The sequence below is a fragment of the Schistocerca piceifrons genome, chromosome 5, assembly GCF_021461385.2.
Source record: "Schistocerca piceifrons isolate TAMUIC-IGC-003096 chromosome 5, iqSchPice1.1, whole genome shotgun sequence".
NCBI lineage: Eukaryota > Metazoa > Arthropoda > Insecta > Orthoptera > Acrididae > Schistocerca > Schistocerca piceifrons.
The window spans coordinates 594,980,487-595,124,665 of NC_060142.1; positions in this window are offsets into that span (position 1 = coordinate 594,980,487).

The following is a 144,179-nucleotide window of genomic DNA, read 5'->3' on the forward strand; positions in this document are numbered from 1 at the left end:
GAGAAACTGAAGAATCGCATATACCAGGCTTGTTAACAACGCTACACAAACGACGCTAATGCACTCTGGTGGACGTTCAATCTGTCACAGAGAACTGCAGCTCTAATCATTTATACACCAGCTAACGGTGTGTACGTGTACGAAGGTACATGTCTTTTGTCAGGCACTGTAGTTCAGAAAATAACTTAACTCGTGTCTTAATGGCTGGGGCACCATCGATGCCAGTCAGTATCCAGAAATACACTTGCGAGGCCTCGACTTCCCTCACACACGAGAACGGAAGCTAAATGACCAGGTGGAGGGAAATAAAAAATAAATTCCCAGAATGTGATTTGCACACTGCAGCGGAGTGTGCAAGCGCTAATATTAAACTTCCTGGCACATTAAAACTGTGTGCCGGACCGACAATTGAACTCGGGACCTTTGCCTTTCGCGTCCAAGTGCTCTACCAACTGAGCAACCCAAGTACGACTCACGACCCGAACTCACAGCTTCAATTCTGCCAGTATCTCGTCTCCTACCTTCCAAACTTCAGTAGCTCAGCCGATAGAGCACTTGCCCGCGCAAGGCAAAGGTCCCGAGGTCCAGTCTCGGTCCGGCACACAGTTTTAATCTGCTAGTAAGTTTCATATCTGCGCACACTGCGCTGCAGAGTGAAAAATCTCATTCTGGAAACATCCCCCAGGCTGTAGTTAAGCCATATCTCCGCAAAATCGCGTCTTCTGCAAGGTTCGCAGAAGAGCTGTGAAGTTTGGTAGGTGGGAGACGGGGTCCTGGCAGAACTGAAAGTACGAGGTGTTGCGAGTTGTGTTTGGTTAGCTCAGTTGGTAGAACACTTGACCCCGGAAGGCGCGTCACTGACGATCAGGGCTGCCAACCGATAAAGGTGCACGAATGCCGAGCTTTCCAATATATGAAAAATCACATTCCTGTGGAATTCTTCTGGCGATGACCCGCATTTCTTTCTCTCTTCACCTAAGTCTTTTTTCCTCGTAAGCGGCAGTCACCCGTGTTCGGGTCGACTGAGGACATAAAATGACCAATACGTAAATATATAAAGTAAAGCCAAGATGTAACGATGTACGCAGGGAGGAGAAGCGATGTCATCTCTAGCATTCGCATCTACACTACTGGCCATTAAAATTGCTACACGAAGAAGAAATGCAGATGATAGACGGGTATTCATTGGACAAATATATTGTACTAGAACTGACATGTGATTACATTTTCGCGCAATTTGGGTGCATAGATCCTGAGAAATCAGTACCCAGAACAACCACCTCTGGCCGTAATAACGGCCTTGATACGCCTGGACATTGAGTCAAACAGAGCTTGGATGGCGTGTACCGATACAGCTGTCCATGCAGCTACAACACGATATCACAGTTCACCAAGAGTAGTGACGAGCCAGCTGCTCGGCCATCATTGACCAGACTTTTTCAATTGGGGAGAGATCTGGAGAATGTGCAGGCCAGGGCAGGACCCAAACACTTTCTGCGTCCAGAAAGGCCCATACAGGACCTGCAACATGCGATCGTGCATTATCCTGCTGAAATGTAGGGTTTCGCAGGGATCAAATGAAGGGTAGAGCCACGGGTCGTAACACATCTGAAATGTAACGTCCACTGTTCAAAGTGCCGTCAATGTGAACAAGAGGTGACCGAGACGTGTAACCAATGGCACACCATACCATCACCTCGGGTGATACGCCAGTGTGGCGATGACGAATACACGCTTCCAATGTGCGTTCACCGCGATGTCACCAAACACGGATGCGACCATCATGATGCTGCAAACAGAACCTGGATTCATTCTCATTGCTCTTCCGAATCCTCCATGCGCCATTCTCCAACACTGGTCCCCAGATTTTTCTCATTACTTTTATTTCGAAAACATTCAGTTTTTCTCTTTCATTCATTGTAAGCTTCCAGCTTTCTGAACCGTACAGTACTATGGGGCAGATGGTAGTTCAAAAAATGGTTCAAATGGCTCTGAGCACTATGGGACTTAACTTCTAAGGTCATCAGTCCCCTAGAACTTACAACTACTTAAACCCAACTAACCTAAGGACATCACACACATGCATGCCCGAGGCAGGATTCGAACCTGCGACCGTAGCGGTCACGCGGTTCCAGACTGTAGCGCCTAGAACCGCTCGGCCACACCTGCCGGCCGCAGATCGTAGTGTTGTGTATCTTAATCGTTGTGGTGATTGACAAAGCTTTAGTTTTGAGGGGTTGCTGGTTCACCATCGGGCGCCTCTCCAGGTGGTGAATACGGGAATGCTCCTCAGATATGGCGGGTACCGGAGAAATAAAACCAGTGAAGAGGAAGTCAACGGCTCGGATGCCGGAAGAGAATGTTTTTGTAGCATTCCAACGGTAGAAGAGGCGAAAGGCATCTCTACGGGGCAGGCAGAGCTCAGAGCCCGGGAAAGGCAATCTGCCTAGGAAATGATAATCCAAAATATTACTCAGCGAGCTTGGCAGCTGTGCGGTGGCAGCCCCATCACCGACCTTAACCTGCGCCGTGCTCGTAACGCGCCCAGGTGATTGTATACCTACTGGCTGACATCAACGATTTGTTCGGATATAACAATAGAACGGAATTTACTGTAGCATTAAAAGTACAATATAAGTTTGTTGCTAGTGTCGTAGCACTTAGTTGCAAGTAAGGTAGTTTTGTTCTTTCACTGGAAAAGAATTTATTCTCATAGTATAATCGATGTTTTTTTAGGTCACTGAACATTAGAAATTTTATATGATAGGGATTTAGTCCATCGCCCCTACTGTTTAATTTATACTTTGAAGAAACTTTCTTGGGATTAAAATTGAAGGTGGAAGGATATCACTGACAAGATTCGCGTATGAAATTGCTATCCTCAGCGAAAGTGAGGAAAAATTTCAGGTCCTGTTGAATGGAACGAAGTGCCTAACGATCACGCACTACGTACTGAGTGATCGAAGAAAGACGAAAGTAACGAGGGACAGTAGAAATAACATTAGCGATAATCTTAACATCAGAGCTGGATATAACGAATTAGACGTAGTAAAAGACTTCTGCTATTTCGTAAGCAAAATAATACATGATGAACTACGCAAGGAGAACATAAAAAGCAGGCTAGTACGGGCAAAAAGTGCATTCAATGCCAAAAACAGTCTACTAGTGTTAAACATCAGACTTAATATGAGAAAGAAATTTCTGTGAATGTACATTTGGAGGACAGCATTGTCTGATAGTGAATCATGGACTGTGGGGAAACAGGGAAAGAATATAATCGACGAGTTTGAGATCTCGGGCTAAACAAGGATGTTGAAAATTAGGTGGCCAGATATGATAATAAATGAGGAGGTTCTAAGCAGAAATGGCGAGGACAGGAAAGTGTGGAAAACACTGACAAGAAGGAGGGATAGGATGACAGGACGCGTGTTAAGATTTCAGGGAACAACCTCCGGACTACCAGGGTGGCCGAGCGGTTCTAGGCGCTACAGTCTGGAACCGCGCGACAACTACGGTCGCAAATGGTTCAAATGGTTCAAATGGTTCTGAGCACTATGGGACTTAACATCTGTGGTCATCAGTCCCCTAGAACTTAGAACTACCTAAACCTAACTAACCTAAGGACATCACACACATCCATGCCCGAGGCAGGATTCGAACCTGCGACCGTAGCAGTCGCGCGGTTCCGGACTGCGCGCCTAGAACCGCTAGACCACCGCGGCCGGCACTACGGTCGCAGGTTCGATTCCTGCCTCGGGCATGGATGTGTGTGATGTCCTTAGGTTAGTTAGGTTTGAGTAGTTCTAAGCCATAGGGGACTGATGACCTCAGAAGTTAAGTCCCATAGTGCTTAGAGCCATTTGAACCGTTTGAACAACCTCCATGGTACTTGAGGGAGTACTGGCTCGTAGAGACGGTAGGGGAAGACAGAGATTGGAACACATACAACAAGTAATTAACGTCGTTTGGGTGCATGATCTGCACATGCTAACCGTGTTGTTACAGGTGAGAAGTCTGTGGCGGGCCCCATGAAACAAGTCAGAAGACTCATGCCGCAACAAATTGTCATCTGAGCGATACGTTTAGTTAGTTTGTTAATTGTTACCCTGACACAACTTTAGACGCCGTGAAAACCAAGCCAGGACATAGCAGCATGTACCTGTGACTTGCCACTGCCCGTCCATCGTGTGAACCAGGCGCACTGTGTGTATCTTTCGATATTTTCGCCACATATTCGACGTAAGTCGAGCAAGCCTTGAGGCTGCTCGGGCTGTGCCAAAGGCGCTCCCTGAGCCCAGTGTCCCTCCCACACGGCCGCGGCAGCTGGGGAGTCTTTTCCGGTCTGCCGCCTCGGTGACGTCACGTGCAGATGCGGGCAGGATCAGCTGCGTGCCCCGCACCGTGGCCTCGTCCCTTTCAACACGGGCCTCTGCTTTGGGAGCGAAAGTCAGGGGTCACAGCTGTAGGCCTCCCGTATCGCCACAGCCGGCTGCTAGGCAGCGAGGCGCAAGCGTAATCTACAGACATCTTACGAAATCGAAATTTCAGCGGAAAAGGAAACAATTTGTTACTGACTAGGATATTGACAGTTGAACTCCAAAACAAACATACGTACCGTATTGCACGTGAATGAGCAGAGAGCTCCATTAATTTATGTTTACACGATTGCAGAACAATCCCTGGAAGCAGTCACATCCATTAAATATCCAGCAGTATGCGTAAGGAGCAGTTTAAAGTCGAGGTACCACACAAAACTTATCGCAGGTAAATCGGATACCGGAATGATATTCATTGGGAGAACCGTCAACTGTATTGGAATAGCGCCTCAGCAGCGAACTAAACGGGGGATCCTGGCTGAAACGTAGGCATAGCTGCATAGTCTTAAGACAGCAAGTGTCTGGTTCAGTTTTTAGATCGGTTACTGCTGCTACAAATGTAGGTTATTAAGATTGAAGACAAGTTGAACGCGGTATTATAGTCGGCGCACGAGCGAAGTGACACAGCATCTCCGACGTAGCGATGATGTGGGGTTTCCAGTACGACATTTCACGAGTGTATCGCGAAAATCAAGAATCTGGTAAAACATCAAATGTCCGACACCTCTGCGGCTGAAAAAGATCCAGTAAGAACGGGACCAACGATAACTTAAGACAATGGTTCAACGTGACAGAAGTGCAACTCTTCTGCAAGTTGCTGCAGATTTCAATGCTGGGCCACTGACAAGTGTCAGTGTGTACACCATTCAAAGAAATGTCATCGATATGGTCTTTCGGAGCCGAAGGGCCACCCGTATTCCCTTAATGACTGCGCAACACAAAGCTTTACGCCTCGCCTGGTCCAATCAAAAAAGAAGTTGGATTGTTGATGACTGTCTGGTCGGATGACTGTTGCCTCGTCGGACGAATCTCGTTTCATATTGTATAGAGTGGATGGGCGTGTACGGGTGTGGAGACAACCTCATGAATCCATGGACCCTGCATGTCAGCCGAGGTCTTTTCAAGCTGGTGAAGGCTCTGCAGTGGTGTGGCGCGTGTGCAGTTTGAGTGATATGGGACCCCTGATATGTCTAGATACGACTCTGACGGGTGACACGTACGTAGGCATCCTGTCTGATCACCTGCATCCGTTCATGTCCATTGTCCATTTCGACGGACTTGGGCAGTTCCAACAGGACAATGTGACACCCCATACATTCAGAATTGCTACAGAGTGACTCCAGTAACACTCTTCTGAGTTTAAACGCTTCCGCTGGCCACCAAACTCCCTACCAAACATTATGGAGCATATGTGGGACGCTATGCAACGTGCTGTTCAGAAGAGAGCACCGCGTCGTTAATTTATTTATGAACAGCCCTGCTGAATTCAGAGTGTCAATTCCTTCCAATACTACTTCCGACATTAGTCGAGTCCATGCTACGTCCTGTTGCGGCGTTTCTGCGTGCTCGCGGGGGCTCTACACGATATAAGATAGGTGTACCAGTTTCTTTGGTTCTTCAGTATATATATATATATATATATATATATAATCTGTTAATCCACAAGTTGCTATAGTTCACAAAGAAGCGACAAATGAAATGTGCAAGGAAAGTAGAGTACTCTACAACAATCGCTATTACGCATTCAGTTGATTCTTACAAGTGTCGAGCGTACAGTAAGGCAACTAATCCAGTTTTATTATTAGTAATTTATTTTTATTTACTTTATTTTTTGAAAACTATATGAATGGGAGTGTGTCAAAATATTTCAGTACTTAAAGTAACTTCATTTATAGGAATCACTTGCCTTGATCGCCAGCAACCTTCCATCTTATCTAATCACCAGCTCAGTTGTACATCAGGAACAATCACACACATACACGAGAGATAACAGCAAGGTCAAACAAAACACTTCATGTAAGTTCAAAATGGTTCAAATGGCTCTGAGCACTATGGGACTCAACATCTGAGGTCATCAGTCCCCTAGAACTTAGAACTACTTAAACCCAGCTAACCTAAGGACATCACACACATCCATGCCCGAGGTAGTCACGCGGTTCCGGACTGAAGTGCCTAGAACCGCACGGCCACCGCGGCCGGCACTTCATGTAAGTACCACCAACTTCAGCACAAGAATATCACGTCATCAAACCAGGCTCAGAGTGGACGTACAAGATCTGCTGGTTGGCTTGTGTGAATCACAAGCGATGAGGACGACTGTGCCGAAAGCTTGCGTTCACCAGTCAGTGTCGCCAGACGGCGCTGACTAGCAATCCGCTAATAAAAGTGACGATCAGTAGGCTACAGGTAAACGTCTGATTTTTGCAAAGATGACAAACTCGTATAAAGTTTTTTAGGAACCTAGATCATTCTTTCAATACGTAGGGTGTATCAAAAAGCCATAACTATTATATTATTCGAGATATGTGCGTGAGCAACGTACTGTTGGAAAGAACAAACTCTCGAGTTTACATAATCCCCGCTAGGTAGCAGCAGTGTGCGTTCACTTCAGTTCTAGTAAAAATGGTGTCGGGGCAACAGAAAGAGTTTTGTGTTCGACGTTTTGTGCAGTGAAGGTCAGTAATGACTATCCAGCGTGACTTTCGTTCTAGGTATGGTGTGGATCCTCATACAGCATAGAGCATTAGACGATAGTATAAACAGTTCTGAGAAACAGGACGCTGGGGTCTGACACAGACGTCAAACGCGTCCGCCACAGTTTCACAAGGAGCCCGCAGAAATCCGTTCGCCGTGCAGCTCGACAGCTCAACATGCCCCCGATGTCCGTCTGGCATGTACTGCGTCGACGTTTACACATGAAACCATACAAAATTCAACTACTGCAAGCTCTTTGTGAAGGTGACAATCAACAGCATATGGAGTTTTTTAATTTCGCTCTTGGCAAGATTGAAGATAACATTCTTCTTCCACGCTTAGTGTTTAGCGACGAGGCAACATTCAATTTAAATGGAAAGGTGAACTGTCATAATATGAGAATATGGGGATACGGACCAACCACATTAAGTTATGTAACGTGGGAGGTTCTCTCCAAAATTTATTGTATTTTTTGCAGTTTCGTGGGAAAAGGTGTGTGGTCCGTTTTTCTTTGCGAAGAACACTGTTACAGGAAGCACATACCTAGATACAGTTGAGAAATTTCTTTTCCCGCAGGTGGGTACTGATTCGAACGACTTCATTTACCAACAGGATGTGGCACAGCCACACTGGCATTTGTTTAGAACAGCTCAGTGTCGGTTAGACCGTCAGCGAGAGCTGCACCACTAGTTCCTGCTACTAATAAGGCGAGTACACCATACGCTTGTTACATATTTTCACGAGCTTCAAACAGGAGCGACTGCAGTAATGGATAAGAACTGTGATTGTTGTGTACAGGTGCGAGCTGAGTTGGTGACCCTTCGCTCACAGCTCCAGGCTGCGTTGGCTTCCGTCACACAGCTTGAGGCTGCTGCCAAGTGGCGTCACTGTGGGGGGGCGGACGCGGGAATGCGAGGGACGGCGATCACGTCCCACGTGTCCTCCAATCGGTCCACTGCCGAGGCCGCCCTGGGTACTGCCTGCACTGGGGTTGACCCCTCACCCGTTGTCGAGGGGGAGGTCGTTCCAAAGTCTGGCAGGCAGCGAAAAACTTTCTGAGGGGCCGATCGTAGGGCCTCCCCGGTTAGTTTGACGAACAGGTTTTGGGTGTTATCTGTGGCTGACTCTTCTCGGCCCGCAAGGTCTGGGCATTCACAGAGGGTGGGTTGCTGACAGCTGGGAGCTCCAATGTGCACTCGGTGTGCATTCCGGGGGGGGGGAGTCATTCCGGATGTGGAAAGGGTGCAGCCAGCTGCAGGTGGTGGCTAATGTTGGTATCAATGACGTGTGTCGCTTGGGATCGGAGCAGATTCTGTCTGGTTTTGGGCGGCTAGCGGAAATGGTAAAGACTGCCAGTCTTGCCTCCGAGATTAAGGCGGAGCTTACCATCTGCAGCATCGTCGATAGAACCGACTGTGGTCCTTTGGTGCAGAGCCGAGTGGAGGGTCTGAATCAGAGGCTCAGGCGGTTCTGTGACCTTGTAGGCTGCAGATTCCTTGACTTGCGTCATCGGGTGGTGGGTTTCCGGGTTCCGGTTAATAGGCAGGAGTCCACTACACACAGGAGGCGGCTACGCGGGTAACGGGGGCTGTGTGGAAGGGACTGGGCGGTTTTTTAGGTTAGAGGGTCTCAGGGAACCACAGATGGGACGTCCGTCTAAACGTGGGCAGGTATAACACAGTAAGGTAGTTGTAGAAACTATTGGTATAGTAGTTGTAAATTGTGTTGGCAAAGAACCAGAGTTCCAAGCCCTAATAGAAAGCACTGAAGCTGAAATAGTTGTAGGTACAGAGAGCAGGTTAAAGCCGGAAGTAAGTTCAACCGAAATTTTTTCGAACTATGTAACAGTGTTCAGAAAGGATAGATTAAATACATTTGGTGGTGGAGTATTTATTGTTATCAGAGGTAGTTTGCCTTGTAGCGAAATTGAAGTAGATAGTTCGTGTGAAATAGTATGGGTAGAGGTTATACCTGAAAATCGAACTAAACTATTAATTGGATCGTTTTACCGACCCCCCGACTCAGAAGATACAGTTACTGAACAGTTCAAAGAAAACTTGAGTCTCATTTCAAATAAATACCCCGCTCATACAGTTATAGTCGGTGGTGACTTTAACCTACCCTCGATATGCTGGAAAAATTATACGTTTAAAGACAGCGGGAGGCGTAAAACGTCATCCGAAATTGTACTAAATGCTTTCTCAGAAATTTGTTTTGAACAATTAGTTCATGAGCCCACTCGAAGCGTAAATGGTTGTGAAAGCATACTTGACCTTTTCGCAACAAATAATCCCGGACAAATAGTGAGTACTGTGACGACTACAGGGATTAGCGACCACAAGGCAGTTGCTGCTAGGCTGAATACCGTAACACTATATCTATTAAAAAAAACGCCTTTTCAAGAGACAGTCTTCACTCCTTCCGATCTGATCATGTAAGTGTAGAAAAGTTGTGGAATGTTTTCAAAGAGATAGCATCGACAGCAATTGAGAGATTTAACCCTTTGTTTCCTGACATAAGATAAAATTTACTTTTTAACATTTTCTTTGCAGAATTTATGCTGTTGTAGCCTCAAATGATGGTAGGATTTTTTGTAAAATTTTGTGTTATTTTTCACAACTTTTTTCTCTCCTGGTACTCAGAAGTACCGTCAGACTCCATGGACAGAATCACAACATGCGCAGAAAAATACTCCAATTTTTATAACTTGTACTTTATGCCACATAAATATTAAATATTTTTACATTAGAAAATTAATTAACAGAAATATGATATTTCAAAATTTTTTTTTTAAATTTCGCATAAATTTATTCTAGAGCAACTTCATAATACATAGTAACTTAGCTATACATTTTTGACAGTATATACATATCACATATTTAGTGATACCTCATGAAATTCTAGAAAACAGTTGTTTTTCTCATTGCAGCACAAATACGCTTTACATGTACTACATTGAGAATGTGGTCTCGACTGAATTTTATTTTTCGCACACATTTCGCATCGTCCTCTTTTACAACTGAACACTACAAAATGGTTCCCTCAGTTGCCAAGACGTACATCCTTCGGAACAGAAAAGCTATCCTTCCTTCTCTTTGGGAGAGTTATTTCATCTTTACCAGAGTTTCTCTTTTTGAGATTTGGCACTTGCTGTTCATTCATTAGCCCTAGTGCCACAGCACGCCTGAATTCCAGTAGTGGTAGTGCATCATGTAGATCACTAAAATGACGTAAGCATTGACAAAAGCAATTTCTATTGCTCCCCAGAAGAGACGGTGCCACCATTTCTTTGATCGCTTGTCAAGACCATAAGTTGAACGTAATCTGTCTGCATGATCCACACCACCCATGTTTTTATTGTAATCACATACAATAACTGGACATGGTATAGTCATACTAGTTCCATCTTTCTGTTTTCTTGTCACTACGCTCTGTTCAGTGCCATGGAAGTTTGACGCAAAATACACTACTTTATCTTCCTTCCATTGAAATACTGTTAGATCTAAAGATGACTCTCTGTGATTTGATTTAGACATTTTTCTTTAGGTAAATTCCCTGGCAAACCTTTCCTGTTTGTTCTAATTGTTCCACAGGCAAATGTATTTACGGATTTCTGTGTGAGAAAAAGTGGACAGAACAACTAGTGAGAGGCAACGCATTGTTGCTACAATAAAGTGTTCGCATAACCTGACGGTACTAATAAGTCCGCCTTATATTTTCCACTTTATCTCATTCACTTGTAACGTAATGCTTCAAACTATTATAAAAAAACAAAGAAAGTAAGTACGTACAATGGAAAACTCAACGGAAGTTTCAATAAATTGCGCACAAATTCAGGCAACACCATGGAAACAAGCACATGCAATCTTCTGTTTTCACAGTAGCGCGCGAAAAACAATTTCAAGCTCTGACCGCCAGAGAGGTCTATGTATTGCACAATAACATCTATGAAACAATAGAGCAGAGTTACTGTTACGTACCGACAGGCTCTCAGATCACGAAACTGCACAACGAGAAAATAATGAGAGTCAAAACTTACTGGTACTTTTAAGTACCGTCAGGCAACAAAGGGATATACCACATAAATTAATAAGTGATGGTACTGATCCACCATGGTACGCAAAACGGGTCAGATCGTTGTTGCAGAAGCAACGAAAAAAGCGTGCCAAACTGAAAAGAACGCAAAGTCCCTAAGATTGGCAAAGTTTTTCAGAAGTTCAAAATATGGCGCGTACTTCAATGCAAGATGCTTTTAATAATTTCCACAACCTTATTCTGTCTCGAAATCTGGCAGAAAACCCAAAGAGATTCTGGTCATACATAAAGCACATCAGTGGCAAGAAGCAAACAGTACTTTCACTGCGCGATAACAACGATAAAGTCACTGATGACCGTGCCACTAAAGCAGAGTTATTAAACACGGTTTTCCGAAGCTCCTTCACCGAAGACGACGAAGTAAGCATTCGTGAATTCCAATCAAGAACAACTGCCAAGATGAGAAACATAGAAGTAGATATCCTCGGAGTAACAAAACTGCGTAAATCACTTAATAAAGGCGAGGCCTCCGGTCCAGATTGTATACTGGTCAGGTTCCTCTCAGAGTATGCTGAAAAAATAGCTCCATATTTAGCAATTATATACAACCACTCGCTCACAGATAGATCCGTACCTAAAGAGTGAAAAATTGCTCAAGTCACACCAAGGATTACAATTACAAATAACCTTAATTCGAGCGATCACATAGATAATGTTGTGGGTAGAGCAAACCAAAGACTGCGATTCATTGGCAGAACACTTAGAAGGTGCAACAGGTCTACTAAAGAGACTGTTTACACCACGTTTGTCCTCCATATTCTGGAATATTGATGTGCGGTGTGGGATCCGCATCAGGTGGGACTGACGGATGACATCGAAAAAGTACAAAGAAGGGCAGCTCGTTTTATATTATCGCGAAATAGGGGAGATCGTGTCACAGACATGATACGTGAATTGGAGTGGCAACCATTAAAACAAAGGCGTTTTTCGTTGCGATGGGATTTTCTCATGAAATTTCAATCACCAGTTTTCTCCTTCGATTGCGAAAACATTCTGTTGGCACCCACCTACATAGGGAGAGATGATCATCACGATAAAATAAGAGAAATCAGGGCTCGCACAGAAAAATTTAAGTGCTCGTTTTTCCCGCGCGCCTTCCGAGAGTGGAACGGTAGAGAGACAGCTTGAATGTGGTTCATTGAACCCTCTGCCAGGCACTTTATTGTGAATAGCAGAGTAATCACGTAGATGTAGATGTGGTCGTGTAGGAATTTTTAAAACAAAGGATTACTGAATGATGGATCTGTCGCACTGAACCAAATGATTGAGCCTTACATTACTGGCCTTCAGGATCACCGGACCTAACTGCATGTGATTATTTCTTGTGGGGGTTTATAAAAGAGTCTGTTTATGTGCCTCCGATACCAACAGCAATGAATGAACTGAGACATCGCATAACAGCAGCTGCAGTGTGGGAACAATTTGAATACCGCATTGAAATTTGCCCTGCGCCTCAAAGGGGGCATATTGAACACCTATAAAAAGGTATGAAAAAAAACTTTTTGAGTTTCCCATTCATCAAAAAGCAAAATTCATTGTATATGTCTATTAGTTTCAGAAATATAGACGTGTCAAATCGGGTGATTCTTTTTGATACACACTGTATAAATATATGAAACTACGGCTGGCACACTGTCCATGTGATTGTGAAACGATTGGTAATAGGAAAAAGACAGTGATATTGGCGGGCCAGTGTACTAAGTCATCGGTTTTACTCTGTTACAAACAATGTCTTTAATAGTTTCTTCAACAGAACTGTCTCTCGCTATCTGGCAGAAAGCTCAAAGAGATACTGGTCGTATGTGAAGTACACCAGCGAAAAGAAGGAATCAATACTTTCACTGCGCAATAACAATGGTGATGTTACTGATGACAGTGGCACTAAAGGAGAGTCGCTGAACACGGTTTTCCGAAACACTTCGTCGGCTCACCTGACGATGGCGACATGTCTCATCGGCGGAACATTGTGCCCGTTGGATACTACCCACCGGGAGAACACCCTTGGACTGTTCGATTCGTGATAGCCGAGCGATTCTAGGCGCTTCATTCTGGAACCGCGCGACCGCTACGGTCCCATAGTGCTTTGAGCCATTTTGAACTGTTCGATTATCAAATACGCTGGGAGAAACTGAAGAATCGCATATACCAGGCTTGTTAACAACGCTACACAAACGACGCTAATGCACTCTGGTGGACGTTCAATCTGTCACAGAGAACTGCAGCTCTAATCATTTATACACCAGCTAACGGTGTGTACGTGTACGAAGGTACATGTCTTTTGTCAGGCACTGTAGTTCAGAAAATAACTTAACTCGTGTCTTAATGGCTGGGGCACCATCGATGCCAGTCAGTATCCAGAAATACACTTGCGAGGCCTCGACTTCCCTCACACACGAGAACAGAAGCTAAATGACCAGGTGGAGGGAAATAAAAAATAAATTCCCAGAATGTGATTTGCACACTGCAGCGGAGTGTGCAAGCGCTAATATTAAACTTCCTGGCACATTAAAACTGTGTGCCGGACCGACAATTGAACTCGGGACCTTTGCCTTTCGCGTCCAAGTGCTCTACCAACTGAGCAACCCAAGTACGACTCACGACCCGAACTCACAGCTTCAATTCTGCCATTATCTCGTCTCCTACCTTCCAAACTTCAGCAGCTCAGCCGATAGAGCACTTGCCCGCGCAAGGCAAAGGTCCCGAGGTCCAGTCTCGGTCCGGCACACAGTTTTAATCTGCTAGTAAGTTTCATATCTGCGCACACTGCGCTGCAGAGTGAAAATCTCATTCTGGAAACATCCCCCAGGCTGTAGTTAAGCCATATCTCCGCAAAATCGTCTCTTCTGCAAGGTTCGCAGAAGAGCTGTGAAGTTTGGTAGGTAGGAGACGGGGTCCTGTCAGAACTGAAGGTACGAGGAAGTGTTGCGAGTTGTGTTTGGTTAGCTCAGTTGGTAGAACACTTGACCCCGGAACGCAGAGGTCCCGAGTTCGAGCCGCGCGGAGTGGCCGCGCGGTTTGAGGCGTCATGTCACGGAGTGCGCGGCCCCTCCCGCCGGAGGTTCGAGTCCTCCCTTGGGTATGGGCGTGTGTGTTGTTCTTAGCATAAGTTAGTTTAAGTAGTCTAGGGACCGATCACCTAAGCGGTTTGGTCCATTAGGAATTCACACACATTTGTACATTTTGAACATCCCGAGTTCGAGTTTCGGTCCGCCACACAGTTTTAATCTGCCAGGGAGTTTCAAAGCGGTAACAAGTTTATTATCTGTCTCGTCCACTTATCTGTGCGAAAAGGCTTATCCTTCTTACACGTATATAAAAAGTAAATCCAGAAAGAAACCTCAGAGCGAAAGTAATTTGAAACTGTCTTTACCTTCTGTGGTTCCTGATTTCAAAGTTACGTCACATGCAAAGCAGGCAGATCCTCCTCGACGAATTCCGAGGGAGGGTCAAGCCAGTTGATCGCTTAACGAAAACCTTTAGATCAACATAAAGATTTAAAATACTTTAATATAGCATACTAGACCTAACCTCCGCATAACCTTCATGAGTCCTTTTGACGTGGTGCACGTGAAATGCAAGGCATTATACACTGAAGTGCCAAAGAAACTGGTGTAGGGAAGCGTATTTAAATACAGATATATGCAAACAGGAAGAATACGGCGCTGCGGTCGGAAACGCCTATATAAGACAACAGGCGTCTGGGGTAGTTACTGCTGCTACAATGGCAGGTTATCAAGATTTAAGTGCGTTTGAACGTGGTGTTATAGTCGGCACACGAGCGATGGGACACAGCATCTCCGAGGTACCGATGAAGTGAGGATTTTCCGTGCGAGCATTGCACGAGTGTACCGTAATATCAGGAATCCGACATCTCTACGGCCGGAAAAAGATCCTCAAGAACGGGACCAACGACGACTGAAGAGAATTTTTCAGATTGAAAGTAGCGGAACCCTTCCACAAGATAATGCAGATTTCAATGCTGGGCCATCAACAAGTGTCTCCGTGCAAACCATTCAACGAAACATCATCGATATGGGCTTTCGGTGCCGAAGGCCCACTAGTGTACCGTTGATCACTGCATGACACAAAACTTTACGCCTTGCTTGGGCCTGTCAACGCCGACATTGGACTGTTGATGACTGGAAACATGTTGGCTGGTCGGACGAGTGTCGTTTCAAATTGTATCGAGATGATGGACATGAACGGGTGTGGAGGCAACCTCATGAATCCAAGGACCCTGCATGTCAGCAGCCTGGTGGAGGCTCTGTAATGGTGTGGTGCGCGTAAGTTGGAGTGATATGGCACCCCTGATAGGTCTAGATACGACTCTGAGAAGTACTTACTTTCCGTGTCCGGAACTAGACTTCAGACTTCCAAAAATGAGCAGCCAATATGGCCTTGTCATTTGCCTCCCATAAGTCATTCATTGTGCAGGGCTGGTCTAAATACGGACAGATAAGCAGGTGTTGAGGATCCTGGACAGAACCACACAGACAGAGTGTTCTCATTCTCTTTTAGGAAACCCCATTGCTGCAGGTTTGTCCTGCACTTTGGCACTTCTACCCTCATACGGTTTAGGGTTCTCCAGATTGTGTATGGAAGGTCTCCACCAGGCGCCATGTCTTCTTTTACATCTTTATGGGGATTTCTCAGGTCTATTTCCCACCTTTTCAAACGATTCTCTGCAGCCAACCTTTCCAGGTCTCAGGTACGTGACAGGAAACTCTTCCTCGAACAAAGCCGTCGGTCAGCAGGCTGGTGTCCATATAAAGGGTGACGCATGTCCTTTTCATGCTTGGTTTTATCGGTTTCGGCAGCGATGTCACGTCGTATGTTGGGCGGTGCGATCCCCATGATTAAGTACAGCTTGTGCACTGGGCTTGGCCTCAAGCATCCGGTAACAATCCGTGCCTTTTCATTCACCGCGACATCAACTTTTCTCGCGTGTGTTGATGCAGACCATACTGGAGCGGCGTATTCCGCGGCTGACACACTGAGCGCAAGGGCTGAAGTTCTCAGGACTTTTGGGCTTGCACCCCAGGATCCGCTGGTTAGTTTCCTGATGATGTTGTTTCTAGTTGAGACTTTTTCCCTTGTGGCATTACAATGATGTTTATTGGTCAGTGTGCGATCCAACGTGACACCAAGATATTTGGGTGTTCAACAACCGGAACGGACTTCTGAGAAAATGAAGACCAATAAGACCCTACCCAAACGGTCTTTTCTAAGGCCACTTGTGACGATGTCGATAAATATTGAAGGAATATCGAGAGACAAATAAGTTTTATTATCTGACTTGGGTAAAGAATTCAATGTGATTTCCTCCTGATTCAAGAAACTCATCGGGGCAGTACAAGACCCACACCCAAAAAAGATGGAATGAAGATGATCTTGGAGAGACCACATGAATGGTACGGTAGTGCCATCTTCGCCAGGCCAGGAATTAGAGTCACTTCTGCATCACTGACTGACAGGCAAGACATTGCGATATTAACCGTTCGAACTCAGCAGTATAACGTTACCTCTGTGTACTCTAACAGGTGACAGTACGTAAGCATCCTGTCTGATCACCTGTATCAATTCATGCCCATTGTGCGTTCCGACGGACTTGGGCAATTCAGGCAGGACAATGCGACACCCCACACGTCCAGACTTGCTGCAGAGTGGCTCCAGGACCGCTCTTCTGAGTTTAAATGCTTCCGCTGGTCACCAAACTCCCCCCAAACATTATGGAGCATTTGTGGGATGCCACGCAACGTGCTATTCAGAAGAGATCTCCAACCGCTGGTACTCTTACGAATTTATGGACAGCCCTGCAGGATTCATGGTGTCAGTTCCTTCCAGCACTACTTCAGACATTAGTCGAGTCCATGCCACGTCGTGTTGCGGCACTTATGGGCGCACGCGGGGGCCCTACACGATATTAGGCAAGTGTAACAGTTTCTATGGCTCTTCAGTGTAAAAATAATAGGGCTATTAAACCATTTGGTTTGAATTCAGTTACTTCCATATTACCGCACATACTTTTTTTGTGTTACATTACGTGTTATTTTTCTTTGTAAAGGAACAAGAACGCCCTGTTCCCAGCATATCAAACATTAACGTTTCTCAAAAGAGTGCAGACGACATATAAAGCAATTCCGCAATTGTGTGGCCAGTCAATCCCGCCTTTCCAGCGCTGCCTGTTTCCCGCTTGCACCGAAACCTGTTAACACCCGGGCTCGTCCTTGCAGACGTGGGCCTTGACGACGCATCGCGGCTCGCGCACTCCGTTACCGGTGCGGTTCAGCCCGACCACGTGGCGTGAGCAAAAGAACGGAGCGGTCGGCTAAATGTGGCGCAATGCACGGCTCTGTTCAGCACTAAACTTATATTCTTCCGGGCGGGAAGGAGCGCCTGGTCTCCGGCACGAATCCGCCCGGCGGATTTGTGCCGAGGTCCGGTGAACCGGCCAGTCTGTGGATGGTTTTTAGGCGGTTTTCCATCTGCCTCGGCGAATGCGGGCTGGTTCCCCTTATTCCGCCTCAGATACACTATGTCGGCGATTGCTGCGCAAACAATTCTATACGCAAACATAGGGGTTACACTCGTCTGGTGTGAGACGTTCCCTTGGGGGGGGGGGGGGGGGGCCGAACCGCACAATAACCCTGGGTTCGGTGTGGGGCGGCGGAGGGGTGATGTGGACTGCGATAGTCGTCGTGGGGTTGTGGACCACTGCGGCTGCGGCGGGGAGGGACCCTCTCCGTCGTTTCTAGGTCCCCAGTTAACATACAATGCAATACTACCTTATATTCAGAAGGTTTATTGAGGCATAGGGCCGACAGAAGACTCGAACATCCGAGCACCCGCCAGTCTCAGAGCATTGTGAACAATGCAGGACGACATGGCTAATGCACTTGACATCCAGTGACGGCTGCTCTACGTCACTGGTCTCCTCTCGCGTAGCGGCTGCTCGCTGTACATCTGGAGGAGCTGTCATCTTCCTCGCGGACCTCCGTAAATTAAATTTCTGGAGACGTCCGCTCCGCACAAGGCGCGCTCCGTAATCAAGCGCCCCAGCGGGCAATATCGCCATTGTTTACGCGCTCCTCGCAGACGCGCTCGCTGCCCCAGACAATAGCCGCGCTGCCGTTCCAACAATTTTAAATCTTCCGCTAAGTTTATTTGCTTTGCTATTGCGCCCTGGCCGTAAATAATAATCTATTCATCGAGAATTGTGAATAATGAAGAAACGCCTCCCGAGCAAAGCGAATTACTCGTCCGAGGGAGGGAAGGAGGAAACTTTTCCGCTGTGGATTCTCCCGCCATTGTGTCCGTCGCTGAATGCTTCTGGTAAGGGCGTGGGCGAGGGGCAGAGGGAGAGAGGAGGAGAGAGAGAGATATGAAGCGTGAGGCTGACGCGTAATTAACGCCTGGCGCGCCCTCGTCCGCAATATCTGACGGGGATTAACACCCCGCCACCACCTGCTGCAGAGCGAAAGGCCCAGAATCCTTACCTCCCAGCAGTCGGCACACAAAACAATGGAGAACACGTCACTTTTCGCTTTTCAGCTGACAATGAACGTCGTGGGTCTGAATGTCAAATGATTGCGATGGAAACGCCTGCGGCATATGCTTCTGATGAACGCTTCTCTCTGTCTCTTCACTCTTAGCGTATAAATCCGCGTGTTCCAAGTACACAGCCGGTCATCAAAGATGCAACACCGTGAAGGCAACACGCAGCAGACGTTAAATCGACATCTACTGAATTACGTGTTAAGATATACAAACGATAAGCACAACCACACAAAACAGGTAGCAGTAACACCATCTACATTCTTTACGTAAGTAAAGATTACGCACTCGCTTTGTAATTAAGAAATGGCGTCAGGATGTTCGTTCATTATGAGATGGATCGTATTATTCCTCGTGTAATAAATAGATACCTCCACCAGAAAGTGTCGGAATTCGTCATTATCATCATATTAGTGCTGTGCCCCAGGGCACTTCTTCAGATGCAGCTCTCCACACAGTTCTGTTATTTGCTCCCTCTTCGTTATCTCGTAACTGTTTTATATTCTTTTATTATCCACCATCTTCTATCTTCTGCGTCTTCTTCTCCTTCCATTTATCGTTATTTCCATAGCATCCATCAGTATAAAGTCTTTTCTCAGCCAACACCTCACCTCTTCATTTCTCACTCTGCCCACCCATTTTATTCCTTCCGTCCTCCTCTGAACGCACATCTCAAATGCTTATATTCTTCTTTCTTCCTCTTTCCTCACTGCCTATGCATCAACTACATATAAAGCACTTCACCAGTCTCTTCCTCAGGTCTCTGTCCATGCACGCCCATTATTGTTTCCTCGTCTTACTAAATGCCTCCTTGCCAGTTGCTATAGGTGTGTTCACCTCCTTGTTGATTCTCGTGTCTTCCGTAATTATACGTCCTAGATATGTGAAAGCACTAATTTGTTCTATATCTTCCTGTCCTAACTTTATAGTCGTTCTTACTTTTCTTTTCTTGCACTAATCACGTAGATATCCATGTATATATTCGCTTCTCTGATGGTGAAATAATGTTTCCAATCACAAGAAAATTTTCTCTGCGAATATTAAGCTGTATCTAACCCCTGTCTTTCCCATTTTCCAACCCAATTTTCCAACCACAGCCCTTCTTATCCCTCTATTACCACTGAATTCAAATCCCCCATTACGATTATGGAGGCATTTTTTTTCTTTATCCATAATTTATTGAATCTTTTCATAATATTCCTCTTCTTCCTCAACACTGTGTTGAATTGTTGGCTTGTATATTTCTATTAAAACGACGACATTCTTGTCACCTCTTAATCTCAATATCGTCAGCCTTTCAACTGTGTCCTCCACTTTCAATACGTTTTTCATCATCCTTTCTCCTGTCACATTTGCCACTGTGTAGCTGCCACTGTCCTTCATGCCTCAGGAAAACAGTTTGTATTCTTCACTATCCAACTCCCCCTTTGACTTCAAACACATCTAATACATACAGTCCACTATCCATCATTTCCCATTTCGCATTTGTCTGCCTGCAATTTTGTAACCACATTCCGTGGTCCAAACCTTAACTTCCCTTTCCTCTTCCTACTCTATTTCCGCTTTCTTCTTCATCCTCCTCCAACGCTTCTGTATTTGACCTCGATGTAATCCCCTCCCTGATATCCGACTGAGAGGAAGTTTTTCATCGGGTTCTTTAAGAAGGAGAGCTATGTCATGTGTTTCCTGGGAAAAATAATGTGATAGAACCCCTCTCCTTTCCACACAGGCAGATGGTTCCCCAGCCGAATTCAGTTGCTCAGGATGAGTCAGACGTTGTTTGTAGCCGCGTCTCTGAGAACAGACGCTGCAATTTCCCTCTTCTGCCCTCGACGTCATACCGAAGTTCGTCTTCTCCGCCGTCTTCGGTGTTAGAGATAGAAAAAGAAAATGAAAGAGACCTTCAGGCCTTGAAACCTAATACTTTTGGAATAGAAAAAGAAAAGAAGAGTTCGCCAAGAGAGACCAATGGAAAGGAAAACAGAAGCAGCCTTGCACAAGTAAGTGGAAGAGATGTCAGACTTAGCTAAGGGCCCACGAGGTTGCCACACACATCGCCCCAAGAAGTGTGCCCCATAGATCGACTATACGGCCTATAAAACTGCAGTTTGTCGTTTCGCAATATTACCATTCACGCTGGACGAGAGCCTACAACTGCCGTTCGAGTCAGTGGGATCAGTTGCACCTAGTCACGACATTCAGTAGCTCAACTGCCCCACTCGATTAGCGCCTGAGAAGACATGTCTTCGCACGGTCGTGTAGTATCGTACTGTTTACAGTGATTAATGTCTTACAGCGTAATCCAACATTAATGAGTCTTTCCGCCTATTTATGTACAAGATATAACACTTATTCACTCTGAAGGTCCTCTAACATTTTCTGCGCCAAGTATCGGTCTTTCGCAGGTCTTCTTGTCTCTGTTAGCTGTAAATCCTAATAGTTCAAATGGTTGTCACCAGTCTCCTAGAACTTAGAACTACTTAAACCTAACTAACCTAAGGACATCACACACATCCATGCCCGAGGCAGGATTCGAACCTGCGACCGTAGCGGTCGCGCGGTTCCAGACTGTAGCGCCTAGGAGCGCTCGGCCACCCCGGCCGGCAAATCCTAATAGTCCTCAGGCGCATTTTATCTCGTGTTTTGCCTGTTATTTGCAGTGTGTAGCTCGAATCAGCAACAACAAATATTGCTTGTCGAGTCTTTCATGTAACATCCGCCGCGCCAGAGAGCGTCGGTTTGTTCTGTGTTACAAACAAAATTATTTTTAAAGCGGACTTTTACGTGCCCGTTCGATAGAGTGGTCCGAAATTAGTCTGGTGCGTTATTTGTTTTATCCATATGCATTAACAGGGACAGCAAAACACGAAGAACAAGGAGAACTCCGGCAGTGACAACGCCCCAGTCTGCGCTGATTGCTACCGCAATGCAGTAGCGCTGTTCAACCGCTGCTGGTGTACTGGTTGTTCTTTGTCTTTCACTGTTCTTTTTTTTTTTTACAACGGGAAACAAACCGAACGTTTTTCATCAACACTGGGCGTCGCATGAAAGACATTTTGAACAATACTCGTCATTTATTTTGGAAGACTCCAGCTAGACATGGTAAAATTTAAATTGCTGCCGCAAAACACCAGAGAAAACGTGGCTGATGAAGGTGTGTGTGTGTTGTTGTTGTTGTTGATGCTATGGTAGTGTTGAGTCCAAAGACTAGTTTGACGCAGCCCTCCACTCTATCCTCTGCATATCACTTTTCCCCCTTTAACTGCTACAGCCTATATCCATTTGAACGGGCTTACTCTATTCATCCCCTGCTGTCCCGCTACAATTTTTACTCTCCACACTTCCCTCTGTTACCAAATTGACGACTCTCATGCCTTAGAACGTATCTTATCAACCGATCCCTTCTTTTACTCAATCTGTGTCATAGATTTCTTTTTCCCTCAATTCGATTCGGTACCTCCTCATTAGTTTCTCCATTACCTGTTTAATCTACAGGATTTTTCTGCAGCATCACATTTCAGATGTTGTTATTCTCTTCTGGTCGAAACTACTTGTCGTTTACATGTCACTTCTGTCCAAGTCTGCTCCCCAGAGACACACCTTCAGAAAAGACGTCCTATTACTTAACTTTACGTTCAGTTTTAACAAATTCTGCTTGTCGTGCTATAACCAGTCTGCACTTTATATCCTCTCTACTTCGGCCCAAATAGCGAAAGGTACCTATCACTTTTAGTGTCCCATTTTGTGATCTAATTCCTTCAGATCACTTGATTTAATTCTATTAAGTTCGATTACCTTTGTTTTACTTTTATTTTCAAAACACTATCCACTCCGTTAACTGCTCTTCGAAGTCCGTTGCCGTTTCTAATAAAATTATAATCTAATCGACAAATCACAAAGCTTTGTTCTTCTCCCTGACTTGAGTCCTCTATCCAAATTTCTCCTTGGTGTACTTCACAGCTTGCTCAGTTTACAGGTTGAATAACATCGGAGACAGACTACAACGTTGTCACTCCCTTTTCAACTATGGCTTCCTTTCATGCCCTTCGACTCTTGCAATTTCCGTCCGGTTTCTGTGCAAGTGTAAATAATTTTTCGGTCTCTCTATTTTTCTACATTCAGAATTTCAGAGAGTGAAGCCCAGTCGACGTTGTCAAAAGCTTTCTCTATGTCTACAAATGTTATAAACAAAATTTTGCTTTTCTTGAACGTCTTCAGATGATTTTTGGGACAGTATTCCTTGAGTGTTCCTACATTTTTCCCGAATCCAAACGAATTTTCGGCGAGGTCGGCTTTTACCAATTTTTCTATTCTTCTGCAAATAGTTCATGACAGTATTTTGCAAGAGTGACTTATTAATAAAGCACGTCGCCTCAGCCGAAGAGGGACAGTTAGGGAAGGATTTGCAGTGAGGTGGGTTGGTTGGTTGGTTTGGGGAAGGAGACCAGACAGCGTGGTCATCGGTCTCATCGGATTAGGGAAGGATTGGGAAGGAAGTCGGCCGTGCCCTTTCAGAGGAACCATCCCGGCATTTGCCTGGAGTGATTTAGGGAAATCACGGAAAACCTAAATCAGGATGGCCGGACGCGGGATTGAACCGTCGTCCTCCCGAATGCGAGTCCAGTGTCTAACCACTGCGCCACCCCGCTCGGTGCAGTGAGGTGGGGTTGCCACTGAGGGAGATACGGGGCAACGGGTGGACAGCTGGAGCTCTGGTCTGACAACTCCAGGCGACATTGAGCACGTTCGAATCTGGTAAGTAGTCTGGTGGCAGCAACGACGGCGGCCATACTGAAGTGGAGCAAAACGATTTTATTTTCGTCACACTATATGAAGACGTGGGCTTGCAAACTTGGACAAAGGGACGACAAAACAGTTAAATGTATCCAGAGTAGTTACAGATTTTAGAGACAACTATACATAGGTAAATCTCTACCGTCCCCCACACGTACAAAGCTGAATAAAGAAAGGTATCGTGTGGACCCATATTTGAATGGCTCATTCTGTACGTAGGAATATCTTATTGGCTTCTACGAGTACTGACGCTATGTACTGCCTGATTCACTTCGTTTAGATTTGTGATGCAACGGGATCTTGGTCACTGACATAGTGACATCGTCTTTCTTATCAATGATGTCGTCAGTGATGTCATCATCCTCATTAGTGCGAAGCCTAGACCGTCCCCCATCCGCTCTCGACTCCTTAACCCTGGCCAATCATAACACTGCATTTAAAAAAAAAATTAAAAGTCCCAATCATATGGCTGTCTTAAAAACGCAAGTTGAAAGAAATAGTCCACTCGTGGGTTCCATACCTTCTCGATCAATCAGAACGTAGTATTTAAGTGATATGTAAGTATGGTGTCACATTACATTATTTTCGTTGTACACTTCTCCATCCCCCACACGTACCAAATCCAATCAGTCAGGACGTAGTATTAAAAACAGCGCTAAAAATGCAGTAAAACAATTACGTAACCCTCAGATTAAAGTCGAAGTTATTCATCATTTCCAAAAGACATTTACCTCTAGAGAAAGCGTGGTGTTGAATTAAATTGCTTGCGAACACATACTGTACATACCTTTTACGTAATAGTAAAATGAGACTGAAGGCAAAGCTATTCGTTTTATACGTGGAGTGGCGCACACACTCTTCATAGTGTTACACCTCCCTGTCCTCTCCTCCAACGAGAGCAAAGTATTAAGAATGAAAGAGCCAATTATAATGTAGCCCTATCTGGGCTGTGCACAAAAGTACCCAGATGGCCTGGATTATTTGTAAAAAAAAATACACCACGCTCTCTCTCTCTCTTCCAATCAAACCTAGATTAAAATGTAAGATTCCATTACAATGTAACCCCGTCTGGGCTGTGCTCGAAAGTATCTGAGTGACCTGTATTATCTATATGTACAAAAAAAAGTCACACTTGACAACGTATCCGTTTAATAGGCAGGTATATGGTCACCTCTAATGAATTTCTGCATCTGACTGTATCTACTACACTGGAATACCCCTTACAAAAGATTTGGTCATAAGCGAAACTGAAGTTAAAATGATGCGTTCTACTCCAAGATTATTCCTATTATTTCCCACACAAATTAACGAAATTAATATAATTAATATAAATGACCAAAAGAATGCTGTGTAATTCAATAGCAGATCATATTCAAGATAACAAAACATTTATTTCCAAAAGACATAAATGACATTGGACAGACAGCAACATGGAACATCGTTTACATTCATGCTCCTGTTCAATAAAAATGAAGTATGTACGGATGTATGGTTGACAAAGTTGGGAAGATGGTCAAAAATTGACTCTAATACTGACTATAATTATGGATAACGTGATCTGACAGTAATTAATTCGTTTGACAGTAATCGTTTGACAGCAATCGGAAAGCTACCACAACATCCTTAAATCATTCAGTAATTGCTATTGTTGTAAGAGTGCACGGCAGTTGGTGAAACTCACCCTGAAGATCCGATGCTACCCATATGCCTGTAAATGGTCTAGCATGTGGTGACCAGTGCGTCTCTGCATCAGTCCGAACGATGGGCCTCTATCTCCTTCTCTTATCTGGATCCACCTTCACACCCGAAGTCGAAATAGATCTCTCCTCGCTCCCAGCCAGCACCTGAATCTACTCTCCAATACTCCTCTCTTTTCTTCAAGCCCACCATGCTAATCGCTATTCCTTACACTCCAATCAAGTCCGCAAACCACTAGATATGGAGTACATCGCAGAAAACTAAAAATAACCAATCGAAAACGATAGTACTCTGATGAACCAATGGCATATATCTCTCCACACAGTACAGCCTCGCTCCAAAAGATGGACAAACTCCATTCCTCCGATCCTAAAACAGCTCATCCCATCGAAGAGGCGCCCACTGGTATGCTTTTTGACGCCGCAACCAGCGTCCCAATCAAAACACTGTTATTTTGCACTGCAGCTTGGGTGCCTACATGACCCTGAAAAAACGCAACAGCTATATCGGCGACATAGTGATGGGTGTCCTGCGTTGGTAGCCCATTTCGACCACTGAGGCGAAATGTTTTCTCAAACTGACCTCACAGGAAGGTCCACAGCAAACAGCATGACACCTGCAGAACTGGAGGACTGCACTCACCTCGACCACGAATAATTATCCAGGCACCTGCCAATCAGGAGTCGCCGAAAGTGATCGTGAAACGTACTGCCGGTGGCCCCTGGGACAATGCACCACAGGCCGCTGTGAGCTCTCCTCGGCCTGTAGTTAGTGGACCCCCTGCGGCCCTGCCATGTCCTCCACCTTGTACTTCGACGCGTGAAAGCTCCAGCTCTATCCTTCCCTGGCTCGGCCGACATACCTGCTGCTGCACCCCTCCTGGTTCTCTGAACTGACACCAGCAAAGTGGTCCAGCAGCAGCTGTGACCGTCCAGCAAAACACATGCTCAGCTCCACCACTTCTAATTCATTCTTGCAACCAGCTGTCACTGAATACAGTATGACAACTACTGTCAACCCTGTTTAATGAGCATAATTAATCACAGAGCCTTCCTAACATAAAAAAATTCCCTAACTACGCGTGTACCTGACCTAACAAATGAAGTGGAAGAAATGCGACTTGCCATCTTCCAACCTTCCTCTCCTCTCCTCCAATCAGAGCCTAATACTACTATTACGAAACAGCCCCATCTAGGCTGCGCTAAAAAGTACCCACAATATATATCAAAAAAGTTAAAAGTATATGAATTGACTAAAATACCGAAAATGTTATCAACTACTTTTAAATTACTGATTTCCAAAAAATCGGTATGATCTGGTTCACAACACCCATCAGTAAATCTCATTAGAAGCTATAGGCTATATCATTATTTGCGGAATACTGGAAGAAATATAAAACATATCTCTCTATGAATAATTAAAAACCAATATTTTCTTGTAAAATACAAGTGTCGATGGACCACACTTGGTTTAAGACGCCAGAGCCCAGAATTAATTATTTGCTACATCTATGATGCCATAATATTCTAAAACGTCTGCAAAATACGTCGGTAACACAAAAGTGCTGTGTTTATGTCAATAATCACAGTGTTTACATCAAATTATTTTCCACACATTTTTGTCTATAAAATATGGTTGTGAACTTTAAAGGCGAGGGGATAGTGAAAATAATGTATCACTAGAAAAACATAATATATAAGTTACTGTAAATGAACTGGATGTAATTGAGATAAAGTACAAAAACTTATGATGCTCAAATTAATTATTTTACCTCATCTATGATGCTTGTCAAAAATGTTACAATATTCTAAAAAGCATCATACAATGTAATGTTTCTATTACAACTGTACCTAAATGTGTTAGGTGTATTCGACCTGATCATGTGTGTACCATAATGAACGACTTTTTTCATAATAAGTTTAGGGGGCAGCACATATAATGCATCACAAGAAAAATTTACGATTTATTACAAATATAACACAAACTGCTGCTGCATTCAGCGCTATGGCTCGCTTAAACCTTTTAATCAACTACACTATACTAATGAAAGTGGTACAACAAGTTCAACATACAACGTTAAATGAATGAGGGAATTTATTTGGTTTTAGGAAGGAATATGGTGTTATATGACGATATATCATTTGAATACGGAACGACATGCATTGTTTTATGCACTCACTCACAAGAGCAGATCAGAGATGGTAACAGAGAGAGATGGTATCTCCAGGGACAATGTGAGAGACGTTATCTCGCAAATAAATAAAATTATTTATCATTTATTGTAAGATTTCACACACTTCACCAGCAAATTAAATACTTCCACATCTAAATTGTCTGTATCACTAAAATGCACACAGCTTGCATCCTAGCACTACTGAAAGGAACTTTCAAGTTAAACCACATAAATATTTCTCCATTTCTAAAAGTGTCTGCATGACTTATTAAAGGATGCATAGTTGCATACTTATCCTAAAATGCAAGACCTCCGCGAAAATTCGATCAAAAGTAAAGTTATATTATGTATAAGACTTCACACACTTTGCAAACACAATGACGCATCAAATACGTCCAACACCTAATGCCTAACTCTGAACCCCTCCAGGCAACAACATTATAATAGGTTACAGAGAGAATACAGTTTTGCTCTCCCGTAGCTGACATCCATCTGTGTTATAATACAATAAGATATACAAGATCCAATAACACATAATGCACTACACCAAACGCTTAACACCTGATGCATAATGTGTAGAACTGTGTGTACACAAACCTCTGGCATAACATTGAAATGATTCCCAGCTGAAAGACACGCACTATTTATGCATAATTGCGTTCACGTAAATATCTCAACAGTTATATTAAAACGACTTTATTGTCAAAGAAATGCGTTATTTACATATACAACGCCTAATACTTATCAGCTAATACCTAACACCTAATGTCCAACACCTCACATATAACACCTAAAGCCTCATGGTTAACTGTTAATGGCTAATGACTAACACCTAATGGCCAGAAACTAATATATAACATATAACACTTACTGCTAATGGCTAATGGCTACTGGCAAACACTGAATGGCTCATGCCTAATGTCAAATATGTAATGGCTCATGCCTAGTGCATAATGCATAACACCTCATGTAAAACAGCTAACGTTTAACACTTAATGCATAATGGCTGTTGATAACTGATCTTAATTAATCACTGATCATTTTTGATCCCTGACTATCACTGATCACTGACCATTAATTATCACTGACCATCATTGATCACTGATCATTATTGATCATTGACCATTGTTGATCACTGATCACTACTGATTACTGAGCATCGCTGATTACTGATCCTTACTGATGACTGACCACCACTCAACACTGACCATTGTTGATAGCTGACCATATGTGACACTATTGTCACTCTGCAACAAGAACACACAAAAATTGCCTGGTGTAGAAGTACACCTTCCAGTAATGATCAAGGGGAGTGTATATACATTACGCTCTGTCTTTTTTATTTATGTAGCTGTTAACTAGTAGGAGGTAACGTAGATGAGATTATCATTACATATTACATCAAAGCATTATATTTTACTTGGGTGTCTATATGTATTAGAAGACTGTAGTTTTATTGTAACATGACAGGAGGCAGAACCAATTCCCCTCTCCCCCCCCCCCCCCCCCCCCACATACACACACAGCATTACGGCATCTGCACCTAATGCCCAATACCTAATGCCTAACACCTGTGCCTAATGGCTAACACATGATGGTTTTTGCCTCCAGACAACAATGTTGTAAGGTACAGTTTTTCCCTCCAGTAACTGACATCCACTTGGTGTTAATATACTACTTAAGACCCAGTAACACCTGATGTTTAATGTCTAATGCATAATACATAACGCCCCCAGGTAAAAAAATGTAATGTTTTGCGGAGAGCTACAATTTTACCCTCTGATACCTTACATCCAACATCTTTCACGACTAGTGCATAGTGTTATTAATGATCATCAGCATATATCTGAAGTATGCGAATGATGCTTATGATATTTCCATTCTAAAAATAAATTGGTTGCTCTAGACTTTAGGGGTTTGGCATCAGGCATTAGGTATTAGGCGTTCGGTTCTACGTGCTAGGTGTTAGGCGTCAGGCATTGTGCGTTATACATTAGTTATTTGGCGCTTTGTATTGGGTGCTGGGCATCAGTGCACCGCTTATCACTGTAGGTTTGGATCTAGAAGTCCTCGCTTCATGTTCCAATGAGCAGGTTTTTGTACTGTCAGCGACCTGGTAGCGTGGTGACGTCGTGTGAGGTCAGTGACCTTGAATGAGTGACGTCGTCATAAATGGTGAATAATTTTTAAAAAGTATGAAGACAGAGGTGGGAGAAATTCTGCTTCAATAAGAGTAACTGCATCGGCTTAGTCCAAAAATGAAAGGGAATAGAAATATCGCAAATTTTATTATATGCATGTGCTGACACATGAAGAACAGATACGTTTTGAACCAGTAAGTAGCATTTACAGTCGACCTTGGATGGTGAAGCACAAATTTGTGAGAGAGATTTCAATTTATTATGGAAGTTCAATATAACTCTCTTTGGGCTACTACTGTTCTATCTGGTGATGTTTCACGACTCAGCGACTCGGATGTGTGTATATACATCTTATCTTTTCCTTAAAAGCGGTTCCATATATCTGATGTCTGCAAGAGACATTTTTTTCAGTCAAAACACGCAGCATTATCAAAAAACTGAAAAGCTTCATGATGAAGGAATTTCCCCTGTTCTTTTCCATAGTAAGCTCGACGTCCGAAATACGCCTAAATTTGTTTATCAGTAACATCGTGTATTTTAATAAGTTATACATATCTTTATAGAAGTGGAAAAATAGCTTAAAGAAGCTTGTAAGTGTGGCATGCATGTGGAAGATTCATCGTAAACGAGTGCTGCTCAGCTTAAAAATTCTTATCAGCAGTGTTAATATGAAAGCTGTGTGCATTTTAGTAAGTAATATAGACAACTGCGATGCGGAAATACTTAATTTGCTTGTGAATTGTGTGAAGTCTTACAACAAATGATAAACAATTTTATTTATTTCCAGTTATCGAATGTCACATTGTATTTGGAGGTGTAATATGTCTGTGTTACTGTATTTGGTCAGCTCTCGTGAGAGTGTGTATAAACCAACGCATGTCGTTTGCATTTAAATGATATGTCGTCATAAAACAATTTATTCCTTCCTGAAATAGAATGCATTCCTTTAAAGTCGTGCCTTGAGCGTGTGGTGGCACTTTCATTAGCATTTGGTGTCGCTGATTGAAACTTTAGCCAGCCATAGTTCTGAATGCAGCAGCAGCTTGTGTTATACTTGTTATAAATCGTATATTTCGTGATGCACTATCTTTGTTGCCCTCCTAAACATTTTACGAAAAAAAAGTTCGTTTATCACAGTGCACACGTGATCAGGTTGAATACACTTAACGTATTTAGATACCGTTGCAATGGAAACATTACAATGTCTGATGCATTTTAGAATATAGTTACATTTTTGACAAGATAAAATAATTAACTTTAGCATTGTAACTTTTGTACTTGACCTTCTACTGCCTCCAGATCATTTACAATAACTGTTATCGATTATATTTTTCTAGTGACACATTACCTTCACTCTCCCCTCGCCTCTAAAGTTCACAATCATGTTTTATAGACAAAAATGTGTGGAAAATAATTTTCCTGGTCCGATGAGTCTCGTTTCAAATTGAATCGAGCGAATGGTCGTGTGCGGGTATGGAGACAACCTCACGAATCCGTGGGCCCTGCATGTCAGCAGGGGACTGTTCAAGCTGTAATGGTGTGGGGCGTGTGCAGTTGGAGTGATATGGGACTTCTGGTACGTCTAGGTACGACTTTGACAGGTGACACGTACGTAAGCATCTCGTCTGATCACCTGCATCGATTCATGTCCATTGTGCATTCCGACGGGCTTGGGCAACTCCAGCAGGAAAATGCGACACCCCACACGTCCCATTTGCTACAGAATGGCCCCAGAAACACTCTTCTGAGTTTAGACACTCCCACCGGCCACCAAACTCCCCAAACATGAACATTATTTAGCATATCCGGGATGCCTTGCAACGTGCAGTTCAGAAGAGATCTCCACCCCTTCGTACTCTTAGGGATTTATGGACAGTTCTGCAAGATGCATGGTGTCAGTTCCCTGCAGCACTACTTCAGACATTAGTCAAGTTCATGTCACGTTGTGTTGCGGCATTCCTGCTCGCAGGGACCCTTTCCGATATTAGGCAAGTGTACCAGTTTCTTTGGCTCTTCAGTGTAGGGCTGAAAATCCTGCTTGTATACTGATTGGGTGAAATAAGCGGAAATATAGTCCTACGATAAGGTGAGTGCGGAACACTCACTCGAAGCAGTGATACCCATTAAATATTTGGAAGCGTGACAACGGATCGATTAGTAGTGTAATGGTGACGTAAAAGTAATCGTAGGAAAGGCAGATATCAGACAGACATTTGAAGAATTCCTTTGAAGTGTAGTTCATTCACAAAGGATAAAGATACTAAAAGTCTCGTTCGACCAATACTTGAATACTGGGACCCTTACGATGAAAGGCAGAGAGAGGAACAGGGAAGATTCAAAGGAGAACAGTGCGCTTCGTCACAGGTTAGTTTAATGGACGCGAAAGTGTCACGGAAATGCTCGCCAAAGTCCAGTGACAGACGCTAAAACGGAGACTTTTGAAACGTCGTGTGATTTAGTTACAAAATTCGGAGAGAGTGTAGCCCTAGAAGGGTCAACCAATATAACGCTCCCTCCTATTTATATATGTCTCGAAAAGACAATGAAGATAAAATTTAAGAGCTTAGAGCTCACATGGAGGCGTACTGTGCTTCCCGTGCACCATGCGCCACTGCAGCAGAAAAGGTGGGAAGGACTGACAGTGCTATACAAAGCGTACTCCGACACACAGCATAGGGAAACTTGGGGAGCACATATGTAAATGTACAGGCCCATTAAAAATTCTCCATTTGGTAGTCAAAATCCCAAAAGTCAAAGAACCCGGCATAGTTTGAAATTATATAACGATGTTCCATTGCAGAGTTTCTCTTGGAGTAACAGGGTGAGGCACCTAAATCATAGCACCCCTTGTATCTCCCCAACCGTAACAGATACAATGATGCCGTTTGGACAGTGAATTGCAGAGACAGGGGCTACTTGAATACATCACATTTCATGTTTGTGCTATTTTTTTTATTACAGGGATATGAGGCCATCTTTGTTTTTTTTTTTTTTTTTTAATGGAACCCTATGTTAAATTTTAGCGTAGCATGACGGGATTAAAAAGACGGTTTCAAATATGTGTATATCATAATATTTAGGCAAATAGTTTTTGAGACACAGATATGTTCTCGAAGCGGCGTTGTCCAATGCGACCTTTCCTGTTGACCACTGAGGAACTTAACAGGGAAGGCGTTGTTTTCCTGCTTCTCGATAACGCCGCAAGGTGACGCACGAGGTAGCTTGAGAGAAAGGTATAAATGTGCTGCTGGGTTAATGAGACATCGCATTTCCGTCACAGTTTCTTGGTGCAGACATGTTCACCAACGAAGAAAAGTTAGATGTGTTTCTAGTGTATGGTGAAAGCAGAAGAAATGCTGTTAGAGCAATAAAGCGATGCGGAGAGCTGTTTCCTGATCGTGAGCGTCCTACGCGCCAGCTTCTTGCACGTGTATGCAACAAACTACTTGAATAGGGATCATGGAACGCCATACAGAGGACAAGGCAGAAAACTGCACTTGGCGAGGTATTTGAAGAGGGCGATCTAGCGTTGGCGCATAACACCCTACTGTTTCGTCGCGACTTATCGCCTCGGAATGTGATCTAAGTCAGAGAAGTGTTCTATGCATGTTGCACCAACATAGATTTCACCCGTTTCACCTCTCATTACATCAAGCACTCTCCAATGTGGATTTCGAACGGTGCCAGGAATTTTGTCGGTTTGCTCTGCAGCGCCTACAAGATGATCCAACGTTTTTTCAACGGGTGCTTTTTACTGATGAAGCGACTTTCACCAACCACGGTAATGCGAATTTGCATAATGTGCATTACTGGTCAATAGAGAACCCTCACTGGCTTCGACAGGTACAGCATCAGCAACCGTGAAGTGTTAACGTGTGGTGCAGCATCGGCAGAAATGTCATTGTGGGGCCGTACGTCATTCCGAGTATACTAAATGGCAATAATTACGCATAGTTACTGCGAGGCGTTCTGCCCATTTTGCTGGAAGAGGTACCACTAACTACGCGTCAGTGCATGTGGTTCCAACATGACGGCTGTCCTGCTCACTCTTCCCGTGTGGCTACAGAGCTGTTAAATGAAAAGTTCCCGTATTGTTGGATAGGACGAAGTGGTGAAGTGAAGTGGCCAGCCTGGTCTCCTGATTTGACCCCTCTTGATTTTTTCTGTGGGGAGAAATCAAACAAAAAGTGTATACTTAAATACCAACTACGCCAAACGATATGAAGCAACGTATCATCGAAGCGTGCGCTGGTATCTCTCGTGACACCCTCGCAGCCGTTCACAAATCATTCGAACGGCGACTACAAATGTGCATTGCAGCAGAGGGGAAAGCATTTTGAGCACATGCTTGTGCAAAGTTTTGTATCATGTACAGTATGTATTTTGCAGCTTTGTGTCTATTTGCTTCGTATTGTGATCAGTAGTAAACATTTTCAAATAAAAAACGATTACGTACGAAATAATTGTGACCAATAAGGGCCTCCTCATTTACATTTGTATTTCTGTTAGTTAAAATGTATTAACATATTGTAGTCTTTTAATACTGTATGTTGTCTACTATTTTGGCATTGCAAAAAAATGGTTCAAATGGCTCTGAGCACTATGGGTCTTAACATCTGAAGTCATCAGTTCCCTATAACTTAGAACTACTTAAACCTAACTAACCTAAGGACATCACACACATCCATGCCCGAGGCAGGATTCGAACCTGGAACCGTAGCGGTCACGCGGTTCCAGGCTGAAGCGCCTAGAACCGCTCGGCCACACCGGCCGGCTTTGGCATTGCAGTTGTCAAATAACTGAATAATATTTGCGCGACATCATCAGCTAATTTTTGCGCAAAATATCGCAGTATGTATTACTATTGTCGGGTAAATGGGCGAGTTTGTGTAAGGATGGACTCGCGACGTTTACCATGTACTCTACACAACAGGAAGGATCGCATTGGACAACGCCGCTTCGAAGGACGAACACGATACGGGACCATAGATGTGTCTCAAAAACTATTCGCCTAAATATTATGATATACACATATTTGAAACCGTCTTTTTAAGCCTATCATGTTACGCTAAAATTTAACATAGGGTTCCATTAAAAAAAACAAAGATGGTCTCATATCTCTTTAATAAAAAATAGCACAAACATGAAATGTGATGTATTCAAATAGCCCCTGTCCCTGCAATTCACTCTCGAAATGGCATCTTTGTATCTATTACGGTTTGGGAGATACAAGGGGTGTTATGACTTAGCTGCCTCACCCTGTATGTCACGAGAATGCAAATGTCTCATCTTGAAATTTAGAGGATGAAGTTCTCCTTTGTCGTCGTGGGAAGTTAGCCATTCATCAGTGTTTGAATGACGTTTGTATGAGCCCAGAAACGATTTTTGCGCCTCCTTCTAGCTTTTCTTCGGAGTAAAAGCTCTACTGTAAACGTTGTTTCAGTGAAGTAAGTCACGGTAGCGGGTAGCAGCGATGTTCTTGCCGCCGTGCGCTGTGTGCTTTCGCGAAAGCGAATAATATTCAGTTGCGGCGACTGGAAAACCGATTGTGGGCCCCGACCCTTAAGCGAGCTTTTAACGCTGACCGAGCGGCGAGGTGTGGTTTTGTGCGCTTGGTGCGGTAAGGGTGGGGCTAACTGCGGTAGCGCGTGGATCTGCAGGAAGCCGAGTGCGGAAAAATTAATTAGCGAAGGAGGGCGGCGCGGCGTTTAGCGCGGAACAATAGCTGCTCCCTGCCTGAATGCGGCGCCGGCGGCCATTGTGCCGAAACAAACATTCCCGCGCCGTCAATTGAGTGGCACAAAAGCCATCGGCGGCAGCGGAGGGTTTCAATTAGCCGTCGCCGGCTTCTGAGCCCAGCAGCTGCCTGCAGAGGGCCGCAGGGGAGGGTAGCTGCCGGTCGCAGCAGCCGTGTCCACAAACACGGCTCAGAGCGAGGGTCGCTGGTGGCGCCGGTCCTCCGTAGAGGTGACGACTCCAGAGAGAGACTACAGGGCACAGATGTACAGAGTCGCCCGTAAGTACCTCTCTGGTTTCAGGAGACGGCACGAAAACTACCAGACACACAGAAACAGACACTTGCCACTAGATAAAGTCTCTCTCCAAGTTCTCAACTAATATTACACGTTTCCAGAATGAGATTTTCACTCTGCAGCGGAGTGGCAGATCAAAACTGTGTGATGGACCGAGACTCGAACTCGGGACCTTTGCCTTTCGCGGGCAAGAAAGTAGGAGACGAGGTACTGGCAGAAGTAAAGCTGTGAGGACGGAGCGTGAGTCGTGCTTGGGTAGCTCAGTTGGTAGAGCACTTGCCCGCGAAAGGCAAGGGTCCCGGGTTCGAGTCTCGGTCCGGCACACAGTTTTAACCTACCAGGAAGTTTTAATATTACAGGTGCCAACGAGGGAAAGTCTCCATCTCACCCCCCTCAGATTTAGTAGTAAGATGGCGCAGTGGATAGCCCGCCAAAAAGTGAACACAGATCAAGCATGAAAACAGGAAGACGTTGTTCAAAAATGGCTCTGAGCACTATGGGACTCAACCGCTGAGGTCATTAGTCCCCTAGAACTTAGAACTAGTTAAACCTAACTAACCTAAGGACATCACAAACATCCATGCCCGAGGCAGGATTCGAACCTGCGACCGTAGCGGCCTTGCGGTTCCAGACTGCAGCGCCTTTAACCGCACGGCCACTTCGGCCGGCGGAAGACGTTGTACTGGACTGTGAAAAAAAGAAGCAAAATAGAAACAGTGAACGGTCCTAGCCCAAAACGTGCAACACCGAGCGAATTTGAATAGCTACGACGTCGTGGTGATGTGGTCACAGTGTTGGACAGTGAAGGCGGAGATCTGTCTTCAAATCTCCCTCGCACCCCATTTTTTTTCTTTTTATACTAAATTATAAACTGTCCATCCAGTCATTGACGTGTCTATTCTCTGTATTCGTGGCTGTGTCTGTGCTATGGTGTAATGTCCGTTTGCAGCAGCGACGTGTAACGAAGGGACCTCCAGACTTATGTACCTCCTGTCTGTTCTATTCAAGACTCTTGTGTTCCGTTTTGGATGTTTTTACTGTTGAATTCCTTGGTTGTAACATAGTTCGCATCCTCTATTTCTTGTTTTTATTTCTGTGAGAGGTCTATGCAGCGTTTCGCCTGCTCTTACTAATCATCACATTTGCTTGCGACGGTAATATATTCTTACCACGTGACTCACATTCTATAACCAATGTATAGCATGACAATTGCAAAGACTACAGATAGAGAACAGACACGTTAATGACAGGACAGACAGTTCATAAATTTGCGAAAACAAAAAACGAGACACGACGGGGATTTGAACATGGATCTCCGGCTTTGCAGTCCAACACCATGACCACATAACCGCGACGGCGTAGTTCTTGCAATGCAATCCATTGTAACCTCCCAACAGAAAAAACATATAATTATACTTGTTGCATTCACATTTAGTGTAACCTCCCAACAGTTTATTATTCCGTAACCTCGCAATAATAACGTGACTAGCCTTCCAATAAAGAATGTGACTCACATACAACCTTTCAATAATTGACTGTGAAATTTGGGCGTCAGCAGTGCTGCGTCATGGCCCTGAAAGATCGTTCTGAATAAATTGAAAAATTCTTACCTCAGTGAAGTCGCCGGATAACGCGTATATATCTGCTCCTATAAGAAATTTTCTGGCACAGCCCGGTGCAATGCTGGCCGCTAGATCTGTCATGTATAAAAAGAAACAACTGATTTTTCTTTACGATAATCGCGATGACCATGGATTGGAGAAATTGCTAAATTCTCTAAATTCAAATGAATGATTGTCAGAAGTTAATTTTATAAGAAAGATTATTATTAAAAGATTTTTTGAAACATTTACACAGGACTTTATATAACAATAGTACAAATTTAGTTGTAACAAATTAGATATGCGCGCGGCTGTTTTTACCTTATACTACATCGCTCAGGCACGACCGGCCCAACCGCCCGACGACGAGCTATCACTAATACTGCCGACACTGCTCCTACTGCAACCCATACTGCTCTCTGGTCTGCCATTCTCTTATAGCTTACGTATCGCAGACAGCGCGTGAGCAATCCATCGAAATTACATCTGCTCGAGTGCGCTAGCAGTAAATTCCTTAGTCATGGACCTCTTGCACCATGTTGGACGTTTTAGCTTGGACCGTTCGCTGTTTCTATTTTGCTTCTTTTTCCACAGTTCAGTACACCTTCTTCCTGCTTTTATGCTTGAGCTGTGTTCAGTTTCTGATGGGCTATCCACTCTGGCATTTTGCCACTAAATGTAAGGGGCATCGGATTTGATGTTTCCCTTGTAAGTGCGGGTATCATTTGTGAAATGGCATACATCACAACGTGCGAGCGATCCCCTGAAGTCTTAGACACGAATTGCTTGGGAAGGCGCGGCACCAGCCCACATTGCGAATCTGTACATTAGGTTGCCTATCTGCAGGCAGCAACAAATTCTATGCGACAGCACGAAGAGGCTTATTTACCCCCAATAGATAACAGTGCGCGTTAAAGCGCCATTTCTGGAAGAGGGAGGTGCGTCGCCAGGCCGATTAACGACGAGGTTCGGTGAGTCAGCCAGTGTCAATGCCGGTTTCCCACATTCCACTACGTGAATACCGCAGTGGTCGAGTGTGTGAGAATAACGGGGCCGGTACACGCGTAATCGGCCGGGCAAGCCTGGGGATAGCAGCAGAGGTGGGGGTTTCGGGTCGGCCGCCATCTCACTCTAGGGGAAATGCAGAGTGCTGGAGGAGAAGTGCCACATAAACTGAAGCCGACGCTCACATTTTTGTGAATAAAATGTGGAGCCTCTCTACACGCACACTTGCATGGTGACCACCGAGAAAGATGTACTGTCACTAAGATTGTCTACTTTGGTACAACAGACTAATCCACCCTGTACTCCAGCACCCTCTGTCGACCATCTTCTTTCCAGACAAACAATCTTGCCCTTTGCCAAAACCTAATATGGATGGTCGGACACGAATATGAACCCGATTCCTGCTGAATGTTAATCCAGTATCTTAACCACTAGGCTGCTTCGTTCACTACAAAAATTAAAGGCAAACAAGTAGGAAAAGGAACGGAATGTTTATTTACCATGTAATCTACGATGCGATCGCGTATCGATCACCCTCAAAGCACTATCTGTAGAAGAGAATCAGAGGGTGCTGGAGAATTCTCCGGAAGGATGACATTTTCCGTGAATTCATGTCTGGCTCGTAAAGACAGTTATTTCCATACCTATTTACCATATGGCGAAAATACAAAAAAAGGAGCAGATAAACAGAAAAGAAAGGTATAAGACAACTATACGTAAATATTAAAAACTAAAATTACAACAACAAAAAAGTTCAGAGATGTTGTTAAGATCACAGTTTCTTTTGAGATCTACGTCCAGAGGATTTAAACGTACATCTGGCTTCGGAGGGTCCTGTATGAAGTAGTTCCAGTTTCCTTCGTAGTGTGTTGGGCGCAGTGTGGGGTAAGTGAGTTGTGGTGTCTCGAGTCCGTCGGCCGTCGTAATTTATTATTTACTACACAAATTGATTGGTAATGGTGATTGTTGCCGACTTACGTGGTGAGCCTTAATCAAAATGATATTTCATTCAATTTTGATTTTCCATTAAATGCTTTTGTGAAGTTCTCTTTTTTAACAATATTAATCTTCAGTGGAAATTATTTGTTACGTCAATGAACGTTAGACTCGCTGAATCTTAAAACGTGAGCATATAAGTTGAACAATGGAATAAACTTTTCATATTAATTTCCTCGGCAAGTCAGTTCACTTTAAAGCAAAAACTCTTTAGTTATTAATTACAATTACGGCCCACATACATGCGAGAGTATTTTTTCTTACCTCCGTTAACCATTGCATTGTAGTCGGAGTCCTGGCTCTGGCTCTCGGCTGTTGTACTGAAAATAAGAATCTTAAAGCTACGTATTTTCTGCAACGTCGGGCGGCTGTGGAGAAAATTGTATATTATGTTAATAGCGGGCGAGTTTTTCGCTTCCGCTAATTTTTATAAGTTAATATTGCCACGTAATGGCGTCGTTGGCTGCATAGGCCGCTGGGATTGTTGCACCGTAAATTACTCGAATGCAGGTTAATTCAAGGAAGACGGACATGAAATCGGGATCACCTCTTACAAATTAAAAGTGAACAATAATATTAAATCAATATATTATCTGCTTAATTAGTACAAATATGCTTACATTTGCCAGCACTCGCAAGATGTCCGTCTACACGCAACCAAGACAAGACAAGAAGTGAAGACGACTAAAAAAATTAACAAAAGTGCGTATCTTGTCGTCTTTGGATCATTTTGTTATATTTCTTTGCCCTCGAAACTTACACAGAGAAACTATTCTAATACAGATACATGAGAAAAATGTATGTTCGCCTGAGCGGCTAGTGTCCGCTTATTATTCAATTTTTAAATGTCTCTTCTTTATAAATACTGTTTTTTTAAGTCTTTTCTTAGTATTTCATTGGGGACGGTATAGGTGTGAGGCCGTGGGTCCCACGCAAACACTGTTAACAGTTACAAGGGACTTCTATTGATATCAATACTTGACGTAGTGGCGGAGGCACGTTTCTCCCCATTGCCTGTGGGGGAGCTGATGAACGGGTAGTGACTCCGCCCTGTGTCTGCCGAGCCAGCGCCTGGATTTTCTGAGGCTGGCGCCTTTTGGAGGCCACGGCCGCTGATGTCAGCAGAGCTACGTGTAGTGCTGCGACGGCGTTCCTCTCGGGGAACGGCCCCTCGGCTCCACAAGCAGCTGCGGTGGTGGCGTGTAGAGTCTGCTGAAGGCGGGGTTTCATCCGCTGCCCTCGGACAGGAGTTGGACGGTGCCTGGAGGTGTGGCGCCCGTTCCCACTGGAAGCTCAGCGTTGACGGCGGCTGGCACGGACGGTAGGTCGGCGGGACTGTGGCACCAAGTCTCTTGAACGGCTTAGGGCTGGCAGTAGGCGCAGCCCGGACTCGAACCCATGGCTGCTGCTGGCTCTGCCCAGACATCTCGCTGTCCGGTATAGCTCTGGCGTTGTCGCAGTGCTACTGGCTTCCAGCGACGACAAGTGGTCCCTGCCTTAAAATTCGGTCCTATTTATATGCCTCCAGTGTCCGTTTGTTACAACACCCAACACCTAGTCACGTCACCCTTAATAAGAAACCCGCCTTGGCGTGGTGACTTCGCCCTGCTGGCTACACAGTTACCGCTGCATGGTAAAGTTTACTGTTGCGTTTGGCTATCCTGGCTTTGAAATCCATTAGCAGGTCTGTTATTGTGACCCACATGTTTCCACGCTGGGGGCTACCAACCCACGGCCGTTAAAGCAGCAATCCACGGTGTCTTTCACACTACCTCTCAATACTTTTGCTGAAGACATTTTTATCTAGAGACTTGGCAACATTCTACACCTTCAAATTTTATTGGGCATTCACTCATAATATGAGTGTGCTGTTTGCTCAGCTGCGCAACATTCACATTCTGGTCGGTGTACAATACTCCATTTGTTAATGGATGCTCTACAGATCGCATGCTTGGCTCCGATGCACTTGAAGCGGCTGCAGAGTTTCCTTGGCAGCTGCATATAGCTGTAGCCAGTTCTGTTGTCGGGTCAGTCTGATCTTCCAGCGTCGTCCAACAAACAGTGTCTAATCATGTCTGTAGTGCTCTTCTAAATTACAAACAACGGGATGCTGGAGACTGTTGCCATCCCAGTCATGTAATTTTTTATATATATATATATATATTTAAGCTTCTTCTGTGAAAACAGAAAGAATTACGTTGATTTAGAGTTTCTAGGAACTGAGCTATTTGTACATCTTATCCCATTCTCAGTTCAGTACCTGTTGCCATGTGACATCTCCTGGTGCTCTGTTAGATAAGCAATGAAGCCAAGCAGTTGCTGTTGATTTTAGCTTATAAATGACAGTTCTCATTGTGTGTTCAGTTGGACGTGAGCCTTTTTGTTTACGTGACTGCTATTAGCCGTCGCAGGAGACCAGAATTCAGTGGCAGAATGCACTGTCAATAGTGCCGCTGCGAGGATACTGCGAACTTGCATTGAAGGGTAAATCGGCTGTGACCATGCACTGCCGTCCGAAATAAGGTACATTTACATGTGTTATTTAGACTTGCGAGATGTTTCTCGTTACTCCCGCTAAAATTGCTTCCCCCTGTTTGCAGCTGCCACTTTTCTGTGAATGGATTCCAAGAAATAAGGCCTAAGCGAAAAGATAAAGCTGGGGAAGAATGAGGACGTGAGTGCGGAGTTGGCAACCAGAGGATGATATGTCATCAAGTGAAAGAAGTGTAGAGTGGCTGGGAGAGATTGTCGTGCTGGGTTGAGCCGCGAGGCTGGGGGGTTGGAGGAATGGAGGGTGCAGATGTCGCCTGGGGCTGTGAGTCGCTCTGCCCTCCCTCCCCCATCCCCGGCCCCCGCCCCCACAAACACACACGGGAAACTGCAGCCGCCAGCAGGTGGAGACGGAAACGCGACCTGCAGACAACATCGCGATCCCCAGACTGCTCCGCAATATGCCGACATCATTATCGTCATCAACAGCAGCCTTTTGACAATCACTGCTCGATAAAGGCCTCCTCTGAACTATAAAATAATATTGCAACTAGCAGTGTGTTTCGTGGAAGTGTTGCTAGAACTATTCAAATACTCGTATTATTTTTTTAAGGTTGTCTCTGGAATTTATAATTCAAAACATGAACATCGTTTGTAAGCGGAGCAACCATAATTATAACGACTACGGTGAAATAATTTTTGGTTGCAACAACCTGCAACGCAATAGATCGTCATGATGCAACATCTCCACTCGTCATTACTGCCGAAAACGTGATGATGTAGGCTGGTTGTAGCAGCCAGACATATTGCGCTGAAGCTGCAGGTGGACATGTACATTTTAGGTACACCAACCTTGCGTCTTATACAGGATGTCCCAGGAGGAATGGTCAATATTCAGGGATATGACGGGAGCAATCATTCGAAGCAGAAATGTTGAGCAAACATCGGCTCTAAAATGCATACCTGAAGAGCTAAGAGCACTTCTTCATGTACGATACTGTGAAACAAGTCTCTTCTATTGCACGCTCTTTACTTTGCATATTTTAGGAGGAGAGAGAGTGGACCAAAGCAAGAAGAAATGTCCAGTAAACATGGCCACTAAAGTGCGTGCTTCAGAAGCTATGAGCACTTCTTCATCTTCGCTACTGTGAAACTCATCTCTTCAACGGAACAAATGCTCATAGCCGTTGAGTTATGTGTTTTAGAGCCCATGCTTACTAGACCATTTTTCCTTGATTTGGCCCTTATTACCAGCTCCCAAAATATGGAAAGCAAAGAGCTTGGAGTATAAGAGATTTGTTTCACAGTATCGAAGAAGAAAATGTACTCATTTTAGAACCCATGTTTACTGCACCTTTTTTTCTTCGAATTATCATTTCTGTACTATCGCTGTATGAAATGCCGGCTGTGTTTTAATGCCTGACAGTACGGAGTGATCTGATGATCAAATAGTGATTTTAATCTGCGTTTCGGGCTGAAAATAGGCAAAAATTGGATGGTAATGCACCTAACTACTAATCTATATTATCCTTTTATTACAGCTACTGATGAATGTTTGTAAGGGACACTAGCACTTAAGAGCATTGTTTGTTACCCAATGCAATTTCTTTCACTTAAAGCAAATTTAATAAATACAAAGTTTTGAATTCAGTCCTCTACTTCAAGCCTTTCAGGTCATTTTCAGATGCATCAGGCAACAGAGTAAGAAATATTCAGTCTTCTACGTCAAACCTTTCAGGTGCATCTCACTCTGTTGCCTGATGCATCTGAAAATGACTTGCAAGGCTTGAAGTAGAGGACTGAATTTAAACGTTTGGATTTATTACAGTTGCTTTAAGTGAAAGAAATTGCAGTGGGTAACAAACACTGCTCTTAAATGCTACTGTCCCTTGAAGACTCGACAGTAACTTAGCAGGCATGGTGGGTGCCTCTATGGGAATAAGGGAAATGATTTTATAAGCTTGTGCGTGATACAACATGCTGCGAAAGAGGTAAGCACTGCTGAGGGCAAACGGCGAGAGATGAAGCTGCAATTACTCATTTACAGAAGCTCGCGGTGCTGATAAATTTAAATTTCGTTAGCAGATTTGTACAGGACAAGATCCGAGTACGGGGAAAGTTTGTGTTAATTACAGACATTGAAACAAGAGAACCAGCACACAGTTCATTCAAGGACAGGGCGGGGCAAATACTTTAGCTTCCAGCACACGTGGCGAAGACTTTAGCAATTCATAAGAGTATAGAACAAAGAATTATAACTACTAAGAAGCTCTGAGCGCGATCTAACTAACGGTACGCCAGAAAGCAGTTGCATTGCGTTTCACCGCCATTGCCTCGTGGTACTGCTGCACAGCGTGTCCCCACCGTTCGACAATGCCCACTCGCAGCCCGTGTCTGAAATTCCTTTGTGTCTTAATTAACATCCATACTATTTACGGCATGCGCCTATACTATGTATGTTTTTCTCCGTGAATGTTCACCTCAGCCACCCCTTTGCGTCACGCCGCTCTGGAACCTTTTTCTCGCACGTTATAGTGGTGGGCAAATAAGAAGCTGGCTGCATGGTAAGTTCCGCGCAGAGGCGCACGCAGAATATTGTGCAGCGTCGCCTGGGTGCTCCCAGTCTGTGTTCCGCGCCTCAGGCTCCATCCATAGGTTGTCCTGGCAACTGCACTGGGCCAATGTTACTGATTCTAACCCTCCTCAGATAACTTTATGTACTTAGTAAACGGTTTGCCATTGCTTCTTAATGCAACATTTACCCTACTTGTTACAAGCCGCCCTAATGAACACCACAATAGCTAAGTACCTTCACCATACTTAAACATGAAAAAAAAAAAACGCTAAATGTTCTACGCTCACCCATAAGCGCACCCAACAGAGAGACGTGGCAGAATGACGCTATGAGCTGGAAGTCACGTCGCTCTGCCACTTGCTACTGCGCATTGCCCGACAACCCTCCCCTTTACATGGATGCCACTACAGCCAGTCGGAGACCAGAAGAGGCAACATTTCCTTATAAGCACGTGCTCTGGACAGCCAATGGCAGACGTGAAACGTATCGGGGTTTCATCCAAACTATTTACACACGGAATGCGTGAAGAGTAACTGTTGTGTGGACTGCAATTAGTCTAATCCTCCGTCCACATTCGTTAAGACAGCGATACATGGGGGCTGTAGCATATTCCTAGATTTCTCAGTTAACACTGGTTCCCGAAATTTTGTAATCAGGCTTTCGTGGGACAGTTGACGTGTATCTTCAAGTGTTTGTCAGTTCTTCTTTTTCGACATTTTCCCGTGAGACAAACTCACGACCGTTCGTGCTACCTTCCTTTGTAAACGTTCAAGAACCGCACCCCCCTCTCCCCCCATTATTCCTAATTCCAGGCTGAGTTGCACAGGTGTTTTATCCTTTGTAGAGTAGCTGTCTTTTCCCAGTATCCTTGATGCAAACGCTTTGTTATCTGAAAACTCGTTTCGGCGACGCTTTTGCCATCACCTGTAAGTTATTATTATTATTATTTTCCTATTCTGTCCCGCGCGCGCAACAACATTAGTGACTTATTAACTGGATATTTAAGCCCAATGAATGTAAAGGGTGTCCATAAATTGTCTTCACTACTTAAGACTTTAATACCGTTAAAACTACGCTAAATATCAACAAATGGTTTTCAACATATGCTACGTTAACTCATAAAGCTTTGCTTCCTAGTTCACACACATTAATGTGTGCGTACTTAGTGCCACGGATGAAACCTAGTCGGAATTCCATTTCTTTCCACATTCGATTCGAGATCTCCACCGTCGCATGTTCAAATGCATTGTGAATACGTGCCTTCAAGCCCTACAGGTCTCTAACATTGATTCAGTGCACCATTCCTCTTACAAAAACCCCACAGGACGATGTCTAGTGGCGGCTATCTTGTCCAATCCACCTACCCAGAAACTTACATCTAGAAACTGACGGACATTTAGGGACTGGTGAGGTGACATCTCATCCTACTGGAATATTACATCAAGTTGCAGGTGTTCCAGTTGTGACGCAGCAAGCTCCTGTAACATGTCCAGATAAACACCACCGTTGCCGGCAGACTCGATAATAAAGAATGGACCAATGATGCAATTGTGCGTCAGTCCGCACCAGTCATTGACCGTGGGACTGTCTCTTTCCATTTCATATGCAACGTGAGGATGCTGTGTACCTCATGTACGAACGTTATGATGATTCAGAGTTCCGGATACAGGAAACGTTTTCTCATCGGAGAAATAAATACTTTCCAAACATTCATTGTTTGCGTCAATCTTGCCTAGTATATCCACCGCAAACTCTTCGCGCTGAGGTCTGTCGGTAGGCTTTAATACCTGAAGGAGCTGCACCTTGTAGGGGTGCAGCCGTAACCTCTCATGTAAGATACTGAGCATTGTTAATCGTCTCATTTCCAACTCTCTATTCGCCATTCTCACCGATTTTGTCGGACTCCTTGCAAACGCCTGCCGTACCTTGGCGTAACAAGCAGATGAGAGACCCACCTCCTTTTTATCGAGAACACTACCTGGTTCTGTAAACGACGTATGCCAAGCCCGAATAGTTGATCGGGACTCTGGTTGCTTCCCATAAACTGTTCGAAAGTTTCGTTGGACTTGAGTATCCGACGTTGTCTACATGAACCAAGCCATACACTGAGCTTTCTCCTGTGGTGTCCACATTGTACCAGGTTTTCAGTTCAATTTTGTTTCAAAATTGTTGCATCGCCTAGTGAGTTACCTTATCATATGCTGTAAACAAAAAAAAAAAGAGGAAAAGAAAAATCTTTGTTAGTTATCATATATTGCAAACCATTTGTTAATATCTAGCACAGTTTTTCACTTATTGAAGTCTAAAGCTGTAAAGATGATTTATAGACAACATGTATTTACTACTTTGGCTCTAGATACATTGGAATCAACAGATTTAAATAACTGGAATTTGGTTTAATAAATAAAAAATTTGCAATCACAGTGAAACAATGACAACATTTAATGAGCATGGAGGACTTGAGACATAATTCTGCCCACTACAGTGGGATTTCGTCTGGGGAGCACTTGGCCTGGATGAAACTCCCACAGGCACAACGTACCTGAGATACTGTATGGTGGAACACAGACCGCAGGTCTCACCTCTCCCCCTGTGTCCGACCCGCGGCCTTGCTGTTACGAGTGGCAGCCAGGGTACTGGCGTTACCCAACAACCTGCGCCGCCTGGGCTGTTTGCGTCTCATCTGCAGGAAGCTCATCTCCATGGTCGATTGGCGCCAGCAGAGTCCGAGACACCAACCCCACCATCAGAAGTATCTACATCTACATCTACATATATACTACGCTATCCACCAAGCGGTGTGTGGCGGAGGGCACAATTCGCGCCAAAGTCATATTTCCCCCGCTCTCTTCCATTCGCGGATCGCGCGAGGGAAAAACGACTGTCTCAGCGCCTCAGTACGAGCTCTTATTTCCCTTATCTTTGAATGATGATCATTACGCGATTTTAAAGTTGGTGGTAATAATATATGCTCTACATCCTCGGTGAAAATTGGATTTCGGAATTTAGTGAGCAGCCCCTTCTGTTTAGCGCGTCGTCTATCTGCAAGTGTGTCCCACTTTCTGTGAGATTTGTAACGCTCTCGCAATGGCTAAATGTACCAGTCACAGATCTTGCTGCTCTTCTTTGGACCTTCTCAATCTCTTGAATCAGACCCAACTGGTAAGGGTCCCATACAGACGAACAGTACCTCAAGACTGGACTAACTTACGCATTGTAAGCTACTTCCTCTGTTGAAGGACTGCATGGCTTCAAGATTCTACCAATAAACCGCAATCTAGATTTCGCCTTACCCGTTACTTGTGTAATCTGATCATTCCATTTGAGATCATTTCGAATAGTCATACCCAGATATTTGACGGACGTTACCACTTCCAAAGACTGGGTATTTATTTTGTACTCGTACATTAATGGGGATTTTCGCCTTGTTATACGCAGTAGGTTACACTTACTAAAATTGAGAGACAACTGCCAGTCATTACACCACGCATTTATTTTCTGCAAATCCTCATTGATTTGCTCACAATTTTCGTGTGATACTACTTTCCTGTAGACTACAGCATCATCGGCAAACAGTCTAAGCCCGCTGTCAGTACGATCAACCAGATCGTTTATGTAAATCGTAAAAAGCAGAGGACCTATTACGCTGCCCTGGGGTACACCTGAAGTTACGCTTGTTTCTGTTGAAGTCACCCCGTTCAGGACGACATACTGCTCCTTGTCTGTTAGAAAACTTCCTATCCAACCGCATACGTCATTGGATAGACCGTAAGCGCGCACTTTTTGTACCAAGCGACAGTGCGGAAATGAGTCCAACGCCTTTCGAAAGTCGAGAAATATGACATCAACCTGGGAGCCGGTATCTAGAGCCTGTTGTATATCGTGCACAGAGGGGGCCAGCTGTGTCTCGCATGACCGCTGTTTCCTAAAACCGTCCTGGTTTCTGCAGATTAGCTTCTCAGAGTCTAGAAAGGTCATTGTGTCTGAACACAAAATATGTTCCATGATTCTACAACAAATCAATGTCAGTGAAATTGGCCGGTAATTATGTGCATCCGATTTTCTACCCTTTTTATAGGTTGCTATGACCTGGGCCTTCTTCCAGTCCCGTCGAACTTTCCGCTGTTCCAATGATCTCTGATAGTATCTATCACAATGATGTCCCACAAATTGCTCCTCCTTTCAGTGTAAAAGCTTGTAGAAGCTTCTTCCTCCCCCGCTCTTGCCCAGAAGTTTGGAATCGGAGTTCTTGTTGCGACTGGACGAGTGTGTTTATTTTCCCTGTTAATTGTGAGTCACGTTTGATCTCTTTCTAGTACCTGATTCACGTACTTGTTTAGCCCTATCCCCTCCTCCCCTCGCTGTGTGCCTCGTCCTGTATTCTGTTCCCTGCCGTAGGTTACGCCCTTGCCCCGTGTTCTGTTCTCTGCCGTAGGCCAAGAACTTTCTGTTGGATGTTGAAAAATCACAAAAACTGAAAGCCATTACTGAATTTACGCGGCCATTTGACTCCCATAAACCGTACAGTGAAAAGAAATGTGCTTGCCGATGCCGTGTGGCACTAATAATGCGGGTATGCAAAAGAAACGATCGCAGCGGTGACATCTTTATTGGTACTCCTATGGGAGTCATCTGTTTCCTTCGGAACATTTCGGTAGTCCACGGCCATGATTAAATGCTTCTGCCGGTACAAAATGAGATGTTGTAGAAGTGTGACACTGGATTCGCATTCGGGCACTTTCATTCATCTCCAATTTCTCTCCCCTGTATAACGCATTGTTAACATGTGTGCTTCCTCACACAACATACCCTGGTAAAGTGAACCGCACTTTGTACCGCAGCTCAGAACCAGGATTCTCCTCCTGACAAACGGCTGCACGCTCTGAAGATCACTACCTTCCAGTAATTAACTGAGAACCAGTTTCGAGCAAATAACGGCAAGCGCAACTCATCCAACAGCCTGCGTCGGACGGAAGCAACATATCACCTCAATGACCAGTAGGCAGATCTTAACCTCAAAGGTGCCGACGTGTCCGCCTGTGCAAGGCTCTATGATACGGATGTTTGAAAAACTTCCTACACATGGGGGGGAGTAAAAAGGAAATTTTAGATTTCCCTTTAGTGGTTGCCTTGTGCCATTTGACATTTTCTATTCTTTCGTGCCTACCAAATTAGAAACATGGAGGAAGGAAGATCTGGCTTCAATGTTTCAACGAGAACGAAGTCATTAGAGATGGGGCATAAGCTCAAACTGGAGAAGGGAATCGGCCATGCCCTTCTAAAGTCACCACCCGGAATTTGCCGAATGCAATTAAGGAAAACTACGGATAATCTAATTATGGATGGATGGGTCCATATAAATGATAGCAATGAGATTTCAGTGTACCGAAAGAAAAGGCTAATAGAAACCGAGATTGAGTATTTATCGCTGTAGGCAAGAAAAGTATGAAAGTATACGGACCAAATGATATTATTATGGAACTTTTAAAATATGCTGGTCCTTTTTGTGATTTTAGGTTATTACATTTATTTAATGAATGTTGGCAGTGTTATAAAATCCCAATCTCTTGGAAAATAGCAGAACTGACATCAATTTAAAAAAAGAAACATCAAAGAAACAATTGTGAAAATTAGAGAGAAATTGGCCTCGTAAACGTAGCCTATAAAATACTTGCAAAAATAATCAATCATTTAACAACCATAACAGAGACTCTCCTATTAGAAGAACAATGAGGATTCCGAAAAGGCCGTTTATGCAGTGGTAATATACGAGTATTTACCATAAAAAGTATTTTAGATAAACGGGGAGAAGTCAATTCAGAAACACATATAGCTTTTATTGACTTCGAGAAAGCTTTTGACAGTGTGAACATAAAGAAACACTGGGACATAATGATTAAATCTGGCTGTCCTAGACATCTTACGGAAGCTATAGGAAGCTTATACATGGACACAAAAAATGATGAGGGTTGGTAGTAAGAAAACTGAATAAATCACTACGAATAAGGGACTCAAACAAGGTTGCAGCCTGCCACCAACCTTGTTTAATGTAAATATAAATAATTTGATAAAAACTGGGAACAGAAAGTAAATCTTGGTACACATATTAGCAAAAATAAATATGTTAATATTCTTATGCATAGAGATGATGTTACCATTTTCGAAGGAAGTGAAGATGAGCTACAAAAAGAATTTTCTAAATTACATCAATCAAGGAAAAGAGAATATAGCCTACAAACATTAACGACAAAAACTAAAATCGTGAGTCATCATGAGAAGTACACACACGCTCCAAAGTAATAATAGATAACACACCACTTGAGTAGGTCCCCAACTTTAATTTGTTACGATGCGATGTAATTTATGACATGGCCAAAGACACAGAAAATAAGATTAACAATTATCAGTCAATACGTGGAATGATAAATAAAATATTTCAGAACAGAATATGGAAGGAAACTAAATTAAAATTTTACAAAATCGAGGCTACATTTGTACTGCTGTATCGAAGTGAGTCATGGCTCCATAAAAAGCTCGATAAAAGCAAACTACAAGCGGCAGAAATTAGATTTCTTCGGAAAGTGAGAGATGTTACCAGGGACGATCGTATAAGAAATGAAGACATTCGAAGTGAACTAGATATTTATAATGTTAATCAAAAGATTGAACAAAATAAAACATCATGGAAAGAATGAGAGCAGACAGAAGCCCACGTCTGGCCATGCTGTATGAGCCAAGAGGAAGAGGGGACGTTGTAAGAGCCAGAATGAGGTGGCAGTGAAAAGTGATGATGGAACAGGCACAAACGTCGAAGCCTTGCAGTACAGAAGAAGGAGGAGACAAGAAAGTCAAATCAAGCGAGATAGAAATAGAAGGTACATGCGACATTGTTTGGGAAAGGTTCGTTATCTAGGTTAAGCATAAACATATAATTGGAATTTTCCATCGACCAACAGATTCACCCATAGATGTACTGAAAATCCCTGAGAAAACCTCAGCGCACTAGTGCATATTATGTCCCCGAATTTCACAGTTATTTTTGGAGAAGACTTGAATCACCCAAAGAGTCTGTTGAGATATTTATACTTCTGTAAGTACTGGGTGTGACAAGACATCCTGCAAAACAGATACTATATCTGCTTCATTGCCTTAATCCATGGCTTTCGCAATCTCATCTGAGAAAGTACGAGTTGCGTTTCGTACGACAGATATCTTTGGACTGCGTGGTGGTTGGGGTTCAAGACCTCATTCTGTTCGAGATACCTCATTACAGTTCATCTCGAAATAAATTATAAGATTCTACAACAACAGATTGTCACTGGTTCTGGACGCTAGTTTTGTAGATCACTTCTTGTTGACGGGTGTGGCCTATGATACTGACAGGTTTTCTGTTCGCAGGATGTACGGTACGTTGTTCTCTCCTTCTGTAGTTCGCAGACCGGTTCGATGTAGCTCACCACGGGAGTCTGATTTGTTCCAGTCCCTTCCTGTGTGCATAACTACTCCCACCTACATTCATCTGAACCTCATCACTGTATCCTCGCCTTGGTCTTCCTGTATTACACAAATCAAAAAAAGTTTTGCATCACCTCGTTTCCGAGAGTTCTGGAACGTGTATAGGAAATTGGAATAGAGATCAACATAAACTTCATTTTCGCCCTTTTTATTGTTCATGAAAACCACACAATGCATGTTGTACCGCCACACAGCGAGACCTTCAGAGGTGGTGGTCCAGATTGCTGTACACACCGATACCTCTAACACAAATTCGCACGTCCTCTTGCATTGATGCAGGCCTGTATTCGTCGTCGCATACTATCAAGAAGTTCATCAGGGCACTGTTGGTCCAGAATGCCCCACTCCTCAACGGCGATTCAGAGTGGGTGGTGGGTCACGTCATCCATAAACAGCCGTTTTCAATCTATCCCAGGCATGTTCGATAGACTTCTTGTCTGGAGAACTTGCTGGCCGCTCTAGTCGAGCGATGTCGTTTTCCTGAATGAATCCTTTGACGAGATGTGCACGATGGGGGCGCGAATGGTCCTCCATGAAGACGAATGTCTTGCCAATATGCTGCCGATATGGTTGCACTATCGGTCGGAGGATGGCATTCACGTATCGTACAGCCGTTACTGCGCCTTCCATGACCACCAGCGACCTCGGCCCCACATAATCCCATCCCAAAACGGCAGGGAACCACCACCCTACTGCAGTCCCTGGACAGTGTGTCTAAGGCATTCAGCCTGACCGGGTTGCCTCCAAACACGTCTCCGATGATTGTCTGGTTGAAGGCATACGCGACACACATCGGTGAAGAGATCGTGATGCCAATCCTTAGCGGTCCATTCGGCTTGTTATTGGGCCCATCTGTACCACGCTACATGGTGTCGTGGTTGTAAAGATGGATCTCGCCATGGACGTCGGGAGTGAAGTTGCGCATCATGCAGCCTACTGCGCACAGTTTGAGTCGTAACACGACGTCCTATGGCTGCACGAAAAGCATTTTTCAACTTGCTGTCAGGGTTTCTCCGAGACATAATCCGTAGGTAGCGGCCATCCACTGCAGTAGCAGCCCTTGGACGGCCCTAGCGAGGCTTGTCATCGACAGTTCCTGTCTCTCTGTATCTTCTTCATGTCCGAACAACATCGTGTTGGTTCACTCGGAGACGCCTGGACACTTCCCTTGTTGAGAGTCCTTCCTGGCACAAAGTAATAATGTTAACAATGTGGAAGCGATCAAACCGCGGTATGGACCGTCTAGGCGTGGTTGAACTACAAACAACACGAGCCGTGTACCTCCTTCCTGGTGGAATGACTGGAACTGATCGGCTGTCGGACCCCCTCCGTCTAATAGGGGCTGCTCATGCATGGTTGTTTACATCTTTGGGCGGGATTAGTGACATCTATGAACAGTCAAAGGGACTGTGTCTGTGATAGAATACCCACAGTCAACATGTATTTTCAGGAGTTCTGGGGACCGGGGTGATGCAAAACGTTTTTTGGTGTGTGTATTTTTTCATCCCCAAAACTTCCGTACATTATCAAATTAATGATGCCTCACTATGTGTCCTTTCAATTAACCCTTCTTTTAATCGACTTGTGTAATGAGTTTCTTTTCTACATAAAAGACCTGTGTAGAGGTGTTCAGTTTGAGCGATTTCAGCTGTCTCTCAATGCCAATGACATTAATATCTACATCAGTCCTATTTTTGGGGTGCGAAATGAACTGGGGCAGTACTCCTGGACGTCTCTTTGTGAGGGACCATTTGAAAAAGGATATCAATATTTCTCCTGTAGCTTTGCTACGCTCACTCTCAGTTACTGTGTCATCCATGAATGTCTCGACACTAACTTTGGTGCTACCGACAGCCTTTACACAAGACCAGTATTTCTTTGGGCTAAGCAAGAGGTCTTTCGATAAGATTCTGTTAGGTATTCGTTGACGGTTTCACACATTCCTCTGTTGACAGCCAAACGCGTTTCATTCGAAATACTTGCGTCTATAACGTTCGTTCATCATTATTGGGCTTCCGAACTATCTGTTCGAGATACTTTTCAGACAAGGCACAAAGTACTTTTCTGGGATTTTCGGTTACATCCACGGGCGAGTCTGGTTGTCGATGGAAAATTCCAATTATAAGTGTATGCTCAACCTTAATAATGAATCTTGCCCAAACAATTTCAGATGTAGCTTGACTTTCTGTCTCGATTGATTTCAGTTTCTTGTCTTCTTCTTCTGAAAAGCATTTGACTTGGTACCAAAGCAACGTTTAGAAGCGAAAATACAAATGTATGGTGTATCAAACGAAATTTGTGACAGTGTTGAATATTTGTTGGCAGGGTGGATACACAATGTTATCTTGGATGGTGTGTTATCGAAAGAGGAACATGTAATTTCAGGTATGTCCCAAGGACTTGTGTTGGGGCTCTTCTTGTTTATATCGCACGTTAATGACTTGGAATACTATAGTCATAGTAGCCTCAGGCTTTTAGCAGACGATGGAGTTTGTATAATGCACCACTGTCAGAAAAAAGAAGCAGAAATATCAGCTCAGATCGTGATACAACTTCGAGGTCAAGGTCAAGTCCAAAGATGGACAGCTTATTTTTCACAAATGTAAAACTGTGCTCTTAAAAAACCGCAAAGGGGGTGTATCTATGAGTGCAATATTACTGAGTCACTTCTGGAACCAGTCAACAAATACCTGGATGTAACACTTTATAGAGATAAGAATTGGAACGATCACACAGGCTCAGTCGTAGGTAAAGCAAGTGGCAGAGTTCGGTTCATTGGTGTAATAATCACACATTTTATTTCTTAAGGGTGTTTATTTTTGTCGAAACACCTTGTCTGCTATATTACTTAATTAAAATTTATGACTCAGACATCACTATCAGGATTTCGTTCCCCACTAACGACGAAAAGTACACAAATTCTTCAAAGTTATTGTTTTAGTTAAAAAAATTATTTTGAAAACATTTTTATAGAAAAATGTAAAAGTTGCCCTCTGTTGACAACCTTTTCAACTAACATGCACGATTATTTACGCGAGCGTAGTCTTACCACGCGATTTCGGCTATACACATCGACAGAGGGAAATTAGAAGGCACCATCGCGTGACAATGCAATTTTACTATTGTGCACAGCAGCAGTTGGAGTTGTTTACTTTCTTTAATCAACCGTTGCGCACTGCACGAATAAACTGAATTACACCAGTGTTCATCATCGCAACTTGTATCCCGAAAGGGAGTCATCCAACCAGAGGGTGTTCCACACCTCTGGAATGTGTCGTAGGCTGCTGAAAAAGAAATGCCAGACGAAGTGACGAGCAAAGGCAATTTCGACACCAGCGAGGTACAGAAGCACGGCGCAGTCGCAGACAAGACCGATCCAACGCTTTGAAAGACAAATGCTATTGTAATATTAATTATAAGTCTTAACGCTAATCAGAGATTAACTCAGTTAGGTGAGTACAACGTCACTGCTAAATTGTCTCTGATAAAACTGTGCTCTTACCTGTATTAACGACAGACTTCCTGACTCTACAATGCCATTCCGAATAATAACAGGAATAATAATAATCTCACTAAAAGTACCCTTCGCTATTACCATTAATAAAACAGTCAGACGCTTTAGAGGGCAGGACCGTACTTACCAGTATGTGTCTTCTCTCTTGGACAAGTTGGTGATATTTATCTTTGTGCTAAGGATACATCAGCCAAAAAGTAAACGATGATCACATTATAATTGCTAACGTGATTGTAAAAGAAGTTTGTGAAACAGAGAAATTTAAAAAACAAAATTAATGTGACAAAGACAAAAATGGCTCTGAGCACTATGGGACTTAACATCTGAGGTCATCAGTCCCCTAGAACATAGAACTACTTAAACCTAACTAACCTAAGGACATCACACACATCCATGTCCGAGGCAGGATTCGAACCGGCGACCGTAGCGGTCGCGCGGTTCCAGACTGAAGCGCCTAGAACCGCTAAACCACTGTGGCCGGCTGTGACAAAGACAATATCTGCTTTTTGTATCTTTACAGTTAACCGTATTGTATATAATGATATCGATTTCTTACGGTGAGAATAATATTTGTTACACTATTCAAAATAAAATACCTTTCATTAATAAATACTTGCATTTACTCATTTCTGAATTACTTGTAAATAGGCTGTTTAGGTTTTTATGTTGGTAACGCCACGTAGCGCTCTGTATGAAAATCACTGACTGTGCTGTGTGCAGTCTGTGGCGGGTTGGACTCATTGTTGGAATATTCGCTTGTGTAGTGTTGGGGAGTGGGATGTGAACAGCGCGTAGCTTTGGGCAGTTGGAGGTGAGCCGCCAGCAGTGGTAGATGTCGGGAGAGAGACATGCCAGAGTTTTGAGCGGACGATCTGGACGTGTGTCCATCAGAAAAAAGGAAATGTGAAACTTCCTGTCAGATTAAAACTGTGTGCCGGACCGAGACTCGAACTCGGGACCTTTGCCTTTCGCGGGCAAGTGCTCTACCAACTGAGCTACCCAAGCACGACTCACGCCCCGTCCTCGCAGCTTTACTTCTGCCAGTACCTCGTCTCCTACCTTCCAAACTTAACAGAAACTCTCCTGCGAACCTTGCAGAACTAGCACTCCTGAAAGAAAGGATATTGCGGAGACATGGCCTAGCCACAGCCTGAGGGATGTTTCCAGAATGAGATTTTCACTCTGCAGCGGAGTGTGCGCTGATATGAAACTTCCTGGCAGATTAATACTGTGTGCCGGACCGAGACTCGAACTCGGGACCTTTGCGTTTCGCGGGCAAGTGCTCTACCATTCTCATTCTGGAAAAGGAAATTTGTTTAACTGGATGTCACAAAATTGTATATATATTATGACTATTGAACGCTATTAAGGTAAATACATTGTTTGTTCTCTATCAAAATCTTTCATTTGCTAACGATGCGTATCTGTAGTTAGTGCCTTCAGTAGTTAGAATCTTTTATTTAACTGGCAGTAGTTCGAGTAACGAAGATTTTTGTGAGGTAAGTGATTCATGAAAGGTATAGGTTATTGTTAGTCAGGGCCATTCTTTTTTAGGGATTATTGAAAGTCAGATTGCGTTGCGCTAAAAATATTGTGTGTCAGTTTAATGATGATTAGAATAAGTAAAGAGAGATATGTCTGAGTACGTTCAGTTTTGCTCAGCTGTTTGAAAATCAAATAACGTAAGAGATTTTCCAGCACTATCATTTTTTAGTTTTTCAAAGGGGACGTTTCATAGTGTGTTATCTATCAGCGACTGATCAGTATAGTGTGCACATTATTCGCAGGGATCAACTAGTACTAGAGAAATTCAGTCGGTCTACAAAGGAGATTCCTAACAATACGCTTGTCCGACCCATCCTACAATATTTGTGAAGCGTTTGGGATCCTTACGAAATAGCTCTAATGGGAGATATTGAAATTATACAAAGAAGACCGGCACTGATTGTCACATGTTTATTTGACCCATGGGAGAGAGTGACGGAGATACTAAAGAAACTGAACGGTCACATGCTTGAAGATAGACTGAAACCATCCCGAGAAAGCTTGGTTACAAGATTTGTAGTACCAGCATTAAGTGGATAATCCAGGCATGCACTATAGCCCTGTGTACGGCTCCCGTAGGGATCGCCAGGACGAGACCAGAGTCATTTCAAAATGTTGAAATGTGTGTGAATTCCTACGGGACCAAAAGTGCTAAGGTCATCGGTCCCTACACTTACACACTACTAAAACTAACGTATACTAAGAACAACACACACACAGTCTTTCCCGAGGGAGGCTCCGGCGCCGGCCGGGGTGGCCGAGCGGTTCTAGGCGCTAGAGTCTGGAACCCCGCGACCGCTACGGTCGCAGGTTCGAATCCTGCCTCGGGCATGGATGTGTGTGATGTCCTTAGGTTAGTTAGGTTTAAGTAGTTCTAAGTTCTAGGGGACTGATGACCTTAGAAGTTGAGTCCCACAGTGCTCAGAGCCACTTGAACCATGTGAGGCTGCCGGTGGGAGGGGCCGCGCAATCAGTGACATAGCGCCTCTAAACGCGCGGCAGAGTAATTTTAGCGCGTAAAGAGACGTCTAAGTAATCATTCCTCCCGCGGTCCATACGTGAATGGACGGGGAAGGAGACCGAATAACTGGGACTGTGGGAAGATCCCTGTACCGTCCTCTTCACACTTGTTTTGAGAGTGTAAGTGTAGATGGAAATGTAGACACGGAATAAAATGATGACATAGGACCAGATATAAATAAAGCAGGTGGCAGACTTGTTCCAACCAACAGGACACGCGTATGTCCGCCTCTCCTGTGACGTTCGTGTACACCTTGACGAGTTACCACGTAACGTATTCAGATCACCTGATGATGACTTGCTAAGGTGTCGAAACCGCCGTGTTTGTGACCTGACGCTGAGGAGTACAGTAAAAGAATATTCCTTTAATCCTTTGATTACCAACGGGGCGTATGTATACCACGACAGGTTATGAGAGAACCAACTGGAATTCGTCGCACCTTACTGTTAAGTATGTATCCAACTGTGTAAAGGGAAGCCTACTAATGGTTCGCAGAATTCTTATAATTGTAGACTGCACCTGTAGGTTGTGTTGTCCTCCAGTCCCATTGCTAACTCTGCTCACTGTACTGTCAGAGGGAATTGGTTCGCAGATGCAGATAGGCAACCGAATTACCAGATTCGGAAAGCGGGCTGCCTTCACTCCTTCCCGGACACACAGCGTCGACGACTTCCACCCACGAACTGACACTTGACATATCACAAACGAAGCCCACACTAAGCTCCTGTAGCGTGAGATATAAAACATGAAAGATGCTCTGTCCACTTAAGTGTGTCTGTTTTCAAAATGTTTTGTAGGATTTGCACAGTAGTCTTCTGAAACCCTGCAGGTACTTACGAATAATTCTGTATGTCCTGCCTCCTCTCTCACCCCCCCCCCCCCCGCCCAATCTCCCTTGGGAAACGAAAAGGTGGGAAACATTCTTCTCACATCGTTACTTCTGACTAAGAAATTAATTACAGTAACCATTTCTTTAATGTTCATGAAATAAAATTGGTAGTCAAACCGTTACAATCCGGTCAACGTCTTCCCCTGAGGTAGTGAGTCCAGTTCTCATGAATTCAGAAGCCGTTATCTGTACGATCGAGTTGAAATGTTCAGTGACGCCACTCAACGAGTATCCCGCTCGTTAATAAGGGCTGCTGTCCTTCGCTACTGCGTGTGGCAGTTCGTCAAATACTGTCGCCGGCCGGCCGTCGTTCTCGCGTCACCAAGCGCTGCGCTGCCGCGTCTCGTCAGAGCTGACAGTACACAGTAAGACGCTCCCGAGTCCTGTTAGGGTGGTACCGACATCGGCGCAGCTGCAGGCGGCAGGCAGCAGGTGCGGGAATCAGGAGCGACAGCACAATGGGCGGGTCGCGGGGCGGTTCGGCTCCTGTGTTCTAGCCTGACAGCAGGATATGGGCCCTCAGAGGGAAGGGCGCGGCGTCGTATTTCGGGCGCACTTCTCGTGACGCAATCGGCGCGCACGCGAGCCCATCCGGAGGCCCCGTGCCGTGCAAACTGCTCCATGCCCGCCATCGCTCTGGAAGCTTCGCTGTTTCGCACACGCATTGTCTCACATATTCACGTGGGAATTTAAGGAGATGGGACGTGGATAAATTGACTAAACCAGAAGTTGTACAGAGTTTCAGGGAGAGCATAAAAGAACAATTGACAGGAATGGGGGAAAGAACTACAGTAGAAGAAGAATGGGTAGCGTTGAGGGATGAAGTAGTGAAGGCAGCAGAGGATCAAGTAGGTAAAAAGACGAGGGCTAGTAGAAATCCTCGGGTAACAGAAGAAATATTGAATCCAACTGATGAAAGGAGAAAATGTAAAAATGCAGTAAATGAAGCAGCCAAAAGGGAATACAAACGTCTCAAAAATGAGATCGACGGGAAGCGCAAAATTGCTAAGCAGGGATGGCTAAAGGACAAATGTAAGGATGTAGAGGCTTACCTCACTAGGGGTAAGATAGATACTGCCTACAGGAAAATTAAAGAGACCTTTGGAGAAAAGAGAACCACTTGTATGAATATCAAGAGCTCACATGGAAACCCATTTCTAAGCAAAGAAGGGAAAGCAGAAATGTGGAAGGAGTATATAGAGGGTCTGTACAAGGGCGATGCACTTGAGGACAATATTATGGAAATGGTAGAGGATGTAGATGAAGATGAAATGGGAGATATGATACTGCATGAAGAGTTTGACAGAGCGCTGAAAGACCTGAATCGAAACAAGGCCCAGGGAGTAGACAACATTCCATTAGAACTACTGACGGCCTTGGGAGAGCCAGACCTGACAAAACTCTACCATCTGGTGAGCAAGATGTATGAGACAGGCGAAATACCTTCAGATTTCGAGAAGAATATAATAATTCCAATCTCAAAGAAAGCAGGTGTTGACAGATGTGAAAATTACCGAACTATCCGTTTAATAAGTCACAGCTGCAAAATACTAACGCGAATTCCTTACAGGCGAATGGAAGAACTGGTAGAAGCCGACATCGGGGAAGATCAGTTTGGATTCCGTAGAAATATGGGAACACGTGAGGCAATACTGACCCTACGACTTATCTTAGAAGAAAGATGAAGGAAAGGCAAACCTACGTTTCTAGCGTTTGTAGACTTAGAGAAAGCTTTAACAATTTTGACTGGAATACTCTTATTCAAATTCTGAAGGTGGCAGGGGTAAAATACAGGTAGCGAAAGGCTATTTACAATTTGTACAGAAAACAGATTGCAGTTATAAGAGTAGAGGGGCATGAATGGGAAGCAGTGGTCGGGAAAGGAGTGATACAGGGTTGTAGCCTTTCCCCGATGTTTATTCAATCTGTATATTGAGCAAGCAGTAAAAGAAACAAAAGAAAAAATTCAGAGTAGGAATTAAAATCTATGGAGAAGAAATAAAAACGTTGAGGTTTGCCGATGACATTGTAATTCTGTCAGAGACAGCAAAGGCCCTGGAAGAGCAGCTGAACGAAATGGACGGTGTCTTGAAAGAAAGATATAAGATGAACATCAACAAAAGCAAAATGAGTCTAATGGAATGTAGTCGAATTAAGTTGGATGATGCTGAGGGAATTAGATTAGGAAATGAGACACTTAAAGTAGTAAAGGAGTTTTGCTATTTGGGGAGCAAAATATCTGATGATGGTTGAAGTAGAGAAGATATAAAATGTAGACTGGCAATGGCAAGGAGAGCGTTTCTGAAGAAGAGAAATTTGTTAACATCGAGTATAGATTTAAGTGTCAGGAAGTCGTTTCTGAAACTATTTGTATGGAGTGTAGCCATGTATGGAAGTGAAACATGGACGATAAATAGTTTGGACAAGAAGAGCATAGGAGCTTTCGAAATGTGGCGCTACAGAAGAATGCTGAAGATTAGATGGGTAGATCACATAAGTAATGAGGAGGTATTGAATAGAATTGAGGAAAAGAGAAATTTGTGACACAACTTGACTAGAAGAAGGGATCGATTGGTAGGGCATATTCTGAGGCATCAAGGGATCACCAATTTAGTATTGGAGGGCAGCATGGAGGGTAAAAATCGTAGAAGGAGACCATGAGATGAATACACTAAGCAGATGCAGAAGGGTATAGGATGCAGTAGGTACTGGGAGATGACGAAGATTGCACAGGATAGAGTAGCATGGAGAGCTGCATCAAATCAGTCTCAGGACTGAAGATCATAACAACAACAACAACATTCACATGTACCCCACTCTGCGGTTTGTGGTGAAGGGTACACTAGGGTCACCAATACTCCCGTAAATCCGGGGATCTCCCACATTACAGCCATATTTGTTTAAATTGTCTCGTCTCCCTTGCAAACGCCCATTTCCGAGACACCAACGTGAGTGCATTATAAAGCTCCTCAAACCACTGTAAGACGGTTCTGGTTCCGAAACGAGGACAGTTTTACTGCTGAAAGATGACATGAAGCGTGGAGGGATGCAAGTGCTTCGCAGCGTCAGCGTGTCTGCGGTTACTACACACAACTTGACATGTCTCCCATAGCACAATACTGATCCCACCAGCCTGTCGCACGTTTCGAGCCGCCGATCACCTCGATGGCGGCATTTGTGGAGACGCCCATCGACCTAGTGTAGCAAAAATGTAATTCACCCGAAGAACCGACAAGTTTCCATTGATCAGCTGTCGAATCCCGATGACGTCGAGCCTGCTGCAATCGTAAGTAACGAAGCCGCTGAGTCAACACGTTAACATGCGCGTGTGGTCTGTTGCGGAGCCCCATGTCCAATAATGTACGATGTACAGTGTGCTCCGAAACACTTGTGCGTGAATCAGCATTGTGGCCTTGTAACCTCCCTCTTAGTAATCGGCCTATCCTGCTTGCGATATAAAATATGACCGTGAATCGCGTGTATGCCTAATGGATTTTTTCTAATTGTATAAGGCTATATTTCCCGAAGAAGTGGTACCGATATGTAGGAGGAAAGTATACAACCGACCCTTCTGATGGAAAGTCTACTAAAATTAAAAGTAATTAAACCGAACAGGGCTATAATTTGGAAAATAAAAGTTATTTTGTGCATTCACTCACGAACAACACTGGACAGAAAAGGGATACCACTGATCATGGATCCAAAAGTTACACTAATGAACGAAAAGGAAGTAATTAACGGTCGCCAACCCACTTGGACAATTTACATCCAAAATCCTGTACAAGATGATGGGAAAGAAAAACATGCATTATTAAACACCGACGTGACAACTGAAGGTTGCCACGTATTTTGACACTACTTTTAAGTGAGTATGTAATGATAAAGAAAACTCAGAAGTCACTCTTACGTTATGATTGGCATTAAATTTTGAAAAACGCAATCGAGTAATGATTTGAAAATACGCAATTAAACTGTATGTTAGTACTGAACTTTCAGTGACCTCAGCATAACGTCATCAAAGAAATTTAGAAATAAAGCAAGCACATTTTACTTTCCCATACCTATTTTGCAAATCGGATTATTGTGTGAACAACTGAGCCTTTTTTACTGACTAGAACAGAATTAAATACTAGAATATGTACCAAACCAAACAGCCATGTGCTCCAACCTATATGGAAAATAAATAAAACTTCCGCGCTCTTAATTTGTGCATTACTTGAGATTTGGATTTTTTCCAATGATTGATTCTCAAACTTGAAAAATGAAATTACTTTTCTTTAGTCATATACTGAAGCCTCTGTTGTACAAAAGTTAATTGAAAATAGACTGAGGCTAAAATTCTTAAAAGAGAGTTTATTCATTAATAAACTGGTTGTAACTATTCAATTTAATTCTTACGACACTCAGCATATTTGAAAAAAAGGGACAAGGATCCTGCTTGGTAACAATGTCTGGGGCCAACGAGGACACAATCGCCCTGAGGTTAACTGATTATTATTTAAATAAGTCTTATCAATCAAATCACATTCAGTTGTGCTGCTGGGTTAGCCGTTAATACTCTACCAATGAACAGTCTTACTTCAATGCTGTGCATACGACGAAACTCGGAGCCGACGACGAAACTGTGTTGTGTGTTGCTGGAACTCCTGCTGTTGCTGAATACGGTATCATATTGTGGACCCACGGCTACTTATAGGGACGGGCAATTGTAATTAATACAGCCTCTTCCGCCCGTCCATTGTCCGTACTCCTGCTCTAGACATCTGGCCGGCGCGCGTATATGATGCCGCCGAAAAAAGTACTCTCTACTGCGAGAGCGTTAACACGACACTTCCGCACACTACAAGCGCTGGAACCCGTCTCTCGCTCTCTCCACGCGCAACAACTCCCTACCCAAAGATTTTACAACGCAGAAGCACCGCTATTATCGTTGCTAGTTGATACTTGTTGCTTATAAGTTTCACGTCAACAACTTCTACCTAAATGTACACATACAGTGAAGCAATGTCATTACCACTATCGTACAGTTGTTACTTGTAAACATCTCAGCGTTCTGTATTCCACGGAATTACGCACCAGAGGGTTTGTTATACAGGGTGTTACAAAAAGGTACGGCCAAATTTTCAGGAAACATTCCTCACACACAAAGAAAGAAAATATGTTATGTGGACATGTGTCCGGAAACGCTTACTTCCAATGTTAGAGCTCATTTTATTACTTCTCTTCAAATCACATTAATCATGGAATGGAAACACACAGCAACAGAACGTACCAGCGTGACTTCAAACACTTTGTTACAGGAAATGTTCAAAATGTCCTCCGTTAGCGAGGATACATGCATCCACCCTCCGTCGCATTGAATCCCTGATGCGCTGATGCAGCCCTGCAGAATGGCGTATTGTATCACAGCCGTCCACAATACGAGCACGAAGAGTCTCTACAGTTGGTACCGGGGTTGCGTAGACAAGAGCTTTCAAATGCCCCCATAAATCAAAGTCAAGAGGGTTGAGGTCAGGAGAGCGTGGAGGCCATGGATTTGGTCTGCCTCTACCAATCCATCGGTCAGCGAATCTGTTGTTGAGAAGCGTACGAACACTTCGACTGAAATGTGCAGGAGCTCCATCGTGCATGAACCACATGTTGTGTCGTACTTGTAAAGGCACATGTTCTAGCAGCACAGGTAGAGTATCCCGTATGAAATCATGATAACGTGCTCCATTGAGCGTAGGTGGAAGAACATGGGGCCGAATCAAGACGTCACCAACAACGCCTGCCCAAACGTTCACAGAAAATTTGTGTTGATGACGTGATTGCACAATTGCGTGCGGATTCTCGTCAGCCCACACATGTTGATTGTGAAAATTTACAATTTGATCACGTTGGAATGAAGCCTCATCCGTAAAGAGAACATTTGTACTGAAATGAAGATTGACACATTGTTGGATGAACCATTCGCAGAAGTGTACCCGTGGAGGCCAATCAGCTGCTGATAATGCCTGCACACGCTGTACATGGTACGGAAACAACTGGTTCTCTCGTAGCACTCTCCATACAGTGACGTGGTCAACGTTACCTTGTACAGTAGCAACTTCTCTGACGCTGACATTAGGGTTATCGTCAACTGCACGAAGAATTGCCTCGTCCATTGCAGGTGTCCTAGTCGTTCTAGGTCTTCCCCAGTCGCGAGTCATAGGCTGGAATGTTCCGTGCTCCCTAAGACGCCGATCAATTGCTTCGAATGTCTTCCTGTCGGGATACCTTCTTTCTGGAAATCTGTCTCGATACAAACGTACCGCGCCACGGCTATTGCCCCATGCTAATCCATACATGAAATGGGCATCTGCCAACTCCGCATTTGTAAACATTGCACTGACTGCAAAACCACGTTCATGATGAACACTAACCTGTTGATGCTACATATTGATGTGCTTGATGCTAGTACTGTAGAGCAATGAGTCGCATGTCAACACAAGCACCGAAGTCAACACTACCTTCCTTCAATTGGGCCAACTGGCGGTGAATCGAGGAAGTTCAGTACATACTGACGAAACTAAAATGAGCTCTAACATGGAAATTAAGCGTTTCCGGACACATGTCTACATAACATCTTTTCTTTATTTGTGTGTGAGGAATGTTTCCTGAAAGTCTGGCCGTACCTTTTTGTGACACCCTGTATAAAGACACAGAAATGTCACATCTTCAGGTAACAAAATAAGGAAAACGTGTATGGTACAATTGATGGAAATAGGAGGATACGCATTTCCGGCGTTACAGGCGGTTATCGGTGAAATAAGCGATTTTCGGTTATATCGTTTTTTTTTATACGTCAGTTTAACTTGATTTTTAAAATAAGACAAAATAACCGGTTTCTGAAAAAACTGATTTTCGATTTTTGTTCCTATTGTCTCCTGTGATAAACGTAGAAATCGAACAAAGACTGAATAATTTTGACTGTCTTAGTTTCAAGATACATAGAATCAAAATATTAAACTAAATAGCAAATATAATAAGTGGCTGAATACTGCAAATATTCACCACTATTGTTCAACTGATTGTAATTTGAAACTTTGTTCAAGAATAATAATGTAAATGGGGATCATGCCACTATTTGGGCATTACGAATAATCAGTGCTAAAAGGTGAAAACTGAGGTCTGCTTTCAAGAGCTACGGACAGCTTAAGACATTTTATGTAGGCACAGATAGCAGATCAGCTCCTTGCTATTTTTATTGTATACTATGAATGAATTGTTCTTAAGTTTTTAGTTTATTATCGTCACCATAATTTCGTTCCTGTTTTACCATTTCACAGAAATGGTAGACAGATCTTTAATTTCTTTAAATCAAATAAAGCGTTGTACTTCATTGCTACGTCATTTCGTAAAAGTATTTCCAGGCTACGGTTGGTGCCATTCATCAACACGGCGAGGACAGGGAGAAAGTACCGTATAGAGCAGACGGGGCCACGTCTGCGCTAAGCCACGACACACGGCAGCAGGGACATCCTTGTCTCAGATGTCCTGTACCAAGTCGTAGGCCACGCGTCTAAAATGGTTCAAATGGCTCTGAGCACTATGGGACTTAACTTCTGAGATCATCAGTCCCCTAGAACTTAGAACTACATAAACCTGACTAACCTAAGGACATTACACACATCCATGCCCGAGGCAGGATTCGAACCTGCGACCGTTCCAGACTGTAGCGACTAGAACCGCTAGGCCACCGCGGGCCGGCAGCCCACGCGTCTGTTGGTCGTTTTTGTCAGCATGGTTATTACCGATTGTTTTCCCCATTTTCTGTAATAACGCAATATTTCAAGCCAGTTCAAATTTTACGAATAAAAATTACTCCTTCTTTTAAAAAAGTTCATTAAAAACTAAAACGTTTGGTACGGCTGCTATACCTAACTGATATTTAGGTTCTCTCACTCGTTTATTAGTGAAAATTATGAATTCTGAAGGTGGCACGGGTAAAATACAGGGAGCGAAAGGCTATTTACAATTTGTACAGAAACTAGATGGCAGTTAAAAGAGTCAAGGGCCATGAAAGGGAAGCAGTGGTTGAGAAGGGGGTGAGACAAGGTTGTAGCCGATCCCCGTGTTGTTCAGTCTGTATATTGAGCAAGCAGTAAAGGAAATAAAAGAAAAAACTCTAGTAGAAATTAAAATCCATGGAGAAGAAATAAAAAGTTTTTGAGGTTCGCCGTCGACATCGTAATTCTGTCAGAGACAGCAAAGGACCTGGAAGAGCAGCTGAACGGAATAGACAGTGTCTTGAAAGGAGGATATAAAACGAACATCAATAGAAGCAAAACGAGGATAGTGGAATGTAGTCGAATTAAACCAGGTGATACGGAGGGAATTAGTTTAGGAAACGAGACACTTAAAGTAGTAGATGAGTTTTGCTTTTGGGGAAGCAAAATAACTGATGACTGTCGAAGTAGGGAGGATATAAAATGTTGACTGGCTATGGCAAGCAAAACGTTTCTGAAGAAGAGAAATTTGTTAACATCGAGTATAGATTTAAGTGTCAGGAAGCCGTTTCTGAAAGTATTTGTATGGAGTGTAGCCATGTATGGAAGTGAAACGTGGACGATAAATAGTTTGGACAAGAAGAGAATAGAAGCTTTCGAAATGTGGTGCTATAGAAGAATGCTGAAGATTAGATGGGTAGATCACATAACTAATGATGAAGTATTGAATAGAATTGGGGATAAGAAGAATTTATGTCGCAACCTGACTTAAAGAAGGGGTCGGTTGATAGGACACGTTCTGAGACACCAAGGGATCACCAATTTAGCACTGGAGGGAAGCGCGGACGGTAAAATTCGTAGAGGGAGGCCAAGGGATGAATACACTAAGCAGATTCAGAAGGACGTAGGTTGCAGTAGTTACTCGGAGATGAAGAGGCTTACACAGGATAGAGTAGCACGGAGAGCTGCATCAAACAATCTCTGAACCGAAGACCGCAACAGCAACATTAGTGAAATATAAAAACAAACACCTGTTAAAAACGATAGTAATCAGATAGCAAAAAATACTGGTTATTCGGAAGTAAAATACCGATATCGATTTTAGCCGGTCGGTTGTTCCCATACATACCTCCATATAACAACTACTCAACAAGGCTATTATTCATCGACAATACCTTTACTCGAGGGACAATGTTCTGAACAGCAGTGTACAGCATATGGCGAGAAACTGCGGTGGGGCGTTGTCTTTTAACATCCATAATGAGGTCGGACGATCGCGGTAGACTTGTGACTTCAGATAATCCCACAACCAATGATCAAATGGACCAGGCGGGCCAAGCTTGATGGACATTGCGGCTTAGCGCGATCCGCGCAAGAGACCAATCACCCGTGTAGCAAAATGGGGTGGTGCGTCATCCTGCATAATGGTTGTACATTCCAGCTGGCGTTTATCAGCCAGGCCAGGGGTGACCTGACACCCTCTCTTACTACTCACTACTGCTCATTTTATACACGATTCTCATGTGGCGTTACTGACGTGTTGCTGTCCGGCGACACCCGTTGGCCAGATTTTGCACTCGTCTTTTGGTTTCAATAAAACCCCATGTCATTTCAGACACATGCGTCTGTCTGCGTTTTTCCGCAAATTAGAGCATTTTCAAGTGTTAAAGGACTTTTGGGTTTACAAGGGGCCGTGGTGGCCAAGCGGTTAAAGGTGCTACAGTCTGGAACCGCGCGGCCGCTACGGTCGCAGGTTCGAATACTGCCTCGGGCATGGATGTGTGTGATGTCCTTAGGTTAGTTAGGTTTAAGTAGTTCTAAGTTGTAGGGGACTGATGACCTTAGAAGTTAAGTCCCATAGTGCTCAGAGCCATTTGAACCATTTTTGGTTTACAGGGGGAGCCCTCTAGTGACTATTTCTGCTAGTTAATGTGCCTGGTGAGGCATAAAGGACGGACATTTAAAAAAAAGTTGCTTCAAAAAATTTTATTTACACAATAATACTCAAATGATGTTGCCATTTTACAAGACAACGTCTACCAGGTGACGGTCCTTTTCAGCGATGCACTTTTCAAACTGCTCTGAAGTCGGCTTCCACTCTCTCCAACATTGCTCTGTCAATTTGCACGACTTCCACACGAACTGCTTCCTTCAATTCTTCGGCGGCTGCGGTGGCCGAGCGGTTCTAGGCGCTTCAGTCCGGAACCGCGCTGCTGCTACAGTCGCAGGTTCGAATCCTACCTCGGGCATGGATGTGTGTGATGGCCTTAGGTTAGTTAGGTTTAAGTAATTCTACGTTCTAGGGGATTGATGACCTCAGATATTAAGTCCCATGGTGCTCAGAGCCATTTGAACCATTTGAACCTTCAATTCTTCAAGTGCATGTGGTTTATGCTCGTGTACACGTCACTTCAGGTCACCCACACAAAGAAGTCGAACATGGACAGGACCAGGAACGAAGAGGCCAACTAATGTCAGTAAACTCGGAAATGACGCAACCATGAAAAAAAGTCCAAATGGCTTCCATCGACATTTTCGCTGTATCAGCTGTGGCCGCGTCCTGCTGAAACGAAACTTGCTGGGTAGGAATACGTCTTCTTCTTAGTTCAGGAAAACTTCGTGACCATCTGTCTATAACAGTCTGAGGTTACAGTTACTATGTTCCCATTATCATCTTGGAAAAAGTATGGTCCAGTAACATCTTTACCGGTTGCAGTGCACCAAACAGTCACCTTGGGACTATGGAATGGTCTCTCATGCATTAGTTTTGGATTTTCACTGGCCCAATAACGACAGTTCTGCTGATTTACCGTGCATTTAAATGAAAATGGGCTTCATCACTCATAAACGAGATAATGTTGTCGTTTTGCTCGAGTACGGCCTCATTTATCGAGCAAAATTTAGCCGCTGTACATAATCTCTAGGGATCAACTGTTGCACGATGGCCATTTTATAGGGATGAAATCCTAGATCGATATGCAAAATACGCCTTACTGAACAATTATTGAGGCGGAGTTCAGCAGAATGTCTCCTAGAAGATCGACCAGGACTACAGAGTATGACTCGCTGAACTCTTTCAACATTTTCTGCACTGCATACCGAGCAAAGAGCCCCTGGTGGTTTTCTGTTCATCACTGTTCCTCGTACACGAAATGATTCAGCCCAACGTAAAATGGTGATACGAGTGGGAACACTATCATGTATCGCAAGATTGAAATGACGACGAAACTCACGTTGAACTGCAACGAAAGATTCATTACTATGCACAAAACTACCATTAGCAAACACACGATGTTGCAGAGTCCACAGGTCCATGACCTCAACTAAACAAAATCGCAGGAGCTTCCAAACACGTGACCACATTAGTCCCCCACTCCTACTACCTGAGCCTGAATACTATCTGTTCTAAAAACATTCATCCTTTCTGCTTCACCTTGTATAACTTGCCTCGTTCCACATTTCTGAAGGCTTTTTATCAAGATGAGATGTGTGGATGAATTACTTAATCGCGTCGAACGCAGATGGGACAGTGCAGCAGAGGCCGTGGAATGCACTCTTTGTGATGTGATGTCCTGGGCTTTCCGAGCGGTGTATTGGCTTTTACACTTTGCGCAAATGGGTGGAGGGCCGCCCACAGAATCTAATTTGGGCGGTGGGCGCTAACTGCGCGCCTAATTGCCTTGACTACCTGCAAACTGTACTGTAGCTGCCGGCCGGCCGGAATTTGCAGTCGCGTCGCTGGCGAGCGCAAGTTTAGATCGCTCCGCACCTCCGCCGCTAACTCGTTTTAGGAAGGTCCATTATAGGTGACTTACAACAACAGCGCGTGACCAGAGGGCTGCAGAGACTCCACTTATCGCGCTCTTGTAACCTGATACAGTGCACTGTAGTAGTAATATGGTATTCTGCCTTACGGCACGTCTTGCCATGGTTTAAGCCTCTTCCACTTTTGTCTGTCCATAGCCAGTCAATTCATTTCTGAATATTTGTCTCCTTTGATATTGTACACCATTTTATATCTTCTTTTTCCTCTTCCCCACTTTCCCTCAACCATTCATTCTCTTCCTTCCTTCAATAAATAGGAGGGACGCAAACAATATCCAATCCAGTTCCGTTTTCTTTTTCTGATGACTTTCGGCATGTTTCTTTCTTCTCCAACACTTCTTAATGCTTCCTCATTCCTTACTCGGTCTTCCCATCTCACATTTTACGTTCTTCTCCATATCCACACCTCTAGTGCCTCCAATCTTCTTTCACCTTCCTTCTCCAATTCCAGGTCTCTGCACCATACAGTGCAACGCTCCAGATGTAACATTTGGCAAGTCTTTTCTTCAGATCTTTGTTTAGTGGTCCACAAAGTAATTTCTGTTTCCTCTTGAATCCTTCTTTTGCCATCGTAATTCTTTTCCTAATTTCTGTTGAGCAATACATATGACGGCTCGTGAGACCGAGTGCTTCTAGGCGCTTCAGTCTGGAACTGTGCGACCGCTACGGTCGCAGGTTCGAATCCTGCCTCAGGCATGGCTGTGTGTGATGTCCTTAGGTTAGTTAGGTTTAAGTAGTTCTAAGTTCTAGGGGACTTGTGACCTCCGATGTCAAGTCCCATAGTACTCAGAGCCATTTGAACCAATACATATCATGCATTATTGCGCTTCCCAAGTAATTGAAGTTTTTGACTTGCTCTATTTCCTCTCCCCCAATTTTCATATGGCATTTCCTCACCTTTTCTCAAATGACCATGCTTTTCGTTTTCTTCTTGTTAATCTTCATTCCATATTCTTCTAATTTTGTGTTTAGATCATCTAACATGTGTTCCATCTCTCTTGCACTCTCTGTCATCACAACGGTGTCGTCTGCAAATCTCATACACTCCACTCTCCGACCCCCTATACAAACTCATCTCCTTCCATCAGAACTTTCATTAATAATTCCTCCAGATAGATACTGAACAGTGTTGGTGATAAACAACATCCTTGTCTTATGCCTCTTCCCAGTTCAACTTCTTTACTCATCACACCTCCTATTCTTACTCTTGCTCTCTGGTTCAAATAAAAACTTCTAATTAGCCATCTATGCCTCCATTCAACTCGATGTTTCCTTAGGATTTCCATTAGTTTGTCCCACCTGACACAGTCAAAAAAAGGAAAAAAAAGCCTCACTCAAATAGCTTGCATAGTTCGTCTTCTTTTGACTGGAAATCTCTTTCTCGACGTAGAGTATCACTGTGCCAGTGGCCGAGAGTGATGTGCTAAAATTAAAACAGCATGCAATGAATAAAATTAATGAGAAAAGTATTACGTAAAATGAAGGTGGAGGGGGGAGAAAGGAAGTACTGATTTTAGCTGCACCGGGAATTTACGCGGAATGAGCGGCAACGAATGAAAATTGTATACTGGGCCAGGATTCGAATGTGGGATCTCTCACTTATAGGTAGCTGCGTGAACCACTCCGCCACCTGAACACGGTGTTAATCGCAGTTGCGTGTACCACCTGGGCAGGCCCCTCGACCTCCCCACATTCCCACCTAGCGCCACGTGCTCCCAGTTCCCGTCCTTGTCACCCATGCTCGCTACATTCAGAATCCTGCAGGAAGTCGAACTTAGTTGTGCATCCGCGCTGAAGGTGCCCATCGAGGCCTACAGGTGGCGCCAGGTGGGACTGTGGATCGGTCGAGATGCGTGCCAAAATAGTCCGCGCAGTGGTGATGAACACTATGTCTGGATGGCGCTAAGGTTAGTGCAACTGCCTCGTAAGCAACGGATTCCGGGTTAGACTCCTGCTCCAGCACACATTTCTACTCGTCGCCGCTGATTCCGCATAAAATGCGATGCAGCTGATATCACTAGTTTCTTTCCTTTCTCCCCATCTACCTTTAATTTACATAATATCTACCATTGCTGAGGGTTCTGTGAGATGTCTGCTATTTCGTACATTTGCGACAGAAGAGACACCACGCGTTCATATAAATAGAAAAGCGTTATCCTGAGGAAACATTATTCGTGGATCAACCGCATAGCAGTACATAATTAATGAAAGGAGACCATCGGACTAAAATATGAAATAGGATTCTAAATCAAATTAATTTTATTACAAAACTACTGGTGTTTGAATACATGATTATAATGTTTGGTTACAAGATGTAAGTGAAGTTCAGAAACGCCGAGAACACAGAATGAAGAATTGCTTAACATGAGAAAATCGAACGTCCTGCCAAACATCGCAAGTTAATGGGAACATGTGAGGTCCTCATCTAATAAATGAGCTGTGAAATACAAACTCACGGCGCTTAGTCGCTGACTGCGTGATAACGCCAAAGGAATGATTAGCTAAATCATGACTAATACTTCAAAGCTTCGAGTGTGAATGAACCCACCAGCTTTCCATGAAATTTGCAAGGTTCACAACAGTTACTTGCTCCTGTCGTTGCACCTACAAATTGACGTGACTACGTGATCTCATTGCCATAAGAACTCCTGTCCCGTCGAGACGGTGCGTTTGTTCTGACGCGGAGTACAAGGAAAGAGAAAACAGAGGCTCTGAGCAATCATTATAGCATAATTAACTTCAGTACAACGGCTCCCTGATGGGTTCCAGCTGCAAGTTCTTGACAAAGTCGGGATAAGTCAAACAGTTCAACTGTTCACAATGAAATAAAAACATAAATACTGAGGCCACTCCTAAAGTATTACTTTCGTAAAGATAGTTGCGACTACACTCTGTCGATACTATAGTTCAATTCATTTATCTTGGCGGCTCGCGCATGCCCGCCCAGACGCGGGAGATTGCTGCGTTGCCAGTTGCACACGACGCACGCGCCAAGAGAAGCAGCGACATAGTATAGCATAGTTCGCAAGCTTACGGTTAGGGGGGAGCGCGCAGTACATGAAGTAAAGCCACCACGGCCGCATTTAACCCTTTCGCTGCTACAAAGACGTGCCCCCTGCATTCCGCGCTGTGCGCGATTTTGTCACTGCACTGCTCGCCTGTGCAGACACATGGTGTTCCGACTGCTTTGACACTCTTATCATTTGATTCCACAAAAACTAATTGCCCCAAAAATTAGATTTTTACACATCTTCTTGACTGATACCTTCCCCCCATAAATGACTTAATTTTGTTTCGATGTTCAACGCAGTTATTATGCAGCATTAAATATAGTAAACCATTGCACGAAATTTTGAAGAGTTTGCAGAGGTAAAAGTCCATAGAGTATACTTTCCGTATGGTCGATTTTAGTTTAGTTTAGTTGCCAAAATGTTGAGAATGAAATGTGGACAAGATACCTAAATTTCATATAAAATTTACTGTATACCAATATCTCATTTAAGTGCCACATAGCTGTCGTATGTAATAATGAGAAATATTCCATCCTTCGCGACTGTAACAAGACGTGAAAAAATCAAATTTTTGGGCCAAATAATTTTTGTGAAATAGAATGATAAGTGTGTCAAAGCAGTGGGAACACCATGTGTTTGCACAGGCGAGCAGTGCAGTGATGACAAAATCGCGCACAGCGCGGAATGCGGGGAGCACGTGTCTGCAGCAGGGAAAGGGTTAATGAAGGACAAAGCACTAGAAATTTCAAAAAATTGCATTCAAACGAATAAAATTCGTGAAGTATGTCACTTCAATATTGTATTTAAACAAAGAAAATATTTAGCACCGAACAAGGATTGAACCCATAACATTTCGTATAGAAGCCAAACGCCTTCACCATTACGCTAACGAAGCTCGCCTGGCAACTTGACTCCTTGAGAACTATAACACGTCACGCAAAATACTGACAAACACTGTATGATTATGCATATTCACGCTTCGTCGAAGTACAATAGGAAATAAACAATTACCGCTGTTCTTTATTGCGAAAAAGTGGCTCGTGAGATTGCTACAAACACCTTTCCTTGCTGTCGCCTGAATGAGGAGTCTTATTGCTTGTTTGGTTTAATTAATTAATAGAATATGAAGCAATTGGTATAAAGAATGATTTTTCAAAACTTTCTATAAAAGAATGCCTGCTATCAAGACATTGCTTTTGTTCTATTACTTTATTTATGACTGAGCGTTTCTAAAACTGAAGATACTCGTCTATGCTCTGCACTGCAGTCGACGTCTGGCAACGTCGTTCTCTGTTCATTGGCTGACTGTGTTTTGTGACGTCAGATGCGCAGAACGAACCTAAACTCGGCCGCCAACATAAATGACGCGCACTCTAGACCAATCTAGACTGGAACTACACAACAACTTAGCAAGAACTCGTCTATCGTCTGGAGCCGCGCGACCGCTACAGTCGCAGGTTCGAATCCTGCCTTGGGCATGGATGTGTGTGATGTCCTTAGGTTAGTTAGGTTTAAGTAGTTCTAAGTTCTAGAGGACCGATGACCACGGAAGTTAAGTCCCATAGTGCTCAGAGCCATTTGAACCATTTTGAACTCGTCTATCACTCCGTAAGAAGTGGGCACAAATGCAGTCGGGCGGTCACTTTATCCTCGTGACCCGCTCAAGGGGCGTGGCATTCGTGCGACTAGTGGATGGGTGGTTGGGTGGTTGTGCGGCGCCGGCCGCTGTCACCGCCGCTTTCGGACGACCGCGGAATTCCCAGTGCCAACCTCTGAACATGAACGATTGCCCTCCTGCGTTGTATCGACTGGACTGATACCTCACAAATAATCTCTGAATTTCGTCACCTGATGATCAGAAGACTGCAAGTGCCATAATCTGCTGCCGATTGCTGTTGGCGGAGAAGCGATCCTTCCATACTGCGCACCGCCATCTGCCAAGGAAGAAGTGAGTCCTGCTCGCTCTCCGGACTGTTTCGTGTCTGAGCCTACACAACTTTCTGCACGCCAAGGAAACAAACTAACAAATTTTCATATTAGCAGCAGTTTTGCAGTATTAACCCATAGAAGGACGCAGCTTTAACAATTCTCATAAAGCTTTCTGTAAGTGGTTATCTACAATCGATAAACATTCGGAAAAAAATCATGCTGGCTACCATCTTAACACGAGATCGTGCAAGATAAAAGACAAGAATAGTGCAAGTATATAATTTCTTGCAATCTTACAACATGGAAGTAGGTTAAAAAAATTGAAAGGTCGTAATAATTACATAACGTTGACTGGCCAAAAATACATCTCTACCAAATACGGCAATGTCAAGTATAAAATGTGATGATCACTATAGCTGTTTCAATGAATTTCCACTGTGGCAGATTTACAAAATGGTTCAAATGGCTCTGAGCACTATGGGACTTAACTTCTGAGGTCATCAGTCCCCTATAACTTAGAACTACTTAAATCTAACTAGCCTAAGGACATCACCCACATCCATGCCCGAGGCAGGATTCGAACCTGCGACCATAGCGGTCGCGCGGTTCCAGACTGTAGCACCTTGTACCGCTCGGCCACTCCGGCCGGCGTAGATTTACAGAATCGAAATGTGGTAACATGCACACACTTAATCTTTGCATAAAATAACTAATACAGGCTCAGCCAGCACAATATCTATACAAGAAAATACCACTCCATCGATATATAGTACACAGGGCATAATATATTTCTATACATCGTTGTAGTAATGTTTTCTTGTATTGATCTTGTTCTGACTGAGGCTGTATTAGTTATTTTATGCAAAGATTAAGTGTCTGCATGTTACCACACTTCGATTTTGTAGATCTACCACCGTGGAAATTCACTGAAACTGCTGTAGTGATCATCACATTTTGTACTTGACATTGCCGTATTTGGCAGACATGTATTTATGACCAATTGATGTACATTATGTAGATATTACGATGTTTCAAATTTTTTGTACCTCATTGCATGTTGTAAGAGTGTAGTAAATCACATATTTGTGTTACGCTTGTCCTGTAAAAACGATAAACCAGTACCGACAACGCTAGAGAATAAATACAACTGTACAGCTGTTGGCACAAAAAAGACTTTTCCGAAATATTAACAATTCTGTCTGATGTTACTTCTCTGAAAACTAACGTTCGGCTCCTCTCCTCTGCTAAATGATTACTGTTAGCCAGTAAGAAGTTCCGTTGCAAGTTTTCAACAAGTGTCCGGACTGCCTCCAGTGGAGGTACCGCAAGGTAACTACCGTCCCACTCCACTCTCTTCTGGAAAGGACGTCCCATCGTGAAAACATAGTTCTTTCGCCAATAGTTACAGTCGACTACTCAGCTTGTGAAATCGCTACAAGCTCAAGTGTTCGTCCATTACGTTGTCTGAATTTCGCAAGACGGCTGCCGGAGCAAGCATAGTGTGAAGTGTACCCAGTCAACCATTACGTGGCTAACAGCAGGACGGACGCAAAGTCCAGGGAGTTCAACAGCTAGCCCGCCTTAGTGGTCGGCCGCATTTTTAAGGTGAAATGATGGTCGTCCCTGTGTACCTATGGGACCTCGGACTCGCCGTGTATAGGCAGAGTTCCCGTCAGGGATTCACCAGCTCCAAAAAAATTACCTAAAGAATTATATACAACTTGCACCAGCATAAAGCGAGAGGAGTAAGGTATTAATTGACGTCTTCATCTTCACAGTGACTGAGATTCTTCGCTGCAAACGCGAGCATCCAACAACTCACATCGACTCAAATCGAACCAAACGAATTTAGCCTCTTCACTCCTGAGACTAAAAAAATTCACAGGAAATATTTATTTTCATATTTTTCAACAAACCAATTACAAGCTTGATACAAATGCAGAAGAAATGTTTTTCGATAATACACTTTGGTATAAATGGAAGTCCACGTGGGTGGACCTCTGGTCTCACGTATCGCGAAAATTTACATTTATTTTATTTGAAGCAGTCAACTGCATATGCTAATGTACGCAGAAAATAGGTTCTTACTGTTAATATTTTCGGGGTATGTGATTTTCAATATAGGTGTTTGCTTATGCGCAGAAGTATCTTCATACATGCAAATAAGTAAGAATCATACAATAATTCCTGGCGAGTAATAATTCGCTACTGCCAGTAAAAGAATCTTTACTTTTTAGTATAAGCTTCAAAACAACTATTTTCAAATTCAAATGGCTCTGAGCACTATGGGACTTAACATCTGAGGTCATCAGTCCCCTAGACTTAGAACTACTTAAACCTAACTAACCTAAGGACAGCACACACATCCATGCCCGAGGCAGGATTCGAACCTGCGACCGTAGCAGCAGCGCGGTTCCGGACTAAAGCGCCTAGAGCCGTTCGGCCACAACGGCCGGCTGCATAGTAATGAACTAAATTTATGGGAATGTGAACTCATTCTCCCCATATAAACTAGTTAGAGAATTTCAGGTAAAACACAGACTCTCAGTCTAATATTCGGGCATAATAATTACGTGTCAGTCTTTCCGGATTGTAGAAACAGCCATTTTCAATATACGACCAACTCTAAACTAACACCCAAATTGTTCTTTGTAAGAAGTTAAGAACTAAGAACTAGAAGATCCACGCTTGTGGACCATGGTTCTATAAGCGGATAAATCCGCGTATTTGTGGAAAAATAATAATGAACGAAGGTCCACATTTGTGGACGGAGAGAACGAAGAGGTTAAGTAAAATATGAAAACGGCCGCTACCTGTGACTTATGCCTCGTAGTACACCGATGAGAACGCAACATAGCAAGCAGTCCACCGCAGTTTAGGAAGCAACTGGGAGAGCTGTGTCGGTCCACACAGAACGCATCCGCCTCCACACCACCGATTTGCCCTCTAGGCGTCCATTACCAACAACGGTTCAAACTCCTCAGAAGAATGATGAACGAAAAAATATGGGCGGGGAAATACATGGAATGGTACCCGGATTGCTTGCGCAAGGTCTTATTCAGCGACGAGTGCTGAGTTTATCTAATGCGTGGTGGTCATCATAGTAAAGTGTGGAGGTGGCAACGTAGCTATGCACGTCCCAGGCATTTAGCCTCACGGGCCACCACAGGGCTGGGGCAGTCGTGTTTTGTACCAACACTGAATGTCACACAGCTAATCTCGATTTAAAGATGTGCACTTGTGAACAAACTGACTTTAATTTGGTTACTCTGTATTGTTTTTTTTTTTCGCAGTAAACTATCTTTTAATCTTTACTGTTTTGTTTCAGAAGGCTTATTCATCCGTCCCGTGCTCCTCTTGAATCTAAGCCGAACCGCGTTAACAGACACGCATGCGTAGCAAAATGTTTTTAGAGCAAATGCGAGTGGGAACGTCCTGGTCACGTCTTGTGGCAGAATGACGTTAGTGGCAAGTAACTGGATGCGTCCGAGCAGAGCTTGGCTGTCGGCGTCCTACGCTCCTGCCATTCTATGGGGGACCGTTCATGAGCTTTACCTGCGTCCAAACTGAAAATCAGTGACGACGTTTCTAAAAGTGAAACAGGAGAAAAGCATCAACCCAAACATCATTACGGTTGGCGCAAGAAATTAACTGAGTAGGAACACTGAATTGTAAACCCCACAGTCCCGAGCCATGCAGTTTGCTCTGCAACGATTCATAAGCTAGAATTTGTTACCTTGAGGTTTTATACGAGCTCATAACAAGAAAAAACTTGTTTTTCTACAACAGTAACAAGAATGTGGTAAATGGATCACATTCTAGAAAGATAATAGCAAGTTTGAACATTAACTAAACTGCAGACTATTTGTCAGTCTCAAAAGCTGCGTGCATAATTATCACAACAGTACTTCCTTAAGCACTTAGTAAACAATGAGAAGCGTAAAAAAGTGGAAATAACAAGATCAAATCTACTTAGAGAACTTGTATCTGCAAAGAATAGAACGCTCACTTTTGACTCGGTAAAAATGTACAGCCTTACATCTTGCATCCTGTTTCCTCATATATTTTTGTTCATGCTTTATTGCAATAGTTTAGTTCGCAGCTATCAGTAACCCAACAATGCCTAGACCGAAAAATGCTCGTATTAAATTTTAGTTCAAATTTCACACTGAAGTTTGCCATTGCTATACTGCTTTTCAACATTAATCTTTCGCGTCAGTTCACGGTAGCCTTCACAACAGTTCAAAGAGTACTATCCCACCAACAGTTGCTACTAAGAATGACGATTACAGGTTTGTCAACTGATTTCGCGCGTAATTGCGCGCACCCTCTGCGGATAAACCGAATAATTACTCACTATTGCCCTACCAATTAACGAAAAGGCATCCAGATTCATATTTTAAAACGTCTGCAAGTGCTCGTACAATTTTGATGCAACTCAGCTGCACGTTACCGTTCCGTGCAAAGCCCTAACAACGACTCTTCCTCGACTTCTGACACATCACTGGTAGTTCTTGGACATTATTAAACATAACAAGACAATGGCCCTGCCTGTAAAAGGCGCTCTGAACTCAGAACGTTCCAGACCTGCGGCGATTCGTAAGCGGTACGTTTTTCTACGACATCTCGCTACCGATAATAGTATCCCTTGCAAATTTTACACTTCAGTTTGTGTGGATTTTTATTACAATTCGTCAAAGGACTAAATGTACATTAAGTATCCAAATAATCAATTTTGCTCCTAAATTGAAATTCACGACATGTTTTCTTCAACAATACCAAATTTGTGCTATCACGCATTAATAAAAATGGAAAGTAGTTATTTTCTTCATTAAACAGGAAGCACTTAGACAAATCTCAATCAAATCCTTCTGTGTGTACTGCCGCATCACGCCAAAAACAAAACGAAGAACACGCTAGTCGGCACACAATGATGTGCGTTTGGTGCAGCCCGCAACGATTTCCCCTCCTGCGTCATTCCCTTCATCTCATAGCAGTACTATCACTTAACGTCCTCAACTGCTTGCTGTATTTGTTCATTCTCTGTTCCCCTCTACAATATGAGCCTAGTCGACTCCCTCCAGTACCATGGAAGTTTCTTCCTAATGTTTTGTAACACCCCACCCGTCACTTATCTGGTTTTGGCGTGTGCTCACCCCAGCTAATTGAGTAACAGATCAACAGACAATGCAAAACTGCCGCAATATCGGATAACACAAAGAAAGTGATAAGGCCCTGTGATTCCTGATTGAACTGCGGTGGCAGTGTTGACATTAATTGATCCAGAATTCATCCCTTTTAATTAAAAAGGGGTGCACATTGATGTTATATTCAGCTATTGAACACCAGATGCAAATGTTGAACATAAAATTAATTAAGAAAGTGACTTGGGGTTTCAGATACTTGATTGAGAACACATGCAGTCGATTAGCACAAATTTATTTTAACTCACGACCTTGAATCATCACATTACATGACTCTCCTAACAGGCAGTGGGAATAAATTGCGTTTACATGGAGTAAAGCACAATAACTCAAAATTAATTCCTATCGACTGACCCAGGCGTAATGCGAAGTGTGGGAAGAATTCTAAAATACACGGCCCATGAAACCCTCATCGAAACTTTGCCGATGTGATCCAACAAATTAATGAATGGCCTAACTCAAGCCGGAGCGGGCGCAATATCACCGAGTTCACTGTAACGGGGCGGCGTCGTTGTGTTGTGCGGACGTCGGCTGGCCTCGTGGTGCTGCAAGGCTGAGCTCATCTATTCACTCCTAGTTATCTTGCTCAGTACATAGCTGAACCAAAACTTTCTATCTCCAAGCTCAATCGTTCCGTTTTCTAAGTCCTAAACTGCAGAGATGCTCACTCTCTCTCAGGCAAGCTGAGCAAAGAGCGCCATGTCCGCACTCTATGCAAGCTGGGAACAGAAAACCTCTACGGAGACTTCTGCCAGTCCGCTCTTCACCTAGGTTTCCCCTCTAGCAAAATCACTTACGCCAATTGCAGCTCAAGTCGTGTTAATTATGCATTGCATCCCAGCGCCGACCACTGCCTGCTCTGGGAAGTGAACAAATTCCCACAAAATTTACCTTCCTCTCAACTTCTGCTATTTAGCTCCTCCCCGGCCACCCATCAAGGTTAGCATCTGAATAAAACACCAATTTTTCCGAAATTCTGACTCCCAGGAGAGTACTTCAAATTCCTTGGTCCTACGTTCCCATCGGAGGCTGGCGTATTTCATTCTGTCGCTCTTCATCTGATTTACTTCAGACTCTGTGGACCATGAATTAAGCATGAAGTTGCAATAGTCACGAACATGCATATTTTGGCCTCTGTTGACCACTCTACCATAGCTTTACGTGGCTTTCTCGCATGTTTCACTGAAAACGGGACGATGGACATTTATCAACAAGCACGCAAGTTCTCCATCTGCTTCCCAGTACACCAGCATGGGGTCAACCTACCCCTCACTGTCATTCATCTTCAGGCAGCTGGAGGCCACGCCCCATTACCGCTTTCTCAGAGCTTGAGCTGCCCTAAGCTGCCTATTGTCGCTTCCCTTCACTGCTCCCCAGCCACGCGCTGCCACTCAGACACAGTCAACTCTGAATACTTCCCTGGGATAAACTAGCCTCCAGTAAATCGACGCGTTTCCACAAACTTTTCTCGTCGCATGATATACTTTAAAACCATCAACCAACATTAATTATTCCAATACGTCCTTGCTATACCCTCTACAAGATGCATTGTGCCTTGTCAGTCTTTTTTGTTCAGCCCTACTGTTTGCTCAATGTGAGTTCAGTGACCTTCAATGACTTCATGTAAGGGGCATAGTTCTTGCCATCTTACAGTTTTAACATATATGGTATCATTCTGTCCATCTTTACAACCAGTGGTTCCCCATATTCCTCCCCTTGCCAATTCTGTGAAGAAACTCCTAATTTATTATTTTATCAGTCCCCTTAACTTTCGCCATCCTTCTGTAACGCCATATTTATTGCCAAAAGAAGGAAATACAAGACTAAATCAATGTAAGTCACTAAGAGGTGAAATCAATAGAAACTGAAAAGAAGGGTAGAGTGAAGTGCAAGGAAGGCCAACGCGAAGTGGCTGCAGAAGAAAATATGAATAAATCAAAGGAAAATGGTTGTCACATCCACTTCCACTTTTATTTCTCACGACTGTAAATGTTACAGATTATTCTCCTGTTTGTACTTTAGTCTCAATATTTTAAACTAATATTTTCTGTCAGCTATCTAAGGCTTTTGGCTGAGTGAATCACAATATACTCATAAATAAACAAGTTTTATGGAGTTGATGGTGCAGCCCAGCAATGAATTTGATATTTAACCAAAACAGTGCAGAAAGTTTTGCATAATAAAATGATTTGGAGAATCTTCTTACTGAATAAAAATCTCTTATGGTGTTCCAAAAAGCTCAGTCTTAGGTTTGATGTTGTTTTTCGTATAAGTAAACGGTCTCTTGTCTGATATGCAACAAGCAGAAGTTGTTTTTCCAGATGATATCAATATTGTAATAAATCCAAACGTACATACAGCAACAGAAGCAATATACATAACGTTCTTAAAAGTATTACTAAGAGTGTTTTTGAAAATGGTCTCACAGTTTAATAAAGACACAACGTATGCTATTCTGCACGTGCAGAGAAAGTACAACAATAATAACTGTAACACATGGCGAGGAAGTAAAAACGACGGAGGAAAATTTCGACTGAGTCACACTTATCAGAGAACACCCTACACATTCCACTCGACGTTATGAAAGAGTAGGACATTGTCGAGTGACCCGTGCACACAGTCGCAAAGAGGAAACGGTTAATCATGGCAAATTACTTCAGTGATTCAGTGAAAAAGATAAAGAAACTTCACTGCAATCATTTACATGAAAGAGGAAATATGACGAGTTGATTTAAGCTCAGGAGGTGCACGCAGCACAGATTAGCACCACGTGGAAGCAATCAACAAAGAAAAGTCGCTAAAATCCAAAAATCAAGATAAAAAACTATAGCAATACTGTGTGAATTTTATACAAGTGAATATGCTGAAAGAAAAACACCGTAACCGCCTAATCACATTTCGCACAATAATATAGACCTATTTTATAATTTAATTAATTAAAAAATTTAAATTAAAAAATAAGGTGATAACACTGAACAACGTTGACCCGGAAAAGACTGGGAAATCGTTAACTGCATCTACCTGTCTCGCATCCTAATACCCTGAACTCTGAGCGCTGTTGTAACCTACCAATGTCCGTCCGATTTGGAACGGATCTAGAGGGAGAGTGGCATATTTTTTTGTAACCGCCGGGGCCAGCACTAAAGCATCTTTCAACATTAATTCCTTTCCAAGTGACACAGCCAACCTCTGCTCAAAAAAAGTGCAAAGTGGCAGGATTTTAAGGGCTGTTTGCTGACTGCCGTATATTGCTACATCTTGAGAACATAAATGGTCAGGATAAGCATGACATCTACTTTCAGACACCAGTGCTTTGTTTTACTCATACAAACTGCTATTCTTTGACAAGCTACTGCCTTCATCTAATGAAACGAGTCAGCCCAGAACTTGGCAGTTGGTTCTCAAGTTTGTTGTTCCCCAAGGTAGTGTTATAGGCCCTTTGCTGTTCCTTATCTATATAAACGATTTGGGAGACAATCTGAGCAGCCGTCTTCGGTTGTTTGCAGATGACGCTGTCATTTATCGACTAATAAAGTCATTAGAAGATCAAAACAAACCTCAAAACGATTTATAAAAGATATCTGAATGGTGCGAAAAGTGGCAGTTGACCCTGAATAACGAAAAGTGTGAGGTCATCCACATGAGTGCTAAAAGGAACTCATTAAACTTCGCTTACACGATAAATCAGTCTAATCTAAAAGCCGAAAAATTCAACTAAATGCCTAGGTATTACGATTACGAACAACTTAAATTGGAAGGAACACACAGAAAATGTTGTGGGGAAGGCTAACAAAAGGCTGCGTTTTATTGGCAGGACATTTAGAAAATGCAACAGACCTACTAAGGAGACTACCTACATTACGCTTGTCCGTCCTCTTTTAGAATACTGCTGCGCGGTGTGGGATCCTTACCAGGTAGGACTGACGGAGTACATCGAAAAAGTTCAAAGAAAGGCAGTACGTTTTGTATTATCGCGAAATATGGGAGAGAGTGTCACAGAAATGATACAGGATTTGGGCTGGAAATCATTAAAAGAAAGGCGTTTTTCGTTGCGACGGAATCTTCTGACGAAATTGCAATCACCAACTTTCTCCTCCGAATGCGAAAATGTTTTGTTAACACCGAACTACAGAGGGCGGAACGATGAGCACGATAAAATAAGGGAAATCACAGCTCCTGCGGAAAGATACAGGTGTTCATTCTTTCCGCGCGCTATACGAGATTGGAATAATAGAGAATTGTGAAGGTGGTTCGATGAACCCTCTGCCAGTCACTTAAATGTGATTTGCAGAGTATCCATGTAGATGGTAGATGTAGACGTAAATGTAGAACCCACTACAGTTCAAAAGAAAGATTGATGCATATAATCACAATACTAGGAGAAAAAATGGCATTCTTTATGCGTTATTAAGGTTGTCTGTAGCAAAAAAAAAAAAAAAAAAAATGGGAGCACAATGCTGCCACCAAAACATCTGCTCACTTACCCAGTGATCTGAAATGTCTGACTGACAGGAGAGTTACATTTGAAAACTGGAAAACTTTCTCGTTGACATTCTTCTTTCTATTTATGTAATGCGCAAAATGAATTACTAATTCATATCTCTACTTACTGAAAGTTGTAAATGGTCAGCGATTAGCCATATTTAAGTATGAATGTACACTGAGTTGATAAAAAGTTATGGGATAGCGATACGCTCATATACAGATAGCGGCAGTATAGTCTACACAATGTATAAAAGGGCAGTGCTTTGGCGAAGCCGTCATTTATATCCAGGTGATTCATGATGAAAGGTTTCCGACGTGATTATGGACGCATGACGGGAGACTTTCGCTGCGGAATGTTAGTTGGAGCTAGACGCATGGGACATTCCATTTCGGAAATAGTTAGGGAATTCAATATTCCCAGACCCACAGTGTCAAGAGTGTGCCGAGATTAGCAAATTTCAGGCGTTACCTCACACCACGGACGATGCAGTGGCCGACGGCCTTCATTTAACGATCGGAAGCAGTGCCGTTTTCGTAGAGTCGTCTGTGCTAACAGACAAGCAACACTGAGTGAAATGACAGCAGAAATCAATGTGGGACGTACGACGAACGTTAGAGAAGTGTGGCGAAATATGGCATTGATGTGCTATGAAAGTAGAATACCGACACGAGTGCCTTTGCTATCAGCATGACATCACCAGCAGCGCCTCTCCTATGCTCGTGGGCATACCGGTTGGACCCTAGACGTCTGAAAAATCGCAGCCTGGTCAAATGAGTCCCTATTTCAGTTGGTAAAACGTGATGGTAGGATTCGAGTGTGGCGCAGGCCAACAAATCCAGGGCGCCAGGTTGTCAACAAGGCACTGTGCAAGCTGGTGGTTACTCGATAACGGTGTGGGCTGTGTTTACATGGAATGGGTTGGGTCCTGTGGTCAAACTGAACCGATAATTGACTGGAAGTGGTCACGTTCAGCTACTTGGAGTCCGTTTGCAGTCATTCATATTCCGAAACGACGATGCACCTTGTTCCCAGGCCACAACTGTTCTCGATTGATTTGAAGGACGTTCTGGGAAATTCCAGCGCCCGACGTCAATCCCCATGTAACATTTATGGAACATAATCGAAAGGTCAGTCCGCACAAAACATCCTGCGCCGGCAACACTTTTGCAGTTATGGACGGCTGTAGAGGCAGCATGACTCAGTATTCCTGCAGATACTTCCAACTAACTGGTGTCTAACATTCTGCGTGGTGTCTCTTTGTTCTATATCGCGTCTCCCTACCGCTTTCGCGCAACGACGCTCTGAGCGTGTTTTTTAGGGAATTGACTAGTTTGAACCTGGGACCTGTTGCTGGTAAGGAGACGCCAGACCACACATGACATGTAGAATTCAGAAGAGTTCAGTGAGACTAGCAATGATATAACCAAATACTTAATGATTTCAGCGTCAGCTCCACTGCACTCCCTGTAAAAGAATTTTAATACTAACTAAATTTAGTGGAAGGGGTTCAAGGCTTTCCTATTTTTAGTTAGCTGGTAAAATAACGTCGAAAAAGCAGTTAAGTTTACCGTTGGAAATTTTATTCTACTCACAAAACATTATTTATAAATTGCACTATTGATAAAAGGAAATGTTTTAATACAGGATGGTAAAAACCAACGGCGTTCAACAAAAATGTGAACGAATATTCCCTGAGTGGGTTTCCAAGTTCTACAATGGATCGAAGGATGACCTATGCCATAACACATCTATAATCTAGGTTTAAATTAAGTTTCACAAGAGACAAAACTATCAAAATGGTCTACAGTGACCCTCAATTATCTTTAATTACTTATCTAACTTGTCGTAAATTACAGTGGCTGATGTGGCTTCTCAATAACTATATAACAGAAAAATCATCGCGTTTCAGATTTTTACTTCAAGTGGCAAATGTGAACACCATGAGCTTTAATTGACGATCGACACTAGTATTACGCAAACAAGGGGGTGTAACAGATGAGACTTCTGCAGTTCTGAGTGAAGCTTTATGCACTGTTATGCGGCATCGCGTGCGTTCATTACCTTGCCGGTGTTCGTCAGAGGCGGCGGGCAGCACAGCTCCGCTCACCTCGCAGTCTCCAAAGCAACTTTTCTCCTAACTTCTCCTTACTACAATTTACCGAAGTTGGTTTAAAAAAAAACTATCTGGCTGTGTTTTCATCTGACCAATCAGGGTCTCAATGTTAACCTTAAGCTCCGCCTACGAAAATTCTGTCTATCCAATGAGAAACGTTATACTTTTCGTGGTGGGGCAGTGTTTTTAAAGTTTGCAACGTAACAGAGACGTGAAAAAGTCTCACGCTAAAACTTGCAGCTGGTGTGGTCCTTTTAGCGTTAACGTAAGATCTATACTGTTCTTCTGGAGGGCTCTATCTTTTAACATGGGCTGGAGGGTGGTCCTTACGTAACAGACGCGAAAAAGTCTCACGCTTAAACTTGCGTCTGGGGTGGTTCTAGCGGTTAGCTGGCGACGTGGTTGTCCGTCCCTTATCGTAGGGCCTTCTCGCTTAACACGGTTCTGCTCTTCGCTTCTGTTCTCGTTTATCCGCTCGGAACTGCGTCTGTCTCATGGTGGGAAGGTATGACATGCATTTAGGCATCCTTGTGTTAGTCTGTGGTATTCCATTTGCTCACTCGTTACTCGTATTACTTTGGTTAATTTAATGTCACGATTTATTCGGAGCTATGTGACATACTACTGGATTTGCTTATCATATCAGGGTTTTCATGGAAGCTGTTGGATTTGCCTGACACCTTACATATCACCACCCTTCGAACTTAATTTTTGCACTGAATTTAGGCAATGATTGAATCGTTGTCTAAGTCAGTCAAAAATTATTGCTTTATCTAAATTTTGTTGCCTACTGTTCAGCCACGTTATTCTGGTTCTATGCTAGTTTGTATTACTAATTTATATTTTTATATTCTTCCACATTATTCTTAAAAATGACAAGAGAAGAATATTTTTATGCTATTATTAATTTTTAATTATTTTCTTTCTTTATTTAAGTGTGAAGTTTGTTTTTTAAGAAGTTTGTTATCGAAAGTGAGGAGTCTTTCACATCGATTTTCTTAGAAATATTGTTTTTATAAATGTAGTAATTAAGTAAAATCTATTCCTAACACATTTTCTAAATATCATGTACAAGTAAAATGTTTTTTGTTTCTAGACACTCATTTCAACATTGTTACACTAACAAATAAGAATTATTTCCAAGAATTGCTTTGACAAAGAAATATACATTCACAAGTATTGAGATATTATCCTAACAAATGGTACAAATGTTAAAAAAAAGGGAAAACATCCAACAAGATAATTTTTTATTCTTTGTTTTTATAAGGAGAAAATTAGTAAAATATAGTTATTCTTTTATTTTTATGAGGAGAAAATAAGTGGCATATAGTTTTCGTGTTTATTATGCCTTACTTTTGTTCCTTATATACTGTCCATTTCAGAACTAATGACTTACTTTTGTCGATAGTCTATTTTTTACTTAAGTCCATAGTCAATGGCTGTTATTTTGTAGTTTATTAGCTGTCTGGTGTGCTTAACTTATTTAGTTTTTCACACGTTTCTTTTGCATAATTCCTACATCACATAATTTGATTTCGCACATTCACACAATCCTATGAATGTTTAAGCATGAGGTTGGCGAATGTTTTTGCACGAAGGTGATGGACTTGAGCGAGATGGATGTGGGCAAGTACTTGATGTACAGCTTCGTTCGTCATTCCTTGTTGGCTTTGCAAGTGTGTGTTGCTGTTGTGGAGGTCCCATAATGGAATGGAGCTGTGAGTGCAGAATCTCTTGGTTTACTGGCTTTGTATGCGTGAAAGTCATCGTTATGTGTTGATGAAAGCGGTCGTTTTTTGTTGTAATACTTCGCAGACGACTAGTTTACAATAGGATAGGGATTTGGGAAGGTATGTCGTCTATTCTTCACCCATCTTCTTTCTTGGTCTCAATCTTGCGAATCTTCAACTTCTGTTCTTCCTGCTTTTTCTCTGCTTCTTACTTGCTTCTTGGTTCTTCTCTGGGCAGGATATGGAAATATTTATTGGTAACTAGTCGCTTTGAAGTTCTCCTCCTAGTAACAGTTTGATAAATGGTTTGGACATGCCATTTCTACTTTGTGGACGTTTTCTTCAGTTTCGTGCATCAGTGTGCTGTTTAATAGCGGTAGTGTGACTTTTACACATAATTTTTTGCCAGTGGTGGCTTGCCCAAGTGGTCTTCTCATCGGGCCGTTTTTTGCTCGCTCTGCTCATTCGGGGCGCTCGGGGGTTTACGAGCAGTGAAAGTCCGGTGTTTGCTTGTCAGTCCCTGCACTGGTCCCTTCAGCAGTAGATTTACAAGCGCCCTTTGTTGGTCTCACTGTCCTTTCCCTTCTCTCGACGCTTCTGCCTTGTAGGAATCGTGTCTTGCTAATTATGTCTTTTCCTTTCTTGATACTTCTCTCATTGCGACTTGTGGGTCGTTGCATCTCGTCCTTGCTGGAGTTTTTACAATGGTTCTTACAAAAAGTTTTACTTATAATCATCTAACATATGTCTAGTACCTACATTGTTTTACACGTTCTTAAAAAGCTTTACAAATTTCGGCATCCTTTCCATGTGACAATTCTAAGATATTTTGAGTCTTAACTTATACAAGAAACCTCAAATTCGTTTTTTATTTTTGTGTAGTGTCGTGGTGTATAGCATTTTAGTATTTCATGCTGTTAGACTATCTATGCTTTACCCCTTCACCTTAATCTATGGTACTATTGGTGTTATTTTTGTTTTTGTTTTTATTGAAACTACTTTCTTTTTCCCACCTTCCTCTCTCTTCATTCTTCTTTCTCCTGACGATCTTATCTGCTACATAATCTTGAAATATTGTGCTCATTATTTACCAGTAACAAAATTAATCTTCAAACTTGTACTGAAAGTGTTTCATACTGCCAGTCTTAGGTAAAAATACCTCTGCTTTATCTCGTAAAATACCCTCTAATTCTCTTTCACTGTGTTCCGAAATACCTTGAACTTCTTGCAATTTTTCGTCGATTTCTTTATGGACTTCTAACATGAGTTGAGGCGATTCCCCCTTTTGTGCATACCATTCTAATTCTTCATCCTCTTTATCTCGCGTCATTCTTAATTGTTTGTTTATAACTGGTATTTCTTCTAATTTTAGCTTTTGCTCAAAGAGAAGTGTGACATTCCCGAATGTTACGCTACCTTTCCCCATATCTATTATCGCTCGTCTCTCATTTAAAAAATCTGCACCTATAATCAAATCTACAGTTAGTTTAGGTATAATCACGAAGTTGGGTTCGATCTTTTGACCTTGACACGAAAAAGTTAACCTTGTTTTTCTCGTAACTTCCGCAGCATTGTTTCTAATAGTGAAACGTCCCCTTAGAACAATTATACATGACTGTGCTTAAACTGACACACAATATTTTTAGCACAACGCAATCTGACTTTCAAAAATCCCTACAAAAGAATGGCCATGACTAACATTAACCTATACCTTTCACAAATCACTTACCTCACAAAAATCTTCGTTACTCGAACTACTGCAATACAGCAAGCGCCACTACTGCCAGCTAAATAAAGATTCAAACTACGGAAGGCACTAACTACTGACAGGCATAGTTAGCAAATGAAAGATTTTGATAGAGAACAAACAATGTATTTACCTTAATAGTGTTGAAAAATCATAATATACATAGCAGTTCATGACATCCAGTCTTACAAATTTCAAAACTCCGCCATTTCTCTCCCCACATCCACCACTGCTGGCGGCTCACCTCCAACTGCGCAACGCTACGCGCTGTTAACAGCCAACAGCTCAACACTACACTAGCGAATATTACAACAATGCCACCCAGCCACAGACTGCACACAGCACACCCAGTGATTTTCGTACAGAGCGCTACGTGGCGTTACCAATATAAAAACCTAGACAGCCTACTTACAATAGGACCTCTTACTTTAATCTTACGTGTTTTCAGAACTGGAAATTCCTCATTGGCATTACACTGCATGAATAAATTTTCTGAGATCACAGTCACTTCACTTCCGCTATCAATCCCAATATTGACTGGGATATGTTTACCATGGCCTTCACAACTGGTTGAATTTGAAAGGGTTGGTTCTGTTCTTCTTCTTCTTCTTGCATCAACGAATCCTCCACTGAATCATACATGAGTCTTTTCAGGAATTTCCCTTGTGAATTCGAACTTTCTGTAGGATAAGCTTCGACTGCTACTTCTCTCTCTTTTATTTCCTCTTCTCTATTTCTTCCTTCATTTACGCTTTCTTCAACATCCTCTACTTTTTCCTCATCCTCGTCTATCTTCTCCTTCTTCGTCGCTACTTCCACATAATCGCATCTAAATGCTCTAATTATCGCTTCATAACTTCCTTCATTATATACGTTGGGTTGTGTGCCCACTCGTAACTTATTTTCAACTTCTGTCGACTGCCCATTATCCTCATTGAATTCGCTTTCCCTGGTTTCCATCTCAAATAGCTCTGCAATACTCATTACTTCGTCCTTTCCTCCTACATTCGTTGTGCATGCCTCTGATAATTCATCTTCCTCGTCAGTATTCTCCCAATTAATTTCGTCCCAACACGATATTGTTATTTTCTTGTCTTCGTTTTCATCTGGTCCCTGCGGATTTGTTTCTTCCTTCTTCTCTTCTCGTGATAAGATTTTTACTTCTCTGTTCAAGGTGCTGCAATTGTCCTGGGTCGGTGCGTCATTCTCTTTGGCATGGGCGCTTAGCTGTCAATTCGAACGTTTATCGGGGTTTGGTGGTCTTATTTCCACCTCTTCTATGTGTATTCTCTTTTCTTGTTCAGCTTGTTGATAGTGGTTTCTTTGTTGATAATTTGTCGGTCTATTGGTTCTCCAGTACCCGTTCCGGTTGCCGTTATTCGCTCTGTAATAGTTGTTGCCGTTCCTGGGTGAATTATAGTTATTGCCATATTCTCTTCCAAATCCATAACCGGTTCTTTGTTGAAATCTATTGTCGTTTCTTGGTGCGAAGTTATCACGTGGTTCGTAATTATTGTTTCTTCGTACTGTGTCTTGTGGATTCCACTGCTTTTTGCTTTCGTTTTCACGTGCGCTTCGTCTTTTTCTTGCGTCATCTTCCGAAAATATGAACTCTAGTTCCCTTAGAATACCTTTAAATGCTTCGACGTCATTGCCTCCGTGACCTACTAATGATTGCTGGTGTTTCAATGGTAGCTTCATCGCGCATAATTTAATCAACTCTCCGTCACTGTATGGTACATCTAAGCATTGATTTTTCTTTGCCATTAATTCGAAAAATTTCACGGGACTCTTCTCTCCTGAATTTTCAAAATATGGGTTCTGTAATAATTCGTACTTCACTCTGTTCTGTGCTTCGCTGGACCAATATCGTGAGAGAAACTTCTCTCTGAAATCTTCGTACGATCGGCATGTCGCTGCAACATTCTGCATGCTTTCTGCGACTGTTCCTGACATGTGTGCACATATAAAGTCTAATTTGTGTGCTAGCGTCCAGTGTTCTGGTAATCCTACTCGGAATTGATCAATAAAAGTTCGTGGATGTAATGAGTTTCCTTCTCGAAAGTGTTGAAATTTTCTGACTGTGAGGAAATGATCGTTGTCGTACTTCGTCATAGTTCCATATGAAATTCGCGATTCTTCGCCACTTTTGTTTCTGATCATTTCTCCCGTCGTTGTTTCCGGTTGTGGTAGATCCATTGGATATTGTCCACTGTAACTTTCGCCTACCCTTGCGTAGTATCGTTGGAGTGGTACGCAATAATTTTCTTCTATCGGTTGTGAACGTGTAGCTGAATGCATTGCACTGTACTCTTCGCGACCTGGCTTTCCATTGTCACGTATGTTACTTTCCGCCTGTGATTGGAATCGCAAATGCATGATATCATCGTTAATTGCTTGTTCTTCCGGTGCTGTTACAGATACGGATGTGGTTGCAGACTCTGTGCTTGTTCGATCCTGTTCACTACGCTCTTCAATGGTTTGCAACAACTCTGTTCGCAATTTCTGAAATTGTCGCTTCGTTTGCGCTTCTATTTTGACTATGCGGTTATCATATCTTTTCAGCGCTGCTTTTGTGATACGTTTGTGTAGCACACTGTTTTCAACAATTTCACATGCTGTACCTGCTGCTTGTGTAGTAATTTCGTTTATCTGTTTCTGTAGTTTCTTGACTTCTCCCTGGGTGTTGTTACGTAATGTTTTGATCTCGTCCTGAATGTCATTACGCAATGTTTGTACGTCCGCTTGTACCTTGTCAATGTCTGTTCTCAATTGATTGTAAGCTGTTATTAAGTTTCCTCACACTTCTCGAGATTCTTTTGCCTCGTCTTCAATATGACTTAGGTGTAAGTGAATTTTTTTGTTTTGTTCTTTAATCGCACGCATTTGTCTCGTGGTTTCTGCATTTTGTTTCGTCATTTCTGCATTCTGAATTTTAATTTGGTTCGCAATTTCTTTATTTTGTCTTGTCATGGTTTCCGTCATTAATTGTAATAATTCTGCCAGATTGGTGGGTCCTATTGCGTTTTCTTCCGACGTCCTACGCTCTGTGTTTTCGCCCAAGTGTTGGTTTGCAACCGATTGCATTGAACTGTGCGGTGACACGTTTCTGCTCGAATTCCTTGTACTCTGTGGTGAGGGAGCTCTGATTACTTGTACTATGGGTTCTACGTATTCAAGACGCAAGTTAGAATCCTCATCGACTGTCTCTCTACTTTCCTGCTCCTCTGTCGTATGCTGACTTATGTTTTCTATGCCTTGACGTACATTATCCTCGTTATGGTGCGTTATATGTCCTATTTCTCGCGATACTGCATCGTCTGTTGTACTGTCCTCTATTCTCTGTCCATTTTCATGCTGGGTCTCAACTTCAATTCGGTCAAGGTCTCGATGTGCCATTGCTAATCTTTCCGAATCCCTTATTTTCTGTTTTAAAAGCAATTCACGCGCCCTACTTCGCGTCAACATGCGCTCATACGATCTCACGCGTTTCATAAACTTTTTGTTCACACGACTTGACAAACCATTCACTTACTTGTTGGGTCGGAACCAACTTGTCAACGATGTATCCGCCACCTGTGCGCTTGCATTGGAGAGAAAAATTATTCTAACAATATTAAAATTCATAACTTAATTATGCTGTTGTCTCTGCTAGAATGTCTATCTATTGAATACTTTCTTACTATCTATCGTTGCAGCTGCTGTTTTCGACTATGTATAACTTTAAGAAAAAAATTTTTACTACGAAAATTTTTCAGCAGGATATTTTTCTGACCTAGTTAGGCATGTGGTCGACCTTAATTCATGGTATTTGACCATACTGGCAGCGTCGCCATTTTCTAAACATTCTGTGTGGCGTCTGTTTGTTCTATATCGTGTCTCCCTACCACTTTCGCGCAACGACGCTCTGAGCGTGTTTTTTAGGGAATTGACTAGCTTTAACCTGGGACCCGTTGCTGGTAAGGAGACGCTAGACCACACATGACATGTATAATTCAGAAGAGTTCAGTGAGACTAGCGATGATATAACCAAATACTTAATGATTTCAGCGTCAGCTCCACTGCACTCGCTGTAAAAGAATTTTAATACTAACTAAATTTAGTGGAAGGGGTTCAAGGCTTTCCTATTTTTAGTTAGCTGGTAAAATAACGTCGAAAAAGCAGTTAAGTTTACCGTTGGAAATTTTATTCTACTCACAAAACATTATTTATAAATTGCACTATCGATAAAAGGAAATGTTTTAATACAGGATGGTAAAAACCAACGGCATTCAACAAAAATGTGAACGAATATTCCCTGAGTGGGTTTCCAAGTTCTACAATGGATCGAAGGATGACCTATGACATATCATATCTATAATCTAGGTTTAAATTAAGTTTCACAAGAGACAAAACTATCAAAATGGTCTACAGTGACCCTCAATTATCTTTAATTACTTATCTAACTTGTCATAAATTACAGTGGCTGATGTGGCTTCTCAGTAACTATAAAACAGAAAAATCATCGCGTTTCAGATTTTTACTTCAAGTGGCAAATGTGAGCACCATGAGCTTTAATTGACGATCGACACTAGTATTACGCAAAAAAGGGGGTGTAACAGATGAGATTTCTGCAGTTCCGAGTGAAGCTTTATGCGCTGTTATGCGGCATCGCTTGCGTTCATTACCTTGTCGGTGTTCGTCATCTGACCAATCAGGGTCTCAATGTTAACCTTAAGCTCTGCCTACAAAAATTCTGTCTATCCAATGAGAAACGTTATACTTTTCGTGGTGGGGCAATGTTTTTAAAGTTTGCAACGTAACAGAGACACGAAAAAGTCTCACGCTAAAACTTGCGTCTGGGGTGGTCCTAGCAGTTAGCTGGTGACGTGGTTGTCCGTCCCTTATCGTAGGGCCTTCTCGCTGAACACGGTTCTGCTCTCGGCTTCTGTTCTCGTTTCTCCCCTCGGAACTGCGTCCGTCTCACGGTGGGAAGGTATTACATGCATTTAGGCATTCTTGTGTTAGTCTGTGGTATTCCATTTGCTCACTCGTTACTCGTATTACTTTGGTTAATTTAATGTCACGATTTATTCGGAGCTATGTGACATACTACTGGATTTGCTTATCACGTCAGGGTTTTCATGGAAGGTGTTGGATTTGCCTGACACCATACAAGTGAGTCCATGCCACTTGAAGCTGTTGCACTAGGCCAGGCAGGAGGAGTTCCGACACAATATTGTACTGTATTGTATGTTAACCGGGGACCTAGAAACGACGGAGAGGCTCCGTCCTCGCCACAGCAGCCGCAGTCCACGCGATTACCGCAGTCCACTTCACCCTCCCTCTGACGCCCCACAACGAACCCAGGGTTATTGTGTGGTTCGGCACCCAGTGCCCCCCCCCCCCCACCCAGGGAACGTCTCACACCAGACGAGTGTATAAACCCTATGTTTTTATGGTAAAGTAATGGTAGTGTACACTACGTGGAGAACTTGTTTGCGTAGAAATCGCCGACAAAGTGTAGCTGAGGCGGAATAAGGGGAACCAGCCCGCATTCGCCGAGGCAGATGGAAAACAGCCTAAAAACCACCCACAGACAGGCCGGCTCACCGGACCTCGACACAAGTCCGCCGGGCGGATTCGTGCCGGGGACCAGGCGCTCCTTCCCACACCGGAAATCCGTGCGTTAGACCGCTCGGCTAACCGGGCGGGCTGACACGATATTAGGAGGTACCCATGACTTTTGTCACCTCAGCGTACATAATGGATTTACGAGTGCAGGTTGTGGACACGTGGTTGTCGACATATCGAAGTCTTGGTCTGACCGTGAAGCGTGCTCGGATAGCCTAATGTAAGGCGATCGCTCGCCACAAGCGGAAAATCTAGGTTCGAGTTTCTGTCCAGCTCCAATTTTCACTTGCGTTATTCCATTATACAGCTGATGGCGGTCCATATTCGCAGCTGCGAATACCTTTCATGTAACTAACTTAGGATTGTGTCAATCCTATCGGGTCTTAAAACGTCGAACGCTTTAGCTAGATCGATTAATAGTAGGAAGGTATCACGACATTTTTCCCATCGCCCGCATCACTCCCACGCAACGCCGCAGTATATGCTCTCTCCCACCGAAGTGTTTTCCGGGACCAGAGCTTGCGAGCTTTCTCGGAAGCTCTCGCCTCGTGGCCATTAATCCATACTGTGACAGGATTCCGCTGGAATAAGCACCGCGGCCCGTGCTAAGAGATTTAGCGGCCGGTTCATCACGCTTTCGCTACCGCGGCAGTAACTCACCTCGCGAACATACCACGTGCGGCTTCGCGGCATAAATCCGGCCCTAAATCCACGCGCCCCGTTTATAATTCGCATCGGCCGCATAGCTGGCCTGCCGACCGGCCCGAACAAATGATTAGCGGCCGCGGGGTCGCCTTTATAAACGGGCGCCTCCGGAGCGGAGGCGAACAGTCCCCCCGCCCACGCAGCGTGTTCCGGACGTATTTCAGAACGCGCCGGGCTGACGCGACGGCGGCTCAGGGCGCCCACTGCGCGTATCGTAAATCCGGAATCCGCTGTGACGTTTCGCCGACGGAACGACGCGGTCTGAGTTATGCGACAGATTACACGGCCAGGGCGAAAATACCTCGCAAGATGAATACATTAGAGCGCCGTAAATTAACAGTCGTCTGTGTAGTTTTGTCTGCGCCATTAGTCAGCCACGGGGGCGGTTATTCCCGCGGAGGCTGTGATGCAACGCCGGGGCCTGCTGCAAGATCACAGGACCGATGCTTCGCAGCGGCACCGGGAATGAAGCACGGCGCGGAATTCAGAAGGAGAAACTTATTACCTTTCACGATCAATAGAACATATGCTACCTAACAAGATGTACTATCGCTGGACACCACAAAGATTAGTGCGACATAAACGATAGGCGTGTTTCTATATCTGAAAGATTATATCTATTTAAATTTCGCGCCGGTAGCATAACAGTGGCAGTAGTAGCACCACCATGAGGATGCAAATCAGGTTTGTTTTACACTGAAGAGCCAAAGGAATTGGTACACCTGCCTACTATCGTGTGGGGCCCCCGCGAGCACGGAGAAGTGCCGCCACACGACGTGGCAGGACTCGACTAATGTCTGAAGTAGTGCTGGAGGGAACTGACACTATGAATACTGCAGTGCTGCCCATAAATCCGTAAGAGTACGAGGGGGCGGAGATCTCTTCCGAACAGCACGTTGCAAGGCGTCCCAGATATGCTCAATAATGTTCATGTCTGGGGAGTTTGGTGGCCACTGGAAGTGTTTAAACTCAGAAGAGTGTACCTGCAGCCACTCTGTACCAATTGTGGACATGCGGGGGGTCGCATTGTCTTGCCGCATTTGGCCAAGACCGTCGGAATGCACAATGAACATGAATGGATGCAGGTGATCAGATAGGATGCTTACATACGTGTCACCTGTCAAAGTCGTATCTAGACGAATCAGGGCTCCCGTATCACTCTACCTGCACACGCCCGACACCATTACAGCGCCTCCATCAGCTTGAACAGTCCCTGCTGACATGCAGGTTTCATGGATTAATGAGGTTGTCTCCATACCCGTACACCTCCATCCGCTCAATACAATTTGAAACGAGATTCGTCCGATCAGGCAACGTGTTTCCAGTCATCAACAGTTCAATATCGGTGTTGAGAAGCGTAAAGGTTTCCACCGTGCAGTTTTCAAGGGTACACGAATGGGTCTTCGGCTCCGAAAGCCCATATCAATGATGTTTCGTTGAATGGTTCACACGATGAGACTTGTTAATTTGCCAGCATTGGAATTTGCAGCAATTTAAGGAAAGGTTGCACTCCTGTCACGTTGAACAATTGTCTTCAGTCGTCGTTGGTCCCGTTCTTGCAGGATCTTTTTCCGGCCGCAGCGACATCTGAGATTTGAAGTTTTACCGGATTCCTGATATTCATGGTACACTCGCGAAAATGTCATACGGGAAAATCCCCACTTCGTCGCTACCTCGGAGATGCTGTCTTCCATCGCTCGTGCTCCGACTATAATACCGCGTTCAAACGTACTTAAATTTTGATAACATGCCATTGTATCATCAGTAACCGATCTAACAACCGCGGTAGACACTTTTTGACTTATATATCCGTTGCGACCGCGGCGCCGTATTCTGCTGTTTACATCTCTCTGTACCTGAATACTCCTGCCTATAGCAGTTTCTTTGGCGCTTCCGTGTATATGCACGATGTAACGGTCGATAGCGTTACTACCGTGAGATTGGACGTGCTGAGTTGATGTTTGTCAGGAATGCCATTACAGCGACGACGACCCCGTTGTCAACACTTCCCTGAGCTTGAACGAGGTCATGTAATAGGGATACTGGGTGTCCCTTCTGTGATCCTGCAGAAATACTTGGCATAAATGTAGCCATCGTACATGATTCCTGGCAGTGGTCTTCATGAGAATGTACGGTCGCAAGAAGACCAGGAGCCGGACTTCCAATGGCACCAGCGAGAGGAAAGACCATCGTACTTGACGTACGCCTCTGGTGAAGCGTACTGCATCTTCGGCAGCAGATTCAGCAGGAACTGACATCACGCGGACGCCTGACATCACGAACTGTTCCAAATCGGTTACTTCAAGGGCAGCTCTGAGCCAGGCGCCTGTAGCTTGCATTCCACTGACCCTGAACCAACACCATTTGCGACTTAAGTGGTTTCAAGCGAGAGGTCATTAAAAGGCTCGGTGGAGGTCCGTTACATTTTCTGATGAAATCTGGTTCTATCTTGGTGCCAGTGATGGCCGTGTGTTGGTTAGCAGGAGGACAGTTAAGGAGCTGAAACCAACCTGTGTGCGTGTCAGACGCACTGGAGCTACACCTAAAGTTATGGTCTGGAGAGCGATTTCGTATGACGGCAAGAGCATTCTCGTCGTTATTCCACGCGCCGTGACTGCTAATCTGTACGTGAGTCTGCTGACTTCGACCTGCTGTGATGCCATTCATGAACAACATCCCAGGGAGTGCTTTCCGACGGGATAACGCTCGCCCACGTACCGCTATTGTAACTCAGATTGCTCTAGAGGATGTCGACATATTGCCCTGCCCTGCCTCCTATCTACTAACACACCACCTGACAACTGCAGCGTCATCAACAAACAGCATAACCGTCTCTATACTGATCGACCAAGAGCAACAGGCATCAAACTCCATGCCACAAACTGACGTCTGGCACCTGTACAACACAATGCATGCACGTTTTGTTGCGTTCAAGATTCTTGCTGTTTTATCGGTTATTAACGTACTAGTATTTCACAATTTGAATGGTTTCTCTCTCCCTTACATTAACCTGTGGTCTTGCGGTGTTAATCATTTAAATGTATTACGTAGACAAATGTATTCCCGAAATTCCGTTAGTCTACATTAAATGTTTTTTTTATTTTGCGATTTTTTTTCCATCACTGAATTTGATTCTTAGAGGCCATAAGCGCAGCAATTGTAATGCGCCAAACCGTTTTCAGCCGAAGAAGAGCGCATCACTTGTTTGTATCGCCTCATCTACATCCACATCTACGTGATTACTCTTTTGTTGTTGTTGTGGTCTTCAGTCCTGAGACTGGTTTGATGCAGCTCTCTATGCTACTCTATCCTGTGCAAGCTTCTTCATCTCCCAGTACCTACTGCAACCTACATCCTTCTGAATCTGCTTAGTGTATTCATCTCTTGGTCTCCCTCTACGATTTTTACCCTCCACACTGCCCTCCAATACTAAATTGGTGATCCCTTGATGCCTCAGAACATGTCCTACCAACCGATCCCTTCTTCTAGTCAAGTTGTGCCACAAACTTCTCTTCTCCCCAATCCTATTCAATACCTCCTCATTAGTTATGTGATCTACCCATCTAATCTTCAGCATTCTTCTGTAGCACCACATTTCAAAAGCTTCTATTTTCTTATTGTCTAAACTATTTATCGTCCATGTTTCACTTCCATACATGGCTACACTCCATACGAATACTTTCAGAAATGACTTCCTGACACTTAAATCAATACTGGATGTTAACAAATTTCTCTTCTTCAGAAACGCTTTCCTTGCCATTGCCAGCCTACATTTTAATCCTCTCTACTTCGACCATCATCAGTTATTTTGCTCCCCAAATAGCAAAACTCCTTTACTACTTTAAGTGCCTCATTTCCTAAACTAATTCCCTCAGCATCACCCGACTTAATTAGACTACATTCCATTATCCTTGTTTTGCTTTTGTTGATTTTCATCTTATATCCTCCTTTCAAGACACTGTCCATTCCGTTCAACTACTCTTTTAAGTCCTTTGCTGTCTCTGACAGAATTACAATGTCATCGGCGAACCTCAAAGTTTTTATTTCTTCTCCATGGATTTTACTTCCTACTCCAAATTTTTCTTTTGTTTCCTTTACTGCTTGCTCAATATACAGATTAAATAACATCGGGGATAGGCTACAACCCTGTCTCACTTCCTTCCCAACCAATGCTTCCCTTTCATGTCCCTCGACTCTTATAACTGCCATCTGGTTTCTGTACAAATTGTAAATAGTCTTTCGCTCCCTGTATTTTACCCCTGCCACCTTTAGAATTTGAAAGAGAGTATTCCAGTCAACATTGTCAAAAGCTTTCTCTAAGTCTACTAAGTGATTACTCTACCATTCAGAATAAAGTGGATGCAGAGGATTCAATGAACGACCTTCAAGCCGTCTCTCTACCGTTCCATTCTCACAATGTGCGCGAGAAAAACGAGCACTTAAATTTTTCTGTGCGTCCCTTGATGTCTCTTATTTTATCGTGATGATCATTTCTCCCTATGTAGATGGGTGCCAACAGAACGTTTTCGCAATCGGATGAGGAAACTAGTGATTGAAATTTCGTGAGAAGATCCCGTCGCAACTAAAAACGCCTTTGTTTTAATTTATGCCAATCCAATTCACGTATCATGTCTGTGACACTACCTCCCCTATTTCGCGATAGTACAAAACGAGCTGCGCTTCTTTGAACTTTTTCGATGTCATCCGTCAGTCCCACCTGATGTGGATCCCACACCGCACAGCAGTACTCCAGAAAACGGCGGACAAGCGTGGTGTCAGCAGTCTCCTTAGTAGACTTGTTGCACCTGCGAAGTGTTCTGCCAGTGAATCGCAGTCTTTGGTTTGCTCTACCCACAACATTATCTGTGTGATCGCTCCAATTTAGGTTATTTGTTATTGTAATCCTTAATTATTTAGTTGAATTTACAGCCTTCATATTTTTGTGACTTATCGCGTAATCGAAATTTAGCGGATTTCTTTTAGTACTCATGTGAATAACTTTACACTTTTCTTTATTCGGGGTCAATTGCCACTTTTCGCACCATACAGATATCTTATCTAAATCATTTTGCAAGTCGTTTTGGTCATATGATGACTTTACAAGACGGTAAATGACAGCATCATCTCTAAACAATCTAAGACGGCTACTCGGATTGTCTCCTACACCTTAATACAGATCAGGAACAAGAGAGGGCCTATAACACTTCCTTGAGGAACGCCGGATATTACTTCTGTTTTACTCGATGACTTTCCGTGTATTACTACGCACTGTGACCTTTCTGCCAGGAAATCACGAATCTAGTCGCACAACTGAGGCGAAATTCCATAGACTCGTAGTTTGGTTAATAGGCGCTTGTGAGGAACCGTGTCGAAAGCCTTCTGGAAATCTAAAAATATGGAACCAATTTGACATCCCCCGTCGAAAGCACTCATTACTTCATGAGTATAAAGAGCTAGTTCTGTTTCACAAGAACGATATTTTCCGAGACCGTGCTGACTATGTGTTAATAAATCGTTTTCTTCGAGGTACCTCGTAATACTCGAACACATTATATGTTCAAAACCCTATTGCAAATCGACGTTAATGATATGGGCCTACCGGCCGCTGTGGTCGAGCGGTTCTAGGCGCTTCAGTCCGGAACCACGCGGCTGCTACAGTCGCAGGTTCGGATCCTGCCCCCGAGCATGGATGTGTGTGATGTCTTTTGGTTAGTTAGGTTAAAGTAGTTCTAAGTCTAGGGGACTGATGACCTTAGATGTTTAGACCCTTAGTGCTTCGGGCCATTTGAACCATTTAATATGGGCCTCTAATTCAGCGGATTACTCCTACTTCCCTTTTTGGGTATTGGTGTGACTTGAGCAATTTTCCAGTCTTTAGGTACGGATCTTTCTGTGAGCGAGCGGTTTTATATAATTGCTAAATATGGAACTATTATATCAGCATACTCTGAAAGGAACCTGACTGGTATACAATCTGGACCGGAGGCCTTGCCTTTATTAAGTGATTTAAGCTGCTTTGCTGCATCGAGGATATCTACTTCTATGTTTTTCATGTGGGCAGTTGTTCTTGATTATAATTGAGGAGTATTCATTTCGTCTTCTTTGGTGAAGGAGTTTCGGAAAACCGTGTTTAATAACTCTGCTTTAGTGGCACTGTCATCAGTGACTTCACCGTTGTTATCGCGCAGTGAAGGTATTGATTGTGTCTTGCCACTGGTGTGCATTATGTATGACTAGAATCTCTTTGGGTTTTCTGCCAGATTCCGAGACGAAGTTTCATTGCGGAAATTATTAAAACCATCTCGCATAGAAGTACGCACTATATTTCGAACTTCTGCAAAGCTTTGCCTTTCTCGGGGATTTTGCGTTCTTTTAAATTTGGCAAACTCTTTTAGTTAGTTCTGCAACAGCGATCTCACCCGTTTTTTGTGTACCATGGGGGATCGTACCATCAGTTATTAATTTATGTGGTATGTATCTCTCAATTGCCCTCGATACTATCTCTTTGAAATCATTACACATCTTTTCTATGTTTACATGGTCAGATCGAAAGGAGTGAAGACTGTCTCTTAAGAAGGTTTTAAGACAGTTTTTATCACCTTTTTTAAATAGATATACTTTGCGTTTCATTCTGATGGTTGTAGGTGTTACGGTATTCAGCCTAACAGGAACTGCCTTGTGGTCGCTAATCCCTTTATTCGTCATGATACTCGCTATTTGTCCAGGATTATTTGTTGCTGAGTGGTCAAGTATGCTTTCGCAACCATTTACGCTTCGAGTTAGCTCATGAACTAATTGTTGAAAATAATTTTCTGAGAGAGCATCCAGTAGAATTTCGGATGACGTTTTATACCTGCCGTCGTCCCTAAACGTATAATTTTTGCAGTGTATCGAGGGTAGATTTAAGTCACCACCGACTATAATTGTATGAATGGGGTACCTATCTGAAATGAAGCTCAAGTTTTCTGTCCAGGATTATTTGTTGCTGAGTGGTCAAGTATGCTTTCGCAACCATTTACGCTTCGAGTTGTCTCATGAACTAATTGTTGAAAATAATTTTCTGAGAAAGCATCCAGTAGAATTTCGGATGACGTTTTATACCTGCCGTCGTCTCTAAACGTATAATTTTTGCAGCATATCGAGGGTAGATTGAAGTCACCACCGACTATAATTGTATGAATGGGGTACCTATCTGAAATGAGGCTCAAGTTTTCTTTGAACTGTTCAGCAACTATATCTTATGAGTCGGGGGTCAGTAAAACGATTCAATTAGTTCTTTAGTCCGATTGTCAAGTATAACCTGTACCCATACTACTTCACAGGAACTATTTACTCAACTTTTTATTGATTTTTATGTGCTAGCAAAATGAAGTGATTAAGTAATTCAGATAGTTTTCTTAAATGTTTGTTTTAAAATGTAGTAGATATGTGACACTTGATGGTCGAGAAAAGCTGTATCCTGTCAAGTCAGAGATTGCAACGACTAGCCGATTGTTGAATCGCGGCTTGCGGCGAAGATAACAACTACGGAGCAGCTGGCCACTACGAACGTTTGCCAGCGACTGCAGAGAAAGAACACTCAATGTTAAAAAATGGCTCTAAGCACTTTGGGACTTAACTTAGAACTACTTAAACCTAACTAACCTAAGGAGATCACACACATCCATGCCCGAGGCAGAATTCGAACCTGCGACCGCAGCAGTCGCTTGGTTCCGGACTGAAGCACCTAGAACCGCTCGGACACCGCGGCCGGCGACTCATTGTTAAAGAAAGAATTAGCGTGATGTTTGTTCACCGAGAATGGTTCTCGGCTTGTTCTTTTAGAATTTCTGGTGTAGTATTCGAGTAGTATCCGACTTTCGTGGGAGTAGTGAGCCTCGAGAGAGATTATCTCAAAGTGTGGTGAGATCGGCTCACACGTACCATACATGAACTAGTCTGCGATGGGGATAGAACTCAAATGTGTTCAGAGCAGTTCTAAGTCGTTTAGGAAGATATTTTGAGAAGATCATCTGCTCATGTAGGGAATGATTATTTCGCCGATTTTTGGTACAGTGTAGACTCACAAGGTATAGGAAAAGCTCCGATTCATTGAAGTGTGAGATTAATTTCTCCTGGTTTTGACTGATGGTGCGTTGTGCTGTTTAAGAGCCACGGGATGATAGGTGAACCGTATTTCAATACTTTTGGGAGATTTACCGTTGGATGGAGTATGTGGAGGGACGTGCTCACTAGAAGTCGTTTAGTTGTTTTTTGGTTGAGGATTAAAGCAAGCACTAAGGGATAGTAGCGTTGCATTGTAGTATTGTGATTGTATAGGTGTACGAAAGCACCAAGAAGTCGTGACTTTGCTGTATTTGGGTTCGGGTTTATTGTGTGACTTCGGCGTGAGCGTCGAAATATAGTGAATTCCGGAAATCTCGTTGGACGCACTGAATATGTAGTCTATATTAAAGGGACCGGTCGTCCTTCGCAATAGTTATTTATTGAAAAACAATCTGAAGTTTATTGAGAACGTGATAGCTTTTCCCTTTGCGCCTAAACGACAAATCAAGAACCATTTAAAAGAGAACACGCTAATTCTCTTTAAAAGAGATCATCGACTGCTGTATTTGGAATTCTGAAATACTACTGGGTCGTGGAAGTCAACGCCTAAAGTGGTTGAGCTTTGTGTGATTATTTGAAGATCAGATAGCTAAAAAGTGGTGGTGTTTTATTTTTTATTACATTTTCGCTTAGTGGGGTTTTGAATAGTGAACCAACATTCGCAAATAAAACACTGATTTGCACCTGTAGTTGATTTAATACAGGAAATAAAGAAAACAGTTTTAAACAGTACCCAACTTGTCTTTTATCCCCAAAATTATTACAAGCAAAAAACCATCGAAGACTTATTTGAAAGCAGACTAATATGTGGAACATATCTTTTCGGAATAAAGTGAATCCAAAAGCCAATAAAGTAAAAGAGTGGAATATTGGTACAAGCGAAGTTCAAAGATATTAAAGAAAAGGAATGGTATTTTTCAGTAACGACATGTAACGAAAAGAAAGATGATTAATCTTCAGATGGGGAAACTAAGTTCGCGTGTTATGGAAAAATGGTTAATTATAAATAAAAAGTTAGTCCATTTAATACTGAAAGATTGAAATTAACAAAATAGTTTATTATGATAAAATTTCAATAGGGCCGAGGATATTGTTGTAGCAAGGCGCTACTTATAGGGGTTATTGTTGATTGACAACGAGGCATAAACAGTATAAAATTATATCTTTGCCTTCTGAAAGTATTCGCCAATATAGGTTGCTGTTATTGGTAAAGTAAATAGATCATTTCTACTTCCCGTAGCCTCTCGCATGTTGTATTTTTCTGGTGGTTAATACTAGTTTTGGTGGTAGTTTATCTTTCGAACCTAGTGAATCCTTATAATCAGATGCGTTGTTGTAATTAATATCCACATAACTAACACTAACCCCATTAAACCACGAAAAGTGTTATTGTGCCCATCCTTTCGTACATAGCGATGTCGTAGCGAGCGGTAGTGTAATTTATAGCGTGAGAAGCTGAATATAAAATCTTACGTGACGTCGTTGTGTTAGTACAGACGATTATTTCAAGTTACACGGATTACGACGGTGAGTGCAGGCAAGATCTTGTCAGGACAACTAATTGTAGTATTACGAGAGTGAGCTACATTGGCCGACGTTGCTTATAACCTACGTATTGCAATGCTTGTTCATACAGTATATCCCCTACGAGTTATTGGCATCTAAAGGGAAACACAGTACAAAGCTGACGTTAGTGGTATTTTCGATGGTGGCGCAGTACACAATGTGTCCCACCTCCGCGTGATGCTTTGAACGTTGTTTAGTTTACCAACAATTTGAAGACAACGTGCTCATTCTTCCTCCATGCCAAACAGTACGGATTCCGAAAAAGTCGATCGTGAAAATGCGTTTCACGCTTTTCTCGAGTGGCATCCCGAAAGTCAAGAATCAAGGAAATCAAGTAGATGTAGCACATTTTGAACTTTGAAAAGAGCTTGACTCGCTACCGCACCAACATTTATTAACAAAAGTACGATAATACGAGAAATTAAACAAAATGTGTGAATGTGTTGAGGATTTCTTGACAGATGAGATGTTGTATGTTGTATTGGGTGGAGAATCATAGCCAGAAGAAGAACGTAGTAGTTTTAAGTGTGGCCCAAGGATGTGTATTGGGACCCTTACTGTCCATATTGTATATAAAACACCTGGCGGACAATATTAATAACAACCTCATAGTTTTTCCAAATGATACTGTTATCTGTGATGAAATACTGTGTGAAAAACTGCATAAATAACAGTCAGATCTGGATAAGATTTCAAAGTGGTGCAAAGATTGATAACCTGTTTTAAAAGGGCAGAAATGTAAAATTATGCACTTCACGAAACAAAGAAACGTAGCATCAGGTGACAACAATATGAATGAATCAGAAATAGAATCGCTCAACTAATACAAATGTGTAATAATTTGTAGGGATGTGAAAAGAAGTGCTCTTAATGGCTTAGTCGTAGGATAGGCAAGCGGTGTAATTCGATTCATTAGTAACCTTTCTATGTAAGTTATCTATATATAAGATACTGAATATTCTTTTTTCAAAATCTTTCTCTTTGTGTAACGTGTGCTTTAGATATAGTGTTCAGCTGCGGAGCAATACTGACTGTTGGTTGGCCCTATGCTGCGCACGTGAACAGCGTCGTGAAAGAAAAGTTTAGTCTTTGTGAAATGCTGATTTTGGAATAAATCTAACTAAATCCCAAAACGAACTAATTGTGTACACAGTGAAAACAATTTAACTGAAACTCAGTACTGACATACGTTTTGACAGTTACGTAACAGAAGTGCAATTTATGACATGAAATATCCACAAAACACGGTAGAAAATAACTATTTAAGATAATCTACACTGTTCACTGTAAACTAATCTGCTTATTTAGCACAGCATATGGAAAGTCTGATAAATTAATCTGCTTACTTAACATAATTCCTGGAAATTCTGACTACGAACTGCTTACAAGAATGCAAACTGAGATATCCCCTGATATACGAGGAAAAGTAACTTACCTCATGCTAAGCATACTGTTTTATGTGTGATGTACTGACGTTCTCGAAAGCAATCTGGAATCAGCAAATGCAGCAGCTATCTATTCCATATTTTTCTTTGCTTGTCAGAAACAGTCTGTATGTGGTATAAGGTGCAATATACATACGACAAAATATTCAAAACTTTATTAAGAATTATGAAGGAGGGTCTTACTTTAAGGAAAATCGTTCTTGAAAAATTAAACTCTGATTATTGTCAAAAAAGACTGTACAACATTAGAAGACTGTAACGATCACGAAATTCTCTCATTAAAAAAAATACAGACGTAAATAGTGACGTAATGAAAACAAAGAGAGCAAGTTATACAAATCATGAACATTATTAGTTAAATAAGGGGCAATGATCCCCAGCGCTGCACAACTGATGCCACCAACCACACCACAGATTACATTACACACAGAGACAAGGATCTTATCGACTGCTCGTGGAGCCCGCTCATGCGTCTTTGTCCCGGTTCAGAAAGAAGGTGAATTGTTTACAAAGGCAGAAAACATATGAAGACCTTACGCATTCAAGGATACAAGGAACACGTGATCTACATTACTAAGCGTCTACCCCGCAGGTCGCAGGCTGATTATAGACCGAATTTAAATATTTAAAATGCTTTCGTATTATGTTCGTTTCGAGTTATAATCGTACGTTAGAAGTTTAACATAACAAGACAAGTATAACAGTTAGAAACTGTGTGTTTGGTTTTAGGTGGCGTAACCGACGGCACGGAAATACATGGAACTTATTTATCCAGTATTTGAGAACGAGAGCACTTGTCAACTTCCATCGAATTTTACAGACAATTTCAAAACATTTATGAAACTTTTCCCGGTGACACCCCCCCCCCCAACCCCCCCCCCCCCCCCGCCCAACACACACACAAAATGATGGAAGAAAAAAAGTCTTTCGCCTACTAAATTTTCGCTGTTCTTGCAGGCAAACTTCAATATCAGCATGACGTTGAACTTTATTATTTCTTTACTACCCACTCTATTCGGAACAGATTGCAGACAGTGTCCACATAGACCACTGAATGTGCCTGCAAAATTGTATGATTGTAAGACACATAGATCAGGGAAGATAATGTCATAACCATTGGGATGTGTGAAAAACTTGCTTTGGCTTAAAATGGAGCGCAAATTACCCAGATTTTATTCCTCATGTGTTTCATAACGAAAGCACTCGTAGCTTTCAACAGATTTGAGACATAATTTCAAACCATTTCTAAACTTTTTCTCGCCTACATGATTAACGTCAAAAACACATTAACTCATTTGAAAAGTAATAAGATGTTTGCAGCTGTTTCATACATGGGACTTCGATTCTTTAAAAATTTGGTGTTTACTGGTCAGTCAAGAAAGGAGATTGCTTAGAAATGACTTGTGCGTCCCCTGCTCAGGTGTTTGGGGCTCGTACTAAATGGGACTAACACGGGATATAGAACGTATACAAAGAACGGCGGCACAAATGGGAACAGGTCTGACTGACAGAGACGGCGAAAAATTTGATCAGCAGACCCTGTAATATAAACGCAAATTATCCTGTGAAAACCAGCTGACAAAATTCCATGAACCAGTACTGAGTGAAGAATCTAGAGACATTTCTTCAGACCTGTAGTAGGATTACGGTGCAAATGAATGAAAGTGCGGCAGCATGATGCCAGAGGTCTCCCAGTCGCGTACAGAAAGCTGGAAGACACACGAGGCCAGCGTGATTATAGGGCCAAACGGAGTTGCCCCGCAACACGACGCAGATGAAAGAACAGGGAAAAGGAGTGTGTGTGTGTGTGTGTGTGTGTGTGTGTCAGCGAGGAGTTACAGTTTACTGTGGCGGTGTTCTTCATCGCAGAATGGCCTGCAGACAACATCTGGATGACTTGTCATTCTATATTCATGAAGAGGCAAAGTTAGTTCTCTTTGCTGATGATACAAGTATAGTAATCACACCTGACAAACAAGAATTAACTGATGAAATTGTCAATACTGTCTTTCAGAAAATTACTAAGTGGTTCCTTGTAAACGGACTCTCACTGAATTTTGATAAGACACAGCACATACAGTTCCATACAGTGAATGGTATGACGCCATTAATAAATATAGACCTTAATCAGAAGCATATAGCTAAGGTAGAATATTCCAAATTTTTAGGTGAGTCCATTGATGAGAGATTAAATTGGAAGAAACACATTGATGATCTGCTGAAACGTTTGAGTTCAGCTACTTATGCAATAAGGGTCAATGCAAATTTTGGTGATAAACATCTTACTAAATTAGCTTACTACGCCTATTTTCACTCATTGCTTTCATATGGCATCATATTTTGGGGTAATTCATCACTGAGGAATAAAGTATTTAATGCACAAAAGCGTGTAATCAGAATAATAGCTGGAGTCCACCCAAGATCATCCTGCAGACATTTATTTAAGGATCTAGGGATATACACAGTAGCTTCTCAGTATATATACTCTCTCATGAAATTTGTTATTAACAACCAAACCCAATTCAAAAGTAATAGCAGTGTGCATAACTACAATACTAGGAGAAAGGATGATCTTCACTATTCAAGATTAAATCTAACTTTGACACAGAAAGGGGTGAATTATATTGCCACTTAAGTCTTTGGCCACTTACCAAATAGTATCAAAAGTCTGACAGATAACCAACAAGTATTTAAGAAGAAATTAAAAGAATTTCTGAATGACAGCTCTTTCTACTCCATAGAGGAATTTTTAGATATAAATTAAGAAAAAAAAGAAAAAACCAAACAAAAAAATTATTTAAAAAATTAAAAAAAAAAAAACAAAAACACGTGCATGGTGAGTGTTCCAAAACACGGGCACTGCTGACCGAAGGAGTGAAGGTGATCGGCGATGGGCAAGTACAGCAGTCGATGACCGCTACCCTGTGCAACAGGCAAGATGGGACCCGTACCAAACAACGATATTCAACAGGACTGCAAGCGAGGCAGGCTCTCCACAGTGGACAGCGACTTTATGGGTGTGGTCACTTTGCCCAGTGACCACTACATTGACACCTGGACATCGGCAGCACTGTCTGCGATGGTGCCAGAAGCATAGGGACTGGATGAATGGGGAGTGCGATCGCGTGGTGGTGTCTGATGAGAGCAAATTCAGTCTGAGCAGTGATTCTGGACGGATCCTCATATGGCAAGAGGTGGGAATGCATAATGCAGCCGGGAACATTGTCGAACATGATAGTTTTGGTGGTGCATGCGTTATGATCTGGGAAGGCATAAATGTTGCGTGGGCGTTTGAACAGCGTACGCCCACTGGTCTTCTGTGACACTGTATTCCTTTCCAATGTGCATCTTTTCAGCGGTGCATTCGACCCTGATTTGATTGTTAAGGATGACAATACACAATCACGTTGAACAGTGCACGTATTTTTCTTTGAACAATGGGGATATGCTTTGTGAATTATTTATAAACGCCAAGCGAAAGTACTTTGAAATTATGTTGAGCCTTTTTAATGACACAAAAATTAATTCAAACTAATATGAAGACTTAGCATTGTCTTTCTCTGCATTGCCTTTCTCCACATTGTCATACACCATAATTTCTGCATCTAGAACATGTATCTACTACAGTGGTCGTTTTCTTGGTTTACAATGCAATAATATTTAAATAATCTAAACAAGAGATGGCTAATTAGAATACTGAGCACATGATTACCATTTATCCCTGATTACCAACACATAGATAGTATTAGATACAACGAAATCTTTACAAACTCATAACAACTGATCTCGCGCTTACAGCTGACAAACACAAAGTAATGAACTCTTGCGTCTTTGTACAATAGTCTCAAAAATGATCCTTTATCCTTACGTGCAGCGCATCCGCTGTCCAAGCTGCTCATTCTGTCATGATGCAGTATCCTCTCTCCACAGCTCAACAACTGCTACTGCCCAAGGTTGCGACTCCACTTGACTGTTACCTACCTGCTCTATTCAATAATGCAGTCCCTGGAAACCAGAGGCTGTATATCAGTAATGTGTTCAGTATGCAAAGATGTTTAAAGAGCTAACGTTCCGAATAAACTGATAATTTTCATTGTGCTAGCATTCGAAGATGCACCAAGTGCTAAAGCACAAAACAGACTGTGATTTACTACCATTTCGCTTAATGTGGTGAGATTTCCAGGCTACACCATCAAAGATGTGTGTCAACTGGCTGCAATAACCAAACGTCCGCTTTGTGCTTTTCACCTACCTTGTACAAACCGTTTCAATATTAAGAGACAAATGACTGGCCTACAGGGTCTTGGTAATCAAGTGTATCTGATAACTAACCGCTGCTGCATACTTTGCTGAAGGCGCCACTGAAGACCATCATACACTTTTCTTTTACCAAGTGGAACATTTGCTGTCAGAAAGCACCTCAATTGTCTTCAGAATGGCTGAGTGAGTCCCATTTTATAGCTGCAATCGAACCAATGGTCTATCTGTTGTGAAGCCATCATATAACAGTCTCATCAATCAGTACTGAGAATGCTACGCACCAGTTGTCAAATGTGTGGTATATATTTACCACAACATATTTCCGGACTATGTGATCCTGATATAAGGTGCTTAAAGCTTCTGTTCCTCTAAGCAATGTCAAAAATAAAAAGTCGGCAGCAAAAACACATTGTCAAACGTAAAACTCTTCCTTCAATATCTCATGGTGGTTTATCATACCTTCTCAAGTTTCGTTGTAAACTCAGTACTGAACCAACGCTCTACAGCGAAAAGTACAAGCGTGTGGTTATGAAAACCAAATACAGTCGTCACCCCAGAATGAACAAACTTAATTTCAACAAAATGTATGGTAATGGGTTCCTGGTGTAAAACAGCTGCTAATTCCTGCCACACTTCAATAAGAAAATGTTTGTAATCAGATACGAATACACTAGCAGATTCTTTCAACTGAAAAGGTCATAATTCTACCCAATGTCTGATAATATTAATGCAACAAATTATGTCTCACTAACCATATTTGTAAGGAATATTATCTGCGGTATTCCACTTAACTACAGTAAGCATCATTCTGTGGATTATGGGAAGCCCGAGCCTATACCCAAGCTCATCAGCATTCTTGGATTAATTACAGAGCAATTACTTCACCCACAGTGATCACAAGTTACAGTCATTAAATGTTGCTAATCTTTTGGCTTTCACAGTTAAATGCTTTCACATGGGAGTCACGAATATATTATTATTTATATTTGGTATTTCAGTTTAAGCTTTTATGTACACATTAATCACAAGTATAAATACATAAACTTTCAATGAACTTTCGCCAATAACTTACTGATAACGACTGTAGCATGGGGGGTGGAGAGACCCTTTCACCTGTTGAGTCTTGTAACTTTTTTTTCTAACCAACACTTTCAGGGATAAATACTAGCAGCATATACCCACCAACATAAACACACAAACTGCAATGATTACAAACATGTTGCACACATATAATTGGTGTTGACCCATAATGTGTTATGACCAGTAATCCACCTTCTAATCACTAAGACATTTTTACGTCAGGTGAATTAACTTTAGAAGTACTTCCTTTCATTCTACATTAAGTAACTATGTTTATACTATTAAATGAACTGATAATTCTTAACTAACACATGGAGCACTTTGAATTGAAGCCTATTCACAAATTAACATAATTAATCCATTTACTTTAACAGTTTCTGTTAAATAATTTTTTACTAGCTGTTTCACCACTTTAACTCAATGCTTGGACTACTCATTCAATCAAACCAGGAACCTATCAAGGTTAGAAGTTCTGGAAATAGCAACATATGTAATGCACTATTATAAATTTAAAGCAGACAAATAAATGCCATGTTGTTGCTGCTAATAGCCATTTCCATCTGAGGCATTTTAATCCATATTACTGAACACTTGAGATGTTCATACTGCAACTGTTAGCCACAGATTGGTGCTGACAGATTCACATGGCGCTTTAGCTTCACACCTCTCCATCCATTACTTTCACGTCTTAATCTGTCTGCATGTAGGAGCTCCCTTCCTTCTTTTCTTACTATTTATGATACTGTAATCGCTATGCATGAACCAGCTACATTAATTAACAATTGGTACAAATTTTATACAAAAGGACATAGATTTTAAAATGATGTTCACAGAAAAATACAAAATTACAGAAATTTACCAATTCAGAAAAATTTTCATATTCATCTTTAATTCAATGAAATTAATATTACATATATTATACAGTTAATATATTACGTAAGTGCTACATATTCCCCATGTGTCAGTGCTGTTTCCTGTACCAGGATACCATCAGTAAAACATTCCATAACACAACATGGAATTAGGTGTAATTATTTACATGTGTTACCAAATACAGTTAATTCTTGCATTGCTTTTACAACATTAAATATCATTCGATTAAACTTTCAAAACGACACCACCATTTGCATTTACCAGACACATATTAGCAGAGGATATATAAATGTTAAAAGTTGTAATCACTATAGTGTCTAATACATCCAATAACATGGAGGTAGTTACTCGCTTCAAAAGACCTGTGACAACCTGTGGAGAGAACATAAACAAACGATTTCCATCAAGACCGTTGAATACCGTAAATGTGCAACAAGTATTTCATTTTGTCCTTTCAGAAACTATAATAATTATTGTCATATCTACTTTCGACCAATGCTCTATTAAGTTCTTTTGTCAGCTGTTGATAATGGTTAGTAGGTAACTAGGTACATAATAAATTATCGAAGAGAAGGTGGTCCAAATGTATTTCATTAAAATGTATTCCTCTTTCGTTTTCCAGTTCAGCAGCGAACAGTTTTTGTGATATGAAAATGCTTCGCATGGTTCTTGTTTGAATTCTAAATATCTCACTGACTGATTGAGACAGGAAGCTGTAGCAATGGTGTATCATACATATTCCTCAAGATACTAGCCTAGGGCCAAGTAATTTCTTTGTTTCTCAAGCACTGTTACTGAAGATTTTGTTGGAATGAGGTCAACAGCTCTCTCAAAATCCATGATGCCAGACAAAGTAGAAACTCATACTTCTTACTCCATTCGCTAATACTGCTCTTGACTTGTATATGGCCACTTCTGAATCCAGTTTGTATATTATCCTGATTACAACACTTTTTGTTTTTCTCTAAGGTTGGTGATACTACTGGGTTCAGACTGATAGGTCTGTCACTTTTATATCTTATTTGTCTCCTTGGAAATCAGGAAAATTACAACATTGTTACAGAATTGTGGAACTGTCTTCCTGTGCAAATATTCTGTGAATAATTTTTTAAAGTTTTTTTGTACTACTTTTCCTAGCATTAATCATGCCAATTGAATGCTCGTCTCAAGGCTCTTTACCACTCTTCATACCTTGAGGTGCTGTATATCTCATCTGCCATTGTTTCTGGTATCAAATTACTTTCTTTATTAACTACTCGTGTGTCTGATTTGCCTATTTTACCAAATTTTCTATGGCAGTTCACGTTTTCGTCTGCTTTATTATGACATAAAATTTCAAATCCCACTCAGTTTACTCTGAGCATGATAATTTTCAGTAATAACATAATGTGAGTGAAACACAGCTAAGAAAATTACGAATTTCCTGGCAGGTGCATTGAAACTGGCCCCACATTTCACCTCATATTGTAACATTTATTATGTGTTCCTCAAGAAAGCAGAAAATGAACATACATTGGCTCATCTATTTTCAATCTGTTGCAAAGTAGGCTTTAAATTTTTTAAACTTAAATCTTTAACAAAAAGTGTAACTTCTTTGCAACACAATGACAGAGTCATTTCATACATAGTTAGGATTAGATGCAAGTTTCCATGCTGGCATTGAACACACACAGTTTTCTTTTTGATCTGTAAGTATCTTTTAGATGTTTAAACTATTTGCTATGTTACATCTATGAATACTGTGTGTTATTCACTTCTTTTATTCACAAATGTCTTCACTGCATTAGGTAGACATATTACAGTCAATGGAGTTTTGGCTCTAGCTAGTTATCATCAGAACTAAACACCCAGTATATTTTTATGAAACTAAGATGTCAAGTCTTTATCAAGCGTTAATTTGAAGCAGTTAATAACAACAACATATGCCTGATGATGGACAAATGCGATTATTACATTTCTGAATAAAAGAGCGAATTTCAAAAAATTTATGTGTTCCAGTTTAACAATGTTGAATCTCATAGCTTATCAGTTAATTATTACCAGTGAAGAATACATTAAAACCCCATGACCACCTCGAATTCTGAGGCAAGTAGCTTCAAATGCTTGCCACTAAAAATTTTATGTAAGAGAGAACACCTATTTGACAGTGAAACCCGTAGTTGATGCAGCAAAAACCTTGTGGCTGATGCAGAATTATATTCATGTTAATTAGTAGTCGAGTAAGATCAAAAGGGGGATTGTAGCTCACTGGCTCACTTTCTGCTTCACTCTCCAGGTGAGCCAAAAAGTGAGCCAGTTATCCACAATCCCCCTTTTGATCGTGCTGTACTCCCAACGTTCATGTCTAATTCTTCTTATTTTCGTTCAAAGGAATATATTTTTTACAAAGGCGCATGTAAGAAAAATGAATTTTATTGATTTTTTTATATAAGGCAGAGATAAGAAAATAAAGTTGATACGATTTTTATAAAAGGTGAATGGAAGAAAATAAATAAAATGTATTATAATTTGTAATGACCATGTGTTAGTGCATCTATTTTGTTTTTCAAATTATATCTTTTATTATCATGAGGGCTCAGTGCCTTCTTGTTTACTTCAACTGTGTAAATTTCATGACTTTCACTGCGAATGATATTAATTCTTCTATACTGTTCTCTATTGTTAAACAAACAATCCTTGTATTCTTTTAAGCTTATACTATTTTTAACAACACATTTCTTAACTCCTTTACATTTTCCTCTATTTTATCACCAACTTTATAAGCATACATTTTTTCTCTTAAACTGCAGAATTCTTCCATTATTTTTGTATTACATTCATCTTTACTTGCGGAATTCTATAAATATTATCTGCTGGATAATCATTTGTACCAAAGTAATCAATCATCGATTTCATATCTTCATAAAAACCTTCAGCCTGTGAATTTGCAGATATAGCTACCTGTATCTTGATAACACAACTCAATATTTTCTCCATATTTCGGTTTCATTACTCTACAGCGAAAATCATACATAAGTTCTTTAGTTAAATCAAGTATACTTATTACAACATAGATGGGCTCATTAAATGCGATTTATGTCTTGTTCATATAATTGGCCACAAGATTTTCATTAAAATAGTTCTTCTTTTGAAGTTTATCTTTGCTATTAATTTATCACATTTTTCTCCATTTGAAACTAATTTTATGTCTACTCTGTTTCTTATATTTTCCATTGTCTTAGCAAACACAGAATTATTCATCAGTCTTTATAAATCATTTTCAAAATCATTTTTGGCTCTAGTTCTCATTGTGAATTCAAGTCTATATATTTCTTCAACCAATCAGATTGCTTAAATTTTAAGACTCTGTGTGTTTTTGTGATTTTCATATCAAGAGATAGATACTGTTTGAGGTTTCTGTAATGAACTACATAATTATGCTTGTCAAGCAGAGTAGTCATCAACTTACTTTCTTTAGGGTTAGGTAAAATTTTATTTTCAGGTGCAAGTGGTAATTCTATGTAAATCATGTAACTCTTTTGGATATTCTAAATCTGCTTCAAAAATATATCCATTTTAGCAGTTTCAGACATTTCACTTTTTTTTGTACAGTCAAAAGAATCTGGTTCATCCCATTCAAATCCTCCATATGGTAAATATTGACTTATATCATTCCCATATAAATTGTTCACATCTAAATAAGCTACATAATTTGATATCTTAGTCACATCATAATCACTCAGATATTTGTTCTCTGCCTTTAAAAATCTCTTGCAACATTGAGATATTCCTCCACTTACACCTTTTTCAACCATTAAAATCATATCATAATCATATAATAAATCAAGTGCTTGTTTGGCCATTTTCAACATTGCATTCTAAGATAAACTGGGTACAGTAAAATACCAAGAAGGGTCTAAATAATGAGCTTGTATATAAGTATTTCTAAAATTTTCAGACACATCTGTCAATAACAAAAAATCAGTTTTAAGATAAAGATCATGATATTCACCAAGATTTTTCATACTGAATTTTTTCCAAACCATTTTTGCATGTTTGTAATCTTCATCACTTATTTTACAGTCATTCAGTTTATTGTAAAATTCTTCTTTTGCTGGTACTTGTGTCTCTTCAAATCCCTGAAGAATCCAGGTAACCATATGGATATACACCCTTTCTGGTCACTAAATCGAATAATTCTGCTTTGAAAAACTTCTTAATATTTTTCATTTCTTCTCTCTTTAAATTTGATGAAAGTTTGTCAAGTGAAGAAGCCATAAATTTAAAAGTGTCACTAAGTCTCATCTTCAGACTTCCTGTCCTTTTACCAAAACTAATATATCTATCTTCATTGTTGAGGATTAAAACTATCTCTTTCTTATCATCTCCTAGTTCTTTCACACACAAGTGATAATCATATGCAGATAAACTACGTAAATAAATTGTTACAAAGCTTGGATGTTTTTACTGTAAATTACAAACATTAGATGTATATTTTTTCAGTCAAATGATCATAATGTCTAACCTTCTCATTATTTCTTGTATCATAGCATCCACACAGGGTATGGACTTTAGATTTATTATGTCTTGATTGTTCTTCAGGACTTGATGGTCACATTTCTTGAATTTCAGAATAAATTCTCTCATTTTCTTTGACGTCTTTTCTATATATTCAATAAATTTCTTATGACAGTTTGATTCTGTAAACAACAGGATCCTTATAATGTTCATTAACATACTTGACATAATAATGGAAGACATATAATTCTTGTTTTTGATATTTCCTTGTATATGAATTTTCTAGATTTCGTTAACAATTGTCCGTGTTCAATAGGAAACTTTCAGAATCAACATAAGTAACAAATGGAACTTTCTGTGTATGTTGATAATTTTTAAAATTAACATTTTTCCCTTTCTCTGGTATTTTTACGTTTAATGGTTTGTTAGTCATAGAACTTGGTGTGTGATTATCTAGTATTTTTTTACTAGTAAAGTGAAGCAAACATAAATCACAAATAAACTTTGCTTCTTTGTGTTTAGTAATTTGACTCGAAATAAGCCTAGATGAACTTGTATGTAACAATATTGTGAATTACTTACTTCTTTGTAATAAAGAATATTTACATGTTTCTCTCTCTCCCCCTTTCGTAATTTTTAATGGAAACACATGATGTTTTTCATAAAACGAATAAACATTAATAGATACATTAATTTTACTCTTAGTTTTTGTAATACAATCAACCACTACAGGAAACTCAAAATATACAAGTTTCTGAGCAAGATCAAGACCAACAATTCTATATTTCGTTACTCTTTCTGAATGTTTATCTACCAGATACAATACAGATTTTATATCCCATAAAAACACTTTTGATGTTCATTTTTCACATTAATACATGCTTCTTTGTTTTTGTTTGATCTGGTAATACAGTGGAATGAACTTGTTAATTCATAACTGCAAATCTATAATTCTGTATAATACCCATCCAGATCCACGAGCTTGGAAATCATCCATTCTCGATAAAATATTTTGTTTACCAATTTTAAATTTTTTAATTAATTCTATTTCATTTCTGATAATAAAGTTTTCTGTTTGGAAACCGTATTCCCTAATATTTTCGTCCCTTTGCAATTTATAGAACAAAGTTTTAAATTTGTCTTCAATCCATGATGTATTCATAGGCTGTCTTTTACAATTTTCATAATTTTTTGTCTTACTGCAGGTAAGAAATGATTAGTTTCAATGGGTTTATGTTATACTCAAAATTTATTGTTTGTAATCTGTTTACAAACGCAGTATCAACTACACAATCTCTAACCATTTTCCTGTTTCTTGGTTTCTCAAATAAATTAGTGTAAAAGGAGAATTGCTTTTCTTTGTTAGTTCTAGTTTTTGGTTTTGCAAACACATCTGTAGAAAATGGAAATATTTCTTTCAATGATTTATCCACTTAAGTTTCGAAAATTTCATCATCATTGTCAGTGTTATGATAAGATAATTTTTTCCACAGATTGGTCTTGAGGGGGAACCAACTTTTCATGTCTGGTGATGTTTAACAATAAATGCTGTTAGGTCAGCTTTCTTTAATTTCCTGTATCCTCTCAAATTATTTGTCTTACAGTAATTGCAAAGTTGAACACCTGTGAATTGCTTCATTTGGCCCTTTTATTGATAGGAAATATGAAATATTAGCTTAGTAACAAAATTGTTTTCTTATTTAAGTACAAGGTTATCTTACTTTCTTATTCTTAGTATGTTCTAAAGTACACTGTTTATATTTATTATTATGTTTATCTTTATGTGAAGGACTTACATAAAAGCAACTTAAAACTTTAATTTCTTGACAACCATGGCATTTCTTTGCAGATGAATCAGTTTTTGCTTTTCAACATTTTCCATTTACAGTAGTATTTTCGAATGTTCTTCACTTGGAATTCCCCATAAATGTTCTTTATAGTAATATGTAGCAATATTTTTTCCACATACACTAGGAATTCGATCTTCATTGCAATTTTTTACGTGATATTTAGTTACACATGGTCTACAAATCGTTCTGTAACCATCTTTTGTGTATTTCTGTAATGTAATATTATCAATTAACTTCTGGGCATTGCAATATTTGAAAAATTTGGATTTAATCAGGCACAGTCCCGCAGGTGGTGATTCCTTTTACATAGAAAATAAAATATTAGATTTGTGGAAAAGTAAAATTTTCTAATTTCTGTAATGCATCTTTCAGAGTAGTTATTAGTTCAGCGACTAAAGCAGATGGTTTATTACAATCAATACTATATAAAGACAAATCAGTTGTACCAGTTCTAACTACTTTCTTTGTAAATTTGCAGTATTCATAGCAAGTATCACCCTTGAAAAAATACAATAATCCATTAACATATCTAAATGCCAAATTTATTCCAGTAAATAATCCAGGAAATCCCCAATTTTAGAATTCCTCTTGATTTGTATTTAAAATTGCATTCATAAATTCCATATAGAAAAGTTCATTAAAGAATAAAAGTGTTCTATTTGAAGTGTTAACTACACCACTTAATAAAATGTTTTCACATAATCCTGCACTAGCTATTGATTTTGGGATTCCCAGAATTAATTGCAATGTGTGCAAATTCATTATATACATTGTATTGTCAACTAGTAACACAACTTTGACAATTTGGTCTTTGATATATTCTGTTTATTTTTGGAAATTTTCAGGTAAGAATGTTAACCACCTGGTTATCAATTGTGGCTCATTATCACCTATTGAAACCCAATGCTTATGAAAAATACATAAAATGCCAATTACAAAAAGTAAATGGCCGAACTTTTTCTTTTGACATAATCAGTCAATTCATTCATATAGTATATAAAGTTGTGTTGATAATGGGTGAACTGGTATAGTTTGTTGTACTATTATTTTTTACCATAAAACTTTGAATAGCATCAATATCATCTTGAAATAATTCTAAATGTGAACCATTATAGTATGGATACATTACTGATTCATAAACATCTGAATGGCGTAAACCTAATGAGTGGCCAACTTCAAATAAATTTGTCAGATGTTTTCATGTATTTTTGTCAGTTTCTAAGTACCATGACTCATCATCATCCACATCTATTTCTACTGCATCATTATTTTTATTCAGAAAAAATGCATGGCCTAACACATTTCCTTTTCCATCTAGATCCTTTGGGCAACCAAGACCATAAATTTCATTTTTATGTAATCGTCTTTTATTTGAAATTTTTTCCATAAATTAAATGCTTCTGCAATTATTTCTAATACTTTCTTAGTTGCTCCTTTATAGAACCATTTTATATTATTTTTATTCCATTTATACATACTAGTTCTATAACTGCAAAAGAATCTTCTACAACACATCTAGAGCGATTCATAAATTATAAAATATCTTCACTTAACTCGTCACTTATTTGAAGATTGTATGTTAGTTGAAATAACATTAATGAATATCTTAATATATCATCACTCTTTTGAGCTATTTCAGTTGTTGATGGAATATCCAAATAACCAAAAGCAATTTAATATTTAACTGCTTTATTCTTTTCATTAGCAACTACTAATTTCAAAAACAGCAATAGTAAAAGTATCTTCATTTATACGCATTTGAAATTAAAAAGATTTGCATCAAGTTTTCATTCCTTTTGATACGTTTTCTACAATATGGACAAGTTTCTTGTTCCTTTAACCATGTGTAAATACATTCTTTATGAAAAATATGACTAGAGCCTGTTTTTATAAATTGCTGATGTTTATCACATGAGAATATGGAACCTTCAGACTGTGTAATCAGTTCATAAGGCTTAATTATTTTATTTAAGAATGATGCAGATAATTTTTGACATTTAAAAATTATTTCCCAATGAACTTTATCCTTAAATTCGATTATAAAATCTTCAGACAATATTTGTACATCTGATATGGCATCCCAATTAAATTTTTCTTGGAATTCTCTTACAAAGTATCCAGAATTATTTGACTACATGATAAAATACCCCAGTTTAATTTGTCTTGAAAGTTTCTCATTAAATTTTCAGATAAAAATTGATACTTACAAATACATTACCAACCTGATTTGTCCTGAAATTCTCTAATAAATTTTTCAGGTAATTTATAACGTAGGGAAATTAAATTTTTCCATTCAGATTTGCTAAATGGTTTTTCCTTTGTCACATAATCAACAACTATGTCAACCACTTCATTGATAATATTATAATGTTGATAAGATTAATAAGTTCTCTATTTTCCAGTCTTGATTCTTTTGCTCTAGCTTTCAACTTATCAGCATTCACACTGATGAGGTTCATTAGGTCCAACATTTATTAGAAATAATTTTTAATAGATTTGTAAAAAACAAATACATCTAGACCTGACGAATTATTGGGGTCTAACTTATAATGAATAAAGAACTGTATATATCAAAGAAATACTATTGCTGATTACTAATGACATTTTATTATGATATACCAGTGGTCAATTATTTGACCACAGAAAATTTTTGAGAATGGAAATTATGATCAAATTCTGAAAGATATTTTTATGCTTTATTCAGGGTTCCTGAGCGAGAGCCCTAAAATCCAGTTCATATTCTTCCACAGAAATACAACATGATGAACATAAAACTAGAACATACAAGAGAAAAACTTCGTAATATTTATGAAAAACTAAGGGTGAACAAATCGTTCACCCCTTCAAACATGCAGCCGCATATTGTTTTTGTCAATAAACCAGCGCCAGCTAAACTTGTCTTCGCCAAGAATCTTTATATCTTTAATTAAGTGTTCTTCTTATAGCTATTTAAAATATTGAAATAGTTGAGATGACAGACAATCCTCAAATTTTCTTTCATTTGTTGATACAGATTTATGTAGCTAAGATTGTACTCATGCATTGAGAGTTTTCCACAATCTAGATGTCTAACTGGAATTCCATATAACTGTCTTTGTAAATTTCGTCTTTGTATTCTAATAACATAGTAATCATATTCACACTCATCATCAAAAAACTTTAAAAGAACAAATATGTCTCTCAAATTAATGTCTTCAGTTGTGGGATTACATGTGGTTATATTTTTCTAATTTTTTCACCTTTCACACTAATTTGTTGTTGTAGTTGTTGACTTTGTTGTTCAAATTGAATGGCTAATTGTGCAGCTTGGATTATATTGTATTTTTATTTTTATTTCATATAATTCATAAATATTTTTTATAGAGTTAAGTAATATTTTTTTCACTTATCTACACTGTTTTGTGTTAAACATCATCACAGATTCTTTAATATTTTCAACTGTTAATAAAATCCATTTCTTCTGAAGAAGGTTTTTTAGTTTTAAAGTTTTTATTTCATTTTGAATAAATTCAAATTCTAAACCTCGATGATCTTGTGTTGTATTTCTGTGAACGGTATCCCATTGGTTTTAAGAAATTGAACAAAATGTCTTTTGTCTCTTGACACAGTTTCAAGCATCAAAGATTTGATGCCAGGAATATTATACAGGAAGCTAAAATATCATTAGTAATTAACATGTTCTTCTCTTTGAATAATGAAACTCAAATATCTTTAAACCATGTACCTAAATTTAATTGTTAATTCTATTCCTGAACAAATTGAAGAATATTAAGCATAGATGTTTCTGAACTAGCGACAGCTGATGATGTGCATGTGATAGCTGCCATTTATTACAAATAATTTTATTAGATTTGTAATAAATAAGAAATAGCTGAAACTAAAGTAAAGTGATTTCATAATCAGCGACTAGAGACCTGACGGAGTCAAAGACTGCTTTATCTGTCACTGATCATCAGATAGAATTAATGTAAGACATTGTCTTTACTTAACCAACTGTAGTGTGAATTATCAAATCCTAACCATTTAACATACACTTTATCTCCTTTTGTTCTCAAAACATTTTCAACTATGTATACATCTGGATTTTTTTGTTTTCTTTAGCTCTTGCTCACAAAAACTTCTTTCGATAACTTTCAATTTATATGTGATTGGATGTTCAATTTCAAAAATTTCTGTTGACCAATTAGCCATGTATCATTTTTGAAAAAGTTCTCAATGTTTGCTAATTCTCACTTAATCTTCTTTTTTAAATTTAACCTTATCATTAGGCACAACGATGCCTGACTTATAGTTCTTTTGATTAACCTCTATTGGCTTCAGTTTTATAGTCGATTGTTTCGTGTTATTGCATTCATCAAGTAGTTTCAAGACTAAATCAACCCATTTATAAGTTTCCTTCAAGACTAAATTTCTTCCACATCTTTTCTTTAAGTGTTCTGTTGAATCTTTCAACAACAGCTGCTCATAATTCTTTAAAAGCTGAATAATGATTAATGTTCTATTTCTTCATCGATTCTTGAAAATCTTTATTATAGAATTCTTTACCATTATCTGTCTGTAAATTTTTTAGTTGTTTCGAGTTGACTGTAGGCCTAAGCCTGCTCCAGCTGGTGCTGAATATTTTTTCAAAAGCATCGACAATATTCTTACCCATTCTATCTTTAACAGGGATACCCAAGCAAATTCAGAAAAGCTGTTGATAACAGTCAATAAATATTTATACCTTTTATTTATTTCTGACATCCCTTTCAAATTACCTGAGTCTGTCCTAACTAGATTAGCCTGCCACAGGTCATCAATACCGAGAGAAATTACATTTCTTCATTTAAAATATTTTATGTAATTCATTAATCATTACTTCATGAATATTTATCCCATCACCACCTACAAAATTTTTTACGCTAACTGATTCTTTTTAGTTTTGCATACCGTGCTAGGTCCTTCAATCCTCTCTTGACCATTTCTAGTGGTGAATCTGTGAGTATTAGGAGCTTCAGTAAAATATTTACACATCAAACAGTAGGTGTGATTATGATTGTCATTTATGTAGATTAAAAATTTAATAATCTAATTTATTACACTTTCATTCTGTCATTATCATAATATTCTAAAATTAATTCAACAAACATGATTAATTCACCTGAAACAGGTGCAGTTTTAACAGATTCATTTCGAGATATAAATATTTTATCATTCTTTTTCATTTCAGGTGATGGATTATTGAATTATGTTGGATATAAAATTTACAGTTCCTCAACATTGAATTTTTTATCTCTATTTTAAAATCAGTAGGTGATAGGTCATGATTTACATTGGCTCTAAAAAGAAATAATTCTCTTGATTTTTACACCATATCCAAATGTGTATTTCAATATTTATGCACCAGTATTAAATTAAATTTCAGTTTATATTTGTCATGCATTCTTCTTCTGAAGATCACTTATTTGCATCATAGCCATTTACTAGATCTTTTATATCTACTATTCTACTGCCTTTACTACTGCCTTTAAAATCAGTATATCCTTTAGCTACTTTAAAATGGTTCATAATTCTCAATGAAATTATTTAATTCAACTTTCTATTTTTGGATAAATTTCACTTTTGATTTTTCTAATTCTCCATTTTTCAATTTTTCCATAGCTCTCCTTATAAGTCTTATTAAAAAAATTCCGTTTATCAAACTCAAATTGCAACATAAGTAATAACATATTACTTCATCAAAACTTTGTGCTCTCTCAGATTGTAGTACAGATCTTTTTTCCAAATAATTAGCTAATCTAATTGGTATATTACCACCAAATCAATAAAAAACAAATTTTATATCTTTATTCTTATACCAACCAATCCAATGAGAACCAACATGATGAGATGTATCTTAATTAACTGTTCCAGATTCATATTCTCTAGGATGACTTCGTAATTCATCAGTCACAAAAGCGCCAAAACAGTGTTTGATTTTTAATTGTTTAACTAATTCTCCTATATCGAAATTCGATAATGTACTGTTATATTTATTAATCATATCTTCAAATATTTTTTACTTCACTACCAGCTTTCTTTTCTATTGCTTCATTATGTCTTTTTTGTTCTTCTTATTCTGCATGAACTTTTTTCTTGTTTATTAGTGCTTTTGCAATTGCTGCAGATCAACCAACAAGTGAATCGATAGTTGAACCTTTACTTGGTTTTATTTTATTTGGGTTCTATTGAAACACACTGATCCTGAAATGAATAATATATCCACATAATTTGATAAATCTACACCATCAAACTTGTTACCTACATGATCCATAATTATCTGCTTTTTAGTTAAAAGACTCATTAATCTATCAATCCCTCCATATGTCTTTTCACCAATTATTAATTTATCTCCATAGAATTCAACTGATAATTTACCAACATATTTAAACATGCCAACAGGTTTCAGAACAAAAACTTTGTCTTAACCAGGATAATATACTTTAACATTCTTTCACTAACATTTATCTTTTTAGCTTCATCCTGATGACTGTTGGAGTGTGTTTCCTTTCTTTTTTATATTGTCCTCTTCATCACAATTCTTCAAAAGGTTTTGAATTTCTGATTCACTTAATGTATAGTCATAATTGCCAGGAACATCATCAGACCAATCTTTTTATGGTTTAATTGATGATAAAACTCCAAAATCTTCTATATGATGATGATATGGGATCATTTATTTTTCAACTTCTCCATTTTCTTCAATAGCTTTCAGAACCATATCACCTAAACCTTCAATCCCTTGTTTTACTTGCTCAATAGCATCAATAACTGACTGATCTTTTTATTTTTCATACTCTGTTCTTGGATGTTTTTCCAAAACTTGGATTGTGATTTCAGTTCTTCAGCTTCCTTTCTATTTCGCTTAGCTTTTTTAACAATCTCCAGATCGTATTTTGTGAACATTTATTAAAGAAGAAAAAACATTAGTTAAACATCTATAAGATTTGTGTTTAACATTTTAAGTTCATGTTCAACATTTATGTTTATTTTTATCTTGAAGATTTATGTTTAACATTTACGTTTATGTTGTTATGAAATTATTTTATTTCTGAACTTATCTTCATTTGGTGTTCTAGTCATATCTATTGTAAAAAATCCGAACTCATCATTGCAACGTTTACTACACATTTCTTTTAGATCATCAAACTTCAAATCTCCTCCATTGAACTCATGGTAAAAGTGATTCAAGTCTGTATCATCTTGTCAAAAGATATTTTAAAAATTCAGATTATCTCTAATTGTTTTGGTATTTTTGAATATGTCTGATCTAAGTAAAAAAGTCTATTTCTTCATGTTTTCCTCTAGTAAAATATTCTCTAGCTATATCCTGATTTTCAAGAATGAAATCACCAAATACCACTACAGAATTTTCTTGGGATTCATCTAATGGAATAATTTCATCATTATTTTCAATAAAAGTAGCAATTTTCTTTTTATTCTTCTCTTTAGTTTTTTCATGTCTCTTTATAAATGCTTGATATTTTGGTTGATCCAAACTTTTAGAACAGACATACAAATTATTAATTTTATTTCAATTCAACCACCCTGGAGCTAGAATATAACTGTCAATCACTGAGGTAGTTTCTTTGCAACAATTTGGTCCTATGATAGCATATTGAATAGAATTTGGTAAAGGTTTACTTTGCTTAGTTTTTTGATTTATTTTCAGGAATTCTTAATTTTGGTTCCCAATCAGTATTAGATTAATTAAATAACAATTTTAGTAGTAAATGAGCCGATTATTTCAACTGAATGACAAGTCATCTGTTCTCAAAAAGAGATCGATCAACTGTACCTATATAGACAGCTTTAGTAATGTTGCACTGGTTTGTTTCTATTCAACTTTTTTAACACCAAATATTATATGGAAAAATAATATATTATATTGCAATGGAGAAACAATACAAATTCCAGCTGGTCAGTATAGTCTGAAAAATTTAGAAAAATTTATTCTTCCAAAAAAGACTAAGATTCACATTAAAGCAGATGAAATGTTAAATAGAGTTACTATTGGGAGTGATGTAAAATTGTATGTGGATATAAAATATAGTATTGGAAATGTGCTTGGTTTTACTAACCAAATTGTTGAGGATAATGAAAAGACTGTTGCTAACAATGTTCCTAAAATTATTCCATTTGAATTAATAAATATGAATTTTAATTTGACTGATGGGATGATTGTGAAGCATACTGATCATTTTCATTGAGCAACTAATATTATTGCTTCATTCAAACCGAATGCAGAATTTGGTATACCAATAATTGATGAACCACATTAGCCGGCCTGAGTGGCCGAGCGGTTCTAGGCGCTACAGTCTGGAACCACGCTATCACTATGGTTGCAGGTTCAAATCCTGCCTCAGGCATAGATGTGTTTGATGTCCTAAGGCTAGTTAGGTTTAAGTAGTTCTAAGTTCTAGGGGACTGATGACCTCAGAAGTTAAGTCACGTAGTGCTCAGAGCCATTTTTTGAACCACATTATCCTGTAAATATTCCTATTTTTGATCCAATTCAGAATTTAGAAATAACTATAACTAATGAACATGATAATCTGATCGACTTCAATGGAGCTACTGTAACAATTGTTTTAGAAATGTCTTAATAATTTTTTTTCTTAATAAATCAGCAATAGCTAAAGCATGAGCAAAATCGAGTGTTATCAGTTTTACTCATTCCCTGTGAATGAGAAGACTAAAACTAATTGAAATGTACCCAACAAGTGTACTGAAATTAACATAAATATTGGTGATGTATGGCTTCATCCTAATCATGCCCAGTTATACATGAATTTCAGTGTTATTGGAAATGATGGCACAGATTATCCAACTTATGATGGGACATTCAATCAAAAATTAACCGATAATTATGTGGTAACACTTTTTGATTTTATAACCATAAAGTAGGGAAATAATGTTATGTCTAGAATGGAGCATCCTTCCAGTTCCTCATCACTTTTACTGCATTTGATGTCATCTCTTGCTGACAAAATAGACATGGAAGGGCATATTCTTAATAATGGAAAAATAAAGAGCAAGAAAAATGAAGTGCTTTATCCGTTAGGAAAGCTTGGTGGATTTTTTAAAGATTATAAGCAAATTATGTGGAAGGGAGATTTAACAGTAACTTTACATGGTCATCAAGTGCTAGAGATTCTGTTCTTCGGTGGTCTGATTATAATTGTGCTGGAATTGAAATAAACGACACTCTTCCAAAAGAATGTAAAATTGTTGTAGAATCCATGGAAATACGTGTACCAATTGGTAGATATGAGCCAGATTACTAGTTAGAACAAAGGAAAAATATTCTGAAAAATCCGAAACTTCCGATATCTTTTTATGAACTACAAACTGTAGAAGTTGCAGGACTGAGTGGAAAGAATAATTTTGAACTAGATATCACGAATTACTATAACTCAGTAGAATTTGTTATGCCATATTTCTTATTTGTTACATTTCAGACAAATCGTAAAAATAAACAGTTAGCCGACTCTTCATTATTCGATCACATTAACCTACAGAATATATACTTGAGAAATGGAAGAAACGACATTTTCCCACAGGAGATGTGGAATATTTATCTTCCAAATAGTTTCCTCCAAACGTACAATGCATTTCTCGATTTTAAACGAGTTACACAACTGAAAACAGATCTTGATATTAGCCCATATATTTTATAACGAATTATCCGATTTGTGTGTTCAATATCACTCAAAGAAAGTATGCTGTAACATCACAGAAAACGAATATGAAACTGTGTGCAACTTTTAATGATAAAATTCCTGCAGATGCTATGTATGGAAAGAAGAATCTTACATATTATGCTCAACACAGAATACTTACCGAAAGTTTTTAATTATTAATTTTTACTTCTACATAAATGAAAGAAAAATTTAAAAAATTATAGAGGTGTTATGTTTGTGCTTATACACAATTTTGAAACATTTTAAGAAGATAAAGTAAAAAATTCAACAGCTAAAGCAGTTTTTGACTTCATCACGTTAGCACTTTGAATTTTAAAATTTGGTTAATATTTGGCTGAGAAATAGGCGAAAAATCGATCTATTACTGTCGCTGTGTTAAGCTCAGTGTTGCGCAAGGTCCTGATCCAAGCGAATACTAACTCTGACTGAAACCGCAATGGCCATCGGCGTGCGAGCCACGGCTTGCTACCTGAATGTTGTGCCTTCTCTGTCAGCGCAGAGGTCGCGCGCGCTCATTGTGGCTCTGAGCCAACTCTCGCTCCCACAGAAACGCGCTACCTCCTTAGTCCTTCTATTAGCCTAATACAGCGACTTACTTCTAAGCTACTAAAATGAAATGGCATTTCAAAAGTTTCGAGAGTGTGTGATAGATGGCGTTCATGCATGTTTCATTACAATTAACAGGGGAACATGATTGGTTTCAAACGTAAATAATTCTTTTTTAAAACTTAATTTTTACGATTATACTCACATTTACGTGTTTTTCGCGTATGTTCAAGTTTCAAAGTACCTTTAAAAGCTCTACTTTTATGAAGGAATTTTTATGGAAATAGATAATATTTTTCACTCTACTACGTTTTGTAAATGTAGTAGAGTGGAAAATATTATCTATTTTCATCAAAATTCGTTCGTAAAAGTAACAAAGTGCAAAATATTATCCATTTCCATCAAAATTCGTTCATAAATGTAGAGCTTTTAGAAGTTACTTTGAAACTTGAATACCAAATATATATACAGATTGGCAGCGCTACTGCTTAGCCCTGCAGAGGCAAAAGCTGAATTGTTATAGAATTGGTTCGGCTAGTCAATACTATTTTATTTTCCTATTGTCATCTACCGCTGCAGCCCATTAAGAAGAAGACGCCAACATCTGCCATCAGCAGTTCTTCCATCTATTCCAGAGATAGATGACAAGATGCTGCCAGAAGAAGATGATGGGTGGGCGATGAGGTTTTGGCAGTTCATTTTATTTATTTTCTTATGTGACCTTTTATAAAAATTGCATTAACTCTATTTTCTTATGTGCACGTTTTATAAAAAAAATTTAAATTCATTTTTCTTATGTGACCCTTTGTAAAAAATATATTCTTTTGAATGAAAGTGAGGTGAGTTAGACTTGAAGTAGTCGGTTTACAGTAGATGAATTTGGGGGATTGTGCATCATCCTCCAGATGACCCAGAAAGTGGGCTAGTGGGGTACAATCCCCCAAATTCATCTATTCACTCCCAATCCTAACAATACAGTCGAAAATGAACGAAAATGGAATTTCCCATGCTTGGAAATAAAATGTAAGAGAACTTCTAAATGAAACCTGATTTATGTCAGTTCCGGCTCCAGAACCGAAAAACTGCCAGACACTTACAGACGCTGCAAGAGATCTCATTTAGTATGGGTGATACTCGTAATGAGGGCTGTCAAAGCAGTAAACTGAGACTCCGTGAAGTGAAGATTAGGGGAACCAAGGATGGTTGGTCCCAATGTCCGATACAGACTTTCAAGCAATGTTATGTAGCTGTTTGTACGCATAAGGCGCAAATCTTGATGGATCGCTTGTGAAATGCTCACCTCACTGCAGACGCATTCTGCTAATCTTTGGACAGGCTGCATGACAAGTGTTTCAGATAGCTAATGATGTTGTTTTTACCGTAAATAGTTGTTTCAGCTGTCATAGCGGTAAAATATTATAAGTGTACACATTATCGTAATGGGCACTGTGAATGTGATTTGAGAAACGTTAAATATTTTTGCCTGTAGCTTGGGGAGGTTACTGAAGTACTTGCCAGCCTGGCAGTTTAAGGACAAAGTGACTATCAGATACTGTGTGACGTCGTCCCTTAGACTACTTTCGAGTTTCAGCTACTCCAATAGACAATATTATACAGTTTTGTACTACGGTGCAGAGTACTGTACAATTGTTCGATTATTTTCTTTAAGTTAAAATCATTTCGTAAGCTTGCGGTGCTGCCTATGCTCAGTATTACGAGTCATGATGATGGGAGTGTCTGTAACATTCCATGCATGTAGATGACAATGTATTTGCCACATAGTGGAACTGCAATTATCTGAGCCAGTGTGTCCACAAGCCCGTGGCAATGTGGCTTTGGTCTTTAGCTGCCGCGAGTGAAGACGGATTAGCGTACTGTACTCCCTGCAGGACTAGGTAATTAGATGGTAACGTTTCGTATTAATTCGTGCAGAAGCCCCCTGGTAATTACAGTCCTGTATGTAACTTAACTGTTACACGTTTCATCGTGCTGTGTTCGGACACATCATCAAAGAGGCCGTGTTGCTTGCATCGTGACACACTCAGTTGTCTTTGTTGATGAATGCAGCCCAGAGTTTGGCAACGGGAGTGTTCATTATTTCGGAGGACAACAGTAGAAGTCTTAAAGTGCCCCACACAGTTGTAAACGATCTCTAAATTCATGTATATATTGCTGTGGAGGAAGACCTCATGCCTCCTAAGGATGGTTCCCACTTCTTCAACAGTAAATACTTATCATTTTGAAGTTAATGCATATTTTCTAGAATTACCTACTGTATCATTAATTTCTGTATACAAGATGATTCAGCTGCCCTTGCTAGTGGGTTTTATGCTACCTGCAGTGCCTTCAAATACTGCATACGAGATTGTTAGTATTCTCTCATTCACTACGCATGAAATATTTGTCCTACAGGAAAAATGAACAAGACTTTTTTGTAGTAAATGTAAGGTAGTTAAATTTTAAACTGGTACATGTTTTCGCTAGACGCCGTGATTTTCAAATTATTCAAGAAAAACGTACAAAAGTGACCATCAAACACCTTTTTCTTGCATAACTGAAAAACTGTGGCCCCCAGCAAAAACGTATCTCTCGCTTTCCAAGCATTTTGGGGGTCTGCTGTTACGGTTAAACGGATGTGGGATCTTAGTTTTAAGAGGCGGCCAGATGCCCTTCCTGTAGCCATACCATACCCCCTGGGATTGAATCAGTATGGATCTAGTGTAAGCCATGGAATAGTGCAAACTTGTTTCAAATGTCTGCGAGTCGTGTAATTGAGGCAGAACGTGGGGACCAGCCCAGTATTCAACTATCGGGATGTGGAAAACCACCTAAAAACCACATCCACGCTGCCCGACACACCGGCCCTCATCATTAGTCCACCAGGCGGATTCGATCTGGGGCCGGCGCCCTACCTGAGTCCAGGAAGCAGCATGTTAGTGTGCTCGGCTACCCTGGTGGGTCTCCAGCAAAAGCGTATATCAGCAGAAAATTTATAACTGCATTAAATTTCCTGCAAAAAGGTGCTATTCACATTTTCTATAGGACCAACACTTTGCGCGTAGCGAGCGAGACAACGTGAAAATATCAGATGTTGTTTTGGATAGTGTTGTGGGTTCCATGAAACCCATCAATAGGGGCAGTAAAATTGAAATGCATCTCTATGTTGCAGCATAACTCTGATGGAACAACTGGAGTAATTTCAGATACCAAGAAACACTAATTGTGTTATCATTGGTATAGGACACTCGTAGCAGCATGGGGGTGGGAGTGAAAAAATGGTGACATGTGAGTACAGATCTGAAGTGCGTGGAACAATTTCATCCAAAATTCGTACTCATCTTACAATTTGGGAATTCAAAAAAAGTGTTGTGAGACTAGATCTATTAGGGATGCAGGTGGAGACAGACTCTCTTACTTTCCCTATCTAACATAAAATTCAGATAAATAACTAACAGGGCAATCACATAGTTTGCTTAAAAACTTCATTTTGTTCCTCTATTGCTCTGATGTTCTTGTTAATTGTAGAGTTTTTTTATTCATTCATGCACGTGCGCTGGTGACTACACTGCCGCAAGCCCTAGTGCAAAAACAGCGTTCATATCACTCAAAATAAATCAACTTCCATATCGTCGATTTTAACAGCTCTTGTGGTATTCGGATATTTTTGCACTAAATGAATTGTAAGAGCCATCACGGGTGGGAACTGCAGTTGCTGTAGCGGGGAAAGCACGTGGTGTCCACGTGCGGGGCGACAATCGATATCCGCGAGCGCTGGCCACGCATCGCACACGCAGACCCACACACGCGGCAAGCAGGAAGTGAAGAGCGAGCACGCATTTCCGTATCGATTGCCAACGCCAGCTGCGCGTCGAGTAATGCACCCGGGCCGCCATAAATCACACAAGGCGTAAACAGGTGCCTCTCTAACAGTGGACTCAGTTGCTCATTGTCTTCTTATCGGCGGCCTAAACCAGCAAAAAACTGGCTGTACAGCATCCTCTGCACTGATGATAATCAAAGATGTATTACAGCAAACACTTAGCCACAATTAGTAACTATTTATCCTGTAACATTTACATCAAAGTCTATTTCTTTCATTCGTTTTACGAGTGGTATTCAACAAGTTCAAAATGGTTCAAATGGCTCTGAGCACTATGGGACTTAACATCTGAGGTCATCAGTCCCCTAGAACTTAGAACTACTTAAACTTAACTAACCTAAGTACATCACACACATCCATGCCCGAGGCAGGATTCGAACCTGCGACCGTAGCGGTAGCGCGGCTCCAGACTGTAGCGCCTAGAACCGCTCGGCCATTCAACAAGTAATGCAACACTTCTTTTTCTCAGCCAGTTTTGGTTGAAACAATGCAGAATGTGTTGTGGGACATCGTGGAATACTCCTGCTTCATCCCCTATAATTTCATGAAGTTCCGATAGGTGCCGGTTCTATACGTCGACTTCAAAAGGGCCTCTACGACGGAGTTGTGTTCCACGCAAAGACCTGTCATTCAGCTTCGTTCCGTGGGAAACCAGAGCATCGCAGATATTCATAGGTGCTTTCAGAATGCCTATGGAGACCTGGAAGTGAACAAAAGCACGGGTGGTCGTAGGGCGAGGCGTCTGTCGACATCGCACAAAAACCGCGCAAACGTGTCCGGTGTCCTGCGCGGCGGCTGGCGAAACACAGCTGTGGCTCAAGCAGTGTTGGAACGTGCGGACACTCTCATTCTAGATGATGGACGGATCCCAATCAAACACTTTCGTCCACCAGTTGGGGTACTCAAAGGTGTGAGCCCGCTGGGTTCCTCGCCCACTTACAGAAGACCACAAAGAGAAAAAGGAGGACCATCTGCGTGGAGTTGTTTGCGCTTTACGAGTCGTGACAATTTTGTGTCGAAAATCATAACAGGCGATGAAATATGGGTTCATCACTTCGAGCTATACATATTTCGATGCTCCTATGTGTACCTTACATCTTTTGTCAAATGTCCTGCCAGTCATTCCTATGTACACTACTGGCCATTAAAATTGCTACACCAAGAAGAAATGCAGATGATAAACGGCTATTCATTGGACAAATATAGAACTGACGTGTGATTACATTTTCACGCAGTTTGGGTGCATAGATCCTGAGAAATCAGTACCCAGAACAACCACCTCTGGCCCTATAACGGCCTTGATACGCCTGGGCATTGAGTCAAACAGAGCTTGGATGGCGTGTACAGGTACAGCTGCCTATGCAGCTTCAACATGATACCACAGTTCATCAAGAGTAGTGACTGGCGTATTGTGACGAGCCAGATGCTCGGCCACCATTGACCAGACGTTTTCAATTGGTGAGAGATCTGGAGAATGTGCTGGCCAGGGCAGCAGTCGAACATTTTCTGCATCCAGAAAGGCCCGTATGGGAGCTGCAACATGCGGTCGTGCATTATCCTGCTGGAATGTAGGGTATCGCAGGGATCGAATGAAGGGTAGAACCACGGGTCGTAACACATCTGAAATATAACGTCCACTGTTCAAAGTGCCGTCAATACGAACAAGAGGTGACCGAGACGTGTAACCAATGGCACCCCATACCATCACGCCGGGTGATACGCCAATATGGCGATGACGAATACACGCTTCCAATGTGCGTTCACTGCGATGTCGCCAAACACGGATGCGACCATCATGATGCTGTAAATAGAACCTGGATTCATCCGAAAAAATGACGTTTTGCCATTCGTGCACCCAGGTTCGTCGTTGAGTACACCATCGCAGGCGCTCCTGTCTGTGATGCAGCGTCAAGGATAACCGCAGCCACGGTCTCCGAGCTGATAGTCCACGCAGCTGCAAACGTCGTCGAACTGTTCGTGCAGATGGTCGTTGTCTTGCAAACGCCCCATCTGTTGACTCAGGCATCGAGACGTGGCTGCACGATCCGTTACAGCCATGCGGATGAGATGCCTGTCATCTCGGCTGCTAGTGATACGAGGCCGTTGGGATCCAGCACGGTGTTCTGTATTACTCTCCTGAACCCACCGATTCCATATTCTGCTAACAGTCATTGGATCTCGACCAACGCGAGCAGCAATGTCGCGATACGATAAACCGCAATCGCGATAGGCTACAATCCGACCTTTATCAAAGTCGGAAACGTGGTGGTACGAATTTCTCCTCACAGGAGGCATCACAACAACGTTTCACGAGGCAACGCCAGTCAACTGTTGTTTGTGTATGAGAAATCGGTTGTAAACTTTCGTCATGTCAGCACGTTGTAGGTGTCGCCACCGGCGCCAACCTTTTGTGAATGCTCTGAAAAGCTAATCATTTGCATATCACAGCATGTTCTTCCGGTCGGTTAAATTTCGCGTCTGTACCACGTCATCTTCGTGGTGCAGCAGTTTTAATGGGCTGCAGTGTAGTTTGGTGGAAAACCAGAGCATCTCAGATATTCATAGGCGCTTTAAGAGTGCCTATGGATACCTGGAAGTGAACAAAAGCACGGTGAGTCGTTGGGAGAGGCGTCTGTCGTCATCGCAACAATAACGCGCAAACATGTCCGATCTCCTGCGCGGCGGCGGGCGCGACACATTGTGGCTCATGCAGTGTAGAACGTGCGGACAGTCTCATTCGAGGTGATGGATGGATCGCAGTCACACACCTCGCTGCCCAACTGGATGATGATGGGTGGGTGGGTGTTTTGGGGGAACAGACCAAACAGCGAGGTCATCAGTCTCATTGGATTAGGGAAGGAAGTCAGCCGTGCCCTGTCAAAGGAACCATCCCGGCATTTTCCTGGAGCGATTTAGGTAAATCACGGAAAACCTAAATCTGGATGGCCGGACGCGGGATTGAACCGTCGTCTTCCCGAATGCGAGCCATTGTTGCCCAAGTGGGCTTCTCTGTTGGCAGTACTGAGACTTTAGTCCACCAATTGGGGTACTCAGAGGTGTGTGCCCGCTGTGTTCCTGGCCCCCTAACAGAAGGCCACAAAGAGTAAAAAAAGGACTATCTGTGTGGAGCTGCTTGCGCTTTACGAGGCTGATTGTGACAAGTTTCTGTCGATCATCATCACAGGTGATGAAACATGGGTTCATCACTTCGAACAATCCATATTTGGATGCTCTGATGCTTTACATCTTGTGTCAAATTAGTGTAAAATTAGTTTTATCACAATTTACTCACTGTACCTTGAATTTTTTTAACTGTGGAAACTACGCCAAGAACAAAACCGAAATATCACTGGCAATTACCAAAATGATAGAGGTGACGCACCTTTCCGAGACTCGGGAAGAGGTTAAGAAGAAACTCAAAATTCTGCGGACGACATATAAGCGGCAGTGCAATAAAATGGGGAAAAAAATTGAAATTCTTCGGCTCTTCCACGAACATAGTAGGCTATATGCTCCCACGTTGCGATATTTTAATCAATAGTCATTAGAGGACCAAGTAGAAGAGAATAAATTTTCGGATAATTGTGACTTCTTTTTCAATGTGAGAGCGTAATAACTCTACATAAATTTTTAAAAGTGTTACTGTCCATTCGAAGGAAGTTGTAGTTATCAGGTTACAGTGTAACCTTTCCCTTAAGGACTTGAATAATGATAATACGGTCCGGACCATGCTGGGCTTGTTATTGCCACGGAAAATACGGAATCCAGTTAATTCTGTTCATTGCGCATGAAAAGAGTTGCGGACGGCAACTTGCGTTTGGGGCGTGAAGATAACGCCATGTCGTTTCGAAACTGGTAGCAATTAAAAAAAAAAAAAAAAGAATAAACGACATTAGATTCAAATACAGCCGCTGGTTTTGTTATCATTACTCAAGTACTAAGTGTCCGGTTGCGGTCCCACTTTCCGTCGGAGGTTCGAGTCCTCCCTCGGGCATGGGTGTGTGTTGTCCATAGCGTAAGTTAGTTTAAGTTAGATTAAGTAGTGTGAAGGCTTAGGGACCGATGACCTCAGCAGTTTGGTCCCATAAGACACCACAAATTTCCTTGATAGATTACCAAAGACTTTCCCTTAAGAGGTTTCATTTTGAAGCGTTCCCTGGATCAGCGTTTTGTTTCCTTTTTTTTGTTCTTCATCTTTTAGTGCTAGAATTAGTGTTACAAAAGCATTATCGGATCAGTAGCCATTTCCAGTAGTGTCACAATGCAGTATACACGAACATCGTTGTTTCAAAAGCGAGGTTAACCCAGTAATACCAAGGCATTTTCCATAACGCGCATTCCTGAGGAAGGAGGTGTTACTTTATGCCTACCCGAGAAAAAATTGTTGAATTTTATTAACAATATACTTCTTAAAGTGGTAATGATGTGTAATTAGGATCCAGAACGTGAAAATTTATTTAGCAGTCTTTTAGAGATGTTAACGCACTTTCAATATTGCGTGCTACTGACTTTATGACCATCACAAAAAATTTATAAAACGCTCATTTCGCTCATGGTTGTCGACTTTTACTCTCAACATACTCCTTAAAGAGACATTTATGTGTAAGTAACGCCCTGAACCGCGAAATATTGAACACGAAATTCACTGGGAAAAGTGAAATCTCCTGGTGAGACTAAAATTTTTGGGTTAAGTTTAACACAAAAATTTACAACAGAAATGGAATTTGGAAAAATGGTTCAGATGGCTCTGAGCACTAAGGTACTGAACATGTGAGGTCATCAGTCCCCTAGAACTTAGAACTACTTAAACCTAACTAACCTAAGAACATCACACACATCCACGCCCGAGGCAGGATTCGAAATTGCGATCGTAACAGTCGCGCGGTTCGAGACTGAAGCGCCTAGAACCGCTCGGCCACAGAGGCCGACTGGAATTTGGAAGAAGCATTCATTAAAATACAATATTTTCAGAAGGTGGGTACTTTATAGTACCTACTCCCCCCCCCCCCACTCCCCCACTCCCCCCCCCCCCATCCCCTTAGTATTGCGAAAGTTAAACTGACAAACTTTTTTGGCACTTGTACAGGTTTGCTTGACGAATTCACGGCTAAATAAGAGCGAATTTGACAAACAAGTTCGGTCGTTTACGAGAGCCTTAGTACTTAGGAAAACATAGCACTTGTAAAACGAGTGAGCCATTTACAGTAGCCGTGTATATATAAGGCGGTGCCGGGCGCCGGAACGTCGCCAGCTGGCGCTATCGAGGGCAGCGGCGGCTGCGTGTCCCGGCCGCTGTAATCGCATTACTCGCGCCCATTGCTCGGCTGTTTGCTCGGCGGCTCTGAATCAATGCCGCCAGCGCCGCCCGCGGCCGCCTGCTGAATTATTCAGTCCGCCCCGGCTACGGCCGACGCCAGTGGCGGCGGCAGCAAATCCGGAAATACGAGCAGCCGACGCACACCTCTGACTAGACTGTTAAATGTAAATCGGCCGCAGTACGTGTTTAATAGCACATAACCTGCTGTTACAGGGCCGCGTTATTACGGCCACTGGCACTGCCGCAGGAAATCTGCTGTGGCTGAACACTGCCACTGATAGTACTAATCTTAGACCTCACGAATACAGAGCTAACACGGCAGATAATATCTGTAAGTTCGTGTGTCGTCAAACATAACGCAGGGAGAATATATCGTGACAAACAGGAATTCGCGGCAGTCTGTGACTCAAATTCTGATGCCATGATTTTCGGCAGCAGTCGCCTTAGCCATTTTTCCATAAGAGCATTCCTCCAGAGCCGCAAATTGTCAGTGACGTCGTTTCCTTCTTCACTTGATTACAAGCAGTAGCCCCTCGTAGTACACGAACAGAGACTTCTTCAGTCAGACAGCCTCTTGGTTAAGGCGACTACTGCCAGTGGGCCATATACACTACTGGCCATTAAAATTGCTACACCAAGAAGAAATGCAGATGATAAATGGGTATTCATTGGACAAATATGTTATACTAGAACTGACATCAACCACCACTTGTGCACTCACAAAGATTTTGGAATTGTCCTCAGAACCAGCAATGCTGTTATCCAGTCCCTTGCTGAATTATTAACACACGTGTAAACACTAACAGTCCCTACTTCTCACATATTGTCCATATACTGTGACCAACAGAAACGTGTGCAGTGAATTGGAACTTACAAGTTACTTAATTTGATGAACTGGTGTCAATTACAATTTTATAACATAAGAATACAATTACAAAGGTACAAAATACATCATTAAAGAACATAACAATACAGATAACATTTGTGGTAATACAGGCTTTACAAAAGAATCGAAACAAACATGTACATCAGTGTTACAAGAATTATGGCATAAGTACATACATAAAAGATCAGAATAACTTTTGAAACATCAGCTTCACTCATGAGCAACAAAACAGAATAAATAATGTCTAAACATCTTTACAAAGTAAATAACATAGTATTAGAAAAATTCTACAACATATCTCTTATCAGATAAACACATAAAGACAGGAAAAACACCAATACACAAGAGTACACAAACACATACCAGAATAACACAGGAGGAAAGGACGTAGTTTGTTTTCAGTGTAACATTTGGTACTGCAGTCCAACCCAAAACTTCATTCCATAGATCTTTCGTTTTATTTCAACATTTGTTTCCACCAAAAAAATCCTATCCAAGCATGCTTTCTGTATTTATATGTTCACGTATTTCTTACCTCATTATTTATTTTCCATTATCTTACCTCATCATTTGTTTCCAAGAAAATCCTACCTAAACCTGTTGCCTCTAAACCCTACTTTTTTTGTTCATATCCTCTTTCAAAATACTTTTTTGGACAAACCATTTTCTTATAGCTTCTCAATGCATTTCTTCCAATTCATCACAACTCGTTCTCTTATATAGCCTACCCCATCTTAAGCTAACTTAAATCTACTGAGCTCAGATGCTAAACTAAGGGACGAGGCAATGCAGCAGCACAAAACAATTAACACAAACAGCAATGATAAAAAATACAAAAGGCAAAGCAAGCAGCATAAATTAGTAAAGCAAATGCAATATTACAACTAATATAAGGCAATGCACAGCAAACAAGAAAAATAAATTCGTAGTAAAACTGGCTTAATACAATGTAAAATTCAGTAGGACTATGCCTGGCAAACAGCAGTAGCAAATGCAATAACTTATACCTAAACGTGACATAGCTCAAACAGAAAAAATATTATAGTAAAAATGGCCATTTTTAATACCTATGTCACATCTTAACACTAGAGGGATGCATCACGAAAACTTACACTAGCAGATAAGTAAAAAAATTATTTATGCAATTCCTGTGAAGGGAAATGTCTATTTATGTGCCCTCGTTTTCTTGGATGTAGATCATAAATTTCTTATTGACTGGATCTGTAGGCATAAAATAACTATATTAGTACATCTATTAAATTTTATTTTAACCAATGCTGCAGTGCCACTAGAAATTAGATATTAAACAAAATTAGCAATCTCTCAACTAGAAAGACAATAGATGTGAAATGTTTCTCATCATTTCATTAGGCATTTTAGTAAATACCATAAATTAAGAGCTCCACAGTGTAATCATATGTTTTCAAGTTTGAGCATGTCGTATTTGCAATGCTTTTGACAAAGAAATGTTAATAGCAAGGATAATGGCCTCTTTTTTTCTCCACCTAATGGCTTTCTTTTGTCAGACGACTATCTCCCAGCTGGGCGCCCAAAATGCATTACGCCAAGGTCACTTACCTTTCTTACTGAAATATTTACGACAGCAGTTTCTGCTACAGTGACAGTCTCATATAAAAATTTTCACGGGTCAAGAATTTGCGTTACAAATGTGTAGAAACAAAATCCTGTTAATAAAACAGTGTCCGAAAAACTTTCGTCGGCATTGTAAAACATTCACACATTTACACACATTTCATAACTCTTAAAAGTACGATTCTTGGTTTCCAACATCCTTTTCCACAAATCAGAGTCCCTAACCACTACTCATTATTCCTTACCTTATTATACATATACATATTCGTCGACACTTCTTCAATATTTCATCATAAGAAATAAGTAGCATAATCAAATTCCTCATATACAGTAGCATCATCTTATTGATCATAAACATACCTCAACATCATAATACACATAGTCATCGTAATAATAACATCATAACACCTCAGTCAAATATCATAAACGTCGTAGCTTTCTGCAATAATTTCAAACCCTAAATTTCAATAGTGTCATCTACCTCAAACGTACTTTAAAAATCATGATCTCACACCAAATACATCATTCAAAGCTCTCATAGTATCACAATGGTTCTGAAAAATTATGAACAGTTCACAAAGTACAGACAAAATACAATTTCATAAGTGTGAAGTTACCCAACTGTGTAATTGTGTAAACATGTGTCACTGATGTAGTAAAATAAATGTTTGTCTCTCTCAGTTAAATAATCAGATAGCTCTGTAATTTATGTGTTAGAGAAATATGGTACCGAAGTGTAAAGTTGTATAAGCAAATACCATATTAGCTAGGGCTCCTTGTGCTTGCCAAACACATGGTACACAAAGTAGGCGTGTACCCCCCTGAGGATTAATGTAATTATACCCTCAGGTGTTACAGATTATTGCAATGGAATGAAATGTATCACGGAAAACTTTCTTTGTAATTCAAAAACCTTTAAAAATAAATGTTTTAAGTGTAAAATTAATCACTCTAATACGTGTACTGTAGCACTAAACTGTGCGTCTTGTTGTAAGATAATCTCTGTGAAAGTGTCGTAGTTATCATCATCCGAAAGCTAAGTTTTGCAGAAGTCAATGTACTTACCTATTGATAAACAAAAGTGAAATGCTTTGCGTATAGATATCTTAGTTATTACGTTTATTGCCATGATGAAGAAAGTACTGTGCTGTAACGTATTGTTGTGCTACAGAAAAGGCTGTCTCATTGTTGCTATACCACAAAATTTACTACTAAAACATGTTTCACTTTCCCAGATAAACTGTGCAGATATAAAACAGATACACCGCAAAAACAACATTGTAAATTGTCACTCATTAGTAACGTTGTGATATAATCGTGTAGCTGTCACATAAACTAATCACTGTGTCATCTGGTATCTCACAGAAAGTACTTTAAATCCAGAATGTATCTTCAAGTAAACCAAAATGTTGCATTAAAATCTCATTAGTAGTACCAGTATATGTTCTAAGTATGTAAGCCTTATAGTCGTTACATAATCGTGCAACTAACAAGCAAGAATGTACACACACAATAAC